The sequence below is a fragment of the Betta splendens genome, chromosome 5 (genome assembly GCF_900634795.4).
Source record: "Betta splendens chromosome 5, fBetSpl5.4, whole genome shotgun sequence".
NCBI lineage: Eukaryota > Metazoa > Chordata > Actinopteri > Anabantiformes > Osphronemidae > Betta > Betta splendens.
In genome coordinates, this window is record NC_040885.2 from 5,032,489 (window position 1) to 5,176,667 (window position 144,179).

General features: G+C 44.8%; 3 protein-coding genes, 1 pseudogene and 2 gene segments (V, D, J or C); 2 read left to right on the forward strand and 4 right to left on the reverse strand.

Moving 5' to 3' along the window:
- Positions 1–16,987: 16,987 nt before the first annotated feature.
- Positions 16,988–56,871, reverse strand: fbln2 (fibulin 2). Of its 4 annotated transcripts, none has more exons than XM_055509098.1 (17): positions 56,665–56,871; positions 53,832–55,573; positions 41,081–41,204; positions 40,472–40,598; positions 39,673–39,859; positions 37,680–37,889; positions 36,729–36,851; positions 35,155–35,256; positions 26,617–26,751; positions 24,887–25,024; positions 24,260–24,403; positions 23,111–23,239; positions 21,014–21,139; positions 20,263–20,379; positions 19,328–19,456; positions 18,704–18,827; positions 16,988–17,802 (listed from the first exon to the last, which is right to left on the reverse strand). In XM_055509098.1, exons 2-17 carry the CDS (start codon positions 55,492–55,494, stop codon positions 17,442–17,444), a joined length of 3,939 nt encoding a protein of 1,312 aa, XP_055365073.1. In that variant the 5' UTR covers positions 55,495–55,573; positions 56,665–56,871; the 3' UTR covers positions 16,988–17,441. The 4 variants fall into 4 exon arrangements, with proteins under 4 accessions (XP_055365073.1, XP_055365072.1, XP_055365070.1 ...); XM_055509097.1 differs by having other exon boundaries at positions 56,514–56,871; XM_055509095.1 differs by having other exon boundaries at positions 56,571–56,870.
- Positions 56,872–67,267: 10,396 nt separating this feature from the next.
- On the reverse strand, positions 67,268–67,938 carry LOC114855383 (immunoglobulin kappa variable 3-15-like). The segment is given in 2 exon segments: positions 67,268–67,705; positions 67,787–67,938. Coding segments are annotated over 2 exon segments (438 nt in total).
- A 2,149-nt stretch (positions 67,939–70,087) lies between these two features.
- Positions 70,088–71,182, reverse strand: LOC114856355 (immunoglobulin kappa variable 2-24-like; annotated as a pseudogene).
- Positions 71,183–71,214: 32 nt separating this feature from the next.
- On the forward strand, positions 71,215–72,899 carry LOC129604132 (Ig lambda-2 chain C region-like). The segment is given in 2 exon segments: positions 71,215–71,462; positions 72,441–72,899. Coding segments are annotated over 2 exon segments (477 nt in total).
- A 14,755-nt stretch (positions 72,900–87,654) lies between these two features.
- On the reverse strand, positions 87,655–102,593 carry hdac11 (histone deacetylase 11). Its single transcript, XM_029151396.3, has 11 exons — positions 102,257–102,593; positions 98,807–98,870; positions 98,563–98,711; positions 97,190–97,290; positions 96,562–96,678; positions 94,500–94,542; positions 92,433–92,509; positions 92,226–92,288; positions 90,305–90,401; positions 89,191–89,369; positions 87,655–88,681 (listed from the first exon to the last, which is right to left on the reverse strand). The coding sequence occupies exons 2-11, from the start codon at positions 98,839–98,841 to the stop codon at positions 88,439–88,441; spliced, it is 1,104 nt and encodes a 367-aa protein (XP_029007229.1). The 5' UTR covers positions 98,842–98,870; positions 102,257–102,593; the 3' UTR covers positions 87,655–88,438.
- Positions 102,594–135,374: 32,781 nt separating this feature from the next.
- iqsec1b (IQ motif and Sec7 domain ArfGEF 1b) overlaps positions 135,375–144,179 on the forward strand; it is a 108,222-nt gene continuing 99,417 nt past the window's right edge. Inside the window, exon 1 of the mRNA XM_029150058.3 lies at positions 135,375–135,899. Within this exon, the coding sequence (XP_029005891.1) occupies positions 135,619–135,899 (281 nt within the window). The 5' untranslated portion in view covers positions 135,375–135,618. The remainder of the gene's footprint in view (positions 135,900–144,179) is intronic.

A 144,179-nucleotide genomic window follows, 5' to 3' on the forward strand; every position in this document is an offset into this window, starting at 1 on the left:
TGACAGTAATCAGGCTTCAGGTGCTCAGGCTGTTTCTGTTGAGATGTTCCGATCTGTCAGTAGCAGCCAGAAAGCCATAAAGCCAGTCTGCACATGTGCTCGGGCTCAAAACACTCAGGTTTGTTGTGTCTCAGCTGCCGGTGGTGTAACCGTGAGCTACAGACTTATTAAAGCCATTCATCACTGCACCCAGAGCAGGCTGTCACCCAGCACAGGCAGCACACGCACACTGTGCTTTACAGCCATCGGGATCTGCTCTGCAACTTTGTGTCGGAAAGGTGTGTTTCCAAATCAAATCCTTTGATCCGATGTGTGTCTCAGCGTGAGTCACTGGAGCAGTGAGGGAAACCTTCCTCGAAAGCCACGCACTAGTAAGCGATTCAAAAGTCAGAATCCAGGGGACGCGGTGAAAGAGGTGAGTCGTGGCCATCAGGCCTCAGAGTCTGAGGCTCAGACCAACCTGCAGAAGGACGCTTCCTGAATCACCCACGGACCACATCCCTCTGTTGTGTGGCTCCCACTCTGCCTCACACAGCGGCTCCACTCTGAGGAAACCAGGGCTTCACAGAGACGTGACCTGTATGTGAGAATGTGTTGAAATGTTTGTGTTACACCACAAAGCTGTAACATGGCAACAACACTTGGGGAAACGTATGGTTCACACACGTTTGGCTGCGTGTGTTCGTTGCTGATGACCTCGTCATTTTGTCACGTTGGCAGGTGAATGGGACTTAAACACAAACTGGTGCTTCCCCTTTTACGATCTTACACACTAATGCAGTGAGACACAGAAGCGGGTGGATCGAGTGACTGTATGAAGTCCTGTTGGTTCAGAGCCGGAGCTGCTCTACCGTCATACAGTTCTATAGGGCAGAATGCATGCGGCTGTGGAGCACTGGGCCGGTGAAGTCAATCCTCTTAGCTCCAACGCTGTGTTGAACGTGGACAATGAGGCTCCATGATGCAGCTATCAGAAGCGCTCCCAGGGCCGTGGAGATGCTAAACAGCCCTGTGTGTTGGCTTAGAGCGCAGCCTGAAAGAGGAGGCTGGGGAGCAGTGACAGAGCTGCCTGTCACATTCTTCCCCCTGACTACAGGGGCTCCCTTTCAGCCTCAAACACCCTTCCGGCCTTGTTTGCATTCAAATGTGATGAAGCTAAAAGGTGACTTTCCCCCACAGCTGGGCAGAAAATGGATTAGGTCAAAGTGACAGGCGTCTTGGAGATCCTGCCGCGCTGGCCAGACGCATGAGCGGGACAAGAGGCCTCACTAAGCTGGGCTTTGGGAACCAGCGGACGCTCTCTCTCTCCCTTTCACACCTCCAGTGTTCCCAGTGGCAGCTGGCCAGCCATGGTGGCCTGCTCAGACAAGGCCAGTCATTCAGCCTCAGGCTCTGAGCTGAGGAGTCACCACGATGTGTCTCTACAGCACCAATATTATTATAATCATGCAGTATTAAAGCATGTACAGCACAGTAACTGCACCTGCAACCTAATCTACAAGCACAGATTATTGTAACTGTAGAGTTGAAAAGCTGATTCTTACACCACTGCTCTACTTCTGGTTACGTTACGCATTTCGTTCAGTGATTTTACATTTACATCCTGATCGTGCACATCACACAGACGGCTGCTGTGGTGTGTGATGTGCAGCAGACGGAGGCTTCTCTGCGTTTGCTGGCCCAACATTACGAGCAGCTGACTGTCCCTAAAGCACAGTTTGTTTTAAGCTCATCTCACTGTTGACATTGGCCTAATCCGCTGCAAGACACAGGATGCTTCTATTTGAAAATAAGCAAACACAGTTCCGTCTACATGCGGTTGGACACGAGGTCACGCTGTCACATGTTCAGCTTCTTTACAGTTTTAGAGCGTTACCGTGTAGCACGTATTGACGATGGTCCTTTAATGACACGTTGGTGGATACATGATATCACATATTGTCTGGTGTCTGTAACTGAGCTCAGGCACTGTTGCGCCACCTGCAGGCTCAGACTGACTGATGTGTGTGTTTCCATAAACACGCTGCAGGTAAATGGAGCAGATCATACTCTGCAGCCACAGCTGTGGTGATTGGACATTAGTTGGCTGAAGTTTGTGCTTCCTCAGGGACTGATAGATGCTAATTAATATAAATAAATGAGGAAACTCTCGTGGCCGGAGAGTTTTCAGCTGTGTTTATTGTGCAGATGATATCTTGTGTTTAATGTGAACTTCATACACCTCAAAGCTGAAATATCAAACCAGCAGGAACACAGCTGTGTGTATGACGTGTCACCACTCACACATCACCTGCCCACACCTCTCACACACACACGCACACACGCACGCACGCACGCGCGCACGCACACACACACACACACACACACACACACACACACACACACAAACCCACGCACGCATGCATGCATGCACGCACACAAACCCATGCACGCATGCATGCACGCACACACACACACACACACACACACACACACACACACACACACACACACACACACACACACACACACACACACACGCACACACACACACACACACACACACACACACATATTGTGGTTATGGTATTTTTATGGTATGATTTCATGAATGAGGCATTTCACTAACACCTAAAACACCTAAAGTAGTAGCTCAGCCTCTGTTTTGTGCAACTGTATAACCAAATAACAAATGATTCATGGACATGGTTCATGTTTGACCTTTCACTTAATGGATGTGAGTGTGAAGTTTGCTCCTGAAGTTCTGGTGTTTCTGTCTTTCCAACGTGATCAGGTGGACAGATGCTGTAGATGACGTCTAAGTGGAAGTGGCCTCCACCTGCACTTCATTTCCTATTCATTTCACTTCATGTTTTTCAAACGTAATCATGTGCCCATAAACTCGCCTGCATGATGAATGTACAGTCTTTGTAAGGAACTAAATATCTGACAGGTTTTTATCCACAATTTCCCTCTTCTGATCATGATGATGCTTCTAATTCTGTAGAGCCGGCATTCAGGACTGGGGGATCTTGGGAATGATGAAGGCTTCACACATGCAGCATAGCATGTGTTCTCTCATCACCTGCACATGCTGTGGCTGCAGAGCTAAACTGATGTTTCCTACTGCCTGTGCTAAGAGGTGATGCTCACAGTACTAGCAGGCAGCTGGTCTCAGAGAGCACAAGTACTGAGCTTTCCCTGTCAGTCAAAGGACAGGATCACTGCACAGAAGCCGAGCACAGGACCTGCTCCTGTTTCCTGTCAGAGGCGGAAGAAAGGACTTTCAGCTTCTAGCAATTCTAGAGGCTGAGACATATGTGATAGGGCAGCAGGTAGAGGCTGATGCTACCCAGGTATAGTCCCAGAGCTGCTCGTAGACAGTAGAGGAGATAAATCAAGCGCTGACCGTATCATCAGACTCTTACACGCTTCTCTAGGACTCAGACTTAAAGAAGGTGGAGGCCAAGCAGGCATGAAAGCAGGATGAGGAGAGGAGGAATGTCCAGTGGTGGCAACAGGTGGCTTTGTTGTCTAAAGGACCTGTTCCTTTAGCTTTGTCTGCAGGGAAACCATTCCAGTAAATAACAGCAACCAGCTGAAATCATAGCTCTTCAGAGTCTGCAGAACCACCACACTGAACACTGACACCTCACGGCTCGGAGCTCCATCCACTGCTGGTCACAGTCCTGACCCACTACTGTGAAGCAATGCACAGACAGGACTACGCCACCAAGTTTCTGATGGGATTCATCAGCATGAAGCAGCACAGAGATGAAGCGAAACAGGCCGGTGCCGGAGGATCTACCTGTTCACAAGAGCACAAAGGAGCATGTGAATATCTACAGCTTCTCTGCATGGTTCACCATCAACCTGAGCTGCTCCGTGAACTCTCATCCTCCAGCTGCATCATGGCCAGTCAGACACACTGCAGCCAACGTGCCCAACAGAGAGATCAGTCAGAGAAGCATGTGTCTGGACAGACGCAGACGTAACCTGGAGGAGCGGAGGCATTCGTGAGTAATGAGAGGGAATGTGACAGCCCTTTCACAAGAATGCAGAATATCTGTATTCAGGAAGTTCAACACCTGGTGGGTGCGAGGCCACGTCTTCATACTGTAGATGTCCACTCACTGATCCTACCACCACATTAAGTCATTAAGTTCTCATGCAGGTTATTAATAGACATCATTTGGACTTAATCATAGGTTTATAACTCACCAGTAATGATAGGAAGCATTGAGGCTCTCTTTGAAGCGAGATCCCAATCGTCTGGAAGATGGATAAGCACCACTCCTGCAGATCGAGCTGATACCCACATGTCAACAGCCTCAGGGGTCATAAAGGGAGACGTCTGTTCATGGGTTGTCTGGGATTGGAGGATTACTGGACGCTCTGTAGGTTCTACCTTTACAGTGGGTTTTCACCTTGGAGGGTTCACTGAGGAATATGAAGCTGTTTAATGGGGAACACACTTACAATCAATACACTTTGGTTTCAGGAGGCGATGAGCAGGTTTGTTACCTGTTGGAACTCTGATTCGGAGGTGGCCTCTTATGAACAATGTTCCCTTTATCTGTGCGCTCCTGTTCTCGTCTGTCAGCCACCCCCCTCCTCCCATCTGGGTTTCTCAGCAGTCAAACAGCTCCAGGTCAGTCTGCCAGGCAGGTTTTACCTGCACCTGAACTCTGCGCCACCTCCTGCTGTAGCCGGCAGCACCGGCAGCACTGTCTTATCCGCTAAACAAACGGTGAATTCCACACTCGTGTCCTCAGGCTGTGATACTTCCACCACACTTAGGTCCTAATGTTTTCACATGAAGTTCCTAATAGAAACAAAGGCACCGTTCGCTCTGGGCTGCAGCTCATTTCGAGGAAAGGATCATTTTGTTGCTTGTCAGAACATTTTTCTGCGTAAAATGACGTTTATGTGATTTTACTCAGAGGCAACTTCAGCCTCAAAATGTGCAAGAATGTAGTGTAAGTAAAACGAGACATGGCATTGAGACATGCATTAAAGCCAGTAACACCACTTAATATCAAAAAACACATGAACCTTCAAACAAAAGAGCTTAGGAAAAAAGTGATTAAACCACAGAGAAGTAGGATGTTTGTGACTCACTGTGGGCAAAGAAGCTAAAATACACTAGATGCTGGAGAAGGTGAATAACTTTATTTATCTTTATAATTCAGTTGATTGTCTCAAGGCTCTTTACTTTGTTTATGACCCTAAAAACTATAATAATGCAGTGTTATAGAATTTCCAGACATTTGGCATTAGGCAAGACTCCAGAACCAGACTCACCTGGTTCCGCCATCTGTCTCGACAGTTTGAGGTGAGTTTGAGGTTGAAAAAGAGAAAGGGAGAGAAGAGTTAGTTCCTGTCTGAAACTAGAGGAGCGCAGTGTATGAGGGACGTCTAGCAGCAGGTCTGTAGCAGCTTCACTAATGCATGGTTCATGGTGACCTGAAGCATCTCTAACTGGCAGGAAGGTTCTAGGCCTGGTCTTAAAGTAGAGATGGTGTCTGCTTCCTGAACCTGACCTGAAGTTGGTTCCACAGAGGAGCTTGGCTCTGCCTTTAGCCACCAAGCTTTGTAGAGTAAGTAATGAATATCAAGCATTATGTTAATGCTAATAGCTAACAGTAATTCTACCATATGAAAGCAGAGCGGAGAGAGCAAGCACTCAGGTCAGGGGACAGGGAGTGTGTCCAGAGAGCTGTCAGTCAAAGTCAGGGAGGGGAAGGAGGTTCACAGGAGGAAACTGGACCCAAGACTTCAGAACAACAACTACAAGTCCAGCAGCCAGGTGACTGAGGGGTCCGAGGGCAGGGCCAACAAATTTACTGTAATAACTTAGAGACTCTCTCTTGAGTGGAAAAAGTCATGCATTGTGCCAGTGAATAAGACTCCACGTCCCAGAGTCCTCAACGACTACAGACCCGTGGCTCTGACCTCTCACATCATGAAGCTTTTGAGAGGTTGATCCTGGACTCCCTGCATTCTTTGGTCAAACCCTCAGTCGAGCCCCTCCAGTTCACATATCAACCCCATCTAGGAGTGGATGACACCATCACACATCTGCTCCAAACCAAGGAGCTGGTCATAGACTTTAGGAAATCTGAGAGTGCTGACACCCCTCTCACTATTAAAAATGAAGAGGTGGAGGTGGTGACTGAGTACAAGTACCTGGGAGTGTATTTGGACAATAAACTGGACTCCTCAGCTGTGAACCAGAAGGCTCAGAGCAGGATGTACTTCCTGAGGAGGCTCAGGTCCTTTAACGTGTGCAGCTCCGTGCTGAGGATGTTCTATGAGTCTGTGGGTCCAGTGTTTTAGGCTGTGGTCTGTGGGGCACCAGCATGAATGGAGCAGACAGTAACAGACTGGACAAAGTGATGAGGAGGGCTGGTTCTGTTCTGGGGGTGGAGCTGGACCCCCTACACGCTGTAGCTGAGAGGAGGATGCTGGTCCAACTCCTCTCTATAGACAACACCTCCACCCCCACACAGTGTGTGGCTGGACAGAGGAGCACCTTCAGCCACAGCTGATCAGTATTAGGTTCTCCACAGAATGCCACCGGAGAACCTTCCTACCGCTGCCATCGGCCTGTGCAACTCCTCCTCTGTCTGTGAGGGTTGACCTGTATATGTGTTAAACACGTGTGTATGTATGTACACAGAAATTAATATGTTTGTGTACGTGTATAAGTGTTATATATACTGTATTATGCAGGTATATGTGTGTACATATGTGTGTATATAGTATATGGGTATAGTACACGCATGCACAGTACATGTCTTTCTTATGAATACTTTTTTGCTATTTTTCTTTTTCATATGTGGGAAAAGCAATTTCCCTCTGGGATCAAAAAAGTTTTTTGAATCCTGAGTCTTGAGACACTGAAGGTAGGGCCCAGGTCTACTCGTCTAGCGTTACCTTTGCTTGTTGGTGCATCAGCTGCACGTACAGCTCACATACTTTGCACATAAAGGTTTTCTGCTTGGCATGCGTTCAGGTATTTATAGCCAACGGAACAATACATCAAGTTACAAGCGGCAGAGGGAAAAAAACAGACAGGATTGTACCAGCTTCTGCCAACTGTGAGGCCCGTGAACCCCAGTTTACCCGTAACATCTCTGACTGGGACTGCGGAATGCCCCTGAACTGTAGACGAACAACACAGACGAGTGTACAACAAGGTCTGTACATGCCTTAGCGTTTCACCTGAGCAAGTATGACTCAGGCAAACAGGGTCTCACAAATGTAAAAACATTCAGGGCACAAAAATAGAAAATGAGTGTGTTTTATGCATTTGAGAGTCCCCATCACAGACGCTGTGTGTGGCTCAAGCATTTATAAATTCACAAAGACACAAAATAAGTAGAAAAACTTGGAGCAGCTGTTTTAGACAACTCTGGACTGAATGCACTGACGCACTGAAGGTTTACAGTATATTCAGTACCGATACAGACAAGCTGATATGACCCTGACCTGGGTCCAAACTTTAAGCCCACAGTCAATAGTCAGATACTGCAGATCCACCCACACTAAGAATATTAATAATGCAAGAAGTATAAACAGGCACAAATGGCTGATGCCTCAAGTATCTACAAGACTTTGGTTAAGAAATCCGCTGCATAAAGACAAGATCACACAACGTCCAAGGAGCAACAGACTTGTTGACTAAAACTGTCTGACCACTGTCTTTAAGACAACACATTGAGAACAGATGATGAATCATCAGCAGTGAAAATCTCAGGCCTCCCATAAACAACTCCACCAGTTGCATGAGTGGAGCGAGGTGTTGGTTTTATCCCTGATTTATTCAGCCTCGTTCATGTCACAGGTAGACAGAAAGAGGACACTTTACAGGCTGCTACCACACACAATTAAACCCGGGGAACACACAGGCAGGTTCTACCAGTGAGGACAGGACTGCGCTGGAATTCTTGAGGTGTGCACTAAGTCTCAGTAAAAACACTGCATATATCTGTCCAGGACTCCCACACAGTCAGCCCAGTGTAAAGTGGTCATGCATCCCGACGGATCTGTCACCAGATGCTTAGTGTGTCCCACAGCTGCTGACGGGCCGGCCCGGCTCTTTGTCTGCCTGATTGCTGCACAACAGAGCAGATTCACATTCCCCACATCCACAGGCAGCACTCAGCGCCGCGCCACGGACGCAAACTTTATGACCACCCCACACATTTGTCATTCGCAGAAAAGACGCTCGTTAGTGGTGGACAGGAGCGAATCACGGCCTGAGAGCAGAAACAAGGAGCATTAGCCGCACGCTACGTTAGCTACGGAGGCTGCGTTTCCAGCATGTGTGGATTCAGCTGGAGCTCACACAGCACAAACTCAGAGGGAACGTAGAGGGGATGTAGCAAACGTTGCAAAGATCTGCTAAACTGGATGTCGGTCATGTGAATTGTAGACGCTTCTATTAAACATTTAGATTCTTATTTCCAATGACTGCATTCTAGAAACATGGCACCCTGTAATGTGAGGAGGTTTAAGGTTAATTAATCATTCAGGCTTTATTTTTCAAATGTTTCACATCATAATGTATCCGTGGGCCATCTACACTCCTAAAACAATGTTACAAAAACCTAATAATAGAGGATCCAGGAATGAATCCAGCAGTTGAGGCAGAAACAAAGCACATGTTGTAGACCTCAAAGAGATTTGAAGGTGTAACAAAATCTTTAGAATTCCAATAAATATGAGATTATGATCACATACGCACAAAGGCTGCTTTTTTGAGTATCTTTAGTGAGATGTGTGAGGAGTCCTGTGAGTGAAAGGCATTCTGGGACCGGAGGAACTCTGCCTGCCAGCGCTTGCTGGGTGAACCTGTGATTCACTTCACCCAGTGGAAGTCACCCGATGTCACTGTGTGTGGGAGGGTGGGGGTCCCAGGCAGACTGCATGCCACACAGTGAGGCAGCTCTGGGATCCGTCATCAGAACCATTATCCTTTGTTGAAGCCAGACTCACCAACGTCAGGCGATGAAAGTTCAGGTTAAAGTGCACTTGGTTGACACAACCTCTGTGCTTCCTCAAATTCCCCAAATTAATTTGGCTCCTACGTATTATTAAACATGAGTCTTTGAGGGTGAAGTTTGAAGCTCAACTGTTGCAGCTTGGCTCTGTGGCTCTTCAGGGATTCGACGTCTTGTGGAGGACATGAAACAAGAAGGAACCAGGAGTGAACCGTCCATCGGGCCGTTGATTGACAGCTGCTGCAGGCTCCTCTCCTTCTGGCCTCCAACCTCCAACCCAGCAGCTAGAACAGCTGGCTTTGATGTAACATCACTGTTGAGGCAGTGGTTCTCTCCAGTGATGGCGTCATGGTGGAGCTCAGCTCTGCTGCTGTACTGTCGGACAACGTTTGATGAAAGATGATAATGTTTCACACCCTTTTCCACCCGGACATTCTGAAAGTGTCCCCACTGTGTTTTTGATCACTAACCTTTACACTAACAAATAGTTCCAGCATAAAACAGTCTTTTGTCCAGAACACCTGTTGTCTGTGTTGCCAGGGTCCCTGATCTCTTTATTATTATTAGCAGCCAAACATATTCCCATGATCATGTTGATCCAAGCAGTCCTGAACCCTGGAAGTGTGGTTGAGCAGCAGGCTGCTGCAGTCTGGATACAACAGACGAGCTGCGACCTTCAGGCCATTACAGATGCTGTCACACAAATAATTGACTCTGAGGCCTGACAGTGTTTCTCAGGTCATCACCGGGAACAGAACCGCTTTCGTTTCAGCTCGGTACACAGACAAAACCAGGTCTCTCCTCCAGAAAACCCAGACACGCATGTTAAAACACAAAATCATTAGAAGACATTTTGTTCTTTTTCCAGCCCTGGTTACTGACACCGTTAATAATCTGTTAAACAGATAATCCACAAACACCGAAGAGGCCACCCACCAAAAATGCTTCTCATAACAGCTCCACTCTCCACTGATAAGCCCAAGCCAAGATAAATACCAGCCTTCAGTTGGTGGACGCTTCCTCTGCCACGCCCCAAGTAATGTTACAGGTCCTTCAGCTGGAGCTTTTGCAGGTTTCCAGAGAGCTGGTGGTCAGATCACTTCTGTCCTCACAATGTTGTGAAGTCCTAAATTATACTGACTGTAGAATAAGCTCAAATCCAAGAGGAGCTGCTGCTCCCTAAGCTTCATTATGGCCTCAGACGTGCATGTTGAGCGGATGAAACAGATCCTTGAACCTTTGTGTTTATCAAACAGAGGGTTTGGTAAAATATCTGCCACATCAGAGGGCGAGGAACTGTCAGGCCAGTCTCACAGGGGATTTACCAAGAAACACAAAGTCGCGTGTCGAAAGATGACTGATGGAACGGAAGCAGAGGTGAGCTTTGTTGGGCGGTCGGGTGTCGTCTCTCTGACCTCAGCGTGTCAGACGGCACATGAGGCTCAGCCAAAGTCAGTGGACGAGGAGCTCCACCTCCAGGGATCCAGGTTCCATTCCATCGTCTGACCTGAATCCAATGTTCATCATCTGAACTTACAGTTAAGCTCAGAGTGCTGAGGCAGCAGAGAGCGCATGGCAGCGCTCTACGAGGGAAGACCTGAGGGAGGGCGTCCCACACGGTGTCAAAACAGTCACTGCATTCCTCACGGAGTCTATTGCAACACGAACATGGTGCTTTGTTTACCTTGAGATCATCATGAAACAGTCAGTCTGTCTGGGACTCACAAACTAATAAGATCACAGTTTTAAATAGCGTGATCATCATCATCATCATCATCATCATCATCATCATCATCATCATCATCATCATCATCATCATCATCATCATCCTCATCCTCATCCTCATCCTCATCACCATCATCATCATCAGCAGCAGCAGCAGTTGTCGTGTTAAAAAAGTGACATTCTACAATGCATTAACAGTTAAAAGAATGAATCCAGATGACAGATGATGATGAAAACATGATGTGACTGAAGACGCGATACTGCAGTGTGTTTTCAATCACACCGCAGATAAGCAGAGTATTTAACAGTGAATGGGTTTTAGCCTTAGATCTAGATACAAACCTCTTCCAGTCTCACTCACTTCCATCCTGAACCCAGTTCAGCAGATCTGCTGATCAGATTCTGTGGCTGATAAACCTCAAAGGCAAATCAGTATATGTGCAGACATACTCCAGAGCCAGAGCTTGGCCCTAGAACAGCAGGTAGCGCCAAGTCCCATGTGCAGTAACACGCAGCGGAGCGGAGGCTCACACAGCACATCAGCCTTTCATCTGCTCTGTAGCCTCAGATAGCGATCGGCCGCATCCACCGTGCTCTGCATCAACGCAACTATGAATGCTGGGAATGCCCCGACGCTGGAGAGGCTGATCCCCCATCACAGCACCGCTGCTTTCATGACGGGACCCCTACCGTTATGTCACACAGCAAACCGAGCAAGGCCTCACCTGTTGTGTGTTTCACAAGCACTTACAGTAAGCATGCAGCATAAGAAGCCACTGAGTGGGACAGACCAGACAGCTCAGCTCCTCCCAACAGCGTTTTATATGATACTCATCATCATTTCTAACTCACTGAACCCTCAAAGGTGTCATTTTTACATACACGCCTGCTACACAGGTGAAACAGGTCACAGGATCTATTCTACCGCAAAATTAGGAGGAAAAATCAGGTTCATAAAGCTTTCACTGATTTTGCCACAGTAGCTTTCATCAAGGAACATTTCTATGGAAACAAAGCGCTCGTGTTGCACATCCTGGTAACTAGTAGTTAACGCTCTGTGTCCTAAACCTTGCTGTTGGAGGAGCAGCAGGTGGACCCCAGACTGACAGAACACTTCCTTCCTGTGCCTCTGGAGGGATTCAAACCCAGGGTTTAGCGTTGAGCTGAAGCGGTGTCCACAGACACAGTGCCAACATCTGGGCACCGCAGCTGTGCCAAGTTGTTTGTGTCAGATCTCAGAAGCGAATGAGTGGACAATCAGTTGGTCCCGGGTGTTTGGGTCTGTGTGAGCTCTTCTGGATGGACTAGGAAATGAAGAAATGGAGGATGTGCTTTTTCTAACATGCACCTGTGTGTTAACATGAGCTTTAAATCAGGGGTGTCCTTTCCTGGTCCTGAAGAGCTACTGTCCTGCTGGTTTCCCATCTCTCCCTGCCGCAGCTGAAACTGATTGATTAGCTCAGGCGTGTTCAGTCAATCAGGAGCTAACTGACATCATCACACTCTTGGTTGACTCGTTTTATTCTCTTTTTCTGACCTGGATGGATCTTTGTGGTTTCCTTGTTAGTTAGAGTGGTAACTTGTCACTTTGTTATTTGTTTTCATGAATTGAACTGTTTGTTCTCATTGGGTTTGTGCAAACCAAAAGTGACATCTACCTGGTTGCTTAGCAACCTGTGCTCTCTGAGTTTGTTAAGCACCTGGTTTGTTAGTTTGTCAACAATTGTAGCAATAGTTTGGAAGAAATGATAGGATTTGGATAGGAAATGGACGTGACTAATAACAGTATAGTGACTAATAAATTCCATATGGCAGGTATCATGGAATACTCATTATTTGTGTTCCGTAAACTCTGGAGAGCTTTTGGAAGACGAGCAGAGGGAATTACCACAGCGCCCCAGGGGCTAAAACAAAGCTGATAATAGCCCAACTGCACTCTTCACCACATGCAGTGAGTAATTAATACGCTGCCTGTAGCGTCTTGTTACCTACAGAAAATGTCACGAGATCTGAAGGTCAAGGTGGGAAACCGTTTTTTCTGAAACTGTCACTGTTTGTGCTGTTGTTGGATAAAACATGGAACGATTAGGCCCGTTTCACTCAAAGCATCCTAATGCTACTTCAGCTGCTGATGTAAAGCCTGTTTTACCTCAGTGTTGGTTCCCTCAAGAGACAAAGACAGATGATACAGAATATGTCTTAATTGAGAATTTACTGAAATAGTTTCAGCGCTTCCAGTGCCTTAAAACATCTGAGAGATGGAATTATTTGAATAGAACAAGAGAACAGTCCAGGTGAGGCCTCTCCTGCTCTGCAGGGATTTGTATCCTAGGCATGAGGCACGACGCGTGATCCCATTTCACTAGAAGCAAAAACGATGAAACCTTGATAAGGTAATTGAAGGAGAGGCAGCGTCTCTGTCTTCATCTTGCGCTTTGAGCCCGATAATCACAGCTCTGCGGTGACCTTTGGCTGCTTGAGCTGACCCGAGGATCAAAGCAGCTCCACGTACCTGTGTGAGCATCACTTGTTGAGTACAAAGCCCCGTGCTGTCAGAGCGACCCTCTGAGGAGGTGACCTGCGGCACCCAGACGTGAACCCACCCGTCCTCAACAAAACACGCTGCTGGACAACTTCAAACGCAACGACTCCCAACCTCATTACCTCACTTGAAAAACGGGATTCGTCTTTCTTCTGAGCCACAGAAGCCGTTTGATGCAACGCACTGACCTGTATGGGCACAGGGCAGGTGGCTCACGTTACATCACTACATCACTGGTGCTGTGGTGTGGTGCAGCGCTAATATGATGTGCTGTGTGTTTTATTGAGCCATAATGTAAAGCTGACTTACAGTAACATCCAGCAGCGCCTGGAATCCGTGAATGTGGGGACCAGCATATTCCACATTGGGCCATTTTTCTCATTTAGCCAAACGGAGCTGCGTTCACCAGTTTACAGGTCGTGTCCCCTGCACGACAGGGTGTGATCGGCTCAACAAGTGTAGAGGAGACACTGTGATAGTCAGCACTACATTTTCCTGGATCTTACACACGGCGCCTTAAGGTCTTATGATGTACTACGCTGAGACTGCCCATCTGTTTGCTTTTGCACTTTATAATAGAGAGTTTTTTTGAACAATCTTGTTCATTCATAATGATGAGCTGCATGTCAAGCTTCCGCCCCAGGGCCGGAAAGAAGCAAGTTAACAAATGATGAAGTGACTTTTCCATTTGCTTTACTGTCGGGGCCTTAGGCAGTCACTGCTTAGAGTGGCAGGGAATGTCTCTGCTTCCTCTGGTCACAGCTTCATGTCTATACTGCATCTACATAAGGACGGGAGCAGTCTGCTGCCCTCTGTTGTCAGCTCACATCCACAGCTGCAACAAAACGACAAGGAGGTCCAACAACCTACGCAAGGACCATGTCATTTAGTTTGTTCCTCAGCCGTTCAGTGTGTTTATACTTGAATTACTTGTATTGAAATACAAAGTTATGAATAATAAATTAAATGCATATTAAAAAAAAGTTAAGCTTTATAACTGTCTTACTGCTGTGATTACACATGTAATCTAATTATTTATTTATTTTGTTTAGTTTGCATTCATGTTGATCCATTTATTTAAAATATCTTTTATTCAGTGATATATAAATTTAGGTGTTTTAAGTAAAATCCCTCATTCATGAAACCAAATTTTACCAGTGGACCTGAAAATACCATAGACACAACATAAACTGATGTGTTTACCTTCATGCGCATGTGTGTGTGTGTGTGTGTGTGTGTGTGTGTGCGTGTGTGTGCGCTTGTGTGTGTGTGTGTGTGTGTGAGTGTGTGTGTGTGTGTGTGTGTGTGTGTGTGTGTGTGTGTGTGTGTGTGTGTGTGTGTGTGTGTGTGTGTGTGTGTGTGTGTGTGCGTGTGCGTGTGCGTGTGTGTGTGTGTGTGCGTGTGCGTGTGTGTGCGTTGTTCAGTGCTGGTCACTGCTTGTGTTGTGAGCCAGGCTCCGTTTTCTTAACATCCCCTTTTAAGATCAAAGAATCCTCAGGGTCACGGTCACTGACCACTGTGTGGAACACACTGTCCAAGCGCATGTGTGCTTTTATGAGGCTTTCACTGATCACGGCAGTGATATGAGATTTATAGACCATCTAATACAGACAGAGCTTTAAAATGATCTATTGTTCTGCATTGATGACTCAAATGTTTGATGGAACATGAAGGAACGTTTGGATTTTAGAACCTTTGGTGACAACACAGCAAACAAGCTTCTACGGCTGCAGATTAGAGCAGCACGACAAATGTCAGGTTCAGTTGGTTTTAGGTTTTCTTCTGCAGCAATATTTTATCAAGGAGTTTTTAACATATTAGGAGAAATGTTCAGTTCTCCCTCGATTTGACCCTGCTTGGTTTCTGCTACAGTATTGACCTCCTCAGCCATTCGCTCCTAAGGCTTTCATTGTGAACTTTGTCATCCTTATTTCTCTATGATTCTCCTGTTGTGCTCTTTATTTGTATATATATATTGACTTGGTGGTCAAAACCTGGCTGATTGAAAGAGCACAGGTCTTCATCTGAACAGCGGTGGCAGACGTACAAGCACACAATCTCTGCTCCATTAACACAGTTTAATGTACAGGCAAACTATAGTAGTAGTAATAGTATATTAACTGCACAACATTTACACCTACTGTAACAAAAAAAGTTACACCATCACTATTTCCGGGTAATTTTTAGTACTTAATAAATAAAAAATAGATCAAAGTAAGGCAACACATGCTAAATTAGAGTGGTTTTCGTTTATTTTCAACTGTGGTATGTGTAACAAATGGAAAATAAAAACATAAGACGGATAGGATTGTAAAAACCTGCTCAAGAATCACTGATAATGTTTTTATCAGTGATTCTTGAGCAGGTTTTGGTGGCGCTACCCAGGAAACCATGACTTTATGTAAAATACCTTTGCTCGGGTGAAAATCAGCGCTCCAGGGTTAAAGGTGAAGTGAAAAACATGCAGCAGATGACACACGTCTAACAAGTGCTTTAGGTAACATACAGTACTACGTTGTTGCTTTCATCACTAGATGAGCTTAAGATCTTAGAGAGAAGAAACAGTTGTGGTGAAACACGGCATTCAGCAGATGAACGTTGCTGAGATCTGCTTGTTCTCATGTTTCAGTGACATCACACACGCGTAATCCTGTTGATAAGCCTTTGGAGCTCACGCAGATAATCAGAGCCCACACCCCTACATGTGTGGGATGCCCCCTCAATAGCCGGATGTGTTTAGGCTTCAGCAGAGAGGAAAAAGGCCGCCCAGTGCAGACCCGTGTCACAGTTTCCTCAACTTACTGTGCATCATCCAGTCACATAAACACAGATGCACTAAAGATACTGTAGTTCTAATTTCATGGCTGTGGTTTAATGAAGACATTTTCTCCAGAAGTGGAGAAGTGAAAACCTTCCTACAGATGAGAGAGATGAGATGAGATGAGATGAGATGAGATGAGAACTCACTGAACAAAATGTGAATGTCTACGTTGGATCATGAAAACACTCAGTGACATGATCTTTTAAAACAATACTCAGTGCCAGGAAGCGCTGCTTCTATGAGGCTCAGGAAGACATGCTGCACATTTAAGACATTTCATATTGGTTTGTCCTGATGCAATGACAACATTCAGTGACCTGTCGTCAGAGTATCTGTCAATGTATGAAAAGCTCGTTCTTAACTAGAGAAGTCACAGTCAATATCTTTGACTTTCAGGTGACTGACAGGTCTCTATACTGTAAATATCACAGTATGATGCATTTATGTAAATAAACAGCGCTGACAGTGACGTTGACCCTGAGTCGCCCTGTGTTGTTTATTCATCTGGTGAGCTGGGAGCGTGTCACCCTGCCTACTTTCCATTTGAAACGCTATCTGTTGGGATGTATTAATAGGCCGAGGCGGCACAGCACACACACTTTCCGGGTGGGAACACCGGAGGGTGTAACGCAGTTAGAGCAGTGGAATCGCTGATGAAACCGTGGAGATAAGTGGAGCGCAGACTTCGCTTCAGCATCAAACTTCAAAAGCCTCTGCAACAGTCAGAGGAAATGCATTAGCACGAGTATGATGCAGTCACTGCCCCAGTTGTTTCCAGCTCAACACACCTGATCACAGTCAGCAGTCACCTCTCACTACCTCTCAGGTAGAGTAAGTGAAGCGCTTGGGCCTCGGCCACCAGCAGAGGGCGACGTTGACCCATTCCTCACCCAGAAAGACCACACCACTGCAGAGATGGAAGCTGTCCTTTAATTGAGCGTGACAACAGTTTGATCATCACCTGTCGATTGGTTTACAGATATAAATATCATTTGACAGCTGAAGCTCTACAGGCTGCATTTCTGTAGGCTAATGATGAATGTGAAGGTACAAGCCGGCATGATTTTTACCCTGAGATAGTTACAATACAGTAAACAAGGATATGTCCAGTAATAAGAAAAGAATATAACAACGAAATAATCACTAGAAAGGTTACATTAATATTTTGGTACAGCGCATAGGCATCGTTAACAACAATGGTAGAAATTACTTTAGCAACATTAGCCAAGCAGAGAAATACCACAAGGTTTCTATGGAAACACAGTAGACATCAGCAGGAAACCTGGGTCTGGCCACATTTTATAACACTGCTTGAATATAAGAAAGTAGCACCAGATGAAATGTTGAGTCTTGCTTTATGTGTTTGTTAGATAGTGCTGGATGTGATAAAGACATAGATCCGGGCGATGAAGGAGGTGAAGGTCCCCTGCCTCAGCAGCTTCATCTCCACGTCTATGAGGAAGTCTCTGGGCTGGCGCAGCGGCCTCTGCAGGTAGACGGCGCCCGTGAAGCTGTTCAGCTTGCGCGTGCTGAAGTAACTCTCCTCATTGCCCTTGGTGATGCTCATGACTATGTGATCGCCAGAGTAGGCGGGCGAGGGTCCGATACGGAAGATCTGGGCCGGAGTGATGATGTTGGTTTTGAAGCTGAGCTGGTAGTAAGTGATGCGCACGGGGGAGTTCTGACAGTCTAAAGAGTGCATGGGACAGCTGATCCGCTCACAGCGTCTGAAAAAGGACAGCAGAGAAATCAGGTCAGGCAACAGAGGCATCTGGAACCTCAGGGTCCAGGTGAATCTGAGCTGCAGCCTATCAGGTGAGATTCACCAAGGTGTCCCATAAATACCTTAAACACATGTGTCAAAACAATAATCATGTGTCTCTCCTCAGGTAAAGCCAAGAAGCCCAGGACCAGGAACCCTTATTCTGAACGTTTACAGCTGCTGGTGAAACTAAATCAAGCGAGAGGAAATGGCAGAAGACAGACTGCAGCTGAATGTGAACTTATATTTATCACTTTCAGTCTCCTACAGCCAACGCTCACTGGGCCGGTGTTGGGTGCAGGGCAGCGAGCAGGCGCCCTCTAGTGGCCTGTTGCAGTAATTTTCTGGCCAGTATTTGTTGCTCATCCATCACACAGGATTTACTGACTTGTGCCAAAGCGCCAAACTGTCTTGGAAGCTGTTCCAGTGAATCAGTGGGTGGCACTGGAGCAGACCAGGAGGCATTTTACCATAGGAGCCAAACTCTCTGAGCCAGGTCACGTCACACGAGGTCAGTCCTCTGAGTCTCTTCATAACACTGATAAGACGCCTGCACAGTGGGTGCAAGCTGTTTGTGTCCAGTGGAGCGCAGAGCGAGGAGAGAGCAGAGACGGCCCCGCGAAGCACCGGCTCATCACAACCCTCTGACTTCACCACTTCAGGCTCTGGAGGGGAGTCAGCTGGCAGCCAGCTGTGCAGCTGCCACTGGCTCTGCGCTCACAGCTTCACCGTGCGGACAGGCTGCACAACGCTCCTCATTAGAGCAGCACACAGCAGCTACGGCTCCGATCGGCAAAGACTTGGAGTGATGAGGTCTGACACGGCAGAGAAGAAACGCTAGTTTAAAAGAGATAAACGGCACTCACGTGTCTGACACTTTCTTGTAATTGGGAGGACAGTTGAAGGAGAGACACCTGAAGCCTCCCTGCAGGTTGTAGCAGGTCTGTCCAACGGAACAGTTGTGGGTGTTGGTGGTGCACTCGTCAACATCTAGAAAGAAACAGGTGAAATGAAGAAGAACTGCTGTGTTATATCACACACACGCACGCACGCACACTCAAACACACACACACACACACACACACACACACACACACACACACACACACACACACACACACACACACACACACACACACACACACCAACACACACACACATGCGCACACACACACACACACGCACACACCTCTGCATGCGTTGGGTCAGTGTGTGGTGTGTGACCCACCTCTGCATGCATTGGGTCATTGTGTGGTGTGTGGTGTGTGACCCACCTCTGCATGCGTTGAGTCAGTGTGTGGTGTGTGACCCACCTCTGCATGCGTTGGGTCAGTGTGTGGTGTGTGACCCACCTCTGCATGCATTGGGTCAGTGTGTGGTGTGTGACCCACCTCTGCATGCGTTGGGTCAGTGTGTGGTGTGTGACCCACCTCTGCATGCATTGGGTCAGTGTGTGGTGTGTGGTGTGTGGTGTGTGGTGTGTGACCCACCTCTGCAGGCGTGGCCGTTGGCAGACATGATGTAGCCCTGAGGGGGACAGGCACACCGGTAGCTGCCTGCTGTGTTGACACACTGGAAGGCACAGAGGTTCCCGATGCTTTGGGAGCACTCATCAATATCTGTTTAAACACAACACAGGGCGGTGAAAGTCAGCTGCCTCAAGGCTGTGGGACAAAGGTTCAGTCTGTATCAGTATGATCCGTGGGCTGCACGGACCCTGTGCATTTTGGAGGCCTCTTGTGATCCCGACTCATTGCACAGAGAACAGCTGAACACACTCTATTTCCTTTTGCTACTGTATGAAATTCTTTTTCTAACACTGATAGAATATTCAGTTCCAGAACCCTATCGTTCTGACTCTGTTGTGGTACTGAGTCTGTTGGACCTCTTTCATTCAGGATTCAAACATTCAGACCCACACCTTTAAATAGCCTTGCTGGTCTTTCTCTGTCCAGGAACTATAGAATAACAGTTAGTAATGAATCCTCCTGTGCTTTGCTTCATTTGAGCCCATTTATTGGATGTACCTGTGTTGTACTGTACATGCTGCTTCTGCTACAACAGGGATGTTCATTTTGGTCTCAGTACAACCAACCTAGTTCCCTGGCAGACACTGCCAAACAGTTTTCCAGGTTTGCTGGTTAGGTTTAGGTCATTGAGGTTTGTAAGTCTAGCTCTCTGACCAGGAGGGTGGTGGGTGGCATCATGGACACTGCTGCTGCTGAAATTTCCCTTTTTTCCTGATGCCTCCTACAGAAACGGACTGGCTGCTCGTGGGTTATAGATCTTTGGAGGAAGGAAGGGGTCTCGGTTGATAACTGGTGGCACATACGAACATCCCCACACATGCACACGTGCCATGGGCAGGTATCACCTTTGTGGTGGGCGATGCTGTTTTTACTGATTCGTGTCTTGTTAGAAATACCTTCACAGGTGTGTCCATCTTCCTTCAGGTGGTAACCTTGGCGACAGTAGCATTGATATGATCCGTAGATGTTAGCGCACTCTTGGCTGCAGGGATTTCTGTCACATTCATTTACATCTGAGCAAATAAAGAAAAAGATCTGGCATTGATTTGATATAAAGGAGCACTGCAATCGAACTTAAACGTTTTATCTAACAATGGAGCATATGGCGGCTTGTCATGTCCAAAAAAACATCAGCAGCAGAAAGAAAACCTAACGGCTTTGGGATGAGTTTAATAAAGAACTTAGTGTAGTTTTTAGTTCTTTGTCCTATTAAGTAGTTCTCTGAGATACTCAAGCGTCAACTATGTGGAACTGATGAATCATCAAAACCTAAAACTGTGGCCCAGATAAGACTTTGTAACAAACGTTGACATATCTTTGTGATTGGTTTGTGTTTGTGTTCAATCTGATGAAGCAGTGACACGCTGGGTGTGATGTGCATCGCCCTCATGGTCAGCTTCTCTCATTATGCACTGTCACATTCCAGACATGGAGATTAAATGAAATTCAAGCAAAAAATCTCTGATAACAAAAGACTTTCATGGGGCTTGTATAAACTGCTTCTTATCTATATAAACTCACACAAATACAAAAGTCACACACACACAAGTTTGTGAACAGTCTCCATTTGATACAAACAGTTTCCCCAGAGTCCTAAGTTTTTCAAGCAAAGTGAGATAATTCTGACAAAAGTGAAGTGCAGCTTACCTTCGCAGTTCTTGCCGTCAATTGCCAGAGAGAAGCCAGCCGTGCACGAGCAGTGGTACGAGCCTGGGGTGTTTTCACAGGTCTGGGAACAGAGCCTGCCAGTGTAGCGCCAGCACTCATTGACATCTGTCAGAGCAGGAGTTGGCGCTGTTAGACAACAGACATGCACCTCAGAGCGACAGAGCCTCACACAAACATCAAGCGCCTGTAAAGTGACTTTTTCACCTTCTCACTTACACTGTGTGAACAGCTACACACACTTTGTTTGTTCGGGTTCTCTCTCTCCTCCAGACCATGGTAAACTTCATTCTCATCCTCCTCTAGCAGTGATGAAGGCGTTGTGGGACCCTTGAAACTCTGCCTCATCATGTATCTGATGCTACAGACATATTATCTGTTTCCTACTGTCTTTGCTTTGGATTAGTAATGATCACCGCAGAACCTACACCTGGTGCGTACACCGCAGAACCTGTACCTGGAGCGTACACCACAGAACCTACACCTGAAGCGTACACCGCAGAACCTACACCTGGAGCGTACACCGCAGAACCTACACCTAGAGCCTACACCACAGAACCTACACCTAGAGACTTTACTGCAGAACCCACACCTGGAGCCTACACCGCAAAACCTACACCTGGAGCCTACACCGCAGAACTTACAGCTGGATCGTACACCACAGACTGTACAGCTCAGAGCCTACACCACAGAACCTACACCTGGAGTGTATGCCACAGACTATACAGCTCAGAGCCTACACCACAAAACCTACACCTGAAGCCTACACCACAGAACCTACACCTGGAGCCTGCATCACAGAACCTACACCTGGAGCGTACACCACATAACCTACACCTGGAGCCTACATCACAGAACCTACACCTGGAGCGTACACCCCAGAACCAAAACCTACACCTGGAGCATACACCACAGAACCAACACCTGGAACATACACCACAAACTTTACAGCTCAGAGCCTACACCACAGAACCCTACACCTGGAGCATACACAACAGACTGTACAGCTCAGAGCCTACACCACAGAGCCTACACCTGGAGCGTACACGACAGAACATACACCTGGAGCGTGCACCACAGAACCTACACCTGAAGCCTACACTGCAAAAAATACACCTGGAACCTACACCACAGAACCTACACCTGGAGCCTACACCACAGAACCTACACCTAGAGCCTCTACTGCAGAACCCACACCTGGAGCCTACACCGCAGAACTTACAGCTGGAGCGTACACCACAGACTGTACAGCTCAGATCCTACACCACAGAACCTACACCTGGAGTGTATGCCACAGACTATACAGCTCAGAGCCTACACCACAAAACCTACACCTGAAGCCTGCACCACAGAACCTACACCTGGAGCCTGCACCACAGAACCTACACCTGGAGCGTACCCTACAGAACCAACACCTGGAGCCTACACCGCATAACCTACACCTGGAGCCTACACCGCATAACCTACACCTGGAGCGTACATCACAGACTGGACAACTCTGAGCCTACACCACAGAACCTACACCTGGAGCCTACACCACAGAACCTACACCTGGAGCGTACACTACAGACTGTGCAGCTCAGAGCCTACACCACAGAACCTACACCTGGAACATACAACTAGAGTGCCATTGCTTTCACATGACCCAGCATCCAACTTTAAGTATTCACCCCTTCAGATGTCTTTTCTCAGGTTAAAATTTATTTATGTACAGCTAGACAGAAATATAACTTTATTTAATATGATCTAGAAGACTTTACAGAGAGACTTTTTCACCAAACAGCAAAGCATGAATTTGATTAAAATACAGCTGAGCTCCTTCTTTAATACTGAGCTTTATTATTTATTCAAGCTGCTTAGTTTCGTATTTGGAGCACATGTCTGTATCCCACAGCCCTCCTGTGTATTAGACATATTTAATGCATCTACTGAGATCTGACAAGACTCTGGCTTTGAGGCTTAACTGTAGGGCAGGAAGACTTTTGCCTCCAGGGCACCTCCAGCTTCAAAACCTGTGAGAACGACTAAACCTCCAATATGCCCGTCATCGTCTCACGAGGCTGACACAGCCTTACTTACCGGTGCAGGCTTTGTGGAGGGCGTCGTACTGGTAGCCCGTCTGACAGTCACAGCGGTAGCTGCCAGGAAGGTTGTGACAGATCTGGCCCACGGCACAGCGGTGTGTCCCCATCTGACACTCATCAATGTCTAGACGGGCAGAGAGAGAGATGAAGCATGTTAGCAGCGGCCCGCCCTGCACCTGACTGGGTCTAAAGGTTAAACAGCCGGCTGACACTGTGGGTGCACACACCTTCTTAGTTTAGCATCTTGGCCTTAGCGTGCTGTATTATTACTGGGAATGTGTCCATTATAACAAGTTCACTGATTGGAAGTTAAAGTAAAATGACATAGTAGAATAGGATAGAATAGAATTTAATTTGATTTACAGTATCGACTTCACTATTATTCATATAGTTATTTATCCTAAATTGAATGATTGTGCCTTTAGCTGAGTTCTTGAAGATGTAAGTGTAAAATGTATATAAGCTCTTCAAATCACAAGCATACGAGAAAGTGAGTCATAAAACACTAGTTCTATAGTTCTAGAATCTTCAGAGTTTTCATTTTAAAACCTCTTAGTCAATTTTCCCCTGTTCATGCAGAAAAAAACAACAGTCATTCACAGAACTGGTAAAAATCAGCCTTGTAAAATATAAGCCAAAAAAAGTTTGACTCAGAGGCAAAAAAAAAACATGCAAGTGTCATAATTTGTATGGTCGGTTGCTGTTTTCATGCAATTTCCCGTTTTATTTTGTAGTCACTCCTGAATTTAGTTCATCGTTTAGTTCTTGTTTTTAATCGGGCATGAGTGTGGTTATTTAACATCCAGACTCACCCTGTTTCCCTGCCAGATTGTTCCGTCGCCACCATCTGAGTTAACCTGTGTCCCGACCCCGGCCTGTTTGACCGCAAGCTGTATTAAACCTCCACCAACCTAAGTCCGTGTGTGCTGTGTGTTTGGGTCCTCACCTGCTGAGCGTGACAGCCAGCAACAATCTTCACTTTACAGGGAATGTGGACAGTTAATTGAGAGCAAAGCTCCGTCATTTGACAACTTCATTATTCTATTCTGTTGTTCACATACTAATGCGATTGGTTATTCCCCGTGTGGCATATTTAATTGAATTTGTTCGGTGCTTTTCATGCTGCTTTCCGTTGGGGCCTCACCCACACACTTGGCTCCGTCGGCACTGGCGTGGAACCCGTGGCTGCACATGATGACCTTCTTCTGGCACGTGTAGGAGCCCACTGTGTTGATGCAGTTGAATCCCGAGCTGCACAGCCCATTCAGGCCGCTGCACTCGTTTATGTCTGCAGAGGCACAAAGAGAGAATGACAGTGATTGTTAGGAGGTTTAACCCGGACTGACAGCTCCACACCCCTTTTACAGTCACGGAGCTGTGTGTCCACTCATCGGCAGTCATCTTGCCTTCTTAGTGAATAGTGCTGTGGGTCGTGAATAATCAACAGTAACAAAATTAGAAGTCGAGCTAAACTGAACTTAATGGATACAACTAATAATCACTTTGTAAATTGAAAACACTCTTCTCAAAACACTTTGAGAAAATAAGCCAAAGTGATGGCTTTGTGATGTTTGGTAGCCATTAGGACTGATTGCTCTGTGCAGCTGTTTAGCAGCAGGTGTGTAGAAAATACTTAAATTTGGTTTGCTCCATTTTTGTAATATCATCATTATTTATATACACCGTGAGAGCAATACTGGAGGCCAATGGGAGCCCATGCTCTCCTGCAGTAGACACTGGTGATGTGTTAAGTCAGCTGACAGCATCTTACCAACACAGTTTCCATGAGCGTCGGGTGAGAAGCCGATGATGCACTTGTTCTTGGGCTTACACAGAAATGAACCCAGCGTGTTCTCGCATGCAGAGCGAGAGCCACAATTATGGGTCTGTTGCACACATTCATCAAGGTCTGTAAAAGAAAGAACAAGAATCTAATGACTCATATTGACAATTACATTCAGCTCTAAAGGTCTGACTCCAGTTTGCTGCCGCTACAGCAGGTGGCACTGTGGTACAAGCTGAGGATGAACATGCAGCACACGAGAAGCTTCCAGTCTGTTATTGTACAAGTGCAAAAAAGACTCCCTTCCATGAAATGTCTCTTATTTCTAGACTGCAATTAACAGAAGTTGAAGCAAACTTCCTAAATGACAGTTATTGAATCACGGATGAACGATGGACGAAGTGTAAACGGAAGATTTCTTCTTTTGTGCCATAAGCTCGTTTCCCTCAGGATTTCACTCTGACATTCGTCTTGTGATACAGGACAGAAGGTCTTAGTTTAAGTTTTTCCCCACCAGTCATTATTAGAGGGACATATGAGCAGCGTCACAGCACAGAGCTCGCCTTTCTTTCATGCAGCTAATTAGTTCCTCCCTCGTTGGGCAACTAAATATTACCTTCATTATCAATTGATTCGTCGTCCCTGGTGCCAAATGCCGACGACACAAGACACAGATCTTCAAAGTGCTATACCACCCAAGCTTCAACGCTGTCTGGGTGATTAGCTCATAGTGGGAATCTGCTAAAGCATATCTGCTGGACATAAATCTGAACGGAGCCTGGCTGACCGGGCTGACTCATGACCACAGAATTGTAGGAATCTACAAATGGAAAAGGTTCAAAACTGTCTATGCAACTTTTTGATTTGATTTTGAATGACAGTATTCTTCCATAATATTGGCATCAGTATCAGTGTGAAACAGGGGCCACGACTGTCAAAGGAACTTTTTTACAGGGACAAGGACATTTCCTTCATTACACAGCTCACAGCGATGATGTGCTTTTGGTTGCTGGACCCTCTATGTAAAACACTGGAAACAACACACCAGCACAAAGAACAGCCAAGGCGCAATATGCATGAAAATACAATAAAGTCAATAGAAGAAAACAGCTAAACTGAAACTCACCCCATCTCCATTAACGTCATCAGTATTGGACATAGGTTCTAGTGCTACTATATGTTACTACTGCATCTTGGAGTAAACAGTAATGCAGGTCAGGAGTTAAGTTCTTTAAGCTGCATAACACACATCTTACAGTACCTGTGGTGTTACTAGTAGCAGGTCTGCGCTCCTTAAATGCACAGCGGATTCTTATTGTAATAATGTTCCATGTGTAACAGTCTAACGTTAGCTTCACAGTGCCCATAAACCTCCTGCTGCTTTAAATTAAACTCAATCAACCCAACGAGTTTTATTGTGAAAGGCTCTGTATTCACCCACTGGTCATTGGCTTATTTTAGCATGAACTGGAAAATGACAACAATCCTTCCCTAAGTTTAAGCATAAGTCGCGTCTGTGGACAATCATGACAGTAACTGTGCTGTTGTCTACCAAAGAGTCCCGTATATGTAGAAGTCAGTGTGGCTTATTGTTAATGTCATAGAAACTAAAACCCTTGATTGCGCCGTAAAGCAGACATTCTTAGGTTTTCCACTGTCTGCTTTGATGACTTCTGGGTAAATGAGCCTAAAGGAAGACATGAGGCCAATGAACTCACCCTCGCAGACGCTGTTCCTCAGCTGGTAGCCGTCGGGACAAGTGACCTGCAGCTCGCATACAAATGAGCCCACTGTGTTCACACAGCGCTCACTGGGCCGACAGCTGTGGGCGCCGCTCGCACACTCATCCACATCTGTGGAGGAAGAACAACAGTGAGTGTGTGTGAAACCGCAGGGTGTGTGGCTGCGAGGTGAAGCTGCAGCAGGATGTCATTGCTCGCTGATGGACGTGAAGCACACTTTTATATAGATTCCAGATCAAACTGCTCTGTGTGATGTTGAAGGTTTTTTAAGGGAGTGAAAAGCTCACAGAGTCTGTAGTGAGCAGCCGTTTTTTGGCCTTTCTCTTTTCACTGTTTACCACCTAATCGTGAAGCCTCTGTGCTGCGTTTGTGACGGCCCAACCCTCCAACCTGCCAGAGTGTGTTGGCTTTTGTTTCAGGTGTCTTCTTCCTTGGTCGCGTGTCACTTCCTGTCTGTGTCTGCTTCAATCAGCATTGACTTTTATTTCAAACCTTTGCCCAGCACTATTTGTTCCTGTCATTTATTTTGTTGCTCCTACCTTCTGTTTTCCTCCATGGCAGTGACTTTAAGTCCAACCCTTTGTGTTCTGAGTTTGCTGTTAGGTTTTGTGAATTAATACTTTTGCTTGTCTTTATCTCCTTCATTTGGTTCTTTGGGTTTTGTGTCTGCCATTACATGGTTCTATTCATACGTCTGTTTGTTTAAGGCATCTGTGCAAATAGGTACAGTCCTGTCTAGTCAGGAGCCAGTCTGATTTTTTCTGTCCGTCTGGTCATTTTCATGACCTCCAGTGGAACTGTAAATTTCCCAGAGAGGGATTCTGGTTTGTCTATCGTCCTTAGTGCTTGTCCTGCATGAGGTAATTGTTAACAGCACTGTACTGTACTGTAGTTTACCAATGACACACTTACATACACCTCCTCACTAGCATTCTTGAGTCATTCAATCTTAATGCAAAAAGGTACCTTTCAGAACCATGTTCATCTTGCAATATGATACAGTAGAAACCTATAATTACTATGAGAACTGGCACAAGAAGTGGAGAATGAGGCTGCTGGCTCCTTGTAGCTCGGTCCGTAACTGGCCATCCAGCTCCAGCTCCTACGTCCCAGTCATGGTTCAGCCCAGGTCAAGCTGAACATCCAGGACCTCTGAGATGGGTCATCATGACATGACCTTAGCTTCCTGGTGTCAAGACGTTGGCACTGCAGCTTTAGTTTGCTTGTGAAGACTATGGAGCAGGTCCACCACCTGTGACAGTGGATGGGATGGTGACTTGGTTGCTTGTTGGTTTCATTTCAACCGTAGGATTTGCATTTAAAAATTGGATTCCATGAAATAAACAGAGGTGTGTTTCAGTGTGGACACGGCAGAGTGTGCCCTGCAGCGCTGTTTGGCAGCCCGCTGTACAAGCTTTGGAAGTGACAGCTTTTTAAATCCTAAGTCAAAATAAAATTTTGGGTCTTGGCAGCGATGCCTTGCTTGTTATACTTGTTTGTCTGAAATAAAAGCCACAGTTGCGAACCTTTAAATCTTTATCAGCCCCCCAGCTGCTAAACGGGCGCTGTTGATTTATGACACAGCTCATGCTGTGACAGTGAATCCGCGCTCTGCTGTTGATCATCTTTATCAAACTGCCGCATTCCCTTATCATGCACCGCAGTCAACAGACGATTAGCTGGACGTGCTGATGGGGCTGGACTGGATTAGCGTGTTCCTGCGTGTGCATGCAAAAAAATGTGGCCGACATCCAGGTTTGAAGATCACCCCTAAATGCGACACATTCCACAGGGAACTGGGCGAAAAGGTCTCGAACAAATCTGAATGAATGAGCCCAGGCTGAGAAATTAAAAGCAAGAACAAGGGGAACATGTCCTCCTGTGTTGCCTGTGCGCCTGTTTCAATCCTTTTCTTGACTTTCAAAGCGTTTGCTGTGGGGAATCTGAATGAACTGTGGGCTTTGACACCTTCCCACAGGGAGCAGGAGAGAGAAAAACAATGATCTAAGCCTTTCTATTCAGAGTGTAGGTAACATGTTTCAGCTCTTTTCTTCTAAGGTTATTCACCTCACAAATCTACACAAGAACCATTCCCTGCAACACAGAACATGGTTTGTTATTATGAGAAGCCTCTGTGGGGCAGCAGCAGACAACTGCTTCCTGCTAGGTACAGTATACGCAGATTTATTCAAACACTGGACTCTTAAACATCTGCTTTATGGTTGTTTCAGGGGAAGTCACACTGACTTTCCTCTGGGTCCAGCACTCTGTAAAGCCCAGGGACGGAGGGGACTATTTCCAGCGTTTGCATTTTGCAAGTGGTGCAGAAAGTCGCCTTCCACCACAGGGCTCTGGTGGCCAGGATTATTTCCAGTGCGTCACTGACGGAGGGAAAAATAGAAACATTAGAGAAAAAGTGCCTATTGCCTCAAGGTCCCTGCATTCCCTGAGTGGTCCCTGGGGACAGCAGTATTATGAGGAGTGAAGTGATCCTTTCAGGGTGGAAACAAAGAGTCTATTTTGAAGAAAAAGGAACGTAGTGGAAAAAGAAACAGAGATAGCAGAAACGTTCTACCCAGAGACCAGGAGGAACCCAGTACCACCCACATGTGGACTCCACAGATGCAGACAGGTCAGACTGAGTGCAAACAATGAGAACAATGTCTTAATCCTTATTAAGGGAAAATAAATCCTCTGAGGGACTTTTATGTAGTTTGAATGTAAACCTCAGACTGTGTGAAGCCCACACACCCTCAATTATTCCTTAGACAGATATACTTCACCAAATATAGAGTATATATTTCTTTCAGTGCTTGACCCACAATGAAAATGTTAGTCACATACATGTAACAGCTCAAATGCCGAACACATCCCAACTTCACAGGTAGCGCAACCACTGCCCGCATCAACAAACACTGTCATGGATGAAGCCAGATGAAACATTTCTGTAGTGTCTCTGCTGTATTAGATGTCAGACTGCCTCTTAAATTGAGCTTGATCTCACTTCACCTACAGTCCAGGTGGTGCCTTTAAGAACAGATCTTGGTCTACTGGTTGCCTTCACACATAAACCTGCGTCCTATCTTCCTTGAGTGATGTTATCAGTTCTGGTGACACAAAGTTGTGCCTCCCGTTATGCCTACAGACAATGCTGAGCTCTGCACAATTCATTTTAGTTCATTTTTATTTGAATACATTTGGCCACCTCATTTCTCTTAAATGTGCTGGATCATCTTTTGGGGTCAGTTGCTAAAGTCTAGAGCTCGTAGGCAATGATCCTCTGCCAGACCTTTACTGCAGCTGTCTTCATGTCCTCCCTGCTTTGTCTCCAGACAAACTCAGCTGGATTCAGCTCCAATGAGTGACTTGTCCATTTGTCTACCTTAAAAACAGTCTGGAGCTGCATCAGCTGTGCATCATCTGCAGAATGTGGCACAGTCCTAATCAGATGGTCGCGTTTTACATCCTGCTGCCTCTGTGAACAGTTAGATTATCGATACAAAGGAAGCGTCACTGTGACAGCCAGACATTACGTCTCCTACACTTCACAGATGCTTTTGATGATGATGGTTGGATGGTTTAGATCATCAACATATCCTACTGTCCTCAACAGACTTCTCTTGTGGGAAACATGAGCTTTTCTATTTCTAAATGTTTACCTCTACTCTAGGTTTATGCACTGACCCAGTTGTGTCTTCATTGCTGACATTACCTCAGACCTTTTTATTCTAGATCACTGTTATAGACTTTTCTCCTATATTAGGCAAATAATTTTGCATGCAAAGGCTTCAAGGCCTCTTTTTGTCAGGCAGGGTGGCTCCATGGAAACAAGGTTTGGTCGATCAGTTAATAAATTCCATGAGGTTTTTGGTGGAGCAGAATAACATCTACCCCAAAAATCTCAGTCATGTAATGCTGAAATTCACAATAACGATCACAAGACCACAGAGATGATCGTGCAACAAGCCCTGATTGAGCAGTTGCTGAGTCACTGAATTCTGGTCTTCATACAACAATATGAACAATGAACAACAACCTTCAACCCACCTAGAGTGGTTGGTCCTCACATGGGAAAAGGTGGCAGCCACGGGTTACAGCTAGAAACACCAGTACGTAGGTTGTGTCTGTTCCCCACTATCCGGCCATGCACTCACATCTTGTAGACCTACAGTATGTGTTGGGCTTTAGCTGGAATTAAACCAAACGTTGCCCACCCGCACAGTCACATATGGGAGTACTTTAGGAGAAGTGAAACAAAACTCTCAAGTCTCTCGTGCATTTGCATAGGTTATTTTCCCGTTCTGCTGACAAGTGAAGGGCAGATCAAACAAACTCAGGACCCCCTTCCTCTGTATACATTCACCCTGCACACAACTGCGGCAGCACACAATCTCGCTGTTATCGCTCACTTTCTACTCGTCCTTCTCCGTGATGCCACGTGGTGCAGGCAGGGGTTTCTACAGCACAGGCAAGACTCATCAGTCTGGTTTCTATTAAATTCCATAGGTGGATCCTACGACACTTTTCTTAGACAAAGCCAAAACACTGCCAAATGTTTCCCTCGCTGCAGATTCATGGATCACTTTACTAACTGCTACAGCAAATTTATTACCGTGAAGCCATTCACGGAAAAGCAGTCCTTGGCATGGCAACAATTACATGCAGAGGTATGGTTGGCGGATCACTGGACCAAGAACTGCTTTCTATAAAATTCAAAGCAGAAGTCTGCAGATGCCTCTTCCTGTTGTTAGTTATACAACACTTATCACACTATTAGGTTCAGTCACAAAGGTTAAAAGACTTATTTGCCCTCTGTCACAACCCGGGATTTTGTGTGGTTATTTCCTGTTTTATTTTGTTAGTACAACCAGGTACTGTCATATCATGTTTAATCCACACTTTACTTCAGGTCGCATTATCCTATATATATATATATATATATATATATATATATATATATATATATATATATATCTGTGATAAGATCATGGCATCTGCAGACTTCTGCTTTGACCTGAAAGATAAGATCATGGCGAGATTAAACAGGCAACCCCGAACCCCACTACAACGGCTAAGTGAAGTACCATCAGAAAGTCTCATGGAAGATGTGAATGCAGCATTGAGAGTGATCCCTACCACAACAATCACAGAAACCAATGAGCTGATATACGCTTCAGTATCAGTGACTCTAGAGGTGCTTGGCTATAAGAGCAACCATGGGAGCCATGAGAAACAATACCCACCATGGAAACGAAGGTTGGAGGCAAAAATCAAGGCAGCTCGGAGGGAAGTGAGCCAAATGACAGAGGCCCAGAGAGGTGCAATGAAAAGACCGATGCCCAAGAGGTACAGCCAGATGCCCATACCTGAAGCACTCGAAACTGCCAAGCAAAGGCTACAAGCTTTGGCCAGCCGCCTAAAGAGATACACCAGAGATAACGAAGCCAGACGAATAAACCGGCTGTTTGCAACACAACCTGCGAAAGTGTACTCTCAATGGCAGGGTAATAACAGCGGAGCAGACCCACCAAGGCTGGAAACTGAACAGTACTGGAAAGGTATATGGGAAAGGGAGGCGTCACACAACAGATCTGAGGGAAGACCACAGCAACCTCCCTGAACAAAACCCAGTGACTATCACAGTGGCAGACATCCAACAAAGAGTCTCAGGTATGAAAAACTGGACAGCACCCGGCCCTGACATGATCCACGCCTACTGGCTAAAGAAGCTCACTGCAATCCACGAGCGCCTGGCAGCACAAATGAACCAGCTGCTAAGGGATGGGACTCACCCTGAATGGCTAACCGAAGGGCGAACGATCCTGATAATGAAGGATCCCTCAAAGGGCGCAGTCCCATCCAACTACCGGCCAATAACCTGCCTCTCCACAACATGGAAGCTCATGTCAGGCATCATCGCAGCTAAGATAAGTGGGCACATGGGTCAATACATGAGCGAAGCACAGAAGGGCATTAGTAAGGATACCAGAGGAGCCAAACACCAACTCCTGGTAGACTGAACAGTCGCCCAAGACTGCAGAATGCGACACACCAACCTGTGCACAGCCTGGATCGACTACAAGAAAGCCTATGACTCAATGCCACACACATGGATCACTGAATGCTTGGAGCTGTACAACATCAATAGAACTCTAAGGGCCTTCATTGCAAACTCGATGAGGTTGTGGAAAACCACCCTTGAAGCCAATGGGAAGCCACTTGCCCAAGTATCCATCAAATGTGGCATATACCAAAGAGAGGCACTGTCCCCACTGCTGTTCTGCATAGGTCTGAACCCCCTCAGCCAAATAATAAACAAAACTGGCTATAGATACCGACTCCGGAACGGGGCCACCATAAGTCACCTCCTCTACATGGATAACATCAAGCTGTACGCCAAGAGTGAGCGAGACATCGACTCACTGATCCACACCACCAGGATCTACAGCTCGGACATCGGGATGTCATTCGGGCTCGGAAATGTGGGAGGATGGTGACAAAGAGAGGCAAGGTAATCCACACAGAAGGGGTCTCACTCCCAGAAGGAACAATAGCAAACATTGAGGACAATTGCAAGTACCTTGGAATACCACAGGCAAACGGCAACCTTGAACAGGCAACAAGGAATGCGGCAACAGCCAAATACCTCCAACGAGTAAGGCAAGTCCTAAGAAGCCAGCTCAATGGCAAGAACAAATCCCAGGCAATAAACAGCTACGCCCTGCCAGTGATCAGATACCCTGCGGGAATAATAAGGTGGCCAAAGGAAGAGATACAGACCACAGATGTTAAGACACGAAAGCTCCTCACCATGCATGGAGGGTTCCACCCCAAATCCAGCACCCTGAGACTCTACGCTAGCCGCAAGGAAGGAGGCCGAGGACTAGTGAGCGTGAGAGCCACTATCCAGGATGAAACATCCAAGATCCATAAGTACATCAAGGATAAGGCCCTGACAGATGACGTGCTGAGTGAATGTCTCAGGCAGTGGAGAACAGAGGATGAGATGCTAGAAGAGGGACCATCATGGGAGGACAAGCCCTTACACAGGATGTACCACCGGAACATAACTGAAGTGGCTGATCTCAACAAATCCTACCAATGGCTTGAAAGGGCCGGGCTGAAGGACAGCACAGAGGCACTCATCCTGGCTGCACAGGAGCAGGCCCTGGACACCAGAGCCATAGAGTCCCAGATCTACCACACCAGACAAGACCCAAGGTGTAGACTGTGCAAAGAGGCCCCTGAGACGGTCCAGCACATAACTGCAGGGTGTAAGATGCTGGCAGGGAAAGCATACATGGAACGCCATAACCAAGTGGCTGGCATAGTATACAGGAACATCTGCGCAGAGTATGGACTGGAAACCCCAAGATCAAAGTGGGAAACACCTCCCAAGGTGGTAGAGAACGAGCGAGCCAAGATCCTGTGGGACTTCCAGATCCAGACTGACAGAATGGTAATGGCGAACCAACCAGACATTGTGGTGGTGGATAAAGAGCAGAGGAAAGCCGTAGTGGTGGATGTGGCAATACCAAGCGATGGCAACATCAGGAAAAAGGAATATGAGAAACTAGAGAAATACCAAGGGTCAGAGAAGAACTGGAGAAGACTTGGAAGGTGAAGGTCACAGTGGTGCCTGTGGTGATTGGAGCATTGGGGGCAGTGACCCCCAAATTGGAGGAATGGCTACAACAGATCCCTGGAATAACATCCGACATCTCAGTCCAGAAAAGTGCAGTCCTAGGAACAGCAAGGATACTGCGCAGAACCCTCAAGCTTCCTGGCCTCTGGTAGAGGACCCGAGCTTGGAAAGTGGATGAGAGACCACCCGCGTGGGGTGAGAAGGGAGTTTTTTTTATATATATATATTATATATATATATATATACATTATATATACATTATATATATATATATATATATATATGTTAGGCCATTGTGGCGTCTATGAATGTACTGAGGTTCATTCCCAAGCAGTAAACTACCACGACTGTTAAGCAGAACACTGACACCACTTCATTTAACTTCTAATGGCTGGAAATGATGAGAACAATCACCAGGAAGCTTGCAGCTAATTAGAGCCATTAAAAGTGCAATAAAAGTAGCTGTGACTGTCACTGTGGTGTCACACAGAGTTTTATAAAGTAGTGTAGCTAAATACACAGATATTATGTGTAGTGTTTGTTATTGCAGCTTGAGCTGCCACAGAGTAATTGGCTATGGTTGACCCATGGCACAGGCAATAGTGTTCACCAGCAGGAAGTGAGAGGCCAATCAGTCAAAGCACTGTTCCCCCTTTATGAGTGACTGAATCCAATTAAAAGTGTCCCAATCTCTGGACAAGCATCTCCAGTGCGCTGTTGCTCCGTTGCCGTGGCATGTGTGTGTGTAAGCCTGCTATTGTTATTGGTGTTAGTTTGTTTGTTACCTTGTGCAAGCCCAGTTTGTGGGAGAAGGCTTAAGGGATACACATTAGCTTTATCAGCTCGACAGGAGAAGGAGGAGCTCCTACCGTGACACGTGTGCCCATCTGTCAGCAGAGAGAATCCTGGGAAGCAGGAGCAGTGAGCCCAGCCCGCCAGCACCGTGCACTGCTGACTGCAGGGGCCATTTTCTGCAAGAGACCAGGAAAAGATGTGCAACATGATCCTGATTGTGTGGAGATTCTGCACAGCTGTGTCTGCAGGACACTCATCAAATCCCTGTCCTTGTTCTGCTTTACTGATAAATCCATTCCCCTGTCGTCTTTGTCCCTGAGGCTCCGAGTAGAGACCACCTTCTGATCAGCCATGCCAGCAGGAAGGAGCTTCATGAGACAATCAGTTGTCCATTATTACCAGGTTCATAATTCTGTCTGGCTTTTACTGAATGAAGCATGGCAACATTTATGTATGGAATGTATTATATATACATGTATTGAAGAAAAGGAGATGTGTTGCAGTTGAGACTCCTGCAGCTTCAGGGTTGTTTCTGAACTGATCAAGATTTAGCTCATCAAGCGGCTGCAGCATAAGCAAACCAGCAATAACAGAACAGTTGATCAGTTCATGTGCATGCAACAAGCCAGCTGTCACTGCTTTTCCTCGTATCGCTAAGGGAGTCTTGGCCGTAAGGCAGTCTGCCCAGCCTGCTTACTTTGATTCAATAAAAGCAGAGCTGAAGTGTTGAGCAGCTACTGGGCCCAGGCGTGTGGATATAAAGTCTGAACACACCAGTGGCTGGTTTTACTCTTCGCTGCCTTGTACAGTATGAAACATGGTGTAAAGCCTCGAGCACAAAGTTATAACACACCACCTCATCCAAGTGATGGATCTATGATTAAGGCGCCCGGGCAGGAATTTGGCTCTAAATCACCAAATTATGTATTAGCCAAATCTCTTCTACCAGCTACATTTTCAATGAGTTCAATGAGCACTTTTACAGACAGGAATGATAGATCTGATTGAGAAAACACCCTGAATCTCAGTGGCGGTTTTAGGCATACTGGACCTGGGCAGCTTGCTGGGGGGGCTCCAAGCCTTCAGAAAAAAACATGCACGTATATGCCGCCGGAGGGAGAAGGGCGCAAATGCACGATCTAAGAGTCTTAGTCTAATTTTTGTTGCTTTTTAAGCTTGTAAAACAAGCTGACCTACTGTGAGAACTGGGTGGACTTTACTGTAAGTGGACCAGCCCAAAGATTACAGTATATATGCTAGATACTAGATTATATGTATGCTTGGCTAGATACTGGACTGTGGGATTTACTATTTATACCTTTGATACACTGTGTAGGTCTGGGTCTGGGGAAAGTGGGTTTGACACAGGTGGGTGTTCTATGTCCCAGAACAGAGACTATTTGTGTCACACCTTTCAAAACCATTACAGTTCTATTACTTATTCACATAATTATGAAAAAAATAATCATTATCAATCATTTTGCACAATTCAGTTACATGTACAGACAATGATGGTGACAATGTATACAATAAAAGGTTAGAGACCATAAATGGACTGTTCTCAGCTTCTGTTTTCTCTGTACAGTATGTTGCTTAGTTTACCAATGATTCCTTCTTTTTCAGGATATTCTAGCCTGGTTGGTGTTACCTGCACATGGATCCAACTGGATGGGGCTGCTGGTGGTTGGATCGGCTGTGCTGCTTGTGCTGGTCTGAGTTGGGACAAATACAGGGACATCTTCTCTGACTCGATTATTTTCATCAGGACTGACTGCACAAATGCAAACACAGATCACACATCAAGTCTGAGAGTTTGAATATCACCATCTGATTTGAAGAGTTTTACTATAACTAGGAAACCATGACTTCTCCATTGTGCTTCTGGCATATGAACTAACTTCAAAAGGCAAATTCCTGCACATCATATTTGTTTCCTAATAAAAATGCCTAATCTGACCCATGCTGGGTGTTTCTATCATTAAACCCTTTTATAGCAGTGAAATAAATGATCCCTCATTTGAGGTTGTGGGGAATTTTGATAAGTGTGTTTAAATGGCTCTTGTGCCATAAGTATGATGATGAAATGTGTTGTTGGTGAAACCGCCACAAAACCATGAATGTTTATCTAATCAAATTTAAATCCTTGTTTTTAATGAATGTAAAATACTTTAGTGTTTTATGTGCTACGGGTTCTCTATCTTCATTCCAATCACACATCTGCATAGTACAACATGACAAAATGAACAACATTATATACGCTAGTAGACCTACAGTACAAGGACTTACAATAATCATATCATGTTATTAGCATCATGGAATGAGTCATGCCAAACCGATGGAAGTCCTGTTGTCAACCTGTAACTCATTACTGTTCTCTCAGATGCAGTTCCTGTCCATCCCAGCATGCTTCAGTCAGCATTCACTATTTGTAGTTGTTATTTATATTTGCTTCTGAACTTGGTTTAGTCACTGAACTGACCAAGTCTCCAGGCAAATTATGGAAAGATGTATTATGATGTATTAGTTAGATGGTATCAAGCAAACTTTGCACTCTGCAAACCAAACTGAGTCTAGCCATAACTTGGCGTGAGTTTAGTACCTGGTGTGCAGGAGTGTCTGTCCTGCTGCAGGACGTAGCCCTTGTGACAGTCACAGCGGTACGAGCCCCGCACGTTGACACACGTGTGCTGGCACAGCTGGGCCGCGTAGAGCCCACACTGGTCCACATCGTCCTGCTCCTCCACCGCATTGGCAGCTTCGTCTGTGCCTCTGATGGAAAACGCCTCCTTGGGGAACTTGCTGTCTGAGACTGCACGATGTTTTAGAGTTACTTCATCTTATAGCTCATGAAACTGACACAAAGATGACATCTGCCACGTTACATTGCATTTAGCTTTAGAGATGCTTTTATTCACAGCTTTAGTTCTCTGATTTAACAGCCCCCCCCCACTAGTAAATGCAAACTCTGAGCCTTAATGTCTTTGAGGAGTTTTAGTTAATGGTAGTTTTAATGACTCTAATGTGAGAGTCATTTACTGGGAAAAGAAACACTAGTGACATAAGGAATAAAGATGACCTACCTGCTTTTTTTGTCACTAGTGCTTTGAACTAACTTTATTCATGCCGAGAACTGACATCAAACATGTGCATAAACATTTTAATGTATAATCTACGCTGATAGGGACTAAGAGCTAAGTCAAAATAAGTGTTTCTAACAGTTATTACCTGAAGTTGAAATTCAGAGGAGATTAAATGTTTCCTGTTTTAATTAAAAGGCAGTGAGTCAGAAGGTTGAAAACATATCCCCCGTGGAAATAATTACAGTGCATCTCATCCTTCACGCGTCCTGTGACAGTGTGTGCATGAAAAATGCACTGAGCTCACAGAGCTCACAGAGCCCAAAGCTTTCCCAGCTTTCAGCAGGTTAATTGATTCCCACTTCAGAATGACATCATTCAGAGTTCCCTTTAAAAGATGAAGGGAATGAGCTCGCCGATGATGCATACAACAGACTATTGCAGGGTAGAATTAGAAGGAATTCCTCTGAAGTTGTCGATGAGAGAAGCAGGCATCTGTAAGACTGACCTCATCCAACACCGTACTGCGTAGAACTATTGCCAACCACAAAGAAAGACTAATGGCAATCTGTTGCTGTGGTTCTGCTCCTAATTTATAACACAAAAACCCAAATCACTGTAAAATGACTTCATTGCACAGTTTCATCGCAGAGCAGCTCACAGCCGACAGGGCCTGGGTATAAAAGCCACGGTTCCACATTTCTGCTTGATTCATTCAGCTTTGTGCTCCAGGCAGGAACTGTAGGTTCACTGGTGACTCTAAATTGTCCACTTTGTAGACGTGTCTATGACTGTGACAGACTGGCACCTATCTGGATGTGCCGTGCCTCTTCAACAGGAACAGCAGTTACGATAATGGATATCACTGATTACCTCTGAGAGCTGCAAAACCGATGCATAGGTCACTGAGAAGCTGCCGCCGTGGACAGAAACAAAAGCTCTGAGCACATCTGTGTGAATGGAGGGAGACACACGTGGGTACTGGGTCAGACGTGTTTGGTCTGAACCTCAGCTGCTTGAGAATCCATCAGCCTAAATGTCAGTGGCATTAGACGCTCAGAGACTGAGGAAAGGTTTGCTGGCAGCAGTAGAGACCCAACAACCTAAGCTGCCATCTGTTCCTGGGTCATCACAGCCTGCATCCATCTTTCCCATCACTCTGACCAGTAACGTGACTCTGAACCCGTCAGCTGACAGCAACTGAGCTCCACTTCAGTTGCAGACAGAATAGCATGTGTTCAGGCCTAAACCAAGCCAGCACAGCAGCCACAAATGAACATACAATAGGTCTGTTTGGTTTGAGAAGTGGACCGAGACCTTACCTCAAGCTCTGCGCAACAACCTTTACCTTTGGGTCAAATGACTTTCGTGAGCAGCAGATATATTTTGCCCCCTCTCTGTGTTTTTTCATTTGTCATCTACTACTAGAACTACAAACGAATGCGTCCTGTTTGTTAACCTCAAAGCAGCTTAATAGTGTTTGTGTGTTACTGTTACTGACATGTGCCTCTGTACCTCGCCTCGGCATAGCCGTTGTTTTGGGCCTCTGCTTTGTCTTCAGGGGGATTTGGCTTGGACCTTCCTCTTCCTCGCAGCAGGTGAGGAAGATGTGGCTGCAGGGATACGCCAAGTACTGGTGCGCGTTGCAGCCATTTCCTTCACTGTGAGCCCATAAGCCAAGAGCGCAGCAGCTGCAGCACACCTGGCCGTTCAAACACAACACAGTCTGAGTCGCTGCCTGTGCAGCCTTCATCAAGAAGGAAGAGGACAGCTAAGAGGCTAGGCTAGCAGCTAAGATAGCAGTTAAGCTAGCAGTCCCTGTGAACACATGTGTAAACAAGTAACTTTATGAGGCTTTTTGCTAAACTATGACCTGAAGCAATGATTGGCTCTGCAGCCGTACAGGACGAACAGCTGCGTGGCCGAACCTCTGGGAGGAACAGGGAACGTTATTCAAGTTAGCTCTGAGCACAGGCAGGACTCTCGTTTCCATATGGGGTTATTAACATGGCTGAGGAATGTAAAGAGAAACATGAGCTTTTGGCAGGTTGTACTAATCTACTCCAACCTGCCAATAGACACAAACAAAATGACCTTCTCTAAAGCCTCTCTCCGGGCACCGTGTCTGGAAGTGAAATCTCAATTTGGCCAAAATAATGAAGCATTCCAGAAGAAAACACAGAGAAACCAGAGTTTTCACCATGTTGCTGTGGTTTCCAGCTTACTGCAGGCCACAGCGTAGCAGCTCCCATTCAGTCTGGAGGTGCTGGAGCGTAAAGCTAACAGCCTTCTAAGCTTGTCCTGGGGGCGATACCTCATAGGAGTCGTATGTGCACTGGTCCTTCTCCACTTCGCAGGTGTCCCCTCGTCTGGCTGATGTCATACCGCTTTCACACTGACTCTCCTTGACTGAGCTGAGACAACACTGCTTCTGTGCGACACTGACACACACACACACACACACACAGTCTATGAATAAAGGCGCTGTGCACCACCACATAGAACAACAGTCAGGTGAATTCACTGGAAGCCACAGACGTCAGCAGCTGCTCCTGCGTGGCTGTGATGTGCTGTTTGCTAATTTGGGATCAGGTTACTTTCATAAAACGAGTATGAGTATTTCTTGACTGCAAACAGATAGACACATCCATCTCCCGACAATTGTCCTGACTCGACTGGATGTTGTGACGAGCTTCTTCTACACATGCACAGAACTCCTCCTGTGTTTTGAATGATTTCCTCCTCAGACTCATGTTGACACATCTACTACATGAAATTGGAAACACATCCTCTAACGAGGACAAGCACTGGAACTGGATGGACACACACAGCAAGCTCAGCGTTTGCTGAGGTTTTTTTCTACATGTTTCAATAAATGAGTTTAGAACAACGGCTCAAAGCGATATCTGAATGTAGAACTCACCTGCATGTAGATGACCTATCACTGTTCATCAGAGGCATGTGGTTGCACTGGTGGTTTTCCACGGCCCATCTCTGCCCTGCCGTGCAGCAGTTCAGCAGCAGGTCTTCAGCAGAAACGCCTGGACCTGCAGCCCAGACACATGCAGGTATGCAGACACAATCACACAGACTGAAGACTGATGCAACAAAAACAGGCATGAAGTAAATCCTCCATGTCTGCACAGCACAGTGAACACAGGAAGTAGGCTGACAGAACCATATGTTAGACTGCACCAGGCCTCAAAGGCGCCTTTAACATTTCTACAGCTGCCTGAGGAGACGTAGTCATGTTACCACAGTTCAGTAGCCCTTTTTATGATTGGAAAGCATTTACTCATGTCTGGGGTAAAGCTACGATTTAGCTTCCACAAGCAGGAGAGCATTTACTGGCAGGGCTGTGAACAAGAAAAGACAAGTTGACAAAGGGTCAACACTAAGACACATTTCTTTGCTACACTGACACAGATGGGAACGTTAGAAATGCTATCATGTTCCATTCTTATGTGAAAGTTACGGCCAAAGACCCAATATGAGGTTCATGAGGTCAGATGCATCTTAACACTGTGGAGTTGGCGCTTACTCTCCTGTAAAACAATAGAACTAAGAGGATATACCAACAGCTCAGAAGCCACAATAACCTTGTAATGACCTGCTGTCACCAGACTCACATGGGTGGTTATATAACAGAGACGTGAGCCACTGTTGACCCATCATTACCACATCTGGCCAAACAGAGACACACTGAGACACATCTGCACCATCTGAATGAAAGAATGACCAGCTGCAGTGACGTCATCACTGTTCACAGCAGGCCATGGCTTTGTAGTGAGGATGTTCTGGGGCTATGGAGGGGACTTTACACCACTCATACACCATTCATCATAACAATATATACTGCTGCCCACAGTTATCAGACAATCAGTGTGGAACGCTGCTGATAATGAATGTTTTTAAGTAAATGTGTCTGTGAAAAATGCACTGACTAACACACTGATCATCATCCATAAAGGCCAACAGACAGAAGTAAAAGGAAGGTTGGAATAAACACATCCGCAGCCTGGAGCAACAAAACAACATCTCAACAATGTTTTGAGGAAAAACTCCCAAGACCCTGTCGAACCTTCAAAGACATTAACCATTGTCTCCTTCCTGCCTCCGAGTGCTTTCTGCTCAACATGTTTATTTGTTCAGCCAGTATGAATGGCCTGATGAGGCAATGAGGGCAGAGAGTGACGTTCATCAGCAGGTCACAGCGGCTAATGGCTTAGAACAATGTGAGGATGCTAACTGCTTCCACACAGTCACCAGCATTTCCCACCCTGAAACACGCCGGCCGTCATTCATCAGAGCGTAGATACGAACAGCGTGTACTGAACAGATGATGTCAGATGAGGAGGGCGTTCAGAGGTAAACCTGCAGTAGCACTGTGCTATTGCTGTCAGAAGTCTGGACACAAAGGGGTCTGTGCCCACGTGTCTGAGGTGAATGTCAATTATAAAGAAATACCTCCTCCATCAGTGCATTATTAATAGTAAGTGTCTTGCACCAAACATGTGCCAAAGTGTCCTTGGGCAAGGCACTGAACCCCAAGTTGCCAACCCACTAGTGTGTGAATGTGTAAATGAGCCACACGCTGTATCATTGTGCTTTCAGTCGCCCGTTAGGTAGAAAAGCATTTGCTACGTTTGTGTCTACAGCAGATCTACCAGGTGCGACATCCACCTTCCTTCATCTTTTAACATGACCACAGCCATCACAGCTTCATTCCATGCCTTGTCTGCCACAAGGACCTTATCTGGCAGCAGGATTATAATGGACTGGTGGTTTCCTTGGGGGAAACTCACTGTTTGCCTCGTGTTTCTGACACAATGGAGCTGCAGCTTTGTTGCTGAACTCAACAATGGTTTGTCTTTATCTAGAAATGCTAATCTCCTGCAATGCCCAGCATGCCCATCCGCTCTCCCACCACCACGCAGCCCTTTCCATGTCTAGCCATCCTTCAGCTGCAGAGGCCTGTCAACACTCCACCCTGGGCCTGGCTCCAGCTGCCTTGTGAAAAATGTCTGCTGCCGTTTTCCTCCAAATGTATGACAACACGACGGCTAAGGATTAAATCTGAATGTCCATATACCCAATTTGGCCTCAAAGAATACGTGGCTGTTGTGATACATGTTTGGGGTTCACATGCTCTACGTCGGATTTCAGTACATGCTGCCATGACTCCTAAAACATGCTACCATGGCTCACAAACATATTTGTTTGTGAGCATCCTCTCTCTTTCATTAATGCTGCCAACACCCCTAAGATCTTTCTAGAAGAAACCTACAAGAGCCTGAAGTCTGGATCTGGAAGCTGCACAACTGGCAACAAAACCCTGGCAAAAAGCTTCCAGGGGACATGAGCTGATTAAAGTACTTTTTATTTTGCATCAACCACAACATTTAGGCTGCATGTCCCTAATATTATTTTAGAAACTGCTCTCTACTGTTTTAAAAACATCCTAATATTTCATAGTAATCATCTGTAATTATTAAATTATTAAGTCAATTAATTAATAAATAAATATATACAGCCTCCTGACAGAAGGAAGGATGTGTGGGGCCTCTGCTCTACTGATGTGTGTGTGGACATTAATCAATTATTGATGCCACAATTTCTAAGATAAATTCCAAAGTTGAAAATCATGTTTATGGGTTTTAATATCCCAGATGTCAGATGAGACATTAGACCTCGTGGGGCTATCCACATTCTTTCTTGGTCAAGTCAGGTTTGTGGTGTAATGTTGAGCCTCTACTGCCAAAGATGTGCTACAGAAACATGACACATCATAATATATTATAGTAACATTAATGTGCATTTTACTGGTTTGTGTTTGGTTTATTATTTAAATGTGTTTGTTGTTATTTGCTATTATAGAATTTATGTAACATAACAACAGTTGACTGTAGTTTAAAGGATGGAAAACATCCAACAAAACCTTTCTCTTCTGATTCTGTTTAATGTCTGTAGTTGTTGGGCTGCAGAATCACAGCAACGCTGCAGCATATGAAAGCTTACAGTAAAATAACAAGGCATTTTACTGTAATCCAACTGCAATCCTTTATTATGGAAAGTAGTGGTTTAAACAGAGCTATATGTCTCCAGAACAAGTATTTATAATTAAAGCATATAATTAAACATAGCTGACTTCATCCAAACACCTCACCCACACCTGTCTACTTCTGCCTCTCTTCTGAAACTCTGAGAGAATGTCATTGCAGCCTACAGGAGAGAATCAGCCTCTGTCTGCACCACGAGGGGCAAAGAGACAAAAGCAAAATGTGTAGATTTGTCTCAGCATTCAAAACAACTGAGTGAAATAATTGTGGAAAAGTGCAAACATTGTTGCTGTGGTGAGTTCAAGAGAAAGGTTTGAACCAATAGATCGCAGACTCTGAGTGGCGCAATACACACAATACACACTATTCAAAACTTAAACTGTCACCAGACGAAAGCTGTAAAAGATACTACAAAACAACAAAAGGGTTTATAGATGAACATCTGGAGTTTTAATGGCATCTGTATGATGGCGTTATTCAAGAGGACAACGGAGAAGAGGATTCATTTATTTCACTGGGACGACAAATTTTCTGATAAAAGCTGATTATGGAAAACATAACAGATATGAAAAGGTTGAATTCAAGCACACTTCTCTTTAAAATGCTCAACATTTTGATATTTCAATGGTTCCTGTAGCTGTAGACAAAAGGCCCATCTCTAAGTTTCGTGTGTAAGTGACTTGCCTGTACCTGTATGTTAGAGCGAAGCAGACGACAAAGTTTGCAGTATCGCCCACCACTAGTTCAGACACTGACCTGCTGTGATAAAATATATTAAAATGTTTTATGGTTCACGTGAACACCTGGCTCTACATGCTGTACTGTGTCAGTGATAGATTTCAGTCTGAGTCTCATTTCTGAACCTGGGACATATTATAATTCAGAATAAATACTACTCATGTTTGTTGTGTTGTTCAACAGACACTAATCTCAGACTGCCACACAATGCAACTACAGGATTTACCACTGTAGTTGTGGTATGATACAAGTATATGTTTGTCAAGACTTGTTTTCTGTCAGACCATTGTTGTAATGTTAAAGCTAAAGAAGAAAGAACAGGCCCTTAGTCAGAAACACAGGCTGCCAGACACTGTGTCGGCTGAGGCTATAGCCAAACTAGCCCGTGTGCTTTCATGAACCAACATCCCAGAGAGATGACAAACCATCACACCTGCTTTTGTTCAGGGGATTTTAAGCCCCACAAGTACAACGAGTGACTTTGGCTCAGAACAAAGCTAGGGATGGCGTAGATCATAGATCTACTTAAGATATGCAGGAGGATCCATCAAGCAGAAAAACTACAGCACATGCCAGAAATATTAACAGGAGATAAGAATCAGCGTCATCCATTATTCACCAGATCTGTGTCAGCTGCTTTTCAATCCAGACATTTTAGGAGAGACTCTTCTCACTGATGATAACAACGGTAACAAACCGAGCTGAGCTTTATTCCATTCAGAGGGAAAATGGCAGCATGAGCTGACACAGGGTGTGCACGTCGTTGTTTCAGTGATACAATTTTCCAAGTTACAACCATGTTGTAAAACATGATGTATTACGGTATATATTTGCTACAGGGCTCAACTTTTCCAGCAGTCATTTTTGCAGCCTCTCTGTGATTGGTACTGGTTTGGTTTTAATGAAAATAATACCAATAATCAAATAAACCGACCACGTTGTTTAAAACATCTTTATTTCTGACAGAGCATTAGTTCTATTGCTTCCTATTGAGAGTTAGGTTTTTGGTTCATTTGGTTTTGTTCTTTATTCTGTTGAATATTTCATTTCATTGTCATTTGCATATGATTGTTTAGATTAATGTAAGACGTGTTAATGATGTAGTGATTGTCCCATACGTGGGGTTGTTGTGGGCTGGAGTCTAACCCAGCTGGCTATGGGTGAGAGGCAGGTACACCCTGGACAGGTCACCACTCCATCACAGGGCAACACATATAAAAACAACCATTCACACACAGACTCACACCTATGGGCAATCTAGAGTCACCAATGAACCTAAGGCATGTTTCTTGACCGTGGGAGGAAGCACCCGGTCCGCCTCCAGGAGTCAAACCTAGGACTGTCTAGCTGTGACATGACAGTGCTACCCACTGCACCACCATGCCGCCCCCTTTCTTTTTCCCCTCATCCCTAAATAAATCTCATTATTTTGGCCAAATCTGCTGGTGTCCTTCTACCTATCGGCTCGATTTCTCACAAGGTCATCCGAAAGGACCCAACCTGGGAGCAGTCCTACAGACCTTGAAGGGCTCCCAATGACCTGGGGGAGATCCACCTGACCTGTGAGGGGTCCCACTGACCCTCACAGCAGAGGAATAGAACCAGCACCTGTGTATTTACAGTGTAACATTCTGTATGATGACTTGACCTGAGCACAGGACACCAGAGGCTCGTCCATCGTTGGGCTCACATTTAACTGGAGCTTCTGCGTACGTTGTAAATGACTGGAATCATCTCCCTTTGCTATCTTTGCCTTTGAGCTACTGACGTCCAACTTCACAAAGTCAATACTGTGAGCTGAGTTATTACAGAGCCCAGTGATTTGTGTCTGCTGCTGAGCCTGGATGACCTCATTTAAAGTTTTTCCTTGTGACCTTTTGACTTCAATAGCTTGATCTGGAAAAGGTCGATGGACCAGGGTGGAGCCAGCAGCTGGTATGCAGACCTCTAAAGGACAATACTTCACTCTGACTCAGACTACAAACACAGTTTGCATTTGATGAATTCATCCCTGCTGATAAATACACAGTAGTGACATACATTTATTTAACTATGTTGTTGTGCTATATTATTATAATTGTATATAATATATAAGTGTGTAATTATAGGTGCACAGGTGCTGTTCATATAATTAGAAAATCATCAAAAAGTTGATTTATTTCACTAATTCCATTAAAACACTTAAGCTTGTATTTTATATTTATTCACACACACTGATATATTTCATATGTTTATTTCTTTTAATTATGATGATGATGATGTTATATATATCATGTGCATATGTATCATTTTGTCTATTCATTATATATAATCAATATCACTATATTATTATACTAATACTTACTTACTAATTATACAATTTTTTATTAGTAGAAGTACATATTTATTATTCTTTATTATTCATTTTTTGATATGTTTTTTATAATGATTTCATTGGCTGTTGCTCAAAAGCACACAACAGCTTATTGAAATGAACTGACTTCACTTTATTTTACTTCTTATGTTTGTCTGGAGCAAAGATCAAAAAGGCAGTTTTGACAGCGGCAGCACAGACTTGTCCACAGCACGCAAATTGAAAAAGACTGAATTCAATTAAGATTTTTTTTTTCTACAGTAAACGGCATCTGTATTTTTTTCCAAACACACAACATCAACTTATATCCTGTGCACCAGAGGCCTTTTCCAGGAAGACCAAGGAAAACCTCTGCACTAAGTATGTGTTGAACGTCAGACGAAAATAGGAAACAGGGACCTCCATCAGGTTTCCAGCTTTACTTCTTTATTTACTGCTGAATGAAACCCATTAAAAGCCTGTCCCAGATTTTGCCTCCTGCTTCACAACCACTAACTAATTGCCTTTGTGATGCAGACTGAAACAATCACTGTGTGCTTTTAATCAATGTTGGTATTCAAGGAAACAGTCGTTGGCTCAAGGAGGACAATCTGCAGACGACTTTAGTGTCTCCGAGGCGTCAGTTGCTTCTATGCACTTTCAGAAGGGCCCAGAGGTGAGAAATGGTGACCTGACTGTTACCACTGCTTTATCATTCACAGGCTTGTCATGAGGACACTTGACAAAATGAGTTTGAGCAAATCGGAGCCAAACAAGGGAAAAAAACACTGCAGTGATTTAGCGTGGTGTCACAGAAGTCCCCACTTCCTCCTGTTACTATGACCGATCTGTTGGCAAACTGACATGAAGCACTGCTGAGACTGAACTGTGTCATGGTGGAATTTCATTTTGACCACTGAAGATTCAGTGAAGGGATGATTCTGTCCCAGTAATAACACAACTGTCTCAGTCACTTGGAGGAAAAGCACTAAATCCACTGTTATTGCTGTGTGATTTAGGGCAGAATCAGACGAGTGTTTGAGGCCACGGCCGTGGGTCAAACCAACAGCTCCTCTTCAGAAACCAGAAACCTGTGAGCTTCAATGTCTCATGTTTAGTTGCTGCTTTGTTATGGCCAAAGCTGCTCCTGAACTTCTACCTACTCAAAAACTCCTCCACTCACAGACATTTACATGCACTTAAAATTCCCCGGATGCTTTGCCTGCAGCAGATGAATATTCAGATTCCTTCTGGGTTTCGGTGGCGTTCTGAAGTCATGGTTCACAGCTTTTAGCTCCAGAGCTTCCTCTCTGAGTTCAGGCGGAGCTGCTGGAACCACGTGTTAGAAACAACCTGGTCCTCTTTGACCCTCTCATCCCACGTCTTCATTCCCGCCTCCTCAATAGTTTCTGTGCAGCTGCACTCTAGCCATCATTCTGCTAAGAAGTATGAAGGGGAGCTGGGTTTCAGGGAGGTGTTCAGGCATTTGAAGCGTAGACTATGTGCAGACTTGACAAAATTTCCCTCGTGAGCTTGGGTTTATTCAGGCGAAGCATTTTAGTTAGGATCAGAGATGGTGTTGTTGTTTCAAATGAAGGGATTTTTCCATGAAACCAGCACAAAAGACTTTTTGAGTGTTGTAAATGGGCAGAACTAGACATACATAGGATCTAATTTATACAGTCAGAGTTGTACAAACCACTGGGACGAGCCATCAGAACCATCATACTGTTGGCCAGGCAATGGTACGATAAACAACTCTTCATCTACTGCAGAGCAGCATATGGTTGTTTGAGCTCCTAAAAAGTGGCTCAATCACCCTAAAAATGGTTTCACTGCTTCCTACCGCTGAGAGCTGGTAACTGATTTCCTGCATGTGTTGGATACAGCAGGTAGCAGCGTGATGCTGCTGCATACCCTGCTAACATCTTCACAGCTATAACGCAGTAAGACAGTGTCTTACTGTTCTTGGTACTATTGACTTTTCTTATAAATCCCCTGCTTTGCTGTTATGTTTGAAGCATGAAGTCTGCAGAAAGAGTCGAAGGACAAACAGGACAAAAGGTGAGACAGTCGTCCAAACTACAGTGATGATGTTGTTTCCATACACGACTGTATTGTCTTAGTACTGTAGTGCCTGAGTACCAAAAATAATTCTCTTAATGTATCACACAACATAACACAGGTGAAATAAACATCCACTCAACCATCAAATGCATTTAGAATCACTGGAGTCAGACGAAATGCCTTAGAAGCGTTTCAGGAGACATTTCAGTCTTTAATCCAGACTCTGCGCTTGAACACAGTCCAAAGTCCAGATATGTCTTTTAGAGAACACGCAGCTCAGTGTTTGCTCTACATCCCAGGAGAAGCCCTGTGGTCGGACACGTAAGCGAGCAGATGGAACCTTTGTCTGACACAACGAGCGCACTCGTTTCACACTGTTCTCAGATGTGAAGTGTTGGTATCTTGGCGACGTGACTACGTGGATGGCTGTAACATGGCCTAAATGACCGTTTAAGCCATGGAGCTGGAGCGTGGCTTTAGTCTAGACTTTCAGAAGCCTTGAATCTGCTTGACTGCCATACACTGAAAACATGCTACTCTGGTAGCAACATCCTTAGTTTGCCTCTGCAGCTCAGGTGATCAAGGGGTTAATGAATTGACTGACTCTTTGTTTACCCTTAATAATGATAAAATTAAACTTCACAAATATGGTGTGGCATATTAAGTTAGAAGAGTTTTAACTGGACTTTGCATCTTTCTGAAAGTCAAGCGTGTAAATATATAGTTCTAATGAGTTGTATTGCATCTGTCTTCTGACCAAAATGTAATCACTTCTTAATCTTAATATTGGAAAGTCAGAGTATCTGTGTTATTAAAAAAGCAGCCTCAGTCTATGTCCCAGCCTCAGCCTCACATTGGCATCATCCAAGTTTGTAAAATGCAAATGAACTCTATCAGCGCATGGACACAGACGTCTTAACAACTAAGGCCTTTCTTTCTACCTGTGCAGCTCTGCATGTCAGCTCGTTAACCGTTAATCGGCTCAGCCACCGGGAACTGAACAGTGGCGTTAATGTTCATTTGTGAGTGGTTTGTGCAGCTCTAGAAAGCTTTCCAGTCAGCAACGCTGTGTTTAATGACACAGCTGAGAGGTGTGGTGATATTTAAGTCCAGGGCTTCGTCACCTCGTGACTCATGTCATTAGTGTTTAACTAGCTCCCAGCAAAACATTTGACCCAACGTGAAACTGCTTTGGACAAATTCAGTGTCTGCTCGTCTCCCTTCATCAGTGCAGCATGAATCACATCACTGTTGTTTAAGACAGTGCAATGTCTTTACTTCCAGAGTTGTCTACAATAACACAACGACAACCTGTGGCACGTTCCCTTCTCTAAAGGTGAAGTTATTATTAATAATTATTATTATGTTCATTAACTTATCTTATATGTGTAGCTTTCTCTTTCCTACTCTTTTACTGATGAAAGAAGTATCACTGCCTGATTCATTAAATGCACATGTCAAACTGAATGCAAACATTCCTTGATTTGAACTTAAAGGAAAACTTCACCAATATTCAATAGGGGTTGACCCAAACAATGGCAGGTATTTAAAAATGAAGACAATGAGATTCCTGTGTATTTTCTATGCATAGGAATTATCATTTATTCCTCTGCAAAAGTCCTCTGAAACAGAGGACATTTTGCCACATGCTCACAGACAACAAATAGTGCTTCCTGTTTTTTTCTGAACCTGCCCCAGAAACGGCCGGGCTGAGAGGGGGGCGGAGCTAAGCAACAGGTAGGTCCAATCACTGCAGCTCAGGTGATTTGTCAGAGCACAATGCATTCTGGGCGTTGTAGGCTGTTGGCTAAAGGCTTTCTCAACGTACAGTGTAAAAAGGAGACCATTTGATGTTAAACGTTGCCAGATCCTGCGGTCTTGGTAGGATGTGCTGTTAGCCATGTTGGCTCGGCTAACTTCTCTACCTCCAGCTCAGGAGCATGTCTATCTGGAGGAAGCACCTTGTCTGTACACCTGAAGAAGAGCCCCTGGCTGCCACTTACTGTACTAGCTCCACCTTATTACCATGACTCAGTGGGCAGATGGCTATAAATCAAATGTGACATGCTGGGATGATGTAATTACATCATCTCATCAAAAGATTAGCTGATTCAAAGTGGAGCTAATGGACGAACAATAGGACCATTTATCATCCACTTGCTCTGTTTCATTAAGATGTGTCTCCCATGATGGAATTTGAGTAAAGCACTCCCTGAGTCCAGTAAGTTTCTTTCAATAAAAGCGTTATGACCAGAGAAGCACGAACGCCTACAAAGGACAACAAGGTGTAGTGGCCTTCACTATGCCCTGATCTCAGTCACATGAAGAGGCAGCTACAAACCTGGCAACCTGCTTTGGTGAGAAGCCTACAAATGGAGGAACAGGGCATTTGCCCCACATGTGTAATGTCAATGCCACCGAATAAGAAAAGAAATGTACGTAAACATCAGAAGAAGACTATTAAAACATAATGTGTCATTAGTCTGGCTCAAAAAATAGAGCCATGTTTGTTAAAAGTAAGTGATGTATCACGAGTAGAGTCAGTCAGGGAGATTATGTGTTTAACACATGACCTGAGGAGACACCTGGACGCCTGGTCCCATCACAGACAGATTGTGTGTTGCATTCACTGTATTAGGATCAGCTACTGCCCTGTTAAAAAAAGCCTTTTCACATTTAACAATGGATCAAATGCCGTTATTCTATGTAGACCACATGCTGGATAGTCAGAGCTGGAGTAAAATCCCTCATGCTTCACTATGTGAGTGTGGTTCACTGAGGCTGATTCAAACATTGGTGAGATGCCGAGAAGGAGCCGTCACCATGCGAGGAGTGTTTGGCTGTGAGTGTGTCCACTCGTTTTATATCATCCTATCACCACCATTTAGAAAGGTTTCCGGGACATAGGAGGTGAGTTATATGTCGCACGCACACACACACATACACACACACACACGTGCACACACACACACACACACACACACACACACACACACACACACACACACACACACACACACACAAAATCTGAACAAAAAACTCAATTCTAACCTCCCCCTAAAATCACATCTTACCCCTGAAACAGGCCTTCAATGCGAAAATGTCTCACTTTGGTAGGAAAATAAATGCAAGACTTCAATGCAAGTACAAGTACACACACACACACGCACACACTCCAATCATGCACCTACTTCAAGCCAAACATAACATTCCCACACTGACAGGCGTCTTCAAGCACTGAGCATATTGCTGCTTTTCTAGATCTAGGTCATGCAGGTTGTCTGAGCCATTCCACTGCGTAGACCAGCACCGGTCCAACCCATAACACACACATGTAAAGCATGTATGTGTTTACATGTACATTGTACATCTGTGCGTTTGGGGCCAAACTTAGAAGATCAGTACCATTCTGTAACCTAAATTATTTCTTGGATGTAATTTGTTTGTTTTAAAAACACAGTATACAGTATTTGATCACCATGCTATTAGCACAGACATGGTTATGATTAAAGTAGATGCTGAGTCTGTCACAGTTCTGCTCTGCACAGACGCCCTAGTGTAATGATGAAGTCTCGTCCACAGTCTCGTCTCGTCCCTGTGTCCCCACTGACTACAGACCAGTGGACTTCACAATACACAAGATGAAGCTTTGGGTCTGATGGTCTTGGGTCAAAGTAGTCTAGTCAAAGTTGAGCCTTCAACTATCTTCAGCCTAGAGTGGAACATGGCATCCATTATCATCCACCACCAACCTACCCTCACCTCGAGCCTAGGTTAGGTTTTGTTTTCAGTTATTTAATTTCATTCAGCAAAGCTTGGAGAGAAACTGAAGCGCAATGACCCCATGACTTCGGGCCCCAGTACCTTCCAAGGATTTCATGTAACTACTGCATCTGTAGATGTCAGAGAACAAAGTGGCTGTCACACCTGCATTTGCCCGTTTCACTGTCACCTAGTGGCCAAATATCAATGAACGCTCTTTTAAAATGGAAAAAAATAAACACAAAAGACTGTGACATCATGATGTTCACAGACAGGTTGTAACATCCCAATGGTTCACAGCTGCTGACACAAGCTGATTAATGTAGCAGATATTAATTCTCATCTGTTACCACATTTAAATCTGGAATCTTTGAGTTACATTTGTTGTTGCTTATGACCCAACAGGTACACTAGGGTAGCATTTGTTCTCCATGGTTGCTTTATATGTTTGTTTCATTAAAACACAAATGTTTTTGCTGAATGCATCAAAAGGTGAATGACCTACGCCCCTGAACACAACGTGCCAGAACTGCGGTTGGGAAACTCACATTATGACATCTGTTCTGTCAACAAGAATGAGTAAAATAAATATAAGTCATCAAATAAGATGGTGGACGCTTGTGTCATGGTTCTAGAAACCAGTTTTACAAAAAACTAACATTAGGGTCACGGCGTATTTGTTTGTCATCTCAACTTCTGAGTCTGTTTTGACTCACCTTCATCAGGCTGCATGAGCAGAACAGGCTCGTTCCTCTTCTTAGCCTCGTCCTCCTCCAGCTTTGTGCTGGGCCCACTCTCCTTCAGCTCGAGCCTCACTGGCGTCTGGGTGGTGGTGGTGGTGGCAGGGGCCATGGGGGTTGTGTTGTCCTCAGGTCCCCTGAGGGTGTCAGTGCTGGGCTTGGGTGTGGTCCTTTCATAGCTGCTGTCCTCCGACTCCTGCTGTGCTGGCTCTGTGTTGTAGGCCACAGCCTTTCCACTCTGAACAGCTACTTTTTGGTTGTCCCCGTCCTTTTCGGCATCATTTGCATTCACCTCTTCTTCACTATCTGGTGCCACTATACTCTGTGATTCTTTAGCATGATCTGACTCTGCCCCACTCTGCTCATTAGTTTGGCCCTCGACATCTCCGACCCAATGACTAACGTTGCTCTGGCTGTGTGACCTTCTGGGTACGACACTGTCTGAAGCATTTTGATGATATGCCGCAGAGGGATTTGTTTCGCTCTCTGGAACCACCTGGGGATATTTTGGGTGTGTTTCAGTGCCTAAGTCTTGGTTTAATGGAAATGTAACACTTCTCAAACTATGCTCATCCCAGGGACTCCCTAAGTGTGACTGTGGACTTTGGTCATCGGATGGAACACTCTGCACACTTGCCGAACCCTGTGGGTGCTGCCAAGCAGTAGTGGTATCTCCATGCGTATAGGGTCTGTCAGTGCTCTGGGGATGTTCCGTCACTTCGTTTTTGTTTGCAGGAGGGTCATGGACTCCGTATCGCTCTATCAGCTCCAGTTTGCTTTCTCCATCAAAGTTCAGGAAAGCAGAGTCTCTGTCCGATCTGTCTCTGAACAAAGGTATGACCCTGTCAGAAGAGGAGGGTAGGATGGTGAGGGGTGGAGACTGAGGGTGGGTTTCTGGAAAGTCTGTCTGACCGTAATCATAGTCTCCCGTCTCGTCCTTATCCAGCGGCGGTGATTCCAACAGAGGAACCTTCCCATTAGGAGCATGATGGTACGTTGTGGTTAGGTGTTTTCTGTGGCTGGTTTCATCAGACGTGTAAGGGTAACGGTCACGTCTGCTGGCTGCATTTTCCTCTGTGGCTGACGCTGCAATGGGTCTGTGAACTTCCTCTGGATCACAGTCAGATACCGGGTAGCACATCAGCTCGCCTCCTTCATTGGGGCAGTGGCAAACCCTGCATGGGTCGATGTGGAAGGAGTCCCCAGCCTCATACTTCTTCCCTCCATGGATGCAGCCAACACGCTCACATTGCATGCAACCTGCATCTGCAGGCTCCAAGACCTCGATGCAGTTTGGGGGGATCTCAGGACAGCTGATGAAGTGGCAGCTGATCCGTCCGCCTCCGGCCGGGCAGGAGCACTCTGTGCTGCCGTAGTCCACGAAGTAGGATTCCCCCTCGGGCACTTTGCCGTTTTTGAATCCAGCATTCACGCAGTCGTAATACTGGTAGCCCTCACACGTGCATCCTTTTTGTAAGCACGAGGCGCAGCAGCCGCCACTCTCCAGCACTTCTTGGATGCAGCTGTCCAGCTGGGGACAGTCCACACCGGTGCAGTCACGCTGGCACAAGCTGACAGTCAGGTAGATAAGCAGGGTGCACCCTAGCAGGGCTGCTTCAGCTCCTGGGAAACGACGCATGGCAGCAGTCAAAGATCAGGTATCATCCAAGGCCTTGAGCTCTTCAAGGATCCTGGCACATGCTGCCCATGTGACTGATCTGTGCAGGGGAACGAGACAGAAGGCAGACAAAGGTTCTTTCTTAAAGCGGAGCAGACGAACATCTGGCCCATAGTTAAACTCCAAAAACTGAACTTTCAGACTGTGTCGTCCTTATTAACATCAGCTGCAGTGTAGTGTTTTCAATCAACATGCAGGTCGTCACAAAGAAACCTGGAACTTGCCCAAGCTTTAATTTTCTACCATGTCTGTGATTATCACCACAAAAACATCAAACCAGTCTGGTGTTGCAATCAACCCCTAATGTTTAGATGTCAACACTTCATGGCTTTAGCCGTAGAGATTGTTGGGAACTGATTATGCTTTATGCTAAATACATTCATTGAGGTAATTATAGGAGCGGGGCCTGAAGGGCACGGCCTCTCCTGACTGCAGATCCTCGGCTGCCTCGGATTTGTCCCAATGCCAGATTTACAGTTCAATATTTGAATGCCAACAATCGCAGCTCTCCTCTTCATCTGTTTAACCACATCATTGTCATCTTTCTACACATTTAAACAGGTTTAGACTGGAAAGGGTTATCTTGCTCACTTTTTATTCTTCTAACAGCTGCTTTAGCTATTTATAGGACATGAAACCCAGATGATGGAATACAACGGTGACACTCTGGGCATGAGGTGAAACGCTTTGATGTAGTAACATAGTAACAGACTAATAGCTCTTACTTAGTTTTTAATTGTCGTTAGTCACATGTTAGAAACGTTTTAAGCTTCTGTAAAGTTTATACAAGAAGTTTTGATGGTGATCAATAAGTATCTGTATATATAAAATTAGGAATTATAATTAATTGTAATGTTGTTTTTCGCTGGTTGATAAGTCTTTGTTTGTCAGTGAAGGTTTTCTTTCTATCAAATTTGTTAATTACAATAACACAGGGAATAAACGCAAACTGAGAAGAAACAGCTGATTCTCAGACATACAAACAAACGTTGTGCGCGCGCGAACTAAACAAACCGCAGCAGCGTCAGCTCCTCCACCTGATCGACGTCAAACGTTGTCCGGACGAACCAGCGCTTCAACCTGCAAACTTCCAGATGTGCGCTGAAAAGTAGTCGGTTCAGCGCCTCTCACCGCATCCTCCGTTACCAGAAGTCCGTGTGTGAGTCGGCGAACAGCTGCGCTCCATGAAGTAAAAGAGTGGCGATCCGGTGTCGGAAGCTCGTCCCGAACGGACCGCTGCGTGCGGAGCCGCAGTCTGTCGGAGCCTTGTGACCGGGAGCGGCGGGCAGGCGGAGGAGGGAGGGAAGGAGGGACGAGCCGCGTCCCAGCTGACGAAGAGCAGACTCTGCTGGCGGCCGGGCCTGCGAACAGCTGGGCCGGCAAACAGCTGCAAACAGCTGGGCCTGCACGTGTGGCTCAGCTCACACGGACCGAATGAAGCGGTGTGTGAAGTAAATCAGCTCTCGAGACTTGTGCTGCTTCTACTTTACTTTGGCAACTGTTGGTGTATGACGATAATCATATAAACTACAATAAGAATACAATTAACCTTTCTACATACAGTATGGTTCTGACAACCAGCGTGTGTTTAGTTTAGAAAGGTGCAGTTTCTAGTAGGAGCTGCAGCTCCTGTGAGTTTTTCTTTAAGTCGTCTCTGTCAGAGCAGCGACTCCCAGCAAATAATCCTGCTCTGAGCAGAGATAAGACAACCCAAAACATCCTCCTGTTTGGGGTCGTGTTCAATTCAGACCAATCAAATACCATGCTTCGGTGTATAAGTCAAATAGTGTTCTAATATACTGTACAGTGTGAGTCAAATACACTGAAGGTAGGTTTTACATGCACTGATTTCCCTCCATGTGTTTACACTTAATTAGAATAAGAAAGCCTGTAATAGTTCCACAAGGTATAAAGATCTTCGATATCTCTCCTTCACACAGTGAGGGTGGATCAGTCTGTTACTGAAGCTGCTCCAGAGCAGACAGTGAGTTCTCCAGTGGGTGAGAGTCCTGGTCCATGATGGATGTGAGTTTAGCCAGGACCCTTCTCTCACCCACCTCCTGCACCGTGTCCAGAGTGCAGCCCAGGACAGAGCTGGACTTCTTGATGATCCTGTCCAGTCTCTTCCTGTCCCTCACTGTGATGCTGCTGCCCCAGCAGACCACACCGTACAGGATGGCTGATGCCACCACAGAGTCATAGAAGGTCTTCAGGAGTGGTCCCTCACTCCAAAAGACCGCAGTCTCCTCAGCAGGTAGAGTCTGTCTGACCCTTCCTGTACAGTGCATCCGTGTTATGAGTCCAGTCCAGTTTATTGTTCAGATGCACTCCCAGGTACTTGTAAGAGTCCACTCTCTCAGTGTCCCTTCCCTGGATGTGCATCGGTGGTATGACAGCAGGCTGCTGTCTGCGGAAATCCACCACCATCTCCTTTGTTTTCCCTGCATTGATCAGGAGGTGGTTCCGCTGGCACCAAGTTCAGAGTGACGTATCGTATCGGTGATCATTGTGACAATCACAGAGTCATCAGAGAACCTTTGCAGAACACAGCTGTCCGTGTTGTGTTTTAATTCTAACGTATAAAGGGTGAAGAGGAAGGGGCCCAATACAGTCCCCTGTGGTGCCCCCACACTTTAGTTCTAATTCTACACCCAGAAGACATCATGTTTGTCCTTTGAATGGTGACACTGGTCAACTCCAATCAGCTGACATGATTGTACGTCAGCACCAGAGGCGTTTTCCACTACACAGAACCTCCCAGTGTGAGCTGCTGTCCTTTGTACCTAAACTTGGCTGATCTGCTGACCTCACGCTGCTCTCTGCCTCTTCCATTTGTAGCCCTGGTGTGACCCAAGGCCATAGGCTGTCACATTTTCCTCAGATCCAGTCCTGTTTCTATTTAGCTTGCTGTTTTCATGCTGCAGGGATGCAGGAAGCTGAACAGGTATTTGCATTTACTGATAAATCTCTCCATATTTCCTGCTTCTGGGCGGAGCAGCAGTGGCAGCAGATGACAGACTGCTTATGACTTACTAACTCAGACCTACATCACGTTTCGCTTTTACAGCTCCCTTCTCTTCACTTGGAGGACATCGTAAATTTGGCGCCTCACCTCCAGAGGACGTTTGACTTCAAAGGCCTCAGGGAGTGTGATTGTTCCTGGTCATAAAATGCGGCAGGCCAGAGGTTTGAATGGAACCACACGTCATCTGGACCCCTCCCAGAAGGCTGCACTGGGTCCCATTGAGGCTCACTCAGGCCGGGGGTGTGTGGTGGTTGGGGCTTTGATAAACACATGGACTGTGATAGCAGATAAGAGCAGTGCCAGGGGAGTGGGCAGGCTAGAGGTGAACAATAGAAAGAGCTCACATTCAGAAAAGGACATGTTGAGTCCTGTTTAATCTACTGCATCATGGCCCATCAGCCTCATGTAAAACACACAAACAGGCTGTGGCAGCATTGCTCCCCCAACGTCGCACAGCAAAGTGACACAGTAACAAGATCAGAGAGCTGTTGCCACGGTGCAGTGAACAGACTTGAGTTTGCACATACATAACAGGATCAGGCTCAGCCCTGGTACAAGCACTGAGAGAGGCCGGTCAACGCATGAGTGAGATTTGTGGGATCTCTGTGTGATCGGGGCAGCGACAGATGCAGACGAGGCTTTGGATCAGCCGAGGAGGCCTCAGGGAGACAGGCTGCGTGAAGGGGTCACCGGGGAGCATCTGGCTCAAGACTCAGCGGCGTCCTTCATGATTTATGGAGGGGGGCCCTAAAAATGCTTTTTATACAACGTCTGGAACACACTCAGTATCAGTGTTGTATAACATGAAAACCACACATACCTGCAGAAGGTTCACTCAGGCCGCCTGTCATTTCAGTCTATGTATCATTCTAGGATTCTATAGGAAGATTAATACGTCTACAGCAAAATGGAACAATCTTCATATACGTTTGCTTCCAGCTTCTCTGTCTTTAAAACAGCTGGAGTTAAGTGTGGCGTGAGGCTAATATTTAACAGTATATCTGTCAAAGAAGAACATGAGCTACACAAGTGACAACACGGTGACAGTAGTCGACACCTAGAAGTGAAGCGACTGATGATGGTTTGGTTTCATGTGATCACAGGTAGAAGAATTTACATGTGGCTAATTGTCAGGTTATTGTCAGGTTGTTGTTACTGTACAAATGGAAAAGGTCCCGTCTCAGAACAACCAGATTGTGTCTTTTTGTACATTTTAAAATGAAAAATCAAAAATCAAAGTCATTCCAGACCTCTTGTTTTGAGGTGGAAAGTCTGACTAGATGTTAATTATTGTTATTTAGTTGTGAATTTATATATCACTGTAATGAATTTACTTACAAAGGTGGTATTAAAAATTCATAAACACAATTGTACAGAGCTGATTTACCTGATCAGAGTGAAGCACTTTAACACTGTGTCTAATTCACCCACCATCACGCACAGTCACACACTGGGGGCAGGTCACACCCACATCACCAACCATCAGCCTTCAGCACAAACACTGATGGTGTGGAGCAAGCATCAGGCCCTGGCAGCCACACGTGTCCATCCCATAGCGCTGCCTCCATTAGCAGATATGCTGACCATCATGTAGTCTTTCTACACACATGAATTCTACACACACACATTTCATGAGGTCACGTCCTCTTCTACTGTAGCATATCTTAACGGACTCTGGTCCAATGTGGCCTTTGATTAAGCGTGGTCAGCTCATGAGTGTGTTTGTCTCGAATTGGAAGGTGGTCTATGCTTTGTGAAGTCATTTATTTAGTTTTGGCTTCTCTCTGCTGGTTTATTTATGATTGACAGCTTCTTTCACTTGCACCATTTTGGACTGTTGATTCTGCATCAGTCTGTCCTCGTTTACGCTGTAGTTTAAATGCTGACCGTAGGAGCTGGACCTTTGGCAGAACATCACATGAGTCATTTAATGATGCACTTCCACGTATGGACCCACGTCCATCTGCTGAGCAGGTCACCAACATCCTGTTTGCCTGCAGAATAAGTAATTACCATGGAAACAGAATGCAGTCCCGCCTCTTAGGTGTGCGTCCACAGTCTTTAAATACTACAGGAGACTGGTTTAAATGCAGTGCACATCTCAGCATGTGTGATGAATTGTGGTTTCTCCTTGAATGGCGTTATTTAATTGAAGGGGGGAAACAATGGAGAGATTACGTTTCTGGCATGTGCTTCCACTAACTACAATGTTTTGGTGAATACTTGCATTAAATGACTTCCAGACTAAGTGTATTCCTACAGTAGAGTCAAATCATGAAATCGAATGCTCCAGGAATGCTTTTGTCGTTGCTGACCGACTGTCTGATTCAGAAAGGAGGAAAAAAGCTGTGTTTTTGTGAACATGTGCAGCATGTTACAATTAAGCTCTGGCATTAGATCAACTGCAAATCCTCATTTCCTGTGGAACACTGACAGTGTGCAGAATGTATGCGTTTTGAAGTTAATGATTTACAGAAGATACCTGCTAAAACCTCAGCGCAGCAGAAACATATCTGAAAATACTGATTCAGCGCTGGGCCTCACTCAGCGCAGCCTGCTTATCTGGAGGATAACCCGGAGGAATTTGCAGGACAAAGTGAACTGAGAAAGAGGAAATGGGTGTTGTCACCTCTGGAATCTACGTCTATAGGGGAGGCTGCCCTGCCCCGTGTCACTGGTTCTAACTCAGGGCCCTTTGAAAAGCAAGTCTAAGGCACACTGTTAAAACAATGACGCTGTATGTGAAGTCAGGGAACCTCACAAGGCATTTGCCTCTGAGCATGGATTACACATAGATTCAATAAAAGCTCACCAAGCCAAGTCACAACTTTCCAAATTGGGCTCGTGAGCTTCATAATCCCTGGCGTGTTTACTGCCAGTGTATGAGCTTGTCTTAGTTACTGGCCGACCTGTCTTGCTTTGGCGGTGCAGTGTGTTTGGCTGAAGGAGCAGAGCTCTGACAGATGTGAGCTCTCGCTGCAGCCAGTGTGGTCAGCAGGATGCTGGAAACCTCCAGTGTCTGCGCTGACTGGTGAGTAGACTGCTCCTACAGTCAGAGTAGAAAAACCTCCAGCAGAGGAAGATTCAGCCTTTAGAGGAGAATAAATGATGAGGATGATCATTGTACATTATGCAGAGAGAAGAATTCATATTGTGCAGGTTGTGTTGGTTAATTTGTGCACTCTCGCCTTGCCAGGATAAGGAAAACATGGAGTACGTAAGCACTGGTAATGTGTGTTGAAGCGTAACTTTATCTACTGTAATATAATAATAATCCTGAACGCGTGACACCCTGTGCTGTAAACAAGCACATGGCTGCTGTTCTTTCCACACGTTCCACTGATGCTTGACTTGGTTTCCTTTTATTCCAGGAGAACATATATAGATGGGATTTTAATTTGAAATTCAAGCAACACAACTTTAATATCTCAGTAGAGTATGTAAAAAGGGCAGAAAGCATGTGGTCATGTTGTATTCAAACTTTATTCCACACGTATGCAAACTAAAATGGGCTTTTTCTTTATATTGCGTGATTGAGCTTTGCACCCATTCCGTTAATCAGCTTCTGATTTCATGAAATATGCATGGGCTGCCAGCAGGCGCTCGGTGGGGAGCTTGGGTTTCCAGGGGATGTTGCTCGATATGGAGGAGGCATCCAAATTATGCATTGCTCCAAATTGGCTCCCTGTGTCTCTCTGCTGCAGCAAAACACAGTCGTGGCGTTACAGCCCAAAACTTTCAGACTGGGAAACGCTGACGGCGGGAGCTGCACATTATCTAAATGCTCCTTCCCCTTCTGGGGGACGTGAAGCCTCGCTGATTCAACCCAACCTGAGCTGGCAGCAGGACTCCTTCCTGTCCCGAGCTGATGAATGGACCTTTAAGAAAAACGAACATCCACAACCTTCGCTGTCATCTGCCTTAGTTATGATGGAAGCAAAGCCGGTGCGCGAGCCAACCTTTAACCAGGAAAACAACAAAGTCAGCTGCTGTCGAGCTCCAGGAGGAACAACAACCACTGCAATTTGGAAGAGTTCAGCGTGTTATACGAGTCCAACCTTTACCTTGAATTAAAAGCTGCTGCTGTTGGAGCAGCTCTGTAAAAGTCATTCCAGGCAGTAATAGATAAAACTAAACAGAGCGAGTGGAAACGTTTTAATATCTGGTAGAGGAAGAAACATCAAACAAAAACATTTTGTCCGGTTTTAAAAATAAATTGTCTGGGTTTGTGTTTTTTTTCCATCATTTTACTACTTCCAAATGAGGAACCCTTGAACTCTGCAAATGTCAAGCCAATCAGCATCCACGCTGAATGTCAGCGTGGATGAAAAAGCAGTAAACATAGAGGAAGGAGCGGCCCGACGCATGCTCCCAGGCTGCAGCCTGAGGCAGGGCATCACACAGGACAGCTGTTACAGCAGTGGGGCCTAGACATTCTGCGGTCCCTGTGAAGTCCGGCGTCCCCCAGCAGAACATGGGGTCCTCCTGAGCATCGCTGCAGCCTCTCTGCATCTGCTTTAATGATGTGTGCCGTTTGCATAGCTCCCAGGACCCAGACAGAGAGACACTGACGTGCCCCAGCACATTGAAGCAGGATGGTAAAAGATGACATCATGCACCTGGAGGCGGCCATGTTGGAGCCAGTAGGACACAGAACATCTGCTTGTGTCTGTAATGTCTCAGCAGGATCATGCTTTGTTGTGGTGGGAGCTTGTTCAATGGATCACTGTTCAAAAAACATTTACTGATGGACAGTGTTAGACGTGTGTGCTCATGTTTCAGTGATACATATGTAAAATATGCACAATGTCTGAGGAACAGTTGTTCATTCAGATGCCTTTTACTGAACGTCACTGTTGCTCTCCTGTCTGTAAGGAAAGAGGTAGAAGAAGATTTCAGCTTCCTGCATCCTCCTTTTCTTTACTGCTCAGCTGATTCCACCACCTGTAGAAAACCCAGTTCACTGCCGCCGTTAAAAACAAAACAAACCAAAATAAAAACATTCAAAAATTAAAACAAAAATACATTTCAGTTTAGTCACAGTATGTTTCAACAGTAGCAGGTGAAGGATGTGGGTCATGTACACTAGCCTTCATTTCATTTTTAGCTTTTACTTTTCTTAGACACACTGTCACCCTCCTCCTGCTGCTCAGTATCTGATCTGGAATGAACAGTGGATGGATGGATGGATGGATGGATGGATGGATGGATGGATGGATGGATGGATGGATGGATGGATGGATGGATGGATGGATGGATGGACAGTACATTTAAAAACAAACCTGTTTTATATGCACATAACCTAAAGAAATAACACAGAGGCTTAGTTATTTAAATTAAACAATTCCTTTATTCATTGGAGCTAGAGACTTCATGGTCATTCAACAGGTTGAATCGTCCAACTCCCAGACAGGCCAATAAAGCTCCGGTGGTGTAGCTGCTTGTCAGGTTCTGGTTTTGTTTTCAGCTTTATTTGGAAAGAACTTAGTTGTCATGTTGTTGGTTCCAGTATCATTTCCTGTTTTAGTTTGAAAGGACTTCCTGTTTACCGTAGGTCACAGCTGTCACCGTTTCCACCGGTCATTATCCACACCTGCACTTCATTAGTAATCAGTTCACCGTGTATTTAAGCATCACCTCTCACCCCAGTACCTCGCCAGATTGTCGAGTCCTAGTACCGCATTCCAGCGTTCGTGTCGAGTTGTCTTGTTTGCTGATCACGCCTGTCTTTGACCCCCGATTCCTGCCTGAACCTCGTCTGTACCTTCGCTGTGGATTTTGTGGTAAACCGTACGACTGTCTGACCATGGAGTTTTGTCTAGCCCGAGTTTATCCGTGTAGCGAACTCCTGCATGTTTCCCGGACCTGATCTTGCCTGCTCCCTTTGTATCTGAAGAACTGAGACACCCCGTGTATGACCTGGGCTGCTTAACTACGCCGATTCAATTAACACAGTTTATTTCATCAAGCTCTCGAGTGCGCTGTGCATTTGGGTCCTTCCGTCGCGTGTTCCTGACACTGCTACACCACCCATCCTGTGAGTTGGGCAGACAAGTTTGACAAGGCCAACTTGGCAGGAGTAAGTACTGTATCTAAGACAAGGTGAACATTATAGAAGCTGTTAAATCTCACAAACTGCAGTTTACATTTGTTCAGAATCAGCCAATAAAATCAAGAGTGATGAGGTCTCCTCAGGTAAGATTTACTGATACTAAGGTATTTAGTTCACAGTCTGGTGTTAGCTTTGGTTTTATTTCACTGCAGCATTTGTCTGTGCATTAGTCACAAGCTTCCTGGTAAGTGGAGCACACTTGATTGACGCTACAGAGATGGTTCTGTAAACCGTCTGGAGCTGGAGGAAACGGGTTCCTGGTCTTTACAGCGGACTGCAGTACGAGGTGCTCTATCCTCTGGCTTTCAAAGTGTCAGCTCCTCATTGATATGACGGACCCACAGGCAGAGTCGGTACACAGATCAGCACAGTGACAATGGCAACGGCACAGGCAGGGGATGAGCAAAAGGCAGTCAAGATTCAGGCTGGGTTCCATACACAAAGCAGAGTCAGAAGAAACCGACTGGGAGCAGGCAGGACATGTTCAAAACAAGAAACAGGGTCAATACACAAAATGACTTACTTGGTTGAATGATGGAGCGTAGACACGCAAACACAAACTAACAATCTGGCAACCGATGTGGCGATTACTGGTGCCTATGTATTGGCCGTGATTATTAGATTATTGACAGGTGCGTAACTAGGACCGGGACGTGAAGCGGGAACTAACATAACGTGACCAGAAATGGAAGTACTAAAAATAAACCAGGAGACTGGAACCAAAACCTGACAACTAAGGTGAAACAGAAAAGTCCTTATATAATAAAACAAGAAACAAAAACCCAGATCGTGACACAAAGGTTGGGACTAGATGTCACATTCAGGAATGATGCTGTAATTGGCTCCACTGAGATGGTGAAATGATTTGTAGGAGGCCTAAAATATTATTTAAACCTCATTCCTTGACCTTTGCCCTCTTACCAGGTGACTTCCCGTCTTTTTTGTAAGATGACTTACACCCTTCGATTCCAGTAAAGGTTTTGTGATTGAAGTTCAGATTTCGCTTCTTATGGTTTTCTGCCTTTAGCCATGGCTAGTTCATAGTGTAGCACATCAACCAACCAGCCGTCATTCCTCCCTCTACTCATGAAGAAGTGCTGACAGCTGAGCCAGTGCCCATCATGGCTCCGCGCAGAGGCCAGATGGTTTCCATGTGCAAGCGTGTATGAAGGCCTGATTTGGGAAGATTCCTCAGAAGCGCTCGTTCCCTGTGGAGGTAACGCTCGAAGAAGCCACAAAAATGAACTGAGGGCACATCTACAATGCAAACTCACCTTAGAGCTGGGACACGAGAGCTAAAACATTTTAACGAGTGGCCTCTGATCAGAAGGGACACTCGCTAAAGTTTGAAAGCAGAGGGAGATTAAAGTAATCCTTTCTCTTGTGGCTGTTGTGAGCGGTTGTGGTTGCGGTTGCGGAGCATCTTGTGGCATGTGATCCAGAGCTTTGGTGAAGCCTGTGGGAGCTGAGGCTGTGGGCGATCTGCACAGCAAACGCCATCTGTCTGATCTGAACAGAGCAGGGCCCCATAACTGCCAGGACTCTAGGAGAGAGGAGCAGGAAGTGTCCGGACCTTAAGGCGCTGCTGTTTGTTAACCTGGAAACACGCAGGCCACTGTAACACACTGTAAAAGCCTTTTAGGTTTGAACCTCCATCTCTGTAGGAGCCATGATGGATCAGTTCATCTGTGGGACGTTCAGATGCGCTATAGACGTTTTCTCATTTGAGCCCTTCATGCATCAGCACTTACGTTGACAGCCTTCAGTATGTAAATGTCCAAGACTGTCCTCCAAACCAGCCTATATGAGGATTATTCAAAGTTTACAGCAGCGGGGAACAAGTGCTGCTTTGTGGTTTCACAGCAGGCGCAGTGTGACATGTGTGTCTACGAATGCTTCCGTCCTTTACCGTATACAAATGAAGATTTATGTGGATGCGCCCAGAACAGCAGGGGTCGGATTTTAATTTCCTAAAAATGCTACACACCGTCTTTCTGTTTTAATATGCCACTGTACAATCAGTAATCAGTGACGGGCGTCCTGACCTTTTCATCTCTTCAAACAGTGGCCAATCAGTTTCCCTTAATCAGCAAATGTTGTTGGGAGGAAGAGTGTGGAGGGAAGGTAGAAGTTCGTTCATCTCAAAATGAACATCACTGGAGCAGAACGAGCAGAGAGAAGATGGAGCTGCAGCCTCCTGTTCGTTCCTCTTCCTTTTTCTCGCTTTAGGTTTGTTTTCAGGTAGACTTCTACTTCTGAGTATTTCTAAATCCAGGCTAATACTGTACATACTGTACTCTGCATGCCGTGACCGGGTGCATTCTATGACTCTACTCACCTCTCGTCCCTCAGCCAGGTTATGGCTCATGGTTCAGGAATCTGTGCCACGTCTTGTTGAAGGTACTGTATTTGTGGCCGAGCCACATGTTCTAGTTCACGTTCAGGTTCAAGTGTAACATCCATCATCCAGAGACACACGACCTGAGTTCCTGATGCTCTGTTCGTATGGATTCTACATGTTTCTCTTGGTACCACATGTTTCATGACCCATGTTTTATATATTTATAGAGACAAACCAATCCATTGAATGACCCAGTGCTCTGTCATTCTACTTAAACTACACATGAACGTGTTTACCACTACTTACACCAGTGTGACTCGCATCAGTTCCTCTGCAGCTGAAGGAGGTTTTTGTACGACGCTTTTTCACCGTGTCAACAGATGCTGGTTGTTGATGTAATGGTTGCTCTGACAGTAATAAACTGCTGTATCTTCAGCCTGGACGCTTCTGATGGTCAGAGTGAAGTCAGAGTTTGATCCTGTGCCTGAAAAACGATCTGGAGCCCATGACGCTTTATGAACAGACCCATAAATAAGCAGTGTAGCAGCTTTTCCGTTTTTCTCTTGGTACCAAGCCTGGTCATGGTAAATTCCGGTGTGAACCTTTGGGGTGATTCTACAGCTGATGCTGACGGTTTGTCCCACTGTGGTTCTCACTGCTGCAGGTTGAGTCACTGTGACCTGACCTCTGGACACTGGAGGACACACAGACAATGACATGAAGCAGCATCACGGTTCAGTGGCTTCATCTCACAGCTGGATTCTTTGGACTTTACCTGTGAAGCAGCTGCAGAGCAGAGTCCAGATGAGGACGGAGATCAGACGCATGGTGCTGATGAGGAGGATCTTGGTGTCTGGTCGTGATGAAGGACGGGGGTCAGTCATCCAGTGTTCAGCTCTCTGTCTCAGAGCTCTATAAACTCTGGCAGAGCAGTGGAGCATGAAGCTGCTGATGCAAAGAGGCTCAATGGAAATGAGTGAATCCAACAGGAGCCTGATTGATATGATGATGATCATGTTATTGAGTGGATCAGTAAGATTGTTTATGAATGTTTCTTTGATAAACATTGTCACAATTACTTTCAGCTGTAAGTTTTCTAAGCATGTTCAGAGGTTTTATTTAATCTTTTTGGAAAGCATAATGTTCAGTCTGAATTTGTTTTTTAATAGAATTTCTTTCTAAAAAGAACTAACAATCGAATTTACATCTGTTCTGTTTCTTATTGAATTTCTAAAAAAGATTTTTTGACATTAATGTTAAATATATTTTGTTTTGACTATAACATTTAAATATCAGAGGAAAAAAGTGGAAACAAAAAAGAACAAACTTTTTTTCTGAAACTTGTCTGTTGTCATGGTCCAGCAGCGATGCCTGACGGTTGCCATGGTAACTGAGCTGGCGAAGAGAAGTGAAACATTAAAGATCAGTTTCACCCAAAGGCAGAGTTTGATTAAAACATGTTCTGTCTCATTTCCAACTGTGAGTCGTGTGAAACACATCCTGACAGTGTTGGATGAGGATTCCTGCAGACCAGTGGGCGACCTCTGACCTGTCCAGGGCTCCCACACAGAGACTCTGAGCAGAGACCAGTGCACCCAGTCCAAAGGCTCTGCTGTTAAATGTCTTGTACTTTCTTTTCATTTTATGCTGTTTTATTAAAATCACCACTAAAACATCTGATTCCGTGCTCACTTCACCACATCCTGATCAACATTTTCCAGATTCCTAACAAAAATTTGCCTCATTAAAATTACTGCAACATTTGTTTGGGTTATAAACATGATATTAAAGAAAAAGTTGACTCACTGTTGGTTCAGCTGTTAAACTGCCTCAATTGATCTGGTCACATGTAAACTTGGGAGGAATTTATTGTGTTATTTAATAATCAGAACATCATCAACACAGTGTCAGTGTCAATGTTGCTATTCATAACTGTGCTGTTCTCCATCAGATGCATTTGAGGGAGGTTTTTGGTGCATGTGTTGTATTTACAGCAGTTAACACCTGCATTTTCAGCCTGAACTCAGTCAGTATCACATCAACTAAAACCATGCGGAACCTCTCACCTTCGTTCCTGCTGAACAACATTATTCACAGCATAATACGATAAAAATCAGATGCAGAGAAGCTGCAGCTAATTGTCTGATGTCATAACGATGCTACTGTGGTGCGTAATTGAAAAGATTTCTAAACAAACTGAAAGAAGGATCTGACTGTACTTTCTTATTGTGACAATCGGGCATTTACAGACACATTATGACATCATGGATACATAAAGCCAGCTGTTAATCGGTGTTGTTAAACCTGCCTGTTGTAATGATTCATGGTTTGTGAAGTCTGACGCAAACGAAGGGGAGGTTTCTGTACGACATTTCACTGTGTGAGTGGAAGGTTGTTATGCTGCTTACAGTGATGAACCCCCAGATCTTCAGCCTGAACTCTACTTGAAATCTTCCAGCTCCGTTGGTCTGTTGAGTTTCTGTCCACTTTGACTGAGAAGGTTTTAGTAGGAGTGTGTGAATAGGAAGCTGCCAGTGTGCTGATGCTGACAGTAGTGAACTCTGCAGATGCTCAGCGTAAAGTCAGTATCAGACCCACCTCCACTGAATCGATCAGAACCTCCAGGCCGACAGGTTCTAGCGCCTTAATCGGGAGTTTCAGAGCTTCTCTGTGCTTCTGAAGGTGCTGCTGAATCCACTCACACTCACAAATGAACTGGGTTTACATCTGATAGGGACAGCCTGTCCAGCAGACCAAGCAGCAGCAGTCTGAGTCAGGAGCACGTCTCCAGATGAACCTGTAGCATGAAGCAGGTTGGACATGAAGAACAGATGGAAGCAGCTCAGCGCTGCTGGTCGCACCCTGAACATGGAGCCCTAGAGCAGCCAGCAGCAGTCTCACCCCTCATCATGGAGCCAGTCTGAAGACCTGGACAGACGAGATCGCCGCTGGTCTGTGTCTCCTCCTGCTACAACACCTTTTTATTTGTTTTTATGGTTTGATCAAGGTCATCATGGAAATTACTGTGGGTGTTTATGATTTGTTTTGGTCAAATAAATGAAAATTTATTTGGAAATGGTTCATTTTAATATTCCATGATGAAAACTAAAACAAATGTCCTATTTGACATGGACAGAGTCTACGCTTTGTTCAGGTTTTCTTGTAATATATTTTACATCTTTAAGAAAACACATTAGTATTTGGCTGATGTTCTGTGTATTTTATTCAGCCTTTTTGACAATATTGTTCATTGTTAGTGTTGATCTGTGCTTTCATGTTATATTGTAAGCATCAGACACAGTCACTGTAGACGTGTGTGTGTGCAGCTGCAGTCAGAGTTTCTTTCTGCTTCTTTTTGACTGAGGGAGGTTTTTGCATGACTGTTTCTCACTGTGTTAACCAAGATTTGCTGTCCAACCAGTGATAACTCAGACAGTAATAAACTCCAGTGTCTTCCACCTGGACTCCACTGACAGTCAGAGTGAAGTCAACTCCGTTCCCTGATCCACGTCCAATGAACCTGGAGGCGGTTCCTGTAAATCTATCTGACGTTCTGTAGATTCTGTAGAAACAGAGGTTTGGGAGCTTCTCCAGGTTTCTGATGGTACCAGGACAAGAAGTATTGTAGACCAGAGTACTGGACTACTTTTCTATTGACATTACAGTCAATAGAGACATCTTGACTGATCTGCACGGATTTGGCTGCTGGTTGGGTCAGCACAATGTTTTGTCCAATGGAACCTGAGGACACATAAGAAACAATAAAACTCAGATTCACCCAAAAGGTGAATAAACGTTTTTCCTCACCCTGGGTGAAGCAGAGCAGAGTCCAGATGAGGACGGAGAGCAGAGTCATGGTGGTGATGAGGAGGATCTCGGTGTGTGGTTGTGATGAAGGACAGGTGTCAGTCATCCAGTGTTCGGCTCTCTGTCTCAGAGCTCTATAAACTCTGGCAGAGCAGTGGCGCATGAAGCTGCTGATGCAAAGAGGCTCAATGGAAATGAGTGAATCCAGCAGGAGCCTAAACAATATGATGGTGATCATCAATCATCATTTTCCTTCATTAATGACTTTTATTAACTGATTCTTTAATTACTTTTTGCGTCAGTAAACCTCAATTCTAAATTCTTTATTCTAAAAAGGAATACTTCTAATTTAGGCTCAGATTTTGTGGTATAGTTGTGTTCAGGCGCTAAGGCTGTTTCTGTAGATTTTAACAAATGTTTTATGCTATAAAAATTTAAATAAATAAAACAAAGCTGTAAAACACAGCTAAAAACTATAAAACTATAAAAACTGTAAAAACAAATGTTGACAGAAAAGCTTCCTGTAGAGTTTGTTGTGTGGGAGTCAGAGCCGTGTCTCTGCACTCAGGTTTTTGTACGACCACTCAACCAGTTTGTTTCACTGTGGTTCACGTTCGGTGCAGGAACCAGACTGGATGTTGGAGGTAAGTCAGATGTTTAAAACTCCTTTATTCCAGTTGTTCATGGAGCCATGATGGAGAGAAACTGCTTTCTGACTTTGTAAAACAGTTTTATACGAGTCATAAGAAGTTACATTAGGTTCTAAAGTTATAGGTTATTGGGACAATGGATGAATCTCTATGTCGTAGGTTTAGTTCAGAACCGCTTTTCCACATTTCAAGGTTTTTATTAGTTTGTGTAACTGAGGTTCACATTCAGTGAAGGAATTAAAAGGGATGTTTGAAGTAAGTCAAATAAAAACCTAAAAAAGTATTTATTACAGTAATAATAGTTGACCGGACATTATAGTCGCCACACATGCATATTTTTTTATTTTGTTAAATTATGATAGACTTTAGATTTAAAGTCTGTGTTGACAGCAATAGTTTAATTTAACTCAATTCAGCAAAAAGCATCAGTTCTTTAAAACCTTAAAACTTAAAAAAAGAAAAAGAGAACTAAACCTGCAGCAGAGCCAGGCTCAATGTGAGCAAACATTTGCCTTGACTGGTTCCAGTGGAACACAGGGAAGAGAGATCTTTTTTGTAGAATTAAATATTTTTTAATCTGTGGTAAAGCTGAATCTTGAATGTTCTGAAGCTTAGTTTAGTTCTGTTCAAAGTCTAAGTCGAGTCTTTAAGCATCTGTATTATTGTTATGAGGATTCAAGTTCATGTTTCTTTGAATGAAGTTGAACAGAATGAAGATAAAAATGATTTATCTTTGAAATGATCTGATGTTTGTTAGGTGTTGTTTTACAGTGTTTTTAACATCTTTCAGTTGTGATTCGCTTTTATCCAGTTCCGTCATCCCTCCTTCTCTCTGGGCTGATTTGCATGGAGGTTTCTGGAAGGAAGTGAAACCTTGTGTTAGTCAGTGCTGGTGGAGCAGAACAAACTGACAGAAACTGGACTAAGGCAGCTCTCTGACTGACAGCTGTGTGGTCCCGCCTCCTTCTGCAGGTGATGCTCGCCCCACCCTGACGGTGCTGCCTCCCTCCAGGCAGGAGCTGCAGCGGGGGACGGCCACGCTCACGTGTCTGGCCGACCGGGGCTTCCCCTCAGACTGGACTCTGTCCTGGCAGCTGGACGGCGGCGGCATCAGCGGCGGCGCCGGCGCCGGGTGGGAGGAGCGACGCGGCGCCGGCGTGGTGGGGCAGGACGGCCGCTACAGCTGGAGCAGCAGCCTCACCATCCCTGCAGAGCAGTGGAGGGCGGTGGGCGCGGCGAGCTGCGAGGCCTCCCACAGCTCCCAGTCTACAGTCACAGAGACACTGAGACGGGGCCAGTGTGTCTAGTCCTGACCCATTCTGTATCTGCGTCCTTCTGTCACACGCTCAGCTCATTTTGAAAAAATTCTGCTTTTTGCATCAATCTAAAATCGTCTTTGTCCTTTCAGGCAATAAAGATTTGTGTCTAAAACGTGTTGCGTAAGGTCTGATTAGTCCTGCCTGCATCAGGACATCACAGAGCCACACTCACACACCAGATCTCCATAATAAAGACTAGTGCAGCCACACAATCAATAAGCTCACACACTACGATCACAGATACGGTCTTGACATTTGTCTACAAAGTTTTAAAAGGTTCACCAAAAGTAAACTGTGGACTTGAACAAGTTTGTCCAAGAAACTGTACAATGTCACACTGTACAATGTCTATAATAAATTTATATAGCAATAGTTATGTACAAGAGTTGTATGTGTGTGTACAAATGTCTGCATTGTTCCAGCCTGGAAGTTCAGTAATTCGATCTAGTTTCTCTCTACACACTATGTGATGTATCAGCTATTAGCTACAGTGACAGCTGCAGTTTATCTGCTCTCTCTGATTCTCACATATTAAGTCCATTTGCCTGCAGAACGCTGGGATTTTCCAGCAGCCAACAAACACCTCAGCTGACGGACGCAGTGTTTGGCGCTCGCTTCACTAACGCAGCCTTGTTATAACTACATCTTATCGACTGGGGCAGCTTGAAGGTGGACCAAGGTTCATCCACGTGCTTCACAAACGTCCATGACAGCTTCGTCTGGAGCCTGACGCCCCACGAGGCCCAGCAGGACCTCCAACAGACACAAGGGTTCTAATGCGTCAGCTACCGAAGCTGAAACACCCGTCGCTTTCCTCTGATTGTCCTTTTCATATTGTCACAGACAAACAAAATATCTAACTACATGTATATTACTCATCAGGTGATGACTGTGATTTACTCTTTTGACGAGATGTAGAAAGGACTGGTGTTTGACACGTGGCTGTCACACACCAAATGATCAAAAGGAGAAGTTTGATGATGGGTGTTCTTGGTATTTTGTGGCATGAGAGTGAAACGCCTGCTTTGATCGGCGCTGAGCAAACTTGCAGAGCTGCTTCAGAAAGCGCAGTTCACTGTATGTTTCAGTGCGTTAGGACCCAAATAGCAGCTGAGCTGTTGGGAAGCTGTCACAGGCTCAACGTGTCAGGGAGACGTCTCCGTTAACCTACGAACAGGGCTTTAACTTCACAGCAGGTCACCTGTCGACGACTTCCCCACAGACAGAACCGCACTCAGCAGCGTCTTGGTCCAAAACCCTCCTTCACATCATGCTTGTCTCGCTGCTGCTCGTCCTGCATGATCAGAAACACAGTGTTCCAGTGGATAATAACTCATTTGTCCTGAAAAGGAGAAGAGGAACAGCTCAGACAAGACTGATTGCGTTTTTACTGCAAACACACAAAATCACCACTTTCTCAGGACACTGAGAAAGTGAGTGATTCTTGGAGCGAGACGCCAGCAGCTTGATTGATTACGGGTGCTCTGCATCCAGGCACTGGGCCACATCTCTGCGGCTGCTGGTGGACTGAAGGAAGGAGGGAGGGAGCTTCAGTCTGGAGGCCTGTGTGGTCCTGCAGATCCAGAGAACTCAGCCCTGGCAGAAAAACACCAACACATTTCTTCCTGAAGCTTGTCTTTTATTAAAGGAAATAGCAGCACAGCTTCACAATCACTAACAAATGGGGAATAGTGGCTCCTAAGGATCACATGCTCCCTGCAGTCTCACGCTGACTGTTAAATATCAGTGTTACCAATCAGAGTGGACGTGTCTCAGGATCAGAGGGTTCTGCACTGTGGGCCTGTGCGTACTGTACAGTAACAGCAGCAGTAGACATCACCTGCTGTGGTGAATCATTGTCCTCATATCAGCGACCAGCCGGACTAACTGTCATGTCTTTGGTGTGGGAGCCAACATGGACCACATGGTTGGAACCCAGAGCATCGCTGCTGTAACTGCACCCCTGCATCCAGCGCCCCGATCCCTGTGTTTGATCTGCTTTGGGGTGAAGGATTAGTCCCTGTGAACCCGCTGGCACTGAGGTTTTATAAACCAGGCATTTATGGACAAACCACAGCAACTCATGAAGCATTTCCTTCCTCCTGTTACTGTAGTACTGTAGTACTGTAGTACCAGCTGACCGTGTAGCTGCAGTAATCTCTATTCTAAGGCTAATATGTGGTTATCACCAGTCATCACATCAGTAACATGAAGTAAACGCAGTAAGAGTTGGACATGACCCCACGAGCAACAAGCGGCCTGAGAGCATCTGCATCAGAACAAAGTCCTTCTGAGCAACCGAACAGCGAGTGCATGTTTGTGTGTAGTGAAGCTGTCCAGTAACAACTTTACTGTCATACGGTGACGACACGTCCCTCCTCCTTCTGTTGTTCCTCTTTTCCTGCTTGTCACAGGTGTCATTGGTTTGTTGGTGGTTGGGTTCAGGTCGTACGCTCAGCTGAGCCAAGTCGTTACAGAAAGTCAGAGTTTAAATGAGGCAGTTTTTGTTTCTTTGTCGCCTTTGTTTTTGTTTCTGTCTTTTCTCGTACATGGAGCGTGTTTAGTTCGAAAGTCGCGAGTTTAGTTTTGTTCCTGCTTCTGCAGTGGTTTTTAGTTCTAACCTTTTGTTCAGAGCTTTAGTCCTGTGAACTTATGTTGAGTTCTTTTCCCTCTTGTGTTTATTGTTTGTCCTGTGAATGCAGTACGTTTATGTTTGTGTTGAACGCTGTTTTACATTATTCAAGTGTAAAACCAGTTCCTGTTCCCTTCTTGTTCCCCTGCGACCTGTTTGTGGGAGAGTAAAGGTTTAGTAGCAAAGCGTGGACCTGTCCATGGACTATTATTCACAAACAAACTAAAAACATCCTCCACTTGTAACAGAATTCACCTTCTTGTGCCCCTTAATTCCATCCATAGATTTGACTACTGTAAAAACGTAACCTTGGCTTTGAGACAAGGTTTAAAGGTGGCTGGTTTAAAGGCCCCATGAGAGAATCCAACGAATCCAACTCATCCTGAGTTAATGTGGGTAAGACACGTTTCCATGGCAACCTGACCTTATGCTGGGAGCCAACGACAACAGAGCTTTTCGCCTGTGCTCACACATGGCTGCTGAGTGTTTTATATGAAGCTTTTTTTCATGGTTCTGTCACAGACATAATGGGAGCGTTTTCACGGAAAGTGGGCTTGATGATCACAGTGAACAAATGGGGGTCAACAGTTACCAGAAATTACGAGGCTTAATTGCTGTAGTGTTTGTGTTGTGGGAATGTGATCCATTATTCATGCTTTGGGGTTTTTTTCAGTTACAGAGACTGGAGAAAAGCTGCATAACTGAAAGTTTGGAAGACTGTTTGACACAGTGACTGAGCCTGTTTTACCCCAGACACTCCATCAGCTTCGACCCCGTTGCGCTACCACCTGCTGGTGAGGGCTGGACATTACAGTTGAGGAAATTCATAGTTCATGGCCAAAGTTTCCTCCAGCATCAAAACTCTTAACAGACACTGGGACAGACTGAGAAAAGAGAAGACAAAGTGAATGACCTCAAGTGGCAACAGGTCAAATGTGCAGCATCTCTATGACTCGTTAACCTGAGCTACTGTCATGAGCCAAGACAGCTCCATCATCACAGCATGTTACAATGTGATTTGGACCGAGGGTCACTTTGACTTGTCCTGTGCTGATGGTGATCAGTAAAACATTATGTCTGACGCTTCACTGTAGTTTCTGTCTTAGGTCCGTGTAGAAGAAAGACGTCCACACGTCACAGCTCAGCTTCCAGATAAACATGGCTGACTGACATTATTCCACTTGGCAGCGACCCAGACTCAGACTCACTGTTTGTCATTAAGCTCGAGGAACAGGCCGGTGTTCCAGCGCCCTGTTGTATGTGGATGGTGTGAAACTTTCAGCCGCCATCTTGGACAGGTCTTTGGTTGAACACATTATTCCAAATGAAACAAACTGAAACGGAGCTGCTCTGGAATGTGTTTTAGGAAGTGGTTTAAGATTCTGCTGAGGACTAAAAAAAACAAACAGACTGAACAGTTCTAAATCAGAATCTGAGGGATGTTTAAACATTAACCTCCTCTGTGTCGGGTCATGAAAACACCTGCGTCCTCACTCAGCTCTGCTGTGGTGTGTAGAGTTAAGAGATGCAGTAATCAGAGTTGTAACAACTGCTGCAGGACTTGGTGTTCTTGGCGTCGCTGCAAGGCGTCGTGCGGCGACAGGAGCAGGAAACGCTCGCTTGATGCCAGCAGCTGGAACACAAGCAGCTGCAGCTGTGACTAATGAGCCAGTAAACGTCTTCAAAGGTCATCGCTATGTCTTCTGTTTGAATTCACCTCCACTGGGAAAATGACAAATCAAACAGCGCTGAGTGCGGAGCCGCCTCTGTCTGCTGACGAGAGGACACACTGTGTAATCTACCAGACACTAGGTCGTAAACAAACTCCACTGATTTGAGAGGTAACAATGAGAAACGTGCGCCTGCCTTCCACTCCTCACCCGCTTCTGTCTGATACGTTATGTGAGAGCTGTGAAAGCAGGAGACCGGTCTGTTACTGCTGACTGTGAGCCCACATCAGCATCACTGTGCTTCTAGTGCAGCCAGAACACACGGACGGCCTGAACAGGCCTCGCATCAGGTCTCCTTTAGTACAATAGGACAGTGCTGCCTCCTCAGCTGATGTCAGTCCCTGTTTGATCCTGAGCTTTGCTGGTTCGTTCGTCTGCCTCTACGAAGCCTCTTGTTAGTTTTCCTGCATGGCTTTTGTTGCTTGTTGATGCTTTGGTTTTGAGTTCTTTGTGTTTTATCTGACCCTGTTTTCCTGCCTTTCTTTGATGGTGCTGTAGCGGTTCGAACTCAGCAAGAAGGTCCTGGTTCGGTCCCAGGGTTTTTGTCTGCGTGGGTTCCCGGTCCAAAGACGTTCAGTCATGTTGTCACACAGTCATATGAACTATTAACGATCGTAGCTAAGGTTGAGTGAGTCACAAGCAGCAAAACCAGGTTGAAATGACTCTCTGACTGACTCTGACACACTCTGGGCCACAGGTACAGGAGAAGGTCCACATCAGTCACAGTCTGGCCACCAGGATCGTTTGTTCTACTTAGTAATTCTGTGGCTGAATCAGAAATCAGTCTTTAAAACTACTTATTAAACGCCTTTGCAGGTTTTTGTAAGGACATTTGTTGCGCGACGCCTGGGGTGTAACAAACACTTCACAAATCAGGCAGAGAGTCAATATCAGCAACTGTGTTTTGGTTAAATATCAGCTTTCACTGAGTGGCAAAATGGGAAAACAGTGAAACAACTGCAGAGTAATTCCTAGACGATGGGTGTTCAGCCAGACACTTAATCCATCGTTTCCATGCAGCTTTGGGCCGAGCAGACATGGCAACCTCACACTTGTGCCTCACCTTCCAGCAAGTGCAGAAGTTTCCACTGTCTGACCTCATTCCGACACATTGCTCCTTTTTACACGGCTTCAGCCTTTAGCAGCAGAAGAGTCGTGAGTTCATCTTCAAGCTTCCACTGAAGCTATTCTGCCTGTTTATTGGCCATTTATTGGTGTCATCTAAAATAATTATTCATCTGCATTTTGTTTTTACATGGGAATTTGTGCATGATATAGCACAAAACAAGCAGCTGTGTCAACAACCTGAAAGCACAAACCATAAAAAGTTTTTTTTAAGCTTTTGGATGAGCCTCATTGTTTTAATTTAGATAACAGAATGTGGGGAAAAGTAAATCTGACCCAAACTCCTCAGCAATAATCAAAGTTGACACTATTCCAAATCCTGAGCTGAGAGCCTGCAAATCTCACAACTCAAATCTGCAGCCTAAAGTACAGGACCAGACAACTAGAAGGGCAGTGGCGTTCCAACAAAATAAATGTAAACTGCATTGCATGGAAGAACAGCCCAATAATATATAGAAAAAGCCCTTCATGCTGCTAGAAAAACATATTATTCCTCCTTAATTGAGGAAAACAAAAACAACCCCAGGTTTCTTTTCAGCACTGTAGCCAGGCTGACTAAGAGTCATAGCTGTGTTGAGTCTACTATCCTCTTAAATCTCAGCAGCAATGACTTTATGAACTACTTCACTAATATAATCAGTCGCTACAAAAGCCCTCTGCGAGAACCCCCTTACACAGACACCTGGCCGCAACCGGCAGACCAGGTCGCAGGGAAAATAGGAGAGGGAAGACCTCAAATGCACGACCCAAACACAGAATCTAATAATTAACATTAAAGGTTTATTCAATACAAACAAAAATTCACTGCGCGCAGGATCTAGTTCAACACAACACAGGTGAGAACTAAAAATCGCTGCAATGCAGGTAAACGTTCTTAAACAAACTAAACTCACTATCAAATCTAAACACTCCGTAACACTACGGGCAGAAACCTAAACATGGAACACAAAACACAGCATAAACTCACTGCACAGCAGGACTCAGTTCAAACACAAAAAGGTAAGAACTAAAAATCACTGCAGTGCAGGTAAAATGCTACTAAAGATTCTAGAACACTCCATAAACTATGGGCAAAATACTTGATACAAAAAACATGAAACACAAGACATTAACTCAAGACAACTAAGAACTAATCAACTAAGAACTAAGCACTGTCTAACAGGCTAACTAAACACGCTCCGTACCACGGCAGGATCCTAAATATGAAACATAAACACATGACACATCAAATGAACAAAAGGAACTCCACTTCTTGAACTCTCCTCTCTTTAACCGGTAACCTTGGTGTAGCCTTCAAGCTACGACCGTGTACACACCAACAATGTCTCAACACAAGGACATGCCTTAAATACTAACAAAACAGGTGGGTCCACTAATTAGACAGGAATTGAATTGAAGTGTGGGCAAGACCCACGCTAAGACCCAGGAGCGCCTCTAGCGCCGCAGAGGCTGATTGTCACCACGTGTCTTTTAGACCCAATCCCAACCAGATTACTCAAAGACGTTTTGTCTTTAATCAGCTCGTCCATATTAAATCAAATCAACCAATCTTTACTAATAGGCTCTGTACCGCAGAATTATAAGGTGGCTGTGGTCAAACTTTATTGAAAAAAACTACTTGGGACCCTGGAGAACTAGCCAACTATAGGCCCATTTCGAATTATATTATTACCCTTTATCTCCAAGAAAAGGTCATGGCTAAACAATTATCTGACCACCTTAGTGGAAATAACTTGTACGAAGATTTTCAGTCAGGATTTAGAAAACATCATAGCACAGAAGCAGCTCTGGTTAGAGTCACTAATGATCTTCTCTTAGCTTCAGACAATGGTCTAGTTTCTTTTCTTGTCCTGTTAGATCTTAGTGCTGCATTTAATACAATTGATCATAACATTCTATTACAGAGACTATAACATAGTATCAGAATTAAAGGAACCGCACTGGGATGGTTTAAATCCTATTTGTTGAACAGATTCCAGTTTGTTCATTTTAATGATGAATTCTCTACATGCACAAGGATTAGCTTCGGAGCACCACAGGGTTCTGTGCTTGGTCCAATTCTGTTCAGCCTATACATGTCTCCTCTAGGTGATATTATTAAGAAGCATTTTATAACTTTTCATTGTTATGCAGATGATACTCAGCTATATCTGTCCTTGGAGCCAGAAAAAACAGATCAACTAGTCAAAATTGAAAGTTGTTTAAAAGACATCAAATCCTTGATGTCCCAAAACTTCTGTCAACTAAATTCAGATAAACCTGAAATCATTGCTGGGCCTAAAAATTGCATAGAGAAACTATTGAGTCAGATAGCCACCCTGGATGGCATAACATTAGCTCCAGATTCTACTGTGAGGAACCTTGGTGTCATCAACAGCTCCTTAAAAAGCCTACAGCTAATTCAAAATGCTGCAGCCAGAGTTTTGACAGGACTTAGAAAGAGAGATCACATTTCTCCTACATTAGCTTCTCTGCACTGGCTGCCTGTAAAATGTAGGATAGAATTTAAAATTCTCCTACTCACCTACAAAGTACTCAATGATAAAGCTCCTTCTTATCTTAAAGACCTTATAGTTCCTTATGCTCCAAGCAGAACGCTTCGTTCTCAGAGCGCTGGACTACTTGTGGTTCCTAGAGTCTTTAAATGTAGAACGGGAGGCAGAGCTTTTAGCTACCAAGCTCCTGTTCTCTGGAACCAGTTCCCTCTTTAGGTTCGAGAAGCTGACACACTTTCCACCTTTAAGATCAGGCTTAAAACCTTCCTTTTTGATAAAGCTTATAGTTAGAGATGGTTTGGGTAAATGGCAATGATTGACAGTCTCTTAGTTAAGCTGCAATAGACATAAACTGCTGGGGGACTTAATTTATACACTGAGCTCCTCTGTTGCCTTCTAACTCTTCTATCCAATAACATTATATCATTATTCCATGTTTTAACTATCCTTGTCTCTTTCTCTCCAGTAGTTGTGCCCCCCCCACTCCTCCTCTCTTTCTCCCACTCTGTCCTCACCTACAGGTATCATTGGACTCAGAGCTGTCTGTGATGGGCAGCTGTGGATCCAACCATCCTGCCTGTGCTCTGTTGTTGCTTGTTGTTGCTTGTTGTTGTTGCTGTGCTTTTCTCTCTCTCTATCCTCTCACCCCAACCGGTCGAGGCAGATGGCCTGGTTCTGCTGGAGGTTTCCTTCTCATTAGAGAGGGAGTTTTTCCTCTCCACTGTTGCTGTCAAATTAAATGCTTGCTGTATGTGGGATTTGTTGGGTTTAGTTGTGTATGGTCTTAAACTTTACTTTACTACTACTACTCTACTACTTACTAAAGTGCCTTGAGATAACTTTGTTGTAATCTGGCGCTATATAAATAAAATTGAATTGAATTGAAATTGAATTGTTTGGTAGGTCTGGTTCTGGCAGTAGGCTGTGCATATGCAGTGTGACTGTGCAGGTCATTATTCTGCAATGATGATGATGAAGAGGAGAAGGACACTAATACAGTATGTGGCGAACACTGACTCCAGTTACAGTTCAGGGACCTAAGGAGACACAGCATGTAACTCCAGTGTGCTCAAAATCATATCACCGGAAAACATTATTTCAGATATGAGGCCAAGAAGATAAATCCTCAGATCATCTGAGACGTAGCTGAACCTTGAGCATCACTCGACCCACTGCACCAGCAGTGTTTACAAGCGCTCCAAGCACCAGCCCACTTTAGCCTGGTGGCAGGTCCTAAAGTGACTGTCTGGGCATCATGTTAACTGCATGTAACAGTCAGGATCAGAATGGTGGACTGCACTGACGCTAGCATCAGTAACAGTCAGCACAGCGAACACAGATCATACAACTAACATGATCACAGCCATCTGTGGAAGTAAAACACAGAGCAGAGATGGCTGTGACGCTGTCCTCAGTGGACACTGGGATGTCCGACTTCATGCACGAGGCAGGAAAACATCTGGAGCAGAGGTTTAATGAAACTGTATATGAAGAAACATTTTAATTCTGGGGAGCAGAACGACAACATCATCCTCTGAAAGACACGACCACAGCACAGCTGCTGTTTAGATTAGATTTGGTTCAATCAAGAGATGAGCTTTGTTCCCAAAGCAGAGTTTGCTTGTGTGTGATGAAATGAAAGGCAGAGAAACGTTGAAGCTGTCCACCCACGCAGAGCTTCCTGCCGAGCTTCACCACTGCAGCTTTCTATCCAGCACTGAGGCTGTGAACAGAGCGATGCCCGGATCGTTTCTGTCTTTGACTGTAGTGGCATTTGGTTCACTGCTCCAATTAGCTTATTATATTAGCTTAACCACTCAGTAAATGTGAATCATACGTGTGACTGTCCCAGTCAAGGACTTGGAGAACGCAGACACATGCTGGCGTCTCTCTTCACAGCTCCTTCTCCTCTGACCGACCTCAGTATTTACTCCTGCTGGACTTTACATTCACATACGTTTGTTCTCTTGACTGAACATTTGGTGAATCCTGCTGTTAGAGCAGTAGCAGACAATCCAGAATCATCTCATCTGTGTACAGCTGAAAACAGGCAGATCATGGTGTGGTCTCGTGATGGTTCTCTTACCTTGTCAAGCAACAAGTGATGGGTTTTTGAAGTGTATGTGAGTGAGCCAAATGTAATTGTTCTGTTATGACACTGTATCATAAGACAGATGACAGATTCAAGCAGTATAATCTGTTACTGCATTTATTCAACATTATTATGAATGTTTTATATTTAAGTGTCAACACAACCACGAACCCTCAAAGTCCAAGGTGAACTTTTAGGAACATTCAGTGAAGTCTTAATGCAAACCTTTAAAGATGCCGATGAGCTGACGTCCAAGCTTGCTTCACGTATTAAAGACAAGCTGCGTACAATAAGTGACACAGTCTGAGTGTCTAATTAAAGGTAGACGGCACAAAAGCTTCCTGCCACATTCACGAGCAGAGCAGCGGATAAAAGGCTTGAGCTAATTACCCCTGACACGGCTAATCGGCCCTAACAGGAAGCGTGGCCTGACCGCCTCCATTAGAGATGTGTCCAAACAGCTTTCTGGGTAATTCACCACGCTCAAAGGTTCCTTAAATGACCATTAGTCACTAGTGTTGCCCTCGCTTCTAAACAGTGTAGAGGACGTTCATCAACATAAAATATATTGTATCCTTACTCACCAACATGAAATGTCAGACAATGACAACAGAATTCAGCTTCAGCTTCAGCAACTGTGGGTACAGGGGACCCTCCCAGGGTCCACAATCTCCAGGACCTGAAGTGCCCCCCCCACATAGACACTGTTGGTGAGACAGGTCAGGAAGTTCAACCTGCCCCAGGAGCTGCTCACCATCTTGTACACGGCCATCATCCAGTCTGTCCTCTGGTCCTCCATCACTGTGTGGTTTGGCTCGGCCTCCAAACAGGACAGACACAGACTGCAGAGGGTGGTCAGGGTGATCATTGGGACATTTCCTTCTATTGAGCACCTGTACCGGGCCAGACTCAAAGAACGGGCTGTCAGCATCACTGCTGACCCCACACACCCTGCACATAAACTGTTTAAGCGCCTCACCTCTGGCAGACGTCACAGAACCAAAGCCACCAGAACCAGCAGAACCAGCAGAACCAGCAGACACAGAGTCAGCTTATCCCCCCAGCTGTGTCTGAGCTGAATTCTACCGGTCACAATACAATGACTCGAAGACTCTTCACAGACACATACATAAACATGCAAGAACCACTGTGGAATGTGACCCAGCGCGCTGCAGTTTACAGTATATTCTTTATTTTTGTAAATAACTTTAATCAGAATGTAAATAACTTATTTTTTTGTCACAAGAGGGAACAAAGACAGAGTCAGACCACATATAATTCCTTGGTGATACTGTGCATTAAAGCTGATTGTGATCCTGATTCTGTCTACAGTGTAACTAAAAACAACTAAACAACTAAAAAACAACGCGGACGTATTAAACTCAATCACAAGTAGGGCAGAAATAATTAAAAGGTCAATAACTACACAGTGCTGAGGTACATCAGTTACTCCAACTCACCCATGACCCTTATGAGGACCCAGGGTTGTGTGGCGTGTTTGTCTCCTAGGCCTGGGCAGCAGGGAGGCTACTGTACATGAATACATCATCAGTGCACCAGGGGCCCGTTTCAAGAAGGAGGTTTTGTGGAAACTCTGAGTTTGTTAACCCCGGAATGAGGAAAACTCAGAGTTTTCGGTTTCAGAAAGCGGGGTTACTTAAACCCGTAAAGCGGGGTAAGTTTAAGCCCGTTTCAAGAAGCGAGGTAACCGAAACTCAGAGTCAGTTACTATGGCAACTGACTCTGTGAACCTAACCTGGTCGCGAGCAGGTTTTATTCGGGAAACCCAAAGTTTCCTTCGGTCTCCGCCCCTTTTTAAAGTGAACACTGTTTAAATACCTCGTTTAATCTTTCAGTTCATTCATAGATTTCACCTGTTTCCTTCGCGCAGAGACCAAAATGTCCGTTTCTAGAGGATCCTGTAGATGAGGACGCTGTATTAATTCACACGACGTTGAATTTACGCCGCGAGAGGATTTTAACGCCACGAGTTAATTTTCTGTCATATCACCGCGTGCATATTTATTTGAGTGGTACCGTTTTTATCGAGACTCCATACATACAATCTTATTCACCCATACGTCAAACACATCACCCATCGTGGCCGTGCTTTTACATCCGAACAGATTCTTTGTGTTGCGTTACGTTTTTTGGTAACGGTAGTTTTCTTTATAACATTGGAGATGCTGAGCACATTAGTGAAGCCACTGTTTGTAGAAAAGTTCGACCTCAAGCGCTTTCCTTGACACAAACTCCTTAAAGCCATTAAAGAGGAGTTTCACAGGATTGCAGGTATGTGGTAATCAATTTGTTTCAGTGAGGCTAATCTGAAAAATGATGATCAGTTGATAATATCTTGCTGTGATCTGAAATAAACTGATAGATGTGCAGGTGCACTGACTACTCTTTCTAATGGTCACTGTAACTGACATTACATTGTTTACATCACCAAGATCATATGTGATGCTGCACATATCATAAACGTGAACATGAATATATCGTGATTCAACCCTAAATAACAGCCTGCACTGTACAGGTACATGTATGTCCTATAGACTTATTTCAATGCATGCACTCACACTCACAGGAACACTTCTATGCAGCACTAAAGTAATGTGAACTTTCTTCTAGGAGAGATTGACAGCTTTCTGCTGGAGATAGGGGTTACCCATGAAGGCGCACACTACTGACGCCTGACCCAGAACCTGAAGCAGGCCCCCAGCAGCGCTTTAATGTGGCCCTGCAGAACAAGAGCCCGGGTGGAAATGACCATAGGCCTGTTGAAAGCACGTCTTCAGTGTCTACGTCACCTCAGGGAAACACCTGAGAGGCCTGTGACATTAATGTGACACGTGTTGTTCTCCACATTATTGCAATTATTAGAGAGGAGCAACACCCTGCCCTACGAATACAAGACCCTGAGGAGACTCCTTCCATTACAGTAATCTGCAGAGTGGATGGACAGATTTGCTTTAATGTCTTAATCAACCATCACCACCACCACCAATAAAAGAAACTGAACAGATGTAAATCATAATTTATTTGTTTTTTTTTTCATTTCCTACAAATACAAAGGCAAATGTTAGATTTTATGATTCTTCCAATAATTCATACAATTCACCTTTAACTATACACTCATCTCCAGCTTGTGTTTGGGAATTTCAATTTCTAGATCTGGCTTCTCAATCTTGTGATACAAGTATAACATTTCCTTGAGATTTAGTTTATACAACTCAATAACCGGTAACTTAAAATACAGAAGATTTAGAGTTACATGACATCTTGACATGACATGTTCCTCATTACTCTTACAGAATTGAACTCTGGCATTTACTGAACATCACTGAACCGTGTGCATCTGTGCAGCAAATGTGACTGACCTCCTCCTGCGAGGTGCAGGTCCTTCACCAGTTGTTCTAGCCTCTGCCTTCTTTCTGTTGGCTGAGTAGAAGTCAAATGTTTAACTGTGTGAAAACATTACAGCCATGTTGAAAACGCTGCTGAACTGCTATACTCTGCATGCTATTTAGTTATTTAATATATCAAATATTGTAAAGTCAGGTAGTCTACACCCATGACATGATGGTGCCTTATACCTGTTTGAATTATGTTTTTACATTTCATTTTAGCCACGTTCTTCTATGTCTGCAGGATTGTGCCTACATAAAAACTGAAATTAATTTCTTATGTTATTACGTGTTTTGGGTAACTTTTAAAAACCTAATTAGATTAATGTAATAATTGCTCTCCATAAAACGTATTGGATTATTGAATTATCATTACTTTACAGATCCCACATCAACCACAACAGGAATTTTAAAAATGCATAGACATAACACTGTACTTTTAATTCATGCAAACGTCGGTATTTCATGCAATTACTGAAGTAACGCCTTAGATGAGTGAAAAAGTCCTTACTTTACGAGTGAAATATAACAACAATACTAAAATTATTTAGTAATTAGTTACGCTGTATGATTAAAATGTAAACTTACGCATTGACTCGAGGAGCTATTTTCTTCCAAGCTAATTCTTTCTCTTTCGCCGCTGCAGCCGTGTTGCCTTTTCTACGGATTATAGACTCGTAGACGCTATATGCTTGACGTATCATATCCATTTCCGGACGTCTTTTGTTGTCCTGTTGCCATGGTGACTCGTAATATCTTCACTCCATTGATCAGGGCTTTGTATCGTCGTGGTGCACGCGCTTAACTCTGAGTCAGACAACTCAGAGTTGCTTAAACCAACTCTTTTCAGCTGTTCTGGAACCGAAAACTCCAGGTTTGCAAACTCAGAGTAAATCAACTCAGAGCTTCGTTTTAACTCAGAGTTTGTTAAACCTCCTTCTTGAAACGGGCCCCAGTACATCAGTGTCTTTGTCAAACCGTTGTGTGTAGTAAACACACAATGTAAACCAGTGACTTTAAGCCTGTATCTGCCATGAATGTTACATCAGGTCATCAGGATGATTAGATCCTGGGCATCTGCTCCCTCACCTAAAAAGGAGGCAGCAGAAATTAGGTGCAAATTTGCTCCTGAGAATTTTGAAGTAGTCAACTATGATTTACATAAGACTGAGCTCCCAGAGCTCCATCTCTGTTTGAGGTCCTTCCTTCTGTGTGTTGTATGCGCGTGAACTGACAAATAAACGTATGATGCCTCTGACTGTATATCAGAACAAGTTTCAACGCATGTACAACTCTTCAACTGTGGTCATGCCAACGTTGAGTCTTGAAGACAGTGGGACAGCACGTGGCACAGTGAGAATCATGTGAATAGGCGTAAAGTGGTCGTGAGAGTAAAGTTGTTTAATAATTTGTAGATTCTGATTATAAAACACACACAATATGTTTACAGAAGATGGTTAGTTTTCAGCGGGTATTTGGTGCAAAGTCTTCAGTAGAGCCTGCAGCTGCGTTAATCACATTTTGTCTGTATTTACAACAAATGCTGTGAACCATCATTCAAAGCTCTGAATGCTGGACTACAACACAGTAATGAGCTCCAGTGCACAGGCCTGCGCATCCATCCTGAGAGCTGCTCAGATCTCAACGTAACAGACAAAAATATCCTTTTTCAGGGGTCAGGAAACGGGGCTGGGGTTTGCTTCCACCAGTTAATTGATCAGTCAGACATAAGAGTAGCGAGTCTGTACCCGGAATAATAACATCAGATGTTAATGCAGTATTTAGTGTTATGTTTCTCGATTTTATCATTAACAGAAACTGATAATTACATACTATGTATCACATATCCGTCCCATTTCATGGAGTATATGTGATATACAAAGGACTTTCCTGAGATAAAGGAACCTCTCAAACCTTGAACCCTGAACATGTAACAATATAGAGCTAAATCACAATTTAAAGAACTTCTAAAAGTCCAACAGCTTCACAATGTTTTTTTAATCCTCCGATTAGTCAAATAAGTATTCACAAATAAAAAATGGAAAGTTCTGAAGTTTGCGATCTCTCTGTACGTGCAAATAAGCAGGGTTTAACTTCTCATCAGCATAGAGGAACAACACAAAGTGGTTAGTGCATTTAAAGTGGCAGCGGTGGAGGTCCATGACCTTCCTTAGACAGCGGTGAACCTCGATCCTGCAGAAGCAGCGCTGCTCATCAGGCCGGTCACCAGCGAGGACGAGCCCTCCCCCTCCAGAGTCTCCGCTCCGATGAGGCCCTGCTGCTGCAGATTAATGATGGAGTCAGCGATGATGCGAGCGGTTTTCTTCTGGTAGCCCCCAGACGTCACCATAAGGATGGGGATGCCCCGCCGCCTTGCAGCTCTGAACACCACCTCGTCTCTCTTTATAATCCCCTGGCAAAGAAAAGAAAGCTGTCAGTCAATTTACAAATGACTGTGACCGCTCCCACATCTCACACACCGCTACAGCATGGTATCTGTCAACAAGAAATATGCAACACACCAACATATGTCTGCATGAGGATTCAGAGACACAATTCTTGTTTGTTATGGAGTGGGTGAGGACTGATTTGACATTAAATTATTAGACATTAAGCTGCAGAGTTTTGTTCAGACCACATCTCAAATGAGCTCTGTGTTAATCATCAAGAAAAAAATCAAACAAAGACACAAAATCTCAAAATATGTGCCATTGGTCTTTTAGGCTCCATTTGAGGATAGGACATACTGTACATGAGGTCATAGTGAACCTTAACCATCAATCCTTGAGTCCTTCTGGCCTGAAGAAAGTCCTTCAAGTAATGTTCAAGGCAAATCTCTGTGATCCTGACCTTTGACCTAATCAGTTTCAGTTCTGACCTGACAACACATACACAACTGTATTGTACTGTACTGTACTGTACATGTGGGGATATGGAGAGTCCTCCCAGTGGGTCGCCATCCAAGATGTCTGTCCCTGCGTTGTAGACAATGATGTCAGGTCGGACCTCATTCAAGGCTCCCTCAGTGTGGAGTTCCACTTTTTCAAGGTACTCAGAGTCTTCAGTGCCCCAGTCCAGCTCCACCTTCCTTTTAATAGCTCCTGCAGAGATACAGAAATGACACCTCTGACATCTGCACCATTAAGCCACAGAGCATCCAGCAGCTGCTATCAATAAACCAGCCAATATGAAATGGTAGCACTTATTATTTGGTCAATCCACACGCCTCATATAGATTAACAGCATATTTAATGTACCTCAGCACTGGCACAGAATTTCTGTTTCAGATTCTTCGGTAGGTGATTGAGTTTCTATCTACAGAATACTCTGATATGCAGCAGAGCTCTAGTTAATTAGTATGCACATTTCTAACATTGCACATAAAGAATAGGGTTAATTAGGAGACCTTCATGTTTCAACGTCCAGACAGAAAAAAAGTGCAAGAGAGAACAATAAAAATGCATGTAAGACAGAGGTTCAAGTCTTAGTTTCCTTAGTTTCTCTTAAAGACTTAAAAGAAAAAAAGTGGGATTTGGTCTTTAAGGATAAGTAAGGAAAAGCATGAAGTCCAAGAAGACAGTGTGGGTTTTATCTTAAACAAGCCAGAAAGTACATTTATTTTACTTTTTGAAAGGGAAGACAGGAAATGTCCTGACTTCACGTAACAACACAGACGGATGGAGGCGAAGGATGGAGGCAGAGAGAGTTTCAGAGTCAGTACAAAAATGTTTCATCTGTAAGGTTTCTGACTTAATAAAAACATGTGGTTCTTGTCACATCATCATGAAACACCAACCCATCATCTGTATAGGAGCCATGATCACAGTGTGGCATGTTCTGCTATATGTATAGGGCAGAGAGTTGAAGGAAATCACTGCATGACTGGATGAGATACAGGGACTGAAGGTGGAGCCTTCACTGGCAGACAGACGCCTTTTGACACCACAACGCTACATGCTGCATTGTATGGGTCATGCACTTTTCAAAATACCAAAGTCCTATCATATTAAAGGAAAGTGACACTTAATTCACTAACTCTTGGCATATCCGTCCCCAGGATAGATGTAGCGGTTGTACATGTCCATGATGAACACTCGCCTGTCGTCCAGGAAGTCGCGCTCGTGTCCATTTCCCTACAACAGAGCAACAACTTTCATCAATCGCTGACATCAAGTCATTTTGTTCTCTCGTGTCATCACCCTGTTTATATGCATTTTGACTTCTTCTTTGTTTGTTGTGTGTCTGTCTGCTGTCAGCTGATGAAGCCGATCGACAGCTTCCCCGAGTGGCTGTTCTGTTAAATCCAGAGTTTAATACAAGACTTAACTTTTTTCCGTGCATTGTAATGTGCAGCCTGATGTGAATATTAAGTGACATGAGGTTATTTTAGGTCAAACTCCTTCCAACGGTGAAATGAGTTGATGGAAACAGCCTCGTAGCAAAAAGGCTGGAAAACAGCTGGTCTGGCTGTCAGCTGCTGGATGTTGTGATGTATTGCTTCGCAACTGTGTTTACTCCAGCTGTGAAGCTGACAGAAGAAGTGTGTGTGACAGTTATTCTCCTCATTCCTAGCAAGACTTGTGTCTCAGTGTCACCAAACGGTTAGAGACTAAAGTCAGAATCAGACGATCACTCCAACTGTCACACGCTGAAATCAGCACGGACGTGGACGCTCTGCTTCAGACTATGAATCAGCTGCAGCTCCTGCTGCCTCCAGCGTCATTAGTCGTATCCGCTCCTGAACAATAGAAGCTGTTCCACTGTCATTATCTGGTGTCAGCCAACAGATTTCAAACAAGCGTTTTAATTAGCTCTGTTAAACAGATATCTTTCGTCACCAAGCTCAAGCATCTCTACTAAACAAGAGCATCATGAAGATGCTCAGCTTAACAAAACAACCGAAAGAACGACATTCAACAGAAGAGGGTTTGCTGATGATTAATGATTAACAGCAAAATATACTGTAAATACTTTTACTTTTGTATGAATATCTTCTAATATCTTCTATATCTTATAACTATATCAGCTTGTGTCTATATAGTATAGATTCTGGAGAATCAGCTAAAACACTTGGCCCATGTTACTGCATCTACGGTTGTATTTAGGATTTTGCTGCACGTCCTCAATATTTACTCTCTGCTCAGGCCCATCTCTGAGCCTTTTATACAGACCTTCTCTTATCTTCTTCATGAATTATTTACTCAGCATCTGTATTGATCCCCTTCTTGGGTCAATAGGTAAAGGTGCGTTATTTCCAATGAGCTGCAGTTTAAAAGGTATAAAGGCTATTTATGGCAGGCGCCTCTTAGAGACATCACCAGCGCTTCAGGGATGTTGACTCCCTGTTGTCTACTGCTTCTGTGCATAAACCTGTGTTTTACGACAGGGTCAGGCTTTACACATGCAAATACTATGCATGATTTATGAGTCTACCGACGTAAACGACTCCATTGGCAGGTACCGTAGCGTGAAAGAGCTGATGCTGTGCTGCTTAGATGCATGATGTGCATGTTAAGCAATGCTAAGATGATATGCAATGATAAGCAATTCCTTAGTGCTGTGCATTTATTCAGGAAAAAAAATATTAGTTTATTATCATTTACAAATATCAGGATGTTTTAATTTTTTTATTCAAGCTTTATAAATTAAATAAACTACAGGAGCCTTTTCAGGTGCACATGAAGTAATATAAAAAGAAAATAACAAATCTAAGGTCACTTTGAAACAGCAGCAGACCCTAATCAGAGGTGACGAGCAGTGGTAGTCCGTTAGAGAGCCACAGTCACATACTGGCACATAAAAGAGGTTTGTTTGTAAAAAGATTTTTGAAATCCGTTTTTGGAAATACGAGACAAGAGCCATCCTGGTCGGCAGGGAGCCCCATTGATTGGTGTGGTGGTTAGGATGGGGGTATACACAGCACAGGGACACACACAGAGGTAAAAGTATGGGCTCACCTGGTGAGCATCCAGGTCGATGATGGTGGCTCTGGAGACGCCTTCCACTCTCTCGAACAGGAACTAAAAGAGGAATGAGACACATCTGTTCTCCCATCAACAGTTTAGGTTTTAGTTTAGAGTCCTTTTAAAATCAAACAGTCCACGCATCAAAGCTGGAAGGTAAAGCGCACTGTGTCTCTCTTCAGTGTTTCCCATGAGTCCTACCTTGATGGTCAGTGTGATGTCTGCATAGGCACAGAAGCCGCCTCCTCTGTTGCTGGAGCAGTGGTGGAATCCTCCTCCTGGGAAACACAAGATGCACTGAACGGGTCACTGAGCACCTGAGAAGTCCATTATTCTAAATGACCACAATTGGCCAGTTAAAGCAGGATCCTGTTAACTTTACTGCCAGTTATAAAAACGGCGGCTGATCCCTGTTACAACAATGGGTGTGTAGAAAAGCTACTACAATGCTGGAGGAGCAGTAATTTACAGGAGTGGACAGCGAGACTCTTAAATAGAGGTGATAACCATTCATTCCTATTAGGAGTTACAGTCCCCTCTGCCCTGCATTGCTCATGTTCATTAAAGCACAGTGGAGAGAGGAATATTAATAACGGCCAGGAAAGTAGCAGGTGAAATATGCTCATGGTTTACTGTCCCTGGCCCCACAAGGCGAAGCTGAATGGCCTTATATGTTTATTAAAATCATGTTTATTGATGCAGAACAATCTCTCTTCCTGATTCATCAACAGCAAAGTGTAAAGTGGCTGAGCATGCAGGAGTTACAAAAGAAAAATCTGAATCTGCAGTTTTTGTTCCCCGCTTAGCACAAACCAGGGGGAGGAATAAAGAATGACCCCAGCTCTGGAGATGGACACCTCCTCCTCATTCAACCACGTCGGTGATGGGAGCGAGCCGGAGGAAGGACGCATCCCGTCAGAGCAAAGATAGCATCAACATACGCTCAAAGCGCATTTTACCATCAGAATGACTGTGTACAACCCTGGAACCGAAATGATAAAGTGCTCGGTCTTCTGGATTAATCCATACTGCACAAGCACGCCCTGGTTCAGATCGAAACGGACATTATTATGTTCTGTATACCCCGCCTGTGATAATCAGCCCGTCTGCACAAGCAGACAGGGTCATTTCACAACATAACAATGCATCTTCTGTCTGAGAACATCTAAAAGTATTTAGTCTGCATCTGAATGTTGAAAAGGAGATGAGGGCTGTGTCAGCAAGACGGCACAGACTAGAGCGGCAGAACCAAGCATGTGGACCTGAGTAATAATCACTCAAAATATATATTCATATTATTTAAAGATTAAAAATACAAATACAAATTCACCATGATTATTATTATTATTATTATTATTATTTTATTTATAGATTTATAGATTGGAGATCAAATCTGTGATAGTAAGTAAATAAGTAAGTAAAGTCATCACACTGAAGGTTTCTGTTTCTATGTCCAAAAAGCACAATGATCATGTTTATGGTAATATTTAGACTTAAAGGTTAGCTTCTTTTAAAAAAACACGCTGGAAAAAAACCTAGGAATAAAACATGGTCCTACAAATGAAAATGATCTAGTAAAAGATTCAGATACAGAGGTCACTTATGACCAAAATCACTAGATCAGGACCTTCCAGCTGAAGGTTGATATGCTGAAGCAAGAAAAGGCATTTGTCCCTGATTCACAGGTAGTGACTACCTGGAAAACCTGGAAAACCCAAAAGAAGTCACACTGAATGAGACTGAATCTAACAAAGCAACTACAACACTGACACTAAAAAGTGGCAATATAAAAGCTGAGCCTGGAGAATTGTCCTAAACTTCTGCACTGTTCTCTACAACTACAAGTTTGGTTGTTTCACATTCTTCTTCTTTTCCATTCTTAAAATGGACCGTGTTTAGTGGAAAAACCATGATGTCTCTCACTTAAATCAGAGTCTGATGCTTCGCTGGTGTCAGTCCACTGCGGTGGAACCGCACCTACTCTGCCCTCATAAAGCAGGTTAAACACTAAACCAACTGTTTATTCATAAAACACTGAGCATATTTTCCTTCTACATGAAATGTCAACAAAGTGGAATAATTGATTTAGTAGTGATAGCTGATAGAGAGAGGCCTTACACCGTCATGCACAAAGGCAGATTGTGATTAGGTTTGCACTGGTTGGAAATCACTGAATAAATCAAGTATGTGTAAAAGTGAATGTCAAATGAACGACTGTATTGAGCTTGTGTGTTTCCAGATCAGTGTCTGTGCAGAAAACACACTTACCTACATTTATGGCCCATCCTCTGTCCACAGCCAGTTTACCTGCCTGTGGAGGCATAATGCCACAGATCAGCGTTCAATACCAACATGCAAACCTGCGCATGAACGTTACGAGTTTTTAATTCAAAGTTCCACATAGCCTTTCCTGTGACATTGCATTTGTGTTTACTTTCATTACTTCATGAAATTAAAATTGTGTCCCAAAGAAAGGCTTTCAAAACATGTTGCTCCATTGATATTTTAGATTCAACCAGTTTTCTAGAATTAATGGACTATTATAATCTGAGAAGTAACTAAGTATCTTCACAGAGAAGCTGAGAAATGACCAAGTGAAACGCGTTGTCTACTTGCAAGCAATGCATGCACAATGTTCTAGTCTGCAATAAATGCTGTTACAAGCGGCTCCTCTCAAGGCCGGTCAAGAGTTTCCTCTCAAATGAACAAGGGAGCCTCTCTGCCATGTGCAGCTGGAGCAGCGTAGAGTAGCCTGTGAGGGGATACGGGCTGTGGAGATGGTGTTTAAATGCCAATCTGGCTCTGATGGAGGGGTAATAAGGTGCATTAGCATGTACGCACACTCTCTGGCTCTGTGTCTGGGGAAAACAGATATTTAACCGTTCATAACCCTCCAATTTAATCCGCTCAACTCCATCAACCATCAGAGACACAATGCTTCTCTTTCCCGTGATTCTAGGATTAGTATATGTGCTGGGAGCCATCCAATGAGTGTGATCTGCATAGTGCTGATCAGTTTGTGTGCATTCATGTCTCTAGCTATGTGCCATGGCATTAGCATTTATTCTATGAGACAGACAAACCCACTTTTCCATAGAACAGCGAGCTACTACAAGCCTTCATTCTTTAGATGAGCTAAGTGAAACTTTTTAGTTTTTGTCTCTTCTTTCACACAGTGACAGCTTAAATAATTCTCATAGAATATATAGAAATGCTGCACTGGAAAAAGTCTAAAATACCATTTATGAACACAAACACAGTTTTTAAAAAGGTTTGTATTCATTAGTGCTTCCGGACCACTGTACAATACCTTCCTACTCATAGTTTATTATAACTCAATAGAAAACCTCAAATGTATTATAAAATGCTGCAGCCAGAGTCTGACTGGAATCAGCAGAGGGATCAGCTTCTCTTCTTTAGATCCATACTGCTTAGTTCTCCTTGTTAAGCTCTAATAGGTTTAGATGCTGGGGACCTCTGGACTGGGACTGGACTGGACTCCTCTATTTTCAAAACCTTTCCTTTTTCTGGTTCTACTGGGGGTTTCTTCTTCTTTCCCCTCACATGTTGCCTAATTTATAACCTAGACTGAATTCGAATGAATTCATCATCACTTGGAAACTCAGATGACCCCTCACTCTGACTCAGTTTTAGACACCGTTGATGGGCTTCTCCAACCAAAGCAACCCTTTCCATTTCTCCAATCACATGGAATTTCATTAGGAAGAAGCCACTTCTCCTCAGCAGATGTTGTGCCCCATCGCAGGTGTTCACGTCTGTTTCTGCTCAGGCCATATTGGATCAGCATGGATACAACATTAGCACTGCATCTAATGTTTTAATTTACATAGATGTATACAAGTTCTATTATTTGCATAAAATACCAGAGGTTCTGTATTTTACTAACATAACCTGGTTAAAGCTTGAATGTAATGCAATGTTCCAAAAGGTTAAAACACAGCAAGACAGTTTCCTTAATATATTTAGTATTAAATGTCATCTCTAAATAAAAGCATCATAATATATAGCACCTGTGTTTTAATGAAAGCGTCATTTTGTGGGCAAGATCCAGCAAATTAATTCTATAGAGCAAGAGTGATTCAGGTGCTACACTGATGACTTACTGAGGCACAGCACAACTGACTTGATCTACTACTACTAATACTATTTGAGCTACTGAACATACATATGTTCACACTTCAAACGGAACAGTTAGGAGGGAAGCAAAGTGTGCGTGTTGAGCTACAAGATAATAATGGGTAGGATACTAGGATCATGGGAAGAATTTGTGAATCAACTCTAACCAACATACCTTTGCTAAGGTACTCACCATTATGGTTCCTCCTGTTTGTGTCCGCAAAGGCTTCAATACTTTCCGCTGCACCAGGAAGTTAGGTAGAAACAGAAGCGGTGGGATTTCTGTGATTGTTGCCACGATCATAGACCACTAAAAAAACATGGAGGTCAGTTTATTAACTATACATAACAAGCCACTGACCTCAGGCACATGAAGAGCACAGAGAGCAAACAGAGAAGCAGTGCACAGCGTGTTCATGTCTGAGCCTTGACTCTCACACAGCAATGCTAATTCAAAGCAGTGCACCGAGGTACCTCTCCTGAGCCCTCCAAGCCTTGGTTTCACATGCAGCAGAGGGGGACAGAGAATAGATGAAGAGAAGTACTGTTATCAGCTTAACTTGTTCCTCTGCAGACACACAGTGAGAGCTTTACAGCCACTCCTCAGTATTTCTATATCACTAATGTGATCAGAACCTGCATAAATGCAGCTCCCAGATTTTGAGATTGTAGTTCACAATGTGAATTACAAGATCAACTCCTCCTCCTACTGACTGAAATAGTGATGAATACAAGACACAGAACAGAGACAAGAAGAGAAGGCGCGAAGATGAACAGTGTTGTACTGATCATGCTTTAAGGTTGGCGTTAAACAGAGCTACCTTTAATCTGTTGATGTAAGGTTTGGTGTGAACCACCAGGAGATCTTCCTCAGTAGCTTCACGGGCTTCCACAATGTTCCCATCAGTGATGAACTGCTCCTCTAGAAAAACACATGCACAAGAATATAACCACGATACTGCTGTTATACGTAAATTCAAATTTACGTTCTCACTCAGGTTAAATTGTTGTTTTCACTGAGCTAATGTAATTAGCTTATTAGCATATATGTGTAGCCATCAGGTTTTAGGCACGTCCTAATAGACATAATGTGATAGACCTAATGTAGCCTTTACAAGAACCCATATATAAATGTGATTGAAAAGTTACTGAATAGGATATGTTTGGCAGTTCTGCTTTACTAGGCAGTGTCACTTCTACAAAGGAGCTTCATAATTAGTTGTTCAGCTAATGACTCATCTTTGTGAAGATGTAGCTATGGTGAAAAAAACAAATCAGTACAGCGAAAATTAGTTATTGTCACATCAGTGGAACACCATCTAAGCATTTTTTTACCAACAGCACGAGGCTCTAAAGTAGAGATGTGCAATTACACTTGTTTTCTTTGGTATGACAGATCCAGTAAATACTGATAATGTATGTTAAGCACAACAGAACAAACTCTGGAATATTATTACGATTATTGAAAACCTTAAAGCCTACACCTTGATCTTTACACACCCATTTATGTTGGTATTTATTTATTCCAACACTTCATAACCATTAAAGTCAAACTATGCACTGTTCCACATTCCATGACAAATTTACCATAACCACACACTCGGTCAGGACCTCGAGGGTAACTGCTGCTGTCAAGAGGCTCTCTGGTGAAGACCTTTCTTCTCCTCCACCTCTTCATTGCTTCGCAGCATTATCAACTTTGGATTGGCATCAAGTCAAATGCTTAGGAACAACATCAACAGATAACAATTTTTTTTAAACTAAAACAGCAACATCATCCAGTTTTTCTCCAATTAAAGTGTTCAGAGTGTAAATTTAGAAAACCCAAGGTTTGGCCCCGTCAGCACTGGCTTACTGTGGTTCTATATCTGCAGTCTACTGAAGGTTTCAGCCTTCATTAAGCTGTGTATGCCACTTTCTATAGCAAAGATGAGGTGCAGTTTCACAGTAGCTTTATCTGAAGTTGTGCCAGTCAGTCAGCAAATATTTTCCCTTGGCCTTGAAAGCCAAGCTGGGCCTCCTCTACGATACCTGCACAGACATCAACTGGGTGTTGTCTCTAATTATCTGTGCTCTATAGCTCTGTATTCCTGTCTCCAGCAACTAGGCCTCTGATCTACTCCGAGGATGTCAATGCGCATCTACTTGGGGACGCGTCCTTCCCATCTGGCCCTCGGCTTATCATTGTCTTTACCTTTTAAGAAGTGAATGACTTTTCCCCATTTTCCAGCATCAAACGGATGCAGCTTTTCAAGGCCCATGAAGGTGATGTTGTAGTCTGGGTGGTACACGATGGGCAAGCATGTTCGAGGGATGGCACTGTACAGGTCCGTGTGGTGAGGGCTACAAGAAACAACAAGAACACGCTCAGTGCAGCACGGACTGATTCCTTTTACAGTGAACGGTGACTCCATGTATAAGAAGCACCAGTTGCTCACCTCCTTTGAGCTTCACTATCGTCTTTGTGAGACATGTTCAGGCATTCCCAGGCAAATCAGGTGACTAAAAAAGTGTAAATTATTAGTGGTTAAGGTCATAATAAGAACAGCAATTTAAAAAAAAGGACGTCATGTACATGGTTTTGTCTAAGATTCAGAGTTATGATATAACTGCACAGGCGGAAATGGAGAAATGAAACTTTATACAGTAAAGTCACTCCCATTTGTCACACATGTACAGTGACACGTACATTTTGAAAAGGTTAATGGAACTGTTTCAGTGGACACAAACAAACAGTAACTACTAAACCAAACCTAATACTATTAACACTTTGAATCACAACTAAGGTTGCCACTGTTAATCACAGTAACTAATGCATTACAGCAGGTCAACTTATTTTGGTATAGTTACATCCTGCTTACTAAAGTGGACGTAACCATGTGTATAATTACAGTAAAGCTGAATAAAGTTCAATGAATGTCTAAATGTTTGCTGTTGGTAATAAAACACAAATTTACATTGAACACTTTGCAGAACCTCCGTACAAAGCACTAATTTAATTTAGAACACAATTATTTTCCACTTATTCATATTTATGCTGATATTGCAGAATATTTATTGGTGTAACAACAAAGAAAAAGCAATCATTCTCAGCAACACACCAAGCATTCCCACGGAGCTCAATAAGTTTCATCTCGTCTGATTTCAGCTTGTGCAATAATGTGCAGCTCACAGAAAAAACTCCCCAGAAGTCTTTGATCTGTGTGTGTTGCATGAGAGTAACATGAATTGACACACCACTGCAGACACAGACTGGCTACCTGTGATTCGTGTAACACGCGTCTACAGTGGTGTGTACTGGCAGCTGCGGGTCAGGTGTCTATAAATAGCATAATATGTTAATGGTTGTGTATGGTAATTAAGATGATCTGCCTGTGAAGTGAGGAAAGACGTGACCTCACTTCAGACCTCACTTCAGACTGCAGTCTGGCAAAGCCCAGAAAATCAGATTCCTGAGTGTGGTGAAAATATTCATTATGTTGACCTTTCTGTGGCCTGTGGTAAATAACTGCTGTAGTTAAAATACAGGCCAACGCTTCCATATTGACGATATATAACGATATTGCCATCATCGTTTTGCCTGCTTAATAGCTCTAACTACGGCAAATAAACTAACCCAAAGGCAAACTAAATAAAAACAAATTAACATGTGGCTTCTCTACATGAAGCTATCGGTCTGTGTGCATTCAGTCAAGTAAAAACATATATATACACATTTGAAGGAGGAAAATGAAGTGTGTATGTAAATATTCATTTTATAGACATGGCATTGTGTTCTCTACCAATATAGGTACAATATCTGGAAGTTGACTCATGTCAATTAGTCCCTTTATTGTCAAATAAAAGGTTTAACTGTCCAAGTAGCTTTTACAGGCCAATGCTATGTTATTTAGAAAACGCTGTCTAAACTCTCACTCAAACTAACGAAATGATTCGAAATAAATGCTATAAATGTCTTTAAGTGATTTAAGTCAACAGTTTGGCCAGTAATAAGAGCTGTGTGTCTGTCTCCACAGTTGCCAGGCAGCTCTGCAAACACTTACGATGGAAAGTCTTTTGTCTCTATTGTTAAAATCTGTGAGCCATGCTTTAAAATGATGAGTAGAACTGTAATAAGTAGTAACAACTTAACTTGGAAATGTCTGGAAAACATTTTTATGCAACCACGTTCAAAAGCCCCAATAAATAACAATGCTATAATTTAAAACGAATCAGAATGGACTCATTAGCATCTCTTGGCACAGTAGCCCAGCTCCAGTGTATCCTAACACTGGTCACTGCTCCACCGGGGGTTGGTAACAAGGCACCTATGCTTCTACTGTACATCTACTACATCATTGCAGTGGGTCACAGGTAGGGGTCACTCAACAGCCATGGTTTACACAGCAATTTGAAGGCTTCTCCATATGTAGTTTTACTAATATTCTTGGTTAATTTTATTTTTTTTGTTTGACTAAGGCATGGCAGCTAGATTCATGTTCCCAAAACCTTAGAAGGGTTTTACTTCACAAAAGTAGCTGTGAAATTCTGATGATTCTGGAAATCTGCCTTGTGTTTTGGTCTGTTTTAAAGTTAACAGAGACATTAGTGAGTCCAATGATATAAACCAGTTGTTGTTGTGTGAGTCATGGGGGTCCTAATTCTAACTCTAGCCGATTTGTCCAATTAGTGGGAGTGGGAGATTTGACCTATATCTAAGATTGGCGTGTTGGAATAACTCTGACTGCCTGGAGTAAATATTAATACCTAGATAACTGATGCTGTCAATGAAATGGACGATGTGATTCAGTGCAGAATCCCAGTAATGTGGGAGTGTGGTTGATTTACAGTTTATGCTGCAGCTGAAAATGATGAAAACTAATTAAATGTTATATTTTTTCCATCTAGCAAGTTTCAGGGTTCATCTGCATAGACACTGATTTTATGATTGTGTGTTGTCGCCTCAAATGTCTTTAGATATGTCTAGTTCTGTAGTGACTTTATCCAACTGATTAAAGGTAATGACTGACTAAATCCAAACTTGTCTCTGAGGCACAAAAGAAATGTCCACTCAATATTATTACATGCTTTTTTCTGTGTCTAATGATTGTGGTTTTGATTTCTTTTTGTTTTAAAAAACTGAGGTTGTATAGTTTGCGGATGGCCGATGGTTCCTGTTTGGTTTGCGTGGGGCGAGGTACTATAGCTCAGTAGGTAGAGCATTGGCCTGGGAAGCAGATTGTCCTTGGTCCGATCCCCCCCTCTGGCTTCAGGTGTGTCCTTGAGCAAGACACTTCGCTCTAGCTCCCTGGGTGGCTGCCCACTGCTCCCCCAGGACATGGGTTAAATGCAGAAACCAATTGTGATGACAATGAAATGACTATTGGATGAATTTGAATTGAGATGATTGATTGATACAATAGTTTTGTTCAAAATACATAGGTGTAAAGCGACTTCAGTTCCCAATCTGACAACACTGCTGATGATTCTGTAAGGGTGGATCTCAAACTGCTTCGTTCGGTTCTTTCTAGTCAGCAATCAGACTGGAGAATCTTCGTCAGATTGTTATATATACACTATACAAGGTCATCTCTGTTTTTTGCAGATGATGATGTCATGTTGGTTCTGTTGGAGAACGTCAGTGTGAATATGATACACACACGCCAGTGTAAATGTGTGGCAGATCAGTGATCTATTAAATACATGGTCTGTCACCTATAAACACTACTGTTAGCAGTGTGGCTTTAAAACGACCAAGCAGTAGAATAGTCAACTGTTATACCTAAAACACAACGTTTTTCGTTCTGTATGAGCGTGTTTGACTTTCTGCGTCGACGGAAGAGTTTCGCTGCAAAATTTAGAACCTGTTCGACTGGACCGCAGCATCCTGATAGACACAGTCTACTGACCTCTACTCCTGTGGTTTCTAAGTCGGACTGGACGTGTTCTTCCTTTTGTTTATGTTGGCGGAGTCTTGTTGGCTTCTTTGTAAATTGTCCATATTGCAGTAGTCGTAACAACTGTCTTCTGTATTGAAGAGTGACGAAGAGGTGGAGAAAAGGGCAAAACAACGTCCGTCCGAGTAATTATTTGCTACTTGGTGTGTAGTAATATGTCGGTTTGTTGCTGGCAGTTCTGTAGTGTTTATAAAAGAATAGCGCAATAATAAATTAAGAAAACATCCGAGCTTCCGCCCAAAGAATGCGCGCCGCCATGTTGAATCTATGCAGTTCTCGCGATAGTTAGAGGCAGAAGTGACGTTCACAGACGGGAGCAGCATTAGCAGAATCAAAACGGTCCAAAAAAGAGTCACTACGTTTTCCAGGACGTGGGCAGTAGATAATATAAATCAAACCTCTTTTATGTCAATGTTAACTGTTTGAAAACTCCACAAGGAACGGTGCGTTTATAGGCGAATCTCATATGGGACTTTTCAAATACTGAATTTATGATGAATTAAACAAAATAACATTTTATCAATTTTCTAAGATTGATTCAAAAGAAACACATTTGTAGGAATCTAAAATTTGCCCTTCTGAAAGTTCAAAATGTCTTTTTCTATTTCTGTAATCAAACTGACCTTTTACCAATAGGCTACAATCAATACATTGCCACATAAACAAAAGGTAACAGTTTTCAGGAACATCATGTTGTTGGTTCAAAACTGAACCGATCAGATAGTAGATCAGCTGAGAGCCCTGAGGTTCTGCTTTCAGTGCAACACCAGGCTCCACAAACCTTGGCCGGTTATTGTGTTTACTTCAGGTGTCTTTTTTATTTTGTGTCATCTTGTCATCTTAACAGTTTATTTCAGGAAACACAAGTAAGAAGAAGAAATATCGAGGAGGTGATCAGCTTTTTTTCTCCCAAAACTGTGGTAGACTTTAGTGTGACCACTATGCAGTGTATCACCTTGATGTCATTTATTGGCTGTCTAGTGTTTGGGGCTTGAGACAGTGTTTTTTCTGGCTGTTTATACTGTTAACTCATTATCATTTTCATGTGCAGCTTAAACTAAGTACAAGATAATTAGCCTAAACCACCACAAATATATAATAATAATAGTACATACAAATTATGCTGCTCAAAATGAAATACAGTATGCCCCATTTCATACAGTACCAGATTGTTCTATTACTGATTTCCTGGTGCATAAATATTTTATTGTGACTGCCAGTTGTAATTTAGCTTCCCTACTTCACTAGACGTGATTGACATTGCGACGTACAGATCTGCCATGAATGAGATGGTCTGCCTGGGGCAATGAACACCTCACCAACAATACGGAGCATTTGTTACCATAGCGACTGCCAGGTTGCATATGGTGCCGGGTACATTCTCACAGATATGAGTGAGAACAAATAAATAATAAAACGCGGGGAGTCTGTCTGTATAAATGGACCCTCCTTAAACCCTCCAGAGTAATACTTACATCCATAAGCTGATTTCATGAAGCCCCATTCACTGCTCTGCTCCATATGCATAAAGCAATCTCTCCTGGCTGGTATGTAGATGGATGGGAAAACAGCTTTTCAGATGTCTTCAGGGAGGTATTTGGAGATCCAAACACTCTGTTTTCCATCTGCACAGCTTAAGCCAGAAGGAGCAATTATCTCACAGTGGGGCTGAGCATTTCCTTAGGACTGATTTATGGGATCATTTTTTAGATCAAGGTGATTGCTCAAAGCAAACAACACAACGCATGCACTACAATCATTATTAGAACACATGGGCAAAATTACAGCATGATGTGATAGTGTGAATGACCAGAAGATATTAACAATGAGCTCATTTCATGTGTGTGTGTGTTGTCCAACAAAATAGAAAACGATTCTGATTCTGCTTTTTTTCATACTACACCTTAGTTAACGCCAGACCAGTGTTATGTCACACCAAAACATTTAACACCCATGAATCTTATTTGTCTCATACTGTATATCTGTTCATGATATGGTGTCTGCCAGCAACAAACAACAAATGTCACTAGTCTAATTTCCAGTAGCCATGAGTGGGTCCACATCGTCCTTTACCAGAGGACATACAGTGTAACAGCTTTTATTGTTCACTACAAGGGGACGACCTTCATGTGGACAGAGACGGTTCTATTCATGCTAGCAGGCACAATTTTCCTTTTATTACCAGTCAATGGTAGAATAACAAGGGATTCTGTGTTTGTCAGAACTGAAGACCTGTTCTTCGCTCAACCCATGAGCAGAATTGAATTGGTTATGTGTTACATAACAGCAATTATGGGGCTCATGAGCCCTAAAAAGTCGAACCTGCTTGTCTTCCTCGGCAAGTCATTGAGCTACACCATGTAGCTAATATAAAGGTGAGAAGTTCCATTCATTCTACGATTCCTTTTTTCAGCCCACATTCTAATGGAAGGATGTCATGGGTCGTATTTCATGTTGTACAGTAAAGCAGATAGAGATAGAGGGAGGCAGATAGAGGGAGAGACGACAGGAGCTGGAACGCTATTTATTTCCACCCAAACAATAAGTTTCCCAAGTAAACATGATCCAGGCAGTGATTTCACCAAGCGTCGCTGTCATGGTTTGTTTGCTCTGCCTTCCTGCCTGCACTGTTACTCTCCTTCAGGTGCCAGATCCAGCTGCATGAAGTGAACAGAACCTCCTCAGTAAACTGAGCAGTGCTGTGTTTGCTTTTAGGCTGTAAATGGCAAATACAATGTGATGATAAAACAGTGAAGCAGTGATCTTAAATGGACTGCAGGCTCATGGTGGCAGTGTTGTGCATTAGCAGAAACGAGTCAAACAGCTTCTTCAGTTTTGATAAAATGAAGCCTAACAGCAGAGTAGCCTGTTCATCCTGATATGACGATCAGACTGAAGTTAACAGGGACTTCCACAGGCCACAGAAACAGCAGAGGGGTTCATGTAGCTTCTCTGCGGTTGTTGTATGTGATCACAGAATCTCTGTACTCATGACCGGTCTGCAGCGCTGTGAGGCCATTCGCCTGTTACCTACAGTTGAACTGAGAGGTGCCACCAGCAGTCACTTACAGCCAGCATGTCCTGAGGGGATAATGTGTACACTAATCAGACTCTGTACACTTGCAGTTATAGAGTTGGCTTGGTGACACATGCATGAAAGGGGGCTGCTCTATAAACAACTGGCCAACATTATAATTAAACTCCAGTATGTGAACAAAGTTTATACGTTGGACCAATAAACAGATGCAACACACTAAAAATGATTTCCAACTTATATTTGATTGAAATGAGCCGAACGATAATGTATTAAAATGAAACCAACCATCAGACCACGAGTGCAGGTTCGCATCCACAGGCAAAATGCCCATTTGCACATTTTAAATTTGATCGAAGCAGTTTGCAATGGTATAAATCAGGATGGAAGACGTTGCAGCTAAGGTCTGCAACAGGGACATAAGTAGTGTGTTCAGGGGACCGTCGCCGTCGACAGGCTTCAGCCCGTGCACCCAGCACCCTGCTGTGATCACAGAGCTTTGACCACTGCCACTCAGCACAATAGTCCTGACAAAGCGTGGTGTGTGGAGCCGTGGGAGGGAGCAGCAGACCCACAGCGCACTCATCAAATGGCTGTCACAGCATGCGCCCCCTCCTCTTATCGTCTGACAGCCGCTCCCACGTCACCGCAGCCGCACACTTCACAGGAGAGAGTGGACGTGAAGCACAGTGAACGGCAGGTTGTCTTTGAACAGCGGATCAAGTGTGGATCACAAACATCAAGATGTTTGCAAGTGATTGCGTAGTGTAAACTTTTAGGAAAGAGTTTCTGTGACAGAGTTTCTTTTCTTTTTGAGTGAATTAAACTATTTCAAAATATTCAAATCGAATCAAAATATTTGATGACCTAAAACTTTTTATATGATTAAGTCAGCAACACATTTGAAGCTTTGTGATTGGCTGCATCGAAACGGTATGAAAAACACACACATTAAACAAACCAACGTGTTTGGCATAGTTACAGTATGTCTGGTTGAGAGTTGGGGGTTTCCGGTCGTTGAGCATTGTGGGGGATTTGGGGGTTGAACAGTGTCATGAGGGATGATGTTGTTGTTTTGGGTGATCCTACCTGTGCTGTGATGTGTTCAGGTGATCTGAAATAAAAAACTCCATCAGCGTGAGCATCTCTCAGATAATAGCAAAAGATCATTTGTTTTGTTTTTTTGTTTTTTAAGTGTTGTGGTCAGGTTTAATGTTCTAAACTGAATTACAAATTAGTGATAATATAACCGAGCTTTGGTTACAGGAGGAGCAATGGAGGAACAATGTGGTTTTTCGACCTGGTCATGGAACGCTAGACCAGCTTTATACCCTCAGCAGGGTGCTTGAGGGTTTGTGGACCTGGAGTAGGCATTCGACCACGTCCCTCGTAGCATTCTGTGGGGGGTGCTCCGGGAGAATGGAGTCCAGGGCTCTTTGCTAAGGGCTGTTCGGTCTCCGTTCGGTCTCAATTTACCATCATCGTCATCATCGTACAATCTACGTTCCTACCCTCACCTATGGTCATTGGCTTTGGGTCATGACCATAGGTCATGGGTACAAGCGGCTGAAATGAGCTTCCTCTGCAGGGTGGCTGGGCGCTCCCTTAGAGAGAAGGTGAGGAGCTCTGTCACCCGGAGGAGCTCGGAGTAGAGTCGCTGCTCCTCCACATCGAGAGGAGCCAGTTGATGAGGCTCTGGCATCTGGTTCAGATGCCTCCTGGACGCCTCCCTGGGGAGGTGTTCCGGGCATGTCCCACCGGTAGGAGGCCCAGAGGAAGACCCAGGACACGCTGGAGAGACTACGTCTCTGTGGCCTGGGAACCTTGGGGTCCCACCGGAAGAGCTGGAGGAAGTGTCAAGGGAGAGGGAAGTCTGGAACTCTCTGCTCAGACTGCTGCCCCGCAACCCGGCCCCGGATAAGCAGATGAAAATGGATGGATGGATGGATGGATGGATGGATGGATGGATGGATGGATGGACGGACGGATGAAAATCAAAATCAAAATAAAAAAAAGTGTAGTTACAGTTTTTTCAGTTTATTGTGACATTTGTCGAAAAAGTATATTTTACAGATATTCATGAGCAAGTGATTCTCTGCTTTCACAAATAAAAAACACTCTCTGCCCACAGTGGTCCTTTTTCAGTCAGACCTCCTCCTCAAAGCAACAACACACTTTTATTAAAAACACGAGCAAAAATGGTAAACACGTGCATCACTGTTGTAGCCACACTGAAACCTGCAGAAAACAATGATTTCTTTTGGAATAAAACCGCTTATGTTTGAATTTAATTTGTATTTATTCATATGCCATGGCTTTTTTGAGATACACCAATATGAAGATTATCGCATGTGGGAATCAAATATTTGCTTCTACAGGAACAGAAAAGTTTTGTCTGCTCTGCCTGAAACTGAGAGAAACGTGTTTGACACGGTCCACAACAACTGGCTGAAAGCATAAAACAAGGCTAAAGCTTGTTCACTGTAGCAGGAAGGAAGGAAATATAGAAAACATGCACAGCTCTGTATAATGAGCTACACAAACAATGGATTTACTTTACTATAATGAAGCTGTAGACCACATGCATGTATTGCTTCAAATGCACAAGGTGATTAGGATATTCTGGCTTTGGTGGAGGAAATGATTTCTTGAGTAAGCACTCCAACAAAGCTCACATTCAGTCAATCAGTCTTTGTTTATATTGCACGTGTTGAGCTTCATACACAACCCCCACCCCCCAGGACAACAGTAATATGAATAATATGAATACATGCAGCATATCCTGAAGTAAGTTCATTGTGAATGCTATGATGATGAACACATCCCTAAGAATTACTGACATCTACCACAGAGCTGGACGCAGCTGATACATGAAAAGTTAATGAGAAACAGACACAATTTAAACAGAAGTGACAAAGAACCGAACAAAAGACTAATTAGAAAGTATTTAGAATTAAGCCATCAAATAAGTCATGGCATGACTTAATCCTGACGTTAAAAATACAGAAAACCCCTAAAATAAGAAGTCCCTGTAGGAGGCTTTGGCATCGTGCAGGATCCAGCACTGCTTGGGTTCGAGTCCCTTTCTAATTCTAGCAGGGGAGCAACGTTGTGCATGAATGAGGCTTATCCTTTTATTTTGGGTGTATTTAATGACTTACACATAGTGAGGAAGAGACATTTGCAGCCAACAATAATATGAACTTTTTAATTAGGACACAGAATATAGGATGAAACTATACTTTACATCAGCCTTTAGATGTTTGTGGATTCTATAACTCAAACACTGGGAGCATTAAGTTAAACTGCAGGCAGTGGACGAGATGCCTGCACTTTCTGATAATAATCGTTAATAATAACCCCGATCAGTAAAGGGTCCAGTATAACAGTGCATACAGTAGAACAAGTAACCTGTCAGTCATCAGGTATTAAATGAAGTGAAGTGTGCTGATGTTTCATGTGTGTGTGAGCCGAGCAGAGAAGATGTGGACGATGAAAATCAATCACACCAACAACAATCAACATGGCCGGCGCTTTGTACGACGGCAGGGGTCCGTGTTGCTGGAATAATCCATAATGTGGCTGAGCTCCTCGCTAACGCGCCGCCTTCATTCATCACTCACTGACCATTTTGCACAGACGCGCTGTGATTGATTGTGTTTATGTTCGGAGCACGCTGTGTGACTGATGAAGTGAAATGTGTGCGTACTGGTGTGTGGATGGATGTCATGTCCAGTGTGTGCTGCTTTTCTCTGCGCCTCTGAGCCGGAGTTTAGAGGAATTCAAACTGAATTACACAAACAAGAATCAAGAATTTCAGAGGTTTTTATTGAAAAGCTTCAGGTTCAGCGAGCTGAAGATCATGACCCACAGTGAGGAACAGCTCAATTATGAACTCCAGGCCAGAAGTCAAACAACCTATGGAACAGACAGCACTCCGGCATTGTGTGCAACCATTCATGTTATCAAAATGTGCAAACAAATATAGTAGAAATGTGTATTATCTAAAGTGTAGAAGCACAACTACCATGACAGCATATAACCTGAGCTCCAGCTGAGCAGACATGCTGTACAGTACAGTCTCTGACAGCATCTACGTCCTCCTGTGTAGCAGTCTTCAGAGCAACTGGGGCTTAGTTTGAGTCGTTCAACAAGTCACTGTTCAGACGTGTGGATGAAAAAGGAAGTGGACAGTTCCATGTCATGGCTAAAGAAATGTTTAGAATTAAGAGTTTTCACTAAGTCACTGCATGGGTGGGATGAGGATGAGGAACTGTGTCAGAAATGACAGACAAATTCATGGTTCAATCAAACATCTCCTGCAGGACTTGGATTAAGTAAAAAGACAGGAAGACGACAACATGTAGCAAAGTGCACAACAGAGAAGGATCCAATAAATCATTGTGGGTTTGGTTGTGCGTTTGTTCTAATTGAAGGAACCAGTTTCTGTTTGTGTGATTTATGGCCCAAGCCCTGATCCCAGAGCTGCTCTGTTTGGGTTTTATTTGCTTACTTCTCATTCTGATTTGACTGATTGGAGTAGTTTAATGTAAATGAGACATCCATCCATCCATCCATTTTCTACCACTTATTCCCATGCAGGGTCACGGGTGGTGCTGGAGCCCATGCCAGCTGTCTGTGGACGAGAGGCAGGGTACACCAATAGTGTGTGTAGACCAGTCCATCGCAGGGCAACGCACAGCCAGACAACCATTCACACACACACTCACACCTACGGCCAATTCAGAGTGACCAATCAACCTAATGCATGTGTTTGGACTGTGGGAGGAAGCCGGAGAACCCGGAGAACCCGGAGAGAACCCACTGCACCACCGTGCCCTAAATGAGACATGTACAATACGCATAAAACAAGTACTTTGTCAGAGCCGTGTACACAAATGATACCATTCCACACATGTGCAGCATGCTTTGCTTGTCTCTGTGTTCTCCTGTTCCTTCTGTGTGTGTTTAATTGAGAAGTCACTGTTTTCAGTGCCTGCCAAACTTCTGCTGCTGCTCTGTCACTTCCTGCCTGCGTCTGCCTTCGCTGCTTCACTCACATGCTGCACATTAACCAGACTGCTCTTACTGTAATTCAATTCAAGGAGGAATACTGGAAATGAGAATGTTCAAAGTACAATTGTACTTGTTCGGCTCCAGCATCAGATGGTCGGCAGCTGTAAAGCTGTTTAAGCCGCACGGCTGCGCCACAAAGCCTGTCAGTCACTGATAACTTCAGCTGCGAACGCTGTCTGGGACACGAATGAAATGTTTCCATAGAAGAGACAGAACAAAGCAAGTATGCAGTTACTATAATACCAGATATGAATAAAGACGCAATTACAAAGTTTGTAGGAGCAAATGTTTTCATAGTGTTAAGAAATGTGGAACTATTTGCCAATAACTTAGTAAATAAGTGACACTGATACATGAGATGAGTAATGGACAAAAACAGTGACTAAAAAGCATTTGCTGCTCAAAAACTGCATGTAGCTTAGTTTAGTTAGTGTAGTCTACAGATTCACTGTATTCTCTATTGGTAAATGTTGTTCATTGAATCATCGAGTTACCTCCTACAGTGTGTAGTGTGATGTGTGTGTCCATACGCTGTGACAGTGTAGTAAATATGTGTACCTGATTTGCAGCCAGGGGAAAAGAGAGCAGCTGCAGGCTCCTTGTCTTCTGCAAGCGTTTGATGCAGCTCTGGATGAGGTCTGCTCAGTCATGCACACAGACGTCACCTGCAACCTGCAGACCGGACATCCTGACTCCCTCTTTATGATCTCTGGTGACTTCGATCACGCCAGCATCACAAAGTCACTTCCTACATTCACCCAGTTTGTGAGCTGTCCCACCAGAGGTGTGAAGGTACTGGACCTGATGTATGTTAATGTTTTAGGGATGCCTACTCTTCCACTGCCCCCCCCCCTCTGAGAAAGTTGGATCACATATGGATTCATCCGCTGCCACAACACACTCCTCAGGTTAAAAGGCTGCCACCATTAAAACTGTTAAAAGGTGGACAGATGAGGACCGCGTTGCTCTGCAGAGCTGCTTTGAAGACACTGACTGGGAGGCTCTCTGTGAACCTCATGGGGAGGACATTGATGGACTGACAGACTGCATCACAGATTATATTAATTTATGCGTGGACACCCATGCACATGTCTGTCCTGATAATACTTTTTTGCTATTTTCAGTCTTCCCTTCTATCTGTGAAAACAATCATAAGTGGCCAGAGCAATTTCCCTCTCGCATTATTAAGTTCTTTGAACCTTGAATCTTGAACAATCCAACACTGCACCAAAGAACAAGCTTTGATGGTACATGTTTTCACATTCAAAGTAACACACGTACGGTCAAGCTTCTACCTCTGGTATGTCTGCGTGCCACCCCTGCTGTGTGAGACACGTTCCTCCTGCAGACTGTGCTCTTGAAGGCTTAAGCTACAGTGTTCATGAAATGTGTTGCGTACTGTATACAAAATAGGCTTTAATAGAGGTCAGTCATAATCCTGAGCGTGAGAGGAAGTCGGAGAACCCGGAGAGAACCCGTGCGAACGCGGGGAGAACATGCAGACTCCACACAGAAAGGCACCGGTCCTCCCCAGGAATGGGACCCAGGCCCCTCTCGCTGTGAGGCACCAGCGTTACCCACTGCACCACCTTTCCGCCGACTGACTTATTCTGCAGACAAATGTAAAACTAACCTTTTGTTAATTTCCCCACATTAACCGCAGAAAGAGGCGAGAGGAAACGTGGGGAAATATAGGAAATCGATCAGTGAATCTGCGGTTCTTCAGCTGGTGTCCTGTCCCCGTTCAAGAACCCCCCTAAAATTATAGTAGTTTATGCCTCTTTAAAGCAATCATAGTGTTTTGTGTAGATTTGTGTGTGTGTTTAAGAAAGCAGTGATTCAAGTCAAATGGGGTGTGTTAAAGGTCTCCTCCTTTCAGACGTGCTGGGACATTTATATGAGTATAGGGCACTTCTGATTTATATGCTGGGTGTATGTGCTCCTCCAACAATAAGCCACGGGTCAACTTTGATATAAAGGCTCCTCTAAAAGAGAAGAAAAGAGCTCTCAATGAATAATGGGGAGCTGGGAACTGTACTCAGAGAGCTGCGAGCAAAGACCAGGGAGGGACAGATGGAAGAAGACAGGAAGCAGCTGCAGCAGAGCAACATAGCAAAGCCCCAGGCATCGCTAGTCACCAGCAGCCCATCAGCTCTCAGGCTGAGGGGACCAGAAGGAGGTGCTGGTCTAGGTCTGACTGGCTCAGAGGACGTGGTGGCCTGATGCCTCCTTGTCAACGCAGCTCAGACCAAACGTGGTGGTGGCTTTCCAAAACGCACACTCTGCCCCTGCAAAGACCTTGAAAAAGGAACATTTAGAGAGTGGATTCTTCCAAACCCGAGTGTCTGCCTAACAATCAACTGCAGGGCTCACACCGGTCAGAACAGCCTCTTCCTGATGAGACTGACGTCTGGAGAGCTTTGAAGCGTGTGTGGTGGCCTCAGTGGAATGCTGGTGCAGAAGCAGCATGCAGAAAGGCAGAGGCTGGATCAGCTGACCTGAAGTTCTCAGGGTCTCAGCCCCGAGGAGTTCACCAACCGTGCTGTGGGCTTGTTGTTAGGACACTGTGATGGTGCCACCATCCTGCAGACCTTCTGTGTCAGGGTCCACCATGAACGAGCACAGAAGACCTTATGGCCACACCTGCACAGACACCATGGTTCAGTCCAGTTCACTATCAGATCCCTGGATCCTTGATCTGGTTAAAAGTCCATGTCACAATGGGTTCAGCCAGAGCATGCCTCTCCAGGCATCACTGCTCACCAGACACTGCCGTTTGGCTCATGGGCACAAACAAAATTATGACCTATTGCCAAACTGAAGGCAGAAGGAAGCAAATCTCTTGTTCACCAGGGAAAACTCTAACTCGTGGTGATTAAGTTCCTAAGTTCCCCCCAGTGAGAGCCATGTTCAGCCACCAGCACCAGGGCTCCTGCTGTGGACCACTGCTGTAGGAGATGTCACGAGCCAGAATGGGCTTTGAAACATTAACTCTGGCTTGTCACCTACAGAGGCAGCCGGTAAAAGTGTCTACCCCCACCGTGTTTGGGTTTCAAATCTGCCGCGTCAGTGCCGGGTTTGTACTGCGGGAGGAGTGTGTTACGTCCTTCTGGCCTGTAGGTGGCGATTGACTCCCACTTTTGGTCCTGAAACATCGTAGTTGCTTACGTCATATAGCCTCTTGTAGAACATCACGGATCAGGTCTTGGGTGGCCTAGAGGTTAACGTGCATGGCCACAACGTTTTTTTTTTTGTCCGGGGTTCGAGTCTGAGTGGAAGCAGTTTTTTTATTTTAATTATTGGAAAAACAGCGTCTCATCATCATCATGTGATCACGAGATGACAACGTTGTATTACTTAGTGCATGAATCGCCAAGACCATGAACCGCTGGTCGCGTTATAGTATGAAGTTATGAACGTAAGTAAATTATGGCAAATTATGGCAGTTTAAAACCGAAAATAAGAAGCTGAACGGTGCGTCCTCCCGCGTGCAGCGTTCGATTTATGGCAGACAAGCTACTGTAACCCTGATTTCTCGCTGTTGGTACGGGCAATTTTCTTTACGAGGAATGCTTCTTTAATGCACCACACGGCAAGACAGTACGGCGCATGTACACTTTTTTCTTTACGCCGCTCTTATCCAACGCGCGTCACCTTTTCCTGTCCCCCGTCAACAAGGACAAGTAGGAACTAATGTTGATGACAAATAAAATCACAATAGCTGAAATGTCACGTTTACCAAACATAAAATAAAAAAATAAAAAGGAATACTAACTAAGGTTACACTACTACAATTTAAAAAAGTGAATAAGGATGATCTAGACCAGAGGTCTGCCACCGGTAACACCCACGTTTTAAATGAAAAAAACAAACACTGGGAGCCGCGGAGGGCGGCAATATTATATTATTTGAGAACATTCAACATTTGTTTTTTAATCCAAAGAAGACATAAAAGTCGGGGCTCAGAGATCTAACCGATGATAAAACATTGTCAAGGCATCGACAAGGACAGCTAACTCGCTTTTCCCTGCTTCAAACAGCTGTTTTAACTGAGAGCAACCCGTGCGGCATCACCGGTCAATCTGGAAACGCATTAATTTTTTTTGTAAATAAAAATAATGTTTGCCCTGTTCAAACCTGCATGGGGAATAAAAAAGATTCTGATTCTGAAAGCGGCTGAGCAACTTCGTAGGAACACATTTCATATGGTAGAGGTGAAAGGGACACTAACAACCCAACGCAGCCGAGGCTGTAGCAGCAGAGAAACGCAGATCTTTGTCCTGCGTGTTGATGCGTGTTTCCCCTCCCCCCAGTGTCCCTGCTCTGGGACGTGGATGGCCACGCCCACTTTCATTCACCAGACGGACATGAAAGAGGAAATAACGAAATAAACAGCTTTTTAACTTTGTAGGAACACGGCTGTAGCTCTGCAATGACTTTATGTGGTACAGGTGAAAGGAGTAATAACGAAATAAACAGCTGGTTAACTTTGTAGGAACACCTTGTAGTAGGAACTGGTATATTTAGAAAACCCAGTAGTCCTAGTGTTAAGGTGTGTGAACTGGGGAGGAGACGGCAGCAGCGACTGAAGAGCGACTGAATAGAGTTGATGTCTTCCCCGCTGACAGGCACATTCATTTGATAATGCACGTACCTTGGCTGACAGTTCAGTTGAAAACCACACTGAATCTTTATTAAACCGTCCCTGAATAACATCTATGAACTGCAGTTTCTTCCTTGATTATCCATGATTATTATGAAAGAAGCGCAAATCTTCGCCAGTCCAAATTGTGCAATTAATACTGTGTTTACAATAAAGGTAATAAATAATAATAATAATATTTTCATTTTAAAATGCACTGCATATTTTAGACAAATGTCGAAGTGCTACAAATAACTTAGACCAGAAAGCTACGATAAATCCCTACGTTTATTTTTGCAGAGTAAACATGTAGAACAAACTACTTGCTGCATTAATGAGTCTTAGACCTGCAGCTGATCACGCCGCCCGATGCTGCCCAGTCTCCCACGGAGCTTTGTCCTGGAGCTGAGGTATTCCTCACCTGCTGATGGAGTGGTAGCAACACATTAGCATGTCTATGCGCCTCTAGGGGGGAGGGGAGGGATGAGAAGTTTGCCTTTGCGCCTCTGAGCAAAAATGAGACAAGCAAAAGCTTGGTCGAACTCAGATCCAAGTCATCTGAGTACGAAACACATCACATATCATTCGATCTCGTGTTTCATTCAGCGGCAGTCTGGAGCTCTCTGCTACGACTCCTGCCCCGCGACCCGTCCACGGATGAGCTTCCATTAAAAATTAAAAGCAGAGGTTTTTAGTTTTTCGTTTTTCTCTAAATGAAAAAAACAGCTTAAAATTCAAGTCCGTGTGTTTTTGTTAAAAAATATTTTTGTTCGGTTTATTGGTTTGTAATGCGGTGCTTTTATTCAGCATAGATAGACGGATGTGAAATCAAAGTTTTGAAACGTACACGGGCTGAATAAGTCACATCAGCCACTCATTCAGTTACAGGGACACGCGCAGTCAAAACAAATTCTGCGCCACTCCCCCATTCCTCTCGTAGCCTGCATTTGCACATCTATACATTTGTGTATTGGTCACTCTCTGTCTGAACACATGACTCCGAAACACGTCACGTGTTTGTGTAAGAGGTTGATGTCTCCACCAAATTATAAGCAGAGGTAACGAGAGAACGACTTTTTGTGTTTTCCGTTTGTCTCTAAACAATAAAAACATATTAACTCCAATTCCGTGTCTTTTTGTAAAAAACAAATATTTTTGCCTGTTTTATTGGTTCGTAAGGCGGTGCTTTGATTAAAATCCGTTTGCCGCTCATCGAAAGAAACGAAAACGCCGGTGAAAGTGGCTGGATGGACGGATGGGAAATGAAAATGTTGAAACGTACACGGGTCGAATAAGTGATCTCAGCCTCAGTTACAATGACACGCACAGTCAAAACAAGTCAAACTGCAGTTCTGCAGACACAGAGTAAACGCGTAGGAACAAACATGTTGCTGTAAAGCGTCGCTGTTGATCTGCTGATTTCTGGCGTCCTGTCAAAATTACGACCGACAACTGCTGTAAAACAAATTCCTATGATTATCACGGTTATTTACGTAAAATCTACGACTATTGGAAAACATTCATTAACAAGTTGTGGAAGTTTAAAACCTAAATAAGCGGCTGTAGTCGCAGATGGACTGCGCTCTACGTCTTTACTGGCGCATTTAAATTATATTAATTAAACCGCGACGAATAATCATGGTATTATGTGAAGTCAATGTGTTGTATCGGATGTTAGAGCGGTAATGTGTACATATTTTTAAGAGACGCCTTCTATTTAAAGACACGAATAAGCTGAGGAGAATAAAAACAAGAACGTGTTGCTGCTGTGGCGCTGCCTGTTTTAAACCACACAGAACAATTATAACTTCGCAGTGAACAGAAAACAGCTAAGCCATCAACAAGTTGTTGCCCTTCATACTCCCCATGTTTTAGCACACAACAGATACTTAATAGTAAAATAGGTCTGGTGTAATATATGTGTGTTACAGGTAGAAATGAACAGTTGGACCTCAGTTACGCTGTAGTGCTTTGGAGGCTTCTAATCAACGCTGTGCCACCTGGTGGTGAAAATGAGACTAGCGTCCTGATTTTTTTCAGCCGGCTGCAGGATTAAAAATCTTTAGTCAGCGACGCACTCGCTGCGCCGTGGCGACGCGTCGGTACTGCAGTAAAAACCCTAGTCACTTTGAACCGCTGCCACTGTAGTTTGCATTAGGAGACCCTAACCAGCACATTGAGCCTCCAATAAAGCTCCCAGGGTCACTGGAGCACACATATACTATAACTCTAAGACACAACAGCTTCAGCATCACAAATACAGTATCTACGACTCGCCTAGATACCAAAGAGAAAAGAAGAGGAACTAATGGGTGCTTCCTCAGTTCATTATCTGGTTTTTACTGTAAACGCAGCTTAACTGAGGTCCATCTCAACTTAACAGTTCATTTTATGAGGTTAAGATGAACTGATAAAATAAACAGCTCATAGGAAGACCCCAAGCCAAGGGTGAAGTAAAGGGGGGTAACAAGCTAACAGAGGGGTTTTGACCTCTGAAGCACACCTCTAAACATCACCATCACCATCACTCAGACTCCTCAGAGGCCTTTCTGCTGAGCACATGGAACAGGACGTCACTTCCTGTCTGGTTCCTGTCTGCTGCTGGGTAATGGTGCTCATCGCCTCCACCTGTCTACATGGACGTCTGTTTAGGAGCACCTGCCACACGCTGCGTCAGTGCGTCGTGGTCCTTGCTGTGGTCCCGTCAGTCTTTGGCAGTGTATTCCGTCAGTCTGTCCTGTGCTGGTAATCTGTTTTTCAGGTCTCTGTGTGCTATTTTTTAGTTGCTAGTCCGAGTGTCTGGTATTTTATCTCTGCTGATTTTTAGTTCAGTCATATTTCTTTGTTCTTCATGTTTGTATTTTTATATTTTCCAGTCTTGGGTTGTGCATTTGTGTCCTTCCCTTTTGTCAGTCAGTCAGTCAGTCAGTCAGTCAGTCAGTCAGTCAGTCTGTCTGTCTGTCTGTCTGTCTGTCTGTCTGTCAGTCAGTCAGTCAGTCAGTCAGTCAGTCAGTCAGTCTGTCTGCCTGCCTGCCTGCCTGCCTGCCTGCCTGCCTGTCTGTCAGTCAGTCAGTCAGTCAGTCTGTCTGCCTGTCTGCCTGCCTTCCTGTCAGTCAGTCAGTCTGTCGGCCTGCCTGTCTGCCTGCCTGCCTGCCTGCCTGCCTGCCTGTCTGTCTGTCTGTCTGTCTGTCTGTCTGTCTGTCTGTCTGTCTGTCTGTCTGTCTGTCTGCCAGCCAGTCAGTCAGTCAGTCTGTCTGTCTGTCTGTCTGTCTGTCTGTCTGTCTGTCTGTCGGCCTGCCTGCCTGCCTGCCTGCCTGCCTGCCTGCCTGTCTGCCTGTCTGTCTGTCTGTCTGTCTGTCTGTCTGTCTGTCTGTCTGTCTGTCTGTTGTTGACTGGACACACCTGGTCAAGGTCACCTGTGTTAGCTGGGACAGGCAGAGGTAGACCACCAGCAGGACTGTGGCTGGAGGGCATCAGTTTGACACCCCTTCTGTAGCTGATGTTGATTTTAATATTTGCCTCTCCGTCGTGTGCAGTATAGCCAGCCTGCATAGTCTACTGTGGGTAGCAGGTTGTGACACACACTGCAACGCGTCTACAAAGCAGGTGAGATGGTTAATATACTGGCACACCTGCCTTCACAAGAGCCAAGTACAGCCTGCCTTTAATTTGACTGAGATTCAGCCACAAACCTGAGCTGCCATCGCCATTGTGTGCACATGAGGGTGAAGTGACTTCCCAGTGAAAGACAGTGACAAGGCACTGCTCAACCTTCCATTATTCCACACTGACCTGGACTCTATTTTCTATCTGCCACTGACTTCCACAGCGACGGTAATATGTTGCGTTATTGCATAAACACAAGCATTTGTGTGTATGTACATTGATTTATTTCAAAACAACTATTATGTGCGCAGACATTTGCTGGAGGTGAAACATCTCTTGTCCCAGTTTAATGACAACTGAACGACCCTTCTTAATGTCATTAAATGCCAGGGGCGTCTGTCAGTGCTCATGCATCATCCACGCGGGGCGTCTTCTCATTGTGTGCCTGAAAGCAAGTGGTGCCTGCCCAGTAAAAGCCCTGCAGAGGCTTCTGCACATGCTCAGTAGCGGTGCAGGTTTACGCTGTTCCTCTGAACTCTGTGCTGCTTCCTTGTTTCGCTCGGTGCAGGCTGCGTGTTGCACTTTAAGCCAAATGCTCTGAATGAAGCTGGGCTTTCTGTCAGCTTTTCATGGTCAGATTATATGCGACTATAAAAGTAAAGCTGAGAATAACTTCCACTTGGGAACTCACTGTACAGTATCTACTGGTTATCTGAGTACAGCATCAGCCCATGACACAATGCCTTACTGGTTGTACAGCAGTTTAAAAGCACCCTGAAACAGATTTCATGTGCATGATGAAAGCAGGCATGGAGGCACAGACCAGGCACTTCTGTCCCACAGCAAAGAGGTCCAGGGATGCGGTGCCGGCTGGCCCGTCTCTGCCGGTGCTGGATTCCCTGGGACGCTGTGGTGTGGTTAATTGGCGACTCTGCTCTCTACACTGCCTGTGTGTGTTAATGTGAGTGGGAATGATTGCCTCTATTTGTGGCCCTGTGATGTTCTGGAATGTGTCCTAGGTGTGTGTTGCCTCCAGTGTCAGCAAGTCAGATGAAGTGAATGAAGCAGTATAGGAAACAGTATGGAGTGCATTCAACTCTCTGATTTGATTAAGAGACAGAGAGAACATATGAGATGGGAATGTGTCGATCACTAAATAGACTTTCTGGATCTGTGGATGTGTTGATTTGGTTTTGAGTTTTGGGGTGACATCAAGACTGTACAGCAGAGCCACTTTGACTTCCTGTTGCCATTTATTAAAGCTTCAACAAGCGCAGTAATTGCGTCTGTGTGAGACAACTAATTTCCCAGGGCTACACTCAGCCCAGTCAGCCGGGCTGCTGTGGAGCAGGCTGCTGCGAATATGTCTCGTCTTGAATATTAATGAACCGTGTAAAACATCGGAACTGGTGATGAGCGCAGTGTTCATGCAGTAGAAAAAATCGTGTTCATGAACGGGACTTTCCCAGCATGCACCAGCACGGTGCTAGGTGCCTCCACATCAGCGCTTCAGCTTCACTGCTCAATTTGAACGTTGACGTTAGCGTGTGCGCTCTTACAAAAGGTCACCAGTGGTGATCGTAATGCAGAGAGTGAAATAACATTATTGTTGCTCATCACTGGTCTAATGTGCTGCATGTATGTGTGTAGAAAGAGGCAGACAGCAAGAGCTTCAGCCTGGACTCGAGAGCTTCAGCCTGGAGTCGAGAGCTTCAGCCTGGAGTCGAGTACCAGCAAATGAACATCCTGCAACCCGAATGCAACAAAGGTAAAAGCCAGACTCCGGGTGAACACATGCTGCTTTAGCCATTAGCTGTTTGCACATTGTGCTATGGCTCAGTTCAACACCATTAAACAACAACACGCTATTTGCTAATGCAGTGTGAGGCAGAAAGGAATTAGATGAGCGTGTGTGTGTGTGTGTGTGTGTGTGTGCGTGTGTGTGTGTGCGTGCGTGCGTGTGTGTGCGTGCGCATGCGTGCGTGCGTGCGAGTGTGCGTGCGTGCATGCGTGCGTGCATGCGTGCATGCGTGCATGCGTGCGTGCGTGCGTGTGTGCGCGTGTGCGCGTGTGTCATTGTGTCTTACTAGCCTTAATGGCCGATGGGAGCAGCTCTCATTCAGCTCTCCACTGGAAGCCCACCGTTGACGCTCCCTTTATTGGGTTACACTGACTCTAAATCGTCTGAGACGACTGCTTGCTCCTCTGCTTTACACTTCATGTGTGGACACTGAGTGTATGACACCAGTTTCTCTGCCTCGTCAGCACATGCATGTGCGGGCCTGCAGTGGAGATGCTGATCTGGGACCAGTCTGTTTCATTGGCTGTATGGTCCTGTTTGTTTCACAGATAACTCACAACCTACTTATCAGTATATGAGCTCCAGATGATTTATTAATGAGTGAATGTAGCCTCTGCCGGACACACAGTGTTGTGCAGTCAGCTGAGCGTCCTCGCTGCACATGCTGCTGCAGGTTCACAACCATTTGCCAGATGTTCTAGAACCCCACTATGATTTTCAGCTGGCGCAGGCGGAGGCTGCGTCACTCGTGGTGTGTTCAGGAACACTGTTGCAGTAACCTCTTCGACTGAAGATCCACTCACCTGCAGTGCTTAAGGCCTCTGTTGACTCTCATACAGTAGCACATCAAACCCTATAACACTGTGATGTTTTCTTCTGCTGCTAACTCTTATGATTACTACACCTCATCAGGTGGCCTCATCTTCCTCACCACTATAATTTCCTTAAGCCCAGAGCTTTGACTGGCAGGAGGAAAATCCTACTGGTTGCAATATCACAACTGAACCTTCCCAAAAGGCCACATTGCCTCTTACACCACCACATCTTCCTCACACCCAAGGTGAAAAGAGGCCGATCATGATCGAGTCATCTCTAAAAAACTAATTTCATACAGTATATGAAGGTTTATACAAATTTAAACCACTGCTTCTTTCTCCAGAATAAATGTTTTTTTCCTACAACTGAACATCGTTTCCTGCTGGAATTTGACATCTTCTGAATCTCACAATCTAACAGTTTGGTATAAGGCATGAACTGACATGCAGTTTACTCTAGTAAGTTTTTCACACACATCTGCTCAATACTGTAAATCAAACAAGCGAGCGATCTGACAGGAAGTGATTTGTTTCTATGTGTAGTCAACAAGCTGCGACTGCTGATGTCTCCTTATGTAAATGTTTCCATGTTGGTTCTGTCCTGAGGCCGTGATTTCAGCACATTAAGGTAGATTATCGTTATTGTTTCCATCCACCACAGCACAGAATGCGCTGACAGGGAAAATGGCATAAGGAACAGACGGTCTATTACACCAGACTGAAGCAGCAGTTTAACAGAGAGGACAGCGGCGAAGAGGCACATGAGCGGATTCCTTCCCTCCTCTGCTCTGATTTCCTTTCACTGCCTCCGTGTCTCAGTGTGCGTGAACGACTGTAAGTGGCTCCTATCAGCAGCTCATCTAATCCTGTGCTTCTTCTGGGAAGCCTGACAAGGTGTTGGGAAATAATAAGCCTGATTTCAGCACTTGAGGTTTTCTTAGAAGCCTTTTTCGTGCTCTTTGAAACTAATTTGTCTCATGCTTTTTGTGCTGGATGGTATTTAGTTTGTGAGTCGATATTAGGAAGCGCACACGTACCTTGTCCATCTCTATAAAGCATGAAGACTGTGGAACTCATCACATTTCTGGTTATTATACGGGTGCAGGTTATCATTACTTGTAGAGGACCTGAACCAATGCTCATGTTACTGCTGATCAACATTTGCCTTTATTGGTAGAAAGGAAGTTATTCTGTATCGTAGTGAATCATTAGCTGATGCTCCTCCCAGGAAGACAGCAACCTTCATCCAGAGCTGTGGTGCTCTTTGGACGATGGATGTGCAGGACATGAGCTGATTTTTTGAGCTATTCTTTTTAGACCAGGGGCATATTTTGGATTGTGTCCTGGTCCAAAGGGGAGGCCACAGAATCCGTCTGCGGTGCAGAACCTGTCACGGAACCGTTCTGTGAAACGTGTAGAAAACGCCAGCCACTTGGATAACGGCGCCGACAGGTCAGCTCAGCGGCAGAGAGACGAGCAGGCTTCCATCAGGACACGTGGGTGCGATGCCTCCCGTTTAAAACCCTGGGCTCACGTCCCGTTGATGAGCAGCTGATGCCACTGAGGAGCGCAGTATTTAAACCTGTAAAATGTGCTGTAAACATCTGGGCTGTTACTCACGCTGTGATGCTCCATGCTGATTTTTCATGTTTGGATTAGTATTGATTTTTTTCTACATTTTAATATCATGGCGATTTATAAATGTAAACCTACAAAGGTGAAGGGCAAATATTTTACTGTTTATATTGCTTGTTATCAAGATCATGCTCACATGAAATATTTTACCATAAAACTGATGGATTGCTTTGAACTAATGCCCAAACAGAACAATGAAAGCATTGACTACACACAGGCTAATCACAGCCTCCTTCCTGTCCTGATTTATAGGGCTTAATATTGTTAAAATATTAACTTTAAGCAGACAACTCCATCTTTTGCTCATATCTACACAGAGGAGGATAGTCGTCTTAATCTTTATGAACAGGTTGATTGTCGTTGAAGATACTGTAGCTTTACTGTTGCTCCTCTGAAGAAGAATCTAGCTCCATGGTTGAACTCAGATCCACCGCCTCAACTAGAAAAACAGTAGCTGCAGATAATGGCATGTACAGTATCCTGCACAGCATGAAATTGTCCAGAGCCGCCACACACAATGGCGGATCGAGGCCGTGGAAGTGCATTTGGACCAAGAAGAGTCTCTTTAATCAAAACTTTAACACAACGCACTCCTTCAAAGAAATAAACCAAGATGAACCAATGAACAATGATGAACAGAATAATGAATAACAAAACTAGGTTAACTACTAAAGGCCCAACATGAACCAACGTGGTTCAGCAGAAGGCGAGAGACCACTGCTCGTCCTAAACGCAGCGCAATGCCTGGCTACTGTTACATGGGCAACATGACTCAGCACGGCTAAACAGACGCATAAAGCTAAATGCCAACGCACGACGACAAACCGAGCAACGCGTGGCTATGACCGGGATTTAGCAGAAAAAATGACAACTAAAGCCAATAAACATACTGAAAACACAAGAGTTCAGGATCATTCACTAGCTGAGAGTTCCATAGGAAACAAAAAAAACAATGCAATGCAACCACTGACAGGACATGAGCAGCGTGGAGCAGTGACAACGACCCAGCGCTGAGTGAACGGCGCAGGAGTCTTTGAAGGGAGGCAGAGGGGGAGCACAGGTGAGTGCATTGGACTGATTGCCAGGAGGGAGTGGGCGTGGTCCAAAGCAGAGGCGTGGCCTGGTGATGGAGAAGGCGTGGTTCAATGCAGAGGCGTGGCCTCGTGATGGAGAAGGTGTGGTCCAAAGCAGAGGCATGTTCTGGTGATGGAGAAGGCGTGGTTCAATGCAGAGGCGTGGCCTGGTGATGGAGAAGGTGTGGTCCAAAGCAGAGGCATGTTCTGGTGATGGAGAAGGTGTGGTCCAACGCAGAGGCGTGGCCTGGTGATGGAGAAGGTGTGGTCCAAAGCAGAGGCGTGGCCTTGTGATGGAGAAGGTGTGGTCCAAAGCAGAGGCGTGGCCTGGTGATGGAGAAGGCGTGGTCCAAAGCAGAGGCGTGGCCTGGTGATGGAGAAGGTGTGGTCCAGGGTAAAACAGAAGGGCTGTGGTGCAGCCCAGGATCTTGACAGGATGGAAGGATTTACATTGTAGCACACTTGAAGACTGGCAATTCAAATAGGACCGAAAGTGAGAGTACAGTCACTAAGTCACTAAGTGACCTGGTTACTTTCTTACAAAGTGAACTTTAGGGACCCTCACAGCCAGCGCTGCCATAGGTTTGGAGTCTTTGCTGTCTGCTGCCTCTGAGTGGTTCAGCTTCTTGCCTCACTCTCAACCATCGGCTGCACATCCCACCCTGACACTGTGTCAGCAGACGAGCAGAGGATGAGGTTGAGGGGCTGCCAGCAAACCACCTGCTTCCCCGACTTCATGACCATTCAGCACGGCGCTGTCTGATAAGTGAAGACAGCCCAGGTTAGTCTGGACCACGACACTTGTTGATGGTAACTTTCACCCCAACAGAGGACTAAACAAATGAAACAGCAGGAGGCGCCTCAGGCCTGCTCTCATTAGACACATCCCTGCTGTTGTGCGTTCATTTGTGGGGGTTTTTACAGCCTTGTGGCAATTTGTTTCAGATCAAATACCCTTGTGGATATTAAGCACAACTAAAATCTTTGGTGATGGCTTGATTTGTGTTGGTGCATCCAGGACAGTGATTATCATTAGGTTTTTACTGGTCTTCTTGCTTATTTAATGTCACAGCAACACTTTTACATGTCTAAACTGTAGAAGAGCAAAGTGTGTAATGCAACAATGACATATTAATGATATTAAATGTATTATTTATCTTGCACTTTCTTCTGAGTCTGAGGTTTTGATTTTCTTTCTAAATGCACAAAACCAGTGACTCTTTCTTCACCTTATGATGTGGAAATCTATGAAAAGATGAAAAGGGGCAGTAAACAGAAAAACACAACCTGCCATAAAATGGTTTGGTCCAAAGGACAAGAAATGCTGCACTGCACCAGCTAATCTTCATCAACACCTGTCACGTTCTTCTCTTATACTGATGCCATCAGGCTTTTCAGGCAGGAGGAAACAACAGTTCTTCGTCAGACATTGACTGATTTTAAAAAGGACTTGTCGTAGTATCACCTCCAAAGATAAAGACAAGTAAAGTGTAAATAGCTGTGCATCCTCTGCTGCTCACCATAGTGGAGAACAGGCAAAGCGCTCTATAACCCTAACAAACCTCTTGTGCTGTATCTTGTGATATTTGTGCTGCAGCTCAGTCTGGATGTACAGTATGTGGCTGCATTTGGCAAATTAGGCAAACAGGCCTTTAGAGCCTGATTGTAGTGAATTACATGCTTTAGTCAGTTCACCTGAACGAGTCCCATAACACAGGAGACATTTGTGGAATTCTGTTCATACGGAAACCAACAAAGCAGAGCAGAACAGAGCATGAAGCATCAGATGAGGTTCCACACAAGTGATTGTATGCTAGAAACCAAGCTGAGTCCAGTGAGAACAAAGACTCAGCCTCCAACGGATGGATCTGCTCACTGATGGCAAAACACACACTGAAAGTCAAATACTGTGGTTTGTGATGAGCCCGTTGTGACTCAAGTGGCGACCCAGGCCTGGGTGGATGAAGCTGGACATTTGCTGCTGTTACATGCAACACAGGAAGGGTTTCCTGAAGGCTCTCTGTCATAAACAGCCCCACTTTACACGTTCTATGCATCTACAGCCACTAGAGGTTGTCCAATACCTGATGATAGCGTGCTAGCAGCCAACTGGCGGGTCGTCCTCTAACCCTTGGCCTTCCTCATTTCATATCATATTCATCTGCTGCTCCTAATCTGTCTTCTGACAAATGACAGAAACGAAAGGACCCTTTTATCCACTGCAGCTACAGTTACAGGAGTAAAGGCAGTAAATTCCACTCCTGCAGTGACTTCCTCTAACAGTAGTGAACAGGCAAAGGCAGCACCTTCTGTGCAACTGGTTCATGAGACGCCTGAAGGTGAGAAACATACTATCAACATGTTACTACTTTGTATTTCTGATTTATTGGCATTAGACGTTTACGTACCTGCAGTGATGAGGATGAAGCAGAAAACCAACACAGTTTAAAGGAGGCGGTGCATGTTTATGTCTGTTAATAATGATGAATGATTGGACGTTTACATCAGATTCAGCTGTGGCTCAGCAGAGAACGACCCGTCCCCTCTGGGACTGAACAAAGCCAAGACCCACATACAGCATCAGCTATCGTTTGCAAGGTAAAGACAGACTGAGTGTTTGTCAGGTGCAGGGGCCGCATCCTTAGTATGCAACACGCAGCACTGTAACCTCTAGCTGCTATTTCACTGTCAGTTTGATAGAAGACGCGCTCTCTTTGATTCATTTTTAATATTCAGCCACAGAAAGATGTTTACAAAACAGCATAGTGCCATTTTGCTGAGATGTGTGACTTGCTTTTAAGTGTTCTCATTAGGATGCTCTGGTCTCAGGATGTGGATGTGAAGACACTGAGATTTATTTCACTCTGCTGATGGTGAAGTGCTTTTAAAGACACATGAATTTCATTTCCTACGAATGCATTGGTAACAGAAACATTCTGGCTGGAGCAACATTAACGTCCTTTAGACTTTCACAACCGGACACTAGAACTTTGTTTGTAATTCTATTCTTTGTACAGTATATACACAAAGTTAAGACACAAATCACAAGAAACAGTCCAATTATCTCTTTAGATGAACTGAAGCTGACTTACAGGTGGACCTGTAAAATGATGATGTTCTCTATTTGACCTGTGCTGCATGGACTGACCCCACACAGGCGTCTGCTGCTAGTGTGTCACTGCTCCTGACAAACCCCGATGTCATTCCTTTGTCAGGTACACAAAGCCGCATGTATTATCAATACACATTGTGTTCTGCCCATTATAAGCAATTGTTTTTTTCAATCAATATCGTGACAATAATGTCCTCCTCAACAATGTGGTCATTTAAGGAGCCAACGAGTTCGATGCTGCAACGTGTAGATGATTCTGATCCAGTTCCACACAGCGAGTGTGTGTGTTTTCAGCTAAATACAAAGATATGAACCGACCCTCCTCATGTAATCAGAGGAGAAATGCGTCTCCAGGAGCTGCCCAAAGACAAAGCAGCACCGAGCTGAAGTCGGCCTCACTTGTTCTCACTCGTTCTCTGTCCATCAGAGTGAGCAGAATATTATCACTATCATCATATAAAACCATGCAATGCGATGCAACATGACACGATACGATACGATACGATACGATACGATACGATACGATACGATACGATACGATACGATACGATACGATACGATACGATACGATACGATACGATACGATACGATACGATACGATACGATACGATACGATACGATACGATACGATACGATACGATACGATACGATACCATGCAATGCTATGCAACATGACACAATATGATACGGTTTATCCCACAATGGCGAGATTGTCACGTTTGCAGCAGCAATAGAAATAAAAGACATGATAATAGAACAACAACAAAAACAACAATATTAACTATGTAAAAAAATAGGTAGCAAAATTTAAGTACAGAATGAAGAGTATTGTTTCTGAATGTTGTGCATGTGTACAGTGTTAAAGAAACACAAATGAGTAGTGAGAAATATGAGGTATTGCAGATTTTCTTGTAATTATATAGCAGTAAAGCTACACACAGTGGAAGTGTGAGATATTTCACGTTCTGGTAATTGAGAAGGGGCACCAAATACAGTAATTGCATATTGTGTGTCACTGCATCGAGGCATTGAAATGTCTGGTGGCTGTGGGGAAGAATGACCTGCGGTTGCACTGGGGGAGTGACAGTTTAGTGCTAAAACAGAGGAGAAGGCAGTCAAAGCTGGAAAATCCTGTTAAAGCTGGAGTGTTTTTGATATCACCCTTGTTCATTCTCAGATGCCGCTGTCTTCGCAGAGCCGAGGAATCGAGAACCCGGGGCTGTCACAGGTTCCATCCAGGGTGAAAACCCTGCAAGAGCAGCATGGAAACGACTGTGCTGCCTTGTTCACACCGCTCCCCAGCGCCTGCTCACTGAAAGACCTTCTGACTTCATCTAAACAGGATTATTCACAATAGTTTACTATAAACATATTGTTATTCATCTTATTGTGGGACTTTTATTTTATTCTGTGGTTGCTCTGGAACAATTGATTTGATTTTCAAATATTGCCTCTTCTTCCAACATCTCAGTTCTCACTAAAAGGCTTGTTTGAGCTCCTGTGTCTAAGTCTTCCTCCAGGATAAACAACTGTCACAACACTGGCATCCATCAAGAACCTTCTCTAGCTGAGATCCAGTTAAATAACATAGGTAACTTTAACTACAGCACTTCAACTACACAAAAAAACCATCTGAATGATTGATCTCAATTACAGAGGTAGGTTAAGTAAAAGGCTGATAAAAGTTGCATAATACAGTTAATAGAAAGAAAACTAGTAAATATAGAAAATAGTGCAACCAGCTGCTGAAACCAAGCAAACAATCGGCCCAAAATAAATAAGCAGGGATGTACCTTAGGCTGACACATTCATAACTAAACAACTGCTGTACTGTGGTTTACCTTTGAGATTAATACTAATACCAATAATAGTGTTAGGGTGTGTGCACATACTCATACAAACATATACATATCATATACATACACATATGCATTGTTATACATAATCTCATATTACTTAATAATAGCTATGACATACATCATCACAATTTCCATATTAACACATTATTGATAGCGATAAGTACCAGTAATACTTATGTCAGGGAACGGCAGAGGGAGGACCCAAATGCACAGTGCTGAGACGGCAGACAGATGGCAAAGTTCAAGGGTTTTAATACAGTTTTCATAGTCACAGACAGTCCAGGTCATGCACGGATAAACAAACGGATTGATAGCGGTCGTGGGTCAAAACCAGAGGGCTCAGATTTCCAGGTTTGAATCGACAGACTAAGGCAGTTCCAGTAACAGGCAGAGTTTAGCAACAGAGACAACAGGTTTACAGTACCGGTCAGGATCAGACGAGAAGCGGTGGTCAGGAACACGGAAACAGGTCGGAAACGGGTGGGCTGAATGAGCAAAATGCTGGAAAGCGGAGTCATGGATTCACTAACGACAATCTGGCTATGGTAAGTACTGGTGGTTAAATACAGAAGAGTGATTAGCTAAATTACTGACAGGTGTGCATGGTGAACCGGGAGTGACAGGAAATAGCTGTGATCTGGGGGAAACAGGAAGTCCATCAAAATAAAAGACCGGAACAAGAACCTGACAACATGGATAAAACTCAGACCTTTTAACATAAGACTGGAAACAAAACCAAAACCTGACAACTTACAGTTGGTTTTGGAAAGCCTGTATATCAGCTCAGGTGTTGACTGTCCCACTACAAGGTTAGTAAGGCTGTAGCTTGATATTATTCACCCAAAGGGTGAGGCAGACGTTGGTGCATGAACAATGCCACTTGTGGAAGCCAGGGTGATGTGAGGGGCTCGGCCACTACGCCCATCCAGCAAGCAGAGGAAGGAATCCCAGCAGCCAGGGAGCCCACACACCTTCAGTTCCAGGAGGGCAGGTGTTGGGACCCAAGCCGCCCACACAGAGCCCCCCACAGAGCTGCAGCAGCCACAGAGACAGCACCCGAGGTCAGAGTGGGCCACCGGGGGTCAACGCTGTCCGCCCCATGAGAACCAGGGGCAAACACTCCCCCTGGTGGGAGGGTCGGCCTGAAAGAGTGGAGCCCAAGGACCCAGGGTCTGTAGGGAACCCGCCAGGAGATGCCCCCGCGCCAGAGTGGGACCCGCCCCCAGTCCACCACCCCCACACGAGCGGAGCGGGGCCTACCCCATCGGCCCGACCTCATCCCCTGCATCACACCGGCCTGCAGCACAAGGCCAGCAATTGGTGGGGAAAGAGACCACCCAGGCGGATCCACATACCCCAGGCAGTAAACGGGACCCCCAACAAACCAGCTGCACCACATGCATACGTACCCACACCCACACCTACATCAACACACACTACCATAAACTCTCACAAAGAACTATTCAATCAAACGTGAACCCATGCACTCTCAGATACATTCTCAGACCCACACCACTCGCTGGTTCTCATTTATGGGGAGGGTAGATGTCTGGCCTACTGCCCGTGTGGCCCCAGGCAGGGACCGCAGCACCTCCCGAACCTTGGGAGACCGCCAGTTCCCAGAGGGGTCCAGCAGACAGAGCCATCACAGTGAAGGCTGTGACCACTGGCCCCCCCAGCCCCCAAAGTCCTGGACGAGTGTGTATGACTAATGCAATTAAAACTGCAGAGCATCCCACTTAGGAGGGACGGAACCACTTTCCAGTAGCCCCGGTCCCTCCATCAGTAGGACCAGGAGCCAGGTTCCAGACTAGCTCTGCTACCCATCCCACCGCCCCCACAACCCCCAGCAAGGAAGAGATAGATGCCCATGCTTTTTTTAATCTTCAGGCTCTTTCCAGCCTCAGGTTTTTAGGTTGGCTGCTCCACAGACTATAGTGCTGGAAAGACGCCTCAGAGTGTGTTTAGGAACAATTAACAGAGTTCTAGCAGAAGACCTGGGGGGTCTACAAGCAGCTCTGGTAAAGCTAAAGCCATTTAGAGCCTTGTAGATCAAGATAATGATAATGACAAGAATCCTGCTAATAGAAAAAGTCTAAAGTGCTACTGAAAGGATCACAAAGAGAAACTCTCAGTATGGGAGAAGATGACGTTTGGAATAAACTTAATTGTCTCATTGTTTATTTCTGTCATAATGTCTATGTTTCCTTCTATCAAACCTCTGCAGGCTTTGAAGTTAAGGTTCTCGGACTCAACTTGAGTAAAAGTGCAGCCGTAGAAGACGTGGAAGATGACAATTCTGATCCAACTTTGTGGTCAAAGATCAAACGTCAGCCTTCTTTCTGTGCCACTCAGACTTGTTAGCAAAAGGAATTCACGACTGCTGTTAGTCTTTTCAGCATGTGCTGATGACATTAAAGTGTCTGTTGCATGATGCATTGGTTTGATTTGCCAGAATAAAGGGCGGCTCTGCAGTATCACACCTGAGCCAACAGCACCGCTGGGTCCAGGATGTGGCTCTAATTCATCTTTACATACATCAGTCCTGGCATCTGAAATCCCGAGCACCAGCCAGAGGTTTACACCCAGTAAGAGAAGAGCGTCTGTGGTGTCACGCTGCAGACGGAGCCAGGGGTCATGCAGTCACACTCTGACTGCCGCAGTAATAACATGCAGATTAAAGGCAGATTTATAAACTAATTACAGTGTTGGCGTCGTGTTATGATCCTGATTGCGCCCAATTTAGTCCTGTTTGTCTTATTAGACCCATTTTCTTTCTGTTTGTTTTCTTCTCATTAGTGAACCTCTCTGTTTTATTGGTAATGGCATAAATTAAGCCATTATTGATGATGACTGAAATATTACTACAGCTGATGGCAGTTGTAAAACGACTGGCTGCTATAAATAAACAGTTGTCTCTACTGGTCGAAACTACCCTCCATAGGACTCCATCCATCCATCCACCCATCCATCCATCCATTCATCCATCCATCCATCCATCCATCCATCCATCCATCCAGCCAGCCAGCAGCCAGCAGCCAGCCAGCCAGCCAGCCAGCAAGAAGCCAGCCAGCCAGCAGCAAGCAACCCAGCCAGCCAGCCAGCAGCAGCCAGCAGCCAGCCAGCCAGCAGCCAGCCAGAGCAGCCAGCCACAGCCAGCCAGCAGCCAGCCAGCAGCCAGCAGCCAGCACAGCCAGCCAGCCAGCCAGCCAGCCAGCCAGCCAGCCAGCAGCCACATCCAGCAGCCAGCCATCAGCCAGCAGCAGCCAGCAGCCAGCCAGCCAGCCAGCCAGCCATCCATCCATCCATCCATCCATCCATCCATCCATCACCCATCCATCATCCATCATCCATCATCCATCATCCACCCATCCACCCATCCATCCATCATCCATCCATCCATCCATCCATCCATCATCCATCCATCCATCCATCCATCCATCCATCCATCCATCCATCATCCATCCATCCATCCATCCATCCATCCATCCATCCATCCATCCATCCGTCCATCCATCCGTCCATCCGTCTGTCCGTCCGTCCGTCCATCCATCCAACCGTCCATCCATCCATCCATCCATCCATCCATCCATCCATCCATCCATCCATCCATCCATCCATCCATCCATCCATCCATCTATCCATCATCCATCCATCCATCCATCCATCTATCCATCATCCATCCATCCATCCATCCATCCATCCATCCATCCATCCATCCATCACCCATCCATCCATCATCCATCATCCCTCATCCATCATCCATCCATCCATCTGGAGCCGATCCCAGCTACCTACAGGCGAGGGGCAGGATACACCCTGGACAGGTCGCCAGTCCATCGCAGGGCAACACACATTCACACACACACTCACACCCACGGGCAATTTATTAGTATTATTTAGTGACCAATGCATGTTTTTGGACGGTGAGAGGCAGGGAGATGGTTTGTCACTCACTCACCATTACATCTTTCATCCATCCTTGCACTGGGCCTACCCTGTTGTCACTGTGTCTGATGGGACAGCCTGCCAGTCAAACGCAGGGAGGTCAGCATCCGTGGGAAATAACAAGACTCATTTAATATACAGTAAAAAGGAACTGAGTCTCTACAGGCTCGCAGCATCCTGCTAGGAACTAAAATCAAAAGGCAGGTTTCCAAATCATTTGACCCCTTGTAAACTGTACGTCATCCAATAAGCAGTGGCCCCTCATCCTCTCTACCATCATGTCTATGTGTCCAGCTTGCTGTTGCTGAGGCAACACGTCCTCCTCACGCTCCTAAAGAGTCACAATGTGGGGCGTGTGGTTCAAAAACAATCCATTCAAATTTGTAAGACAGCTGAAAGATGAGACGACAATCAACTGATCATAGCAATTTACCATTACATCAAATGCACCTCTGTGTGTCATATTTACTGAGTTGTTGGAGCAGATTCCAGTCTGACACTGTTGCAGACTTTAAGATGCTGTTTCTGTGATGCTAAAACAACAGCACAGCGGCATGCAGCGGCAGCAGCATGGGCTATGAGGCTGTTGAAAAATGAATCAGAGTCCATGACAACGTGTGAGCTCAGCCATTAGAGGCAGAAAACATCCAGCAACGTGGTGCTGCAGTGAGAGGGAAACGGTGTGCATCCCTGCGTCGTAATGCTTGAAGGCAGAGACGCACGCAATGGGCAAATTGAATCACAAGCTGTGAGCTGGTGAGAATAACACACGCTCTCATGTGTTCACCCTCAGCCCAGGTTCTGCTTTATCTGTGTCTGCAGTGCAGAGTGAACACTTGATGTGGCTTTCTTTCATCTGGAGGAACATGTGGGATCTGCTGCTGATGTTGTAGCATCCTCTGGAACCACACAACTGAATACTCAACGTGGACCCCAGCTGATCCTGGATCAGCTGGACACTATATGAAGCTCTGGACTGTGGCGCGCTGCTGTTTGACCAGGAGGCAGAGGTTTCTGATACGAGGGAGAAAACCCACCTCTCTAGTATTCAGTTGCCTCTGCTTCTGCCAAGCTTTGGAGATTTCTGAAGAATGACAAAATCTTTGTTGTAAATTATGCACATTAATGCTCAAACTTCTCATCACTGTGGTTCACAGATCACAGCAGAGCAGACCCGTCCTGTGGCAGGGGTTCCTCCCTACAGCTGTGAGACTCCTGCATGAACTAAACAGGAGTAGATTCTTTGGGTTCAACACGTTGCGATCATAGCTCAAACCCCGATTCTAGCTGACTGACTGTGCTGTGAAGACTGGATCAACCACTAGAGGGCGATCACCGTGCGACAGAAGCCTCCAGCAGCTGCAGCTTATGAGAGCGTGAGGACTAATGACAGGCTTCACATGTGCAAGACATTACAGAAGCCTCAGCACTTCACAAACAGCCTCAATTCTAGACGTAATCAGTCACAACCCAGACACATGTGACTTATTCATATTATGAGCTGCTTTTGAAGTAAAACACATGAATGGTCTGAACAGGCTGTGCTGCAGTGATCTCCAACTGGGAGCATTCATGCTCATCATGTTTTCACAGGGTCCTCGGCTCACATCCACCTGGGGATTGTTTGGATGCTCCTCCACCACCAACAGCTTAATAAACAGATTGGTAATAGGGTCTGAAAGCTTATCATCACCAAAGATCAATACCTCTTTAGCAGTTATTTCTCTGTCATTTTTAACAACATTCAATAAAGCAGAGCTGGGTTCAGTCGGGCTTTCACCTTATGGATATGCAACAGCGTTCAGGCCAGAAAGAGAGATAGTCCGAATAAACCACCAACGCTTTGAGTCCCTTAGGAATAACCATGATAATAAACCTCGTCGTTCCATCGTTTCTGTGGGTTCTCTGAGTGAAAACACATTTGTTACGCAGCCTAATGTGGCTCACCTTTAAAAGCCTCAGCATCAGTATTAATCAGCTAGAATGGTTCTGCAACAAAACACACTCTAAACCGCTCAGCGGTCGACAATCCAAAGAAAATAAAGACATGTCGAGGGCACATGAGACCAGGGTTGGACAGACAGGCGCATCCTGAGGCCGTGTCCTTGGCCAATAGATGCCTTCAGTATAAAAGAGCCCCTTGGTGACCTGTACCGGTATTTATAATATGTTTTGGAACCATGTCCAGGAGCTGCTGATGCTGATGCTGATGCTGATGCTGATGCTGATGCTGATGCTGATGCTGATCTGGTACCACGCACATCACTGCTGCTGGAGCAGGTGTGCGCCTCTTTCTGTTCCTTTCCACACTTTTATTTCCGGAACTCTCGGTGCCCTGGTACCTGTTGAATGCGCGTGCATGCGCCGAGGCTCATCCGAACCCAGGCCCAGAGTAACGCGGGCAGCCCTGAAAGGGTTAAAGGATGTTCCCCCTGCGCGGCGGCTGCTGGGGGGTTCGTTCGGCTGTTGCGGCGCAGAGCTGGCGGACGCGGCGGCGCAGAGCAGCGCACCCAACCTGCCAACTTCACGGCTTAAGCCGCCACCACACCACAACCCAGCCATGTCGGAGCAGGGGAGGATCTCTGGAGCTGACGGCAGCCGGTGTTACTACTGACGGCTCGCGTGTGAGGGTGTGTGAGGGAGAGAGAGAGAGCGAGCGAGCGAGCGCGCGAGAGAGGAGAGGAGCGACTCCTCTTCTGTGGATATCGCCTTCATGGACGGACAACGGGGCTTTTATGAGATGGAGAACCCAACAGAGAATCCCAGTAAGGCGACAGAGTATTTGAAGGAGCTCAACAAAATAATCGAGACCCAGCAGGGGCTGCTGGAGAAGCAGAGGGTCCGGATCGAGGAGCTGGAGCTCCAAGTAACGGATCTGTGCAAGGAGAACGCGTGCCTGAAGGAGCAGCAGCAGCGGCACCTGGCCGCCTGCAGGCTCGTGCAGGGCAGCCATCCGAGCCTGGGGGCCATCAGGGAGAACGCCACGCACGAAAAGTAAGTGCGCGCGCGTCTGCGCGTCGTGGCGAGGCTGAGCTGGGCGCTGTCAAAGTTTAGACTGTCTGTCCAGCGTCCGTCCGTGTCGTCACGTCCCGCACGTGCCACCGCGAAACTAATCAGATGTGCACTTGTCCGACACTTTGCCGCGGATCAGCTGTTTATTGATCCGCGTGATTTCGGGTTTATTTGCGGCTCACACGCACGCTTTACCCGCGTATTGTGTAACGTGGATCCCGTTGAGCGCGCGGTCCAGTGAGTGGTCACACCACGGGGCTGGCGCGGTTCCGTGGGTGTGACTGTGTTTTCATTGTGACAGAAACGTGTGACGGTGGAGCTGAAAGTTTACGCGTCTCGGTGCTGAACGTAGCAGCCAGTCATTGATGCGCTCCTGTTCTCTGACGGCATCACAACAACGTTTACGGCAGCTTCAACTTATTCCCTCTCCACCACGGTGCGAAGGGGCTTTTATTTTGACACGGCGTGGCTGTTCCGCGAAGGTTGCCAAAACATGTACAGGCGTAAATGTTCAATGAGACACGAGGGTGAGGGTGTGTGACGGTGTTGGTGGGTTTGTGTTGACGCTGATTTATTCATATGAGCAGGTTGTTTTATTTCTCACTGGTGATGATTTGTGATTTGTGCTGTGTTTATTACCTTCAGTCGTTCTGGTCTGAAGACTAATGCTATTACAGGGTTATTACTGTACAACCAAGGCTCTGTATGGAATCATGAAACAGTCTAATGTTTTCTGACAGTTTAAATGAGTTCAGGACAAATGTAAAACATAAAAAACGCCTTTTTGTGAAATAAACAATTTTCCTGTGTTTGTGGAGATGAATTGGTCAACTAAGGGAAATCAACTAAACTTCTATTTCCCCAGTTTGAGTTCTGAACCATAGTCCTCTTTAATATTCCCTCTATCTCCTCTGCATCCTCTTCCTCCTCTTCACACATCAGGACTGCATCTGCAGCAATCTGCTGCTTTTCATTTTGTGCAGATCTGTTCGCCTTTTCAACCTATGACATCATTATCATATTTGCTGACTCATGGTTTGTACACAGCTATAAATAGTTGTGAGTGTGGAGCAGCGGAAAGGAGCCGGCCTCTCCGGCCTTTTAGCACCTGAGTGGAGCGTGTGATGGACGTTTGAAGCGCTTCACGTGGTCAAGAATCAAACAGACATTTCAAGTTAAAAGCGCTTCCTGTGCTCGGCGCTGAGAGCGAGCGCCGTCCCCGGCCTTCTGTCAACAGCTGGGCCACGTCAGCAGTTTTTGTGCTGACCACAGGCCTGGCCTTGGCCGGGGGCCCATGCTCCTCCCACAGCATAGACTGCATGGCTGCTGGGAGCTACAGGCGTGCGTCACTTCCTCAGAGTGTTCCCAGCACACGTTCACATGGACTCCATGAGCTTTATGAGTTAATCCACTGCAGCAGGCGGCGACTCTGTTTACTCTGTCTGGTAAAGTTCTCCCACACAGCGGTTATCAACACTGGACAGCTCCTCACACTGAGCTATAATTATTCCATTTTCACATCATTACCATCCAGGGGCACTGATTCAATGACCGAGGGCAGAAACGGGATTTGGGCTCCTGTTGGATTATGTTGTACTGATGCAAATTGAAAAACAAAGCGGTTGAGAGTCTTCGCCACTGCTCGAGGCAGTCGTCCGTCTTCACCAGCTGATAATCCAGCTGTGTGGGTAGCAGCTCTGCATTAAAGTGTGTGTGTGTGTGTGGGGGGGGGGGGGGGGTGCAGTAGCTGCCATGAACTAGTTTCTGTCCAGCCCATTTTTTATGGCTTAACATTGTGTTTTCTTGCTAATGTAGTGCATTTCCGAGCAGTCAGTGATGACATACTGTACATCCTGTCGCTGTAATTGTCACACTCTGAAACAAAGAGACTTCTTTATAAACTGTACTGGAGCTATTTTTGGTCACAGCCTCTTTTCCGTTAGCTTCATCAAAGTAAAGTGTTTTCTTTTTTTTCACATCATGAAAACTCTCTAACCGCCACTATTACAGGTGAAATGTTTATGATTATAAAGTCAATGGGTCAGAGTTTGAACCTTTAGTATGAGAAAGAGTACAGTTCCATTAAACTCAAACTGAACTGAGCTTCATGTCATCGTCGTTCCTGTTTCAATCATTTGTTTAGCGCTTTATTCAGAAATCTCAATGGACGTTTGGAGGAAGTTTTCTTAATTTCTGAAAACAACCTGAATGTTTCATGTCAACTTTGCCATTATTTATAGATTTTTCCCGTAAATCCGTCCAGCTCATGTGCTTTTTGGAGCACAGAGAACTGTAAAGCCATGACGACACAGCTGAGAGTAGCAGCTCATTCTAAGACACGCTTTCACACATTAGAAGCATCACTGCAGCACAGGAGGCATCTGAACCAGAGAAACACAAGGCTGCAGCGGTTCAGGGTGTTTGTGTGTGTGCGTGTTTGTGTGTATATGTGTTTGTGTGCGTGCGTGTGTGTTTGCGTGTTGGTTTGTGTGTGTGTGTGTGTGTGTGTGTGTGTGTGTGTGTGTGTGTGTGTGTGTGTGTGTGTGTGTGTGTGTGCGTGCTTGTTTGTTTGTGTGCGTGCGTGCGTGCGTGCGTGCGTGCATGCGTGTGTGTTGGTTTGTGTGCTGTGTGCTTGCGAGCGTGCGTGCATGCTTGTTTGTGTGCGTGTGTGTTTGTGTGTGCGTGCATTTGTGCGTGCGTGTGCAGGGCTGCAGGAAATTCATCTCTCTGGTCAGCAGCACACGCTACAGGAGTGAAAAGACAAGACTGCCAGAGGAAATATGAAAATTGGTCAGGAATATAACAAAGTTTGGACTTTATGAGTAAGCACATATGCCTCAGTTGCTGTGGGCAACTGTGAAATCTGCACTGTTTGTCAAAGCAGAAACACATTTCACACAGTGAACAGAGTTGATTCTGAAGCCGGAGGCTGGTTTGACAGGCTTTTATTTGAATACAGGAGATGAGGAGAATAAACGCAGCTTCATAAGGAGAAAGCATTTTAAAATGAAGGCTTTTATTCTTTATACAGTAACGTCCTGCTTTTTGTATATGAGTTGTATTTACATCACCAGCTGTGCTGTCTGGTGAATTATTGGACAATCTGGACAAGTGGGATACTTAGAGTGAATCTATGTATCTCCATAGTGAAGACATGAATCACCTGTAAACACAAACAAGAACAGATGTAAACAAACAAACAAACAATTTCCCCCAGAAAAAAAAAATATATATATACTATATTATATTTATACTATAATATACTGTATACTGTATAATATACTGTATACTATACTATGTTTTATTCTCAAATCTAATATAATCTAATATATATGCAATAAACTTGCAGGTGTCATGTTTTCTTCATAAACACGTTTTCACTTGGAACAAACATGATAAAACTAAACTGTTTAGAAGCGGCTTCATTAACTACATTTTTTTTTACAAGTTGTACTTGTGCCAAAGCTTCTGTCTTCTCATCTGTCTGAGTAAACGTCCAGCTTCTCTCCATCAGGTGGATGTGAACTGGATGGAACCACACCAAGTGCAACTAACTTAGATGTGATATGGAAATTGGATTTGCTTGTTCTAGTTGAAAGTAGCCATGAGTTTCTACTGAGGGAGTAAAACACTAGTACTCTTTGGAAAAGTTAAGTAAGTTGTGGCTACAGGTTCCACCGGCCGTGTGCTGAGTCCAGCATAATCTCATGGCACTGTACGAGCTGGGGATGGTGTGAACTGGAGCAGATCAGTGAAAATTACAATTCATTTTTTTGAAATCCTGCCAAGAAAGTGTGAAAGCATCATTTAAAGGTCTGCTGAGTTTGAGTTGCTGCCGTGTTGACGGCATCTGTCTGGTTTATAGTGCGTTGCTCTGATCCTTTAGCACCAAACGGTGTAACGTCACTCAGCAGATTCACGCGAGGCTCAGTTGTACAGTGCACTGAGCAGAAAGTGGGCGGGGCTTATTGTCAACCTCTACTCAACCACTGTTTGAGGTGGAACTGCACTAAATAATAATGTCTCCTCGTCACGTGATGCCAGTTATTTCCCAGTTAATGGTGCAGCTCTGGCATTGATTGAAGAATGACCCACTACATTTCATCATCATTTCCTGACTGAGCGTTTCAGTAACTCTGCCTTGTTGTAGGACTCGGGTGGTGCTGAGTGTGATCAGCCTGATGTGGCCATCTGTCAAACTGTAGCGTGAGCCTGAGTTATGGGTGTTGGCTGCAGACACGCTGATTACAGCACCGGGTCTGTTGCCTAATGCTGTTCCAATGTTAAACTGCCTTCCAGCAGCTATTGTTCCTGCACAAACCTGCAATGTGACTGTACATAGTGTTTTATGTTGTGACTGGATCCACTGTGTCAGTTACACAGGGGCAGCTGGCTATGAGCACTAACAGTCAGTAGTCATGGTAACAGCAGAGGTGAAGGCTATTGATGCTTAGGAGGGAGCTGAGTTGAAACACAGAACCTGACCTGATACAGTACCAGTACCGGTTCTGAATCAGCGTTGTCTGAGGAGGTCCAGGGTGGAGAAATGTTTTAGGGAAATATGACGACAACGACAGAACCTGTGTTTGCTTCCTGTCTGAGTTCATCTGCTGCTTGTCTAGAACTAAGTGCGTTCTAATTAGTGCGCCCATGTTGTTGTGGGTGTTCATGCAGCGGCTGGTGAAGGGCAGTGCCACCGACCCTTTGGGTCCAGACCAGTCGACCCACGCTGGTTGGAACGCGTTCAGTGTCAGGACTGTTGCATTGCAGCATCTCCCTGTAACTGCAGTTATTTCACATCAAAGGTCTCATGTTTTTACTTCACGTCATGAATAAAGTGACAACTTTGTGTATGTGAAGGTTCTGGTCTAGTTGCTGTCAGACCTGAAGCATGTTTGATATTTGGCGACAGCGACGTCACAGTGCAAACATCTTCACCTGTGGTTGACTCAGACTGACTTTCACAGCATTTCTCCTTTAAGTGTTGAACTCAAGTGCATCTCGTCGTCATGACAAAGCTGCCAACACACACAGGAACAATAGCTGCTGCTGATTTTCAGCTGTAGCTGTTTATCACAGCAAAGAGATGTAAGGTTCCGACTGCGGCGAAGCAGCGAAGCTAAAACATCCCACGGCTGCAGAGCTCTCTGACCGTCAGTCGAGTCAGAGTCAGAGTCAGAGTCAGAGTCAGAGTCAGAGTCAGAGTCAGCGCAGGTGGAACTGTCTTCATTGTCGCTGTTCCTGAAGCAAAAAATGCGAGTTTTCAGCCGCTGAGTGTGATGAGTTTTATTCTCTGGCTTTGCTGGTTGGTCTAAGGACAGATTTTCAATTAATGTCCAGTCATTCATGCGTCTTATAGCTCATAGTCGCCTGGTTCCATTGTGACGCGTGCTGCAAAGACTGCTTTCAGGTCTGTTTCTCTTGGTTTAGAATTCAGTGATAGCAGCTGATTGCTGAGCTATGAACCTTTTCTTCAGGCGGTTGAAACTAGACAATCTAGGATTAGATCCGATTCAGACTCTGAGTGCTTGATTCACTTTGTTGTGCTGGTATTCAGTCTAGTTGCATCTAAACTCTAATCCCTGACAACAGCTGCTCACTAACAACGTTTGTAGCATTGCATGGTGGATTTCTGATGCATATCTTAATATATCAGCCATGTTTGCACATACAGGGAGAGCTGCAGTATCAAACCAGGCTGATGAATGACAAGCCTGCGTCACAGCAGACAAATAAAGGCAAGTAATGCAGTAAAGTCAAATGAGTGAAGGAAGGTTCGAACCCAGTATTATGAGCAGGAATGTACTTCATGTGTGTGTATGTAGAAAAGGAGCGACTCCCTAACCTTTTCAAAGAAAAAAATAAATCCAGCGCCCAGAGTAGCATGACTTAACGAGCCTCCAGGGGCCACGATGACGGGCAGGATGAGGATCCTGTGGCCTCAGCGCCGCTGCTGGGTGAGCGGATGATTAGCTTCCTACAGCACGCTGCCGCCAGTCTGCTTAATGATGCAGCCAGCGCGTCCAGGAGCTGCCTGGTGCATCCGGTTATTGTCACATGACCCTCAGGTTGCTGCTGCGCTGGTCCCCAGAGATGGACCTGCGTCGGCGCTGACCGAGCCGCTCCGGCCTGAGGTCACTGTACATAAGAAGGAAGCTCATGAATAGCATTCATTTACTCAGACACGCGTCACATCACGTTGCAGCTGGAAACAGGAACTCAATCAGTGGATCAGATGTTTTTCTACTGTGTTTATTATTTGAAGCTGGGTTTTAAAGAGGTTGGGCTTAAACTGTGGATACAGTACGAAGCACATGACGGTAAATGTGAGAAGGTCAGAAAGCCACGCGTGAATAAATGAGAGAAAATGAAAAGGAAAAAGTGTAGTTTTCTACTAACAGTCTCATTCGCTAGCAGTGAGACCTGTGTTGGGTTTGTGGACTTTCCCAGTGATACCAGTCCACGTTGGCCTCAGCTCTGTCCACCGCCCAGCGAAGCTTAGCCCCGAGCCTCTGCTCAGGAAACGCAGCAGGAAGAGACGCAATAAACTGTGGACTGGCCTCATGAACTTCATTATTGAGCCTTTAGCATCATGTCTAAGAGATGTTCTTCAAAACATATATGTAGCATTATTTACCACAGGGGAGAAAATATGACCCAACCTGATCTACAGCACATTTACCTGCTTTGAATAAGTGCTTAGAGTGGGATGTGACCAGACAGAGTGTGCGTGTGGATGTTGTACTTGCTGGTGTTCCTGGAAGCATGTGACCCTCCGGCCCCTTAGACTCATGTGGTGCTGATGAGGGATCGCTCCAGCATGTTTTCTAACCTCAGGCAGCGACTACTCTCACAAACTGGAGTGGATTTACCACATAAACCATCTGTATTTGTGTGTTATTTCATGTTAAGCTTCTTTTTAGAATGTGATGCTTCATGAAACTCTTCAACCCAGCGCATCTTTTATCTGTGGGGCCACATGGTGGATGGAAAAAACCCTACAAATATTCTGCTGCTTTCTCTTTTCAGTCCATCATTGACTTAGTGGCCTTCACATAAATCACCTGCTCAGAAAAAGAAAACGCTTTACAAATGTTGCTCCAAGCTGGAATTACGCACACGTTTGTGATGTTTACTGGCTGGTTGCTCGGGACCAAACGCATGCTGGAGGTCACGGAGCCACTGGATGAACTGAGCTCCATCTCATTCCACAGCATCAGCTTTTCCTCGCGCCCGGTTTGTTGGAGGCTGTTAGATGAGGAGCATTTGGCTCAGAGCACGTCTGAGACGTAACTGTGTACATGAGGCCAACAAGGGATTTGTTAAATAATAAGGGTTATTTGATTGCTTTTAAACTGTAATACTCCGTTCATGGTTACGAGCTCTGCCAAATAGAAGGTTCTGTGTCCATGTCCTTGAAATAGCAGGAATAAAACATTCCATATAACGTTTCTAAAGCCTATCTGTCACCAACTGATGCTCTTTGGCGAAAGGTAGATTTTTAACAAACCTTAAATTGAAATCTCATCAGACTGATGTCATTTATTATTATTATTATATGGTTGTAGAGCATTAAAGCAGCTCACTGAGCAGCCAGTAACTCGCCAGAAACGTGTCAGGATCATAATGACCTTTCATGTGTGAGTGATGGGAGCAAAGCAAAGCACTGCCAATAATGTGCTTTCAAAGCAACCGCGTGTGTTTCCACTACAGCCACCGCTGCCCCAGTCTCTGTGAAGCCATGCCTCCATTCTCTGCTCATTGACAGACAGTGCTTTTTGAATGACCCTTCACACAGAGATGCTGTGAAACGCACAGGCCAGAGCGCTGCCACAGTCCGTCTGCCTGCTCCTCATGACCTCATCTCAGCTCAGCTCCCATATGATTGTCTTTCACTCTGCTGACACATGCCCAGAGGCCACAGGTGTCCACAAGTGGGGGCTGCAGCCGCACTTCAGTTACTGAGCAGTGGCCTCAGGTGTGTGTGCTCAGGAAAACAGCAGCAACGGTGAACATTTGCATGACTGACGAGTTAAAATATAGAGAAGCAACTCTGGACTCCGAAGTTATGTCACCTGCTAAAATGGACGGAAGAGCGTTGTTAAGCAGCTTGTGATTGGCTTGGCTTTAGCCTTGTTACCTTGGTTCTGCACACACACACACACACACACACACACACCTGTGGCTCTATCGCAGCGCCGTCATGGGACCATTCACCAGCTACTTCATTCCCCACATGCTCGTGTCATGCATTCTGTGGCA

Excerpts from the sequence above, each read along its gene's own strand:
- fbln2 (XM_055509098.1), bottom strand. The coding sequence starts at position 55,494 with ATGCGTCGTTTCCCAGGAGCTGAAGCAGCCCTGCTAGGGTGCACCCTG. Across the intron at positions 24,404-24,886 it reads CGCTCATGGAAACTGTGTTG|ACATAAACGAGTGCAGCGGC; the intron begins GTAAGATGCTGT and ends GTGCCTCTGCAG. Across the intron at positions 20,380-21,013 it reads TGACGGCAAGAACTGCGAAG|ATGTAAATGAATGTGACAGA; the intron begins GTAAGCTGCACT and ends TTATTTGCTCAG.
- hdac11 (XM_029151396.3), bottom strand. The coding sequence starts at position 98,841 with ATGTCTCACAAAGACGATAGTGAAGCTCAAAGGAG. Across the intron at positions 97,291-98,562 it reads AGTCATTCACTTCTTAAAAG|AGGAGCAGTTCATCACTGAT; the intron begins GTAAAGACAATG and ends GTGTTTTTCTAG. Across the intron at positions 92,510-94,499 it reads AGGATGGGCCATAAATGTAG|GAGGAGGATTCCACCACTGC; the intron begins GTAAGTGTGTTT and ends TGTGTTTCCCAG.